This window comes from Lagopus muta (assembly GCF_023343835.1).
Source record: "Lagopus muta isolate bLagMut1 chromosome 34 unlocalized genomic scaffold, bLagMut1 primary SUPER_34_unloc_1, whole genome shotgun sequence".
Lineage (NCBI taxonomy): Eukaryota > Metazoa > Chordata > Aves > Galliformes > Phasianidae > Lagopus > Lagopus muta.
The window spans coordinates 1-101,031 of record NW_026040157.1 but is presented as its reverse complement, the minus strand read 5'-3'; the positions used below and the strand labels follow the sequence as shown (position 1 = coordinate 101,031).

The 101,031-nt window shown below is 57.1% G+C and overlaps 3 protein-coding genes across 19 annotated transcripts; all 3 read left to right on the top strand.

The window, feature by feature from the left end:
- The first annotated feature begins 13,022 nt into the window (after positions 1 to 13,022).
- LOC125687484 (uncharacterized) lies at positions 13,023 to 18,776 on the top strand. Its single transcript, XM_048932646.1, has 10 exons — positions 13,023 to 13,032; positions 13,569 to 13,991; positions 14,087 to 14,142; positions 14,244 to 14,655; positions 15,124 to 15,318; positions 15,445 to 15,738; positions 16,051 to 16,248; positions 16,555 to 16,950; positions 17,684 to 17,977; positions 18,151 to 18,776. The coding sequence occupies exons 1-10, from the start codon at positions 13,023 to 13,025 to the stop codon at positions 18,774 to 18,776; spliced, it is 2,904 nt and encodes a 967-aa protein (XP_048788603.1).
- Positions 18,777 to 19,537: 761 nt separating this feature from the next.
- On the top strand, positions 19,538 to 23,363 carry LOC125687482 (uncharacterized). Of its 17 annotated transcripts, none has more exons than XR_007374103.1 (4): positions 19,538 to 19,984; positions 20,439 to 20,800; positions 21,087 to 22,062; positions 22,476 to 23,363. XR_007374103.1 is itself a non-coding variant. In XM_048932645.1 (4 exons), the coding sequence occupies exons 1-4, from the start codon at positions 19,715 to 19,717 to the stop codon at positions 21,472 to 21,474; spliced, it is 936 nt and encodes a 311-aa protein (XP_048788602.1). In that variant the 5' UTR covers positions 19,538 to 19,714; the 3' UTR covers positions 21,475 to 23,363. The 17 variants fall into 17 exon arrangements, 3 of the variants coding, with proteins under 3 accessions (XP_048788602.1, XP_048788600.1, XP_048788601.1); XR_007374102.1 differs by having other exon boundaries at positions 22,394 to 23,363; XR_007374099.1 differs by having other exon boundaries at positions 22,186 to 23,363.
- Positions 23,364 to 27,064: 3,701 nt separating this feature from the next.
- Positions 27,065 to 84,900, top strand: C3 (complement C3). The gene is made up of 40 exons (XM_048932641.1): positions 27,065 to 27,202; positions 31,216 to 31,408; positions 36,556 to 36,715; positions 40,463 to 40,533; positions 40,639 to 40,733; positions 41,316 to 41,398; positions 41,481 to 41,571; positions 46,259 to 46,361; positions 46,445 to 46,565; positions 46,874 to 46,989; positions 48,980 to 49,126; positions 51,200 to 51,412; positions 51,511 to 51,705; positions 52,704 to 52,862; positions 52,952 to 53,081; positions 53,419 to 53,490; positions 53,651 to 53,848; positions 54,415 to 54,526; positions 54,883 to 54,968; positions 57,285 to 57,424; positions 57,497 to 57,709; positions 58,003 to 58,069; positions 58,457 to 58,543; positions 58,633 to 58,836; positions 63,689 to 63,764; positions 63,848 to 64,007; positions 64,181 to 64,276; positions 65,865 to 66,015; positions 68,454 to 68,617; positions 70,015 to 70,173; positions 73,827 to 73,977; positions 76,665 to 76,716; positions 78,310 to 78,397; positions 78,557 to 78,646; positions 80,188 to 80,293; positions 81,402 to 81,491; positions 81,757 to 81,843; positions 82,931 to 83,014; positions 83,707 to 83,842; positions 84,731 to 84,900. The coding sequence occupies exons 1-40, from the start codon at positions 27,132 to 27,134 to the stop codon at positions 84,870 to 84,872; spliced, it is 4,959 nt and encodes a 1,652-aa protein (XP_048788598.1). The 5' UTR covers positions 27,065 to 27,131; the 3' UTR covers positions 84,873 to 84,900.
- The last annotated feature ends 16,131 nt before the right edge of the window (positions 84,901 to 101,031 follow it).

The following is a 101,031-nucleotide window of genomic DNA, read 5'->3' as shown; positions in this document are numbered from 1 at the left end:
TATAGAATAATGCTGGAATGGCTCCCAAAATGTCCCACAAACCCTATAGAATAATGCTGGAATGGCTCCCAAAATGTCCCACAAACCCTATAGAATAAAGCTGGAATGGCCCCCAAAATGTCCCACAGACAATACAAACTGAACCCCAAATCACTTCCAACATGTCCTACAGGCCCCACAAACCAATCCCACAAACTGCCCCCAAACCCTACAAAATAGACCCCAAACCACTGCCAACACATCCTACAGACCCCACAAACCAGCTGCCCCAAAATGACCCCCAAATCACCCCAAACATCCCCTAAACCCTACAAAATAGACCCCAAATCGCTCCCAACATGTCCTACAGACCCCACAAATTGACCCCACAAACTGCCCCCAAACATCCCACAAACCCTACAAAATGGACCCCAAATCACTCCCAACATGTCCTCCAAACCCCACAAACCAGCTGCCCCAAAACAACCCCCAAACCACCCCATACATCCCCCAAACCCTACAACCTGAACCCCAATTCACTCCCAACACGTCCTACAGGCCCCACAAACCAACCAGCCCCAAAATGTCCCTCAAACCACCCCAAATATCCCACAAACCCTACAAAATGGACCCCAAATCACTCCCAACATAAAAACCCCACAAACCGAACCCACAAACTGCCCCCAAACATCCCCAAATCCTACAAAATAGACCCCAAATCACTCCCAACATGTCCTCCAAACCCCACAAACAAGTTGCCCACAAACTGACCCCACAAACTGCCCCCAAACATCCCCCAAATCCTACAACCTGAACCCCAAATCACTCCCAACACGTCCTACAGACCCCACAAACCAACCCCACAAACTGCCCCCAAACATCCCCCAAACCCTACAAAATAGACCCCAAATCACTTCCAACATGACCTCCAAACCCCATAAATCGACCCCAAACATCCCCCAAACCCTACAGAATAACGCCAGAATGGCTCCCAAAATGTCCCACAAACCCTACAAACTGAACCCAAATCACTCCCAACATGACCTCCAAACCCACAAACCGACCCCACAAACTGCCCCCAAACATCCCATAAACCCTACAAAAGAGACCCCAATTCACTCCCAGCATGTCCTAATGACCCCACAAACCAACCGGCCCCAAAATGACCCCCAAACCACCCCAAACATCCACAAACCATACAAAATAGATCCCAAATCACTCCCAACATGTCCTCCAAACCCATAAACCAACCCCACAAAATAGCCCCACAAACCACCCCAAATACCCTCCAAACCCTACAGAATAACGCCAGAATGGCTCCCAAAATGTCCCACAAACCCTACAAACTGAATCCCCCAAAACTGCCCCAAAACAACCCCAATACTGACCCAAATTCCCCCCAAACCCTCCAAGATAACTCCAAATCCTAAAAAAGACCCAAAACACCCCAAAATAGTCCCCAAAGCCCCCAAAATAGTGCCAAACCACCCCAAACATCCCCCAAACCCTACAAAATGGACCCCAAATCACTGCCAACATGTCCTACAGACCCCACAAACCAACCAGCCCCAAAATGTCCCCCAAACCACCCCAAATACCCCCCAAACCCTACAAAACAGACCCCAAATCACTCCCAACATGTCCTACAGACCCCACAAAACGACCCCACAAACTGCCCCCAAACATCCCACAAACCCTACAAACTGAACCCCAATTCACTCCCAGCATGTCCTACAGACCCCACAAACCAGCTGCCCCTAAATAACCCCCAAAGAACCCCATACATCCCCCAAACCCTACAGAATAACGCCAGAATGGCTCTCAAAATGTCCCCCAACCCTACAAACTGAATCCCCCAAACCGCCCCAAAACAACCCCAATACTGACCCAAATATCCCCCAAACCCTCCAAGATAACTCCAAATCCTAAAAAAGACCCCAAAACGCCCCAAAATAGTTCCCAAAGCCCCCAAAATAGTGCCAAACCACCCCAAACATCCCCCAAACCCTACAAAATGGACCCCAATTCACTGCCAACATGTCCTACAGACCCCACAAACCAACCAGCCCCAAAACAACCCCCAAACCACCCCAAATACCCCCGAAACCCTACAAAGTAATGCCAGAATGGCTCCCAAAATGTCCCCAAACCCTACAAAAGAATCCCCCAAAACTGCCCCAAAACAACCCCAATACTGACCCAAATATCCCCCAAACCCTACAACCTGAACCCCAAATCGCTCCCAACACGTCCTACAGGCCCCACAAACCAACCAGCCCCAAAATGTCCCCCAAACCACCCCAAATACCCCCCAAACCCTACAAAACAGACCCCAAATCTCTCCCAACATAAAAACCCCACAAACCGACCCCACAAACCACCCCAAACATCCCCAAATCCTACAAAATGGACCCCAATTACTCCCAACACGTCCTACAGGCCTCACAAACCAGCTGCCCCAAAATGTCCCCCAAACCACCCCAAACATCCCACAAACCCTACAACCTGAACCCCAAATCGCTCCCAACATGTCCTACAGACCCCACAAACCAACCAGCCCCAAAATATCCCCCAAACCACCCCAAATATCCCCCAAACCCTACAAAACAGACCCCAAATCACTCCTAACACGTCCTACAGACCCCACAAACCAGTTGCCCACAAACCAACCCCACAAACTGCCCCCAAACATCCCATAAACCCTACAAAACAGACCCCAAATCACTCCCAACATGTCCTACAGACCCCACAAAACGACCCCACAAACTGCCCCCAAACATCCCCCAAACCCTACAACCTGAACCCCAATTCACTCCCAGCATGTCCTACAGACCCCACAAACCAACCAGCCCCAAAATAACCCCCAAACCACCCCAAATACCCCCCAAACCCTACAAAACAGACCCCAAATCACTCCTAACACGTCCTACAGACCCCACAAACCAGTTGCCCACAAACCAACCCCACAAACTGCCCCCAAACATCCCATAAACCCTACAAAACAGACCCCAAATCACTCCCAACATGTCCTACAGACCCCACAAAACGACCCCACAAACTGCCCCCAAACATCCCACAAACCCTACAAACTGAACCCCAATTCACTCCCAGCATGTCCTACAGACCCCACAAACCAGCTGCCCCTAAATAACCCCCAAAGAACCCCATACATCCCCCAAACCCTACAGAATAACGCCAGAATGGCTCTCAAAATGTCCCCCAAACCCTACAAACTGAATCCCCCAAACCGCCCCAAAACAACCCCAATACTGACCCAAATATCCCCCAAACCCTCCAAGATAACTCCAAATCCTAAAAAAGACCCCAAAACGCCCCAAAATAGTTCCCAAAGCCCCCAAAATAGTGCCAAACCACCCCAAACATCCCCCAAACCCTACAAAATGGACCCCAATTCACTGCCAACATGTCCTACAGACCCCACAAACCAACCAGCCCCAAAACAACCCCCAAACCACCCCAAATACCCCCGAAACCCTACAAAGTAATGCCAGAATGGCTCCCAAAATGTCCCCCAAACCCTACAAAAGAATCCCCCAAAACTGCCCCAAAACAACCCCAATACTGACCCAAATATCCCCCAAACCCTACAACCTGAACCCCAAATCGCTCCCAACACGTCCTACAGGCCCCACAAACCAACCAGCCCCAAAATGTCCCCCAAACCACCCCAAATACCCCCCAAACCCTACAAAACAGACCCCAAATCTCTCCCAACATAAAAACCCCACAAACCGACCCCACAAACCACCCCAAACATCCCCCAAATCCTACAAAATGGACCCCAATTACTCCCAACACGTCCTACAGGCCTCACAAACCAGCTGCCCCAAAATGTCCCCCAAACCACCCCAAACATCCCACAAACCCTACAACCTGAACCCCAAATCGCTCCCAACATGTCCTACAGACCCCACAAACCAACCAGCCCCAAAATATCCCCCAAACCACCCCAAATATCCCCCAAACCCTACAAAACAGACCCCAAATCACTCCTAACATGTCCTACAGACCCCACAAACCAGTTGCCCACAAACCAACCCCACAAACTGCCCTCAAACATCCCATAAACCCTACAAAATAGACCCCAAATCGCTCCCAACATGTCCTACAGACCCCACAAACCAGCTGCCCCAAAATGACCCCCAAACCACCCCAAATACCCCCCAAACCCTACAAAAAAGACCCCAAATCACTCCCAACATGTCCTACAGACCCCACAAACCAGCTGCCCCTAAATAACCCCCAAAGAACCCCATACATCCCCCAAACCCTACAGAATAACGTCAGCATGGCTCCCAAAATGTCCCCCAAACCCTACAAACTGAATCCCCCAAAACCGCCCCCAAACAACCCCAATACTGACCCAAATATCCCCCAAACCCTCCAAGATAACTCCAAATCCTAAAAAAGACCCCAAAACACCCCAAAATAGTTCCCAAAGCCCCCAAAATAGTGCCAAACCACCCTAAACATCCCATAAACCCTACAAAATGGACCCCAATTCACTGCCAACATGTCCTACAGACCCCACAAACCAAACAGCCCCAAAATGTCCCCCAAACCACCCCAAATATCCCCCAAACCCTACAAAATGGACCCCAATTCACTCCCAACATAAAAACCCCACAAACCGACCCCACAAACTGCCCCCAAACATCCCCGAAACCCTACAAAACAGACCCCAAATCACTCCCAACATGTCCTCCAAACCCCACAAACCAGCTGCCCCAAAACAACCCCCAAACCACCCCATACATCCCCCAAACCCTACAACCTGAACCCCAATTCACTCCCAACACGTCCTACAGGCCCCACAAACCAACCAGCCCCAAAATGTCCCCCAAACCACCCCAAATATCCCACAAACCCTACAAAATAGACCCCAAATCACTTCCAACATAAAAACCCCACAAACCGACCCCACAATCCGCCCCAAACATCCCCCAAACCCTACAAAATAGACCCCAATTCACTCCCAACATGTCCTCCTGACCCCACAAACCAGCTGCCCCAAAATGACCCCCAATTCACCCCAAACATCCCCCAAACCCTACAAAGTGACCCCAAATCCCCCCACTCACTCAATGAGGTCCGAGAGCCCGCTGTAGATTTCGTCGTCCCCATCGCAGTCCTCGGTGGGGAAGGGTCTGTTTGGGGGGGGAGGGGGCGCAGTTTTATGGGGTCAGGGACCCGGGTCCCATAGGGCTGGGGGGTCTTGATCCCATAGGAACGGGACAGCCGGATCCCATGGGTTTGTGGGGTCTGGGTCCCATTGGGGTTGGGAACTGGAGTCCCATAGGGTCAGAGACACGGGTCTGTGGGGCTGGGGGGGTCACGGACCCTATGGGGTTGGGGACGTGGGACCCATGGGGTTGGGGATGTGGGACCCATGGGGGGGGTGGGATTTGGGATCCATGGGGTTGGGGACATGGGTTTATAGGGTTGGGGACATGGGACCCATGGGGGGGGTGGGATTTGGGACCCATAGGGTTGGGGGCATGGGTTTATAGGGTTGGGGGCATGGGACCCTATGGGGGGTGGGATTTGGGACCCATGGGGTTGGGGACATGGAACCCATGGGGGGGGTGGGATTTGGGACCCATAGGGTTGGGGGCATGGGTTTATAGGGTTGGGGACATGGGACCCATGGGGGGGGGGGGGGGGAGGATTTGGGACCCATGGGGTTGGGGACATGGGTTTATAGGGTTGGGGACATGGGTTTATAGGGTTGGGGACATGGGACCCATGGGGGGGGTGGGATTTGGGACCCATAGGGTTGGGGGCATGGGTTTATAGGGTTGGGGACATGGGACCCATGACAGGGGTGGGATTTGGGATCCATGGGGTTGGGGACATGGGTTTATAGGGTTGGGGGCATGGGACCCTATGGGGGGTGGGATTTGGGACCCATGGGGTTGGGGACATGGGTTTATAGGGTTGGGGACATGGGACCCATGGGATTGAGGACCTAGGTCCCATGGGGTTGAGGTTCTGGGCCCTATGGGGTTGGGGGATCTAGATCCTATGGGTCTGTGGGGTTGGGGGTCCATGGGGTTGGGGACATGGGTTTATAGGGTTGGGGACATGGGACTCATGGGATCTCAGTCTCATGAAACCGGGAAACCTGAGCCCCATAGCGTTGGGGGTTTGACCCTATGGGTCTGTGGGGTTGGGGGTATCAGACTAATATGGGATTGGGGACATGGGCCCATAGGGTTGGGGTCATGGGTCCTATGGGGTTGAGGATCTGAGCCCCATAGGGTTGGGAACCCGGAACCTGTGGGTATGGGGACGTGGGACCCATGGATATGGGGACGTGGGTGCTATGGGGTTGGGGATGTGGGTCCTATGGGTATGGGGACGTGGGACCCATGGTTATGGGGACGTGGGTGCTATGGGGTTGGGGATATGGGACCCATGGACATGAGGACGTGGGACCCATGGATATGGGGACATGTGTCCTATGGGGTTGGGGACATGGGACCCATGGATATAGGGACATGGGTCTTATGAGTATGAGGATGTGGGACCCATGGATATGGGGGCATGGAAACCATGTTTACGGGGATGTGGGTCCTATGGGGCTGGGGACATGGGACCCATGGATTTGGGGACGTGGGTGCTATGGGGTTGGGTACATGGGTTCTATGGGGTTGGGGACATGGGACCCATGGATATGGGGATGTGGATCCTATGGGGCTGGGACCCATGGTTATGGGGACGTGGGTCCTATGGATATGGGGACATGGGACCCATGGATATGGGGACGTGGGTCCTATGGGGTTGGGGATATGGGACCCATGGATAGGGGAACATGGCCTATGGGTATGGGGACACCGGACCCATGGATATGGGGATGTGGGTCCTATGGGTTTGGGGATGTGGGACCCATGGATATAGGGATGTGGGTGCTATGGGTATGGGGAGGTGGGTCCTTTGGGACTGGGGACATAGGACCCATGGATACGGGGATGTGGGTCCTATGGGGCTGGGGACATGGGACCCATGGATATGGGGACGTGGGTCCCATGAATATGGGGACATGGGACCCATGGATATGGGGACGTGGGTTCTATGGGGTTGGGGATATGGGACCCATGGATATGGGGACGTGGGTCCTATGGGGCTGGGGATGTGGGACCCATGGTTATGGGGACGTGGGTGCTATGGGGTTGGGGACATGGGACCCATGGATATGGGGGCATGGGACCCATGGATAGGGGGACATGGCCTATGGGTATGGGGACACCGGACCCATGGATATGGGGACGTGGGTCTTATGAGTATGACGATGTGGGACCCATGGATATGGGGGCATGGAAACCATGTTTACGGGGATGTGGGTCCTATGGGGTTGGGGACATGGGACCCATGAATACGGGGATGTGGGTCCTATGGGTATGGGGATGTGGGACCCATGGATATGGGGACATGGGTCCTATGGGGCTGGGGACGTGGGACCCATGTATATGGGGACGTGGGTCCTATGGGGTTGGGGATATGGGACCCATGGATATGGGGACATGGCCTATGGGTATGGGGACACCGGACCCATGGATATGGGGATGTGGGTCCTATGGGTATGGTGATGTGGGTTCAATGGGGTTGGGGACATGGGACCCATGGATATGGGGATGTGGGTCCTATGGGGCTGGGGACATGGGACCCATGGATATGGCGATGTGGGTCCTATGGGGTTGGGGATGTGGGATCCATGCATATGGGGACGTGGGTCTTATGGGTATGGGGACATGGGACCCATGGATATGGGGACGTGGGTTCTATGGGGTTGGGGACATGGGACCCATAGATATGGGGACATGGCCTATGGGTATGGGGGCATGGGATCCATGGTTATGGGGACGTGGGTCCTATGGGTTTGGGGACGTGGGACCCATGGATATGGGGACGTGGGTCCTATGGGGTTGGGGATATGGGACCCATAGAAATGGGGAGGTGGGTCCCATGGGTATGGTGATGTGGGTTCAATGGGGTTGGGGACATGGGACCCATGGTTATGGGGATGTGGGTCCTATGGGTATGGGGACGTGGGACCCATGGATATGGGGATGTGGGTCTTATGGGTATGGGGACACTGGACCCATGGATATGGGGATGTGGGTACTATGGGGTTGGGGACATGGGACCCATGGATATGGGGATGTGGGTTCTATGGGGTTGGGGATATGGGACCCATGGATATGGGGACGTGGGTCCTATGGGGCTGGGGATGTGGGACCCATGGATATGGGGAAGTGGGTGCTATGGGGTTGGGGACATGGGACCCATGGATATGGGGATGTGGATCCTATGGGGCTGGGGACATGGGACCCATGGTTATGGGGACGTGGGTCCAAGGGGTTGAGGACATGGGACCCATGGTTATGGGGACGTGGGTCCTATGGATATGGGGGCATGGGATCCATGGTTATGGGGAAGTGGGTCCTATGGGGCTGGGGATATGGGACGCGTGGATATGGGGACGTGGGATCCATGGATATGGGGACATTGGACCCATGGATATGGGGACGTGGGTGCTATGGGGCTGGGGACGTGGGACCCATGTATATGGGGACGTGGGTCCTATGGGGTTGGGGATATGGGACCCATAGATATGGGGACGTGGGTCCCATGGGTATGGCGATGTGGGTTCAATGGGGCTGGGGACATGGGACCCATGGATGTGGGGACATGGATCCTATGGGGCTGGGGATGTGGGACCCATGGATATGGGGAAGTGGGTGCTATGGGGTTGGGGACATGGGACCCATGGATATGGGGGCATGGGACCCATGGATATGGGGACGTGGGTCTTATGGGTATGGGGACACTGGACCCATAGATATGGGGACGTGGGTCCCATGGATATGGGGACGTGGGTCCTATGGGGCTGGGGACATGGGACCCATGGATATGGGGACATCAACGGGACCCATGGATACGGGGATGTGGTTCCTATGGGGCTGGGGACATTGGACCCATAGATTTGGGGACATCCACGGGACCCCCGCCCTCACATGAAGCCTTTGCTCTGTGCGATGGGCGTCCAGGACAGCGTGGACAAAGTGTCGATCACCTGAGGGCAGAAATGGGGTCACCGGGGGGGGGGGGGGGGGGGGGGGGGGGGGGTGACCGTCCCCAAGTTGTCCCCAATCCTGTCCCCAATCCTGTCCCCAATCCTGACCCCAATCCTGACCCCAATCCTGTCCCCAATCCTGACCCCAATCCTGACCCCAATCCTGGCCCCAATCCTGGCCCACCTTCCCAAAATCCTGAACGTCAAAGAGGTCGAAGGCCCCGAAGAGGCGATGCTTGGGGAGCCCGAATTTGTCGGCGCAGGCGGTCAGGAAGGTGCGGATGTTCCTCAGGCACAGGAACTGCGGTGGCAGAGGTCAGCGTCACCAACGGAGCCCCTTTTGTCACCATCACCAACGGAGCCCCGTTTGTCACCGTCACCAATGGAGCCCCTTTTGTCACCGTCACCAACGGAGCCCCATTTGTCACCGTCACCAATGCAGCCCCTTTTGTCACCGTCACCAACGGAGCCCCATTTGTCACCGTCACCAATGGAGCCCCGTTTGTCACCGTCACCAATGGAGCCCCATTTGTCACCGTCACCAATGCAGCCCCGTTTGTCACCATCACCAATGGAGCCCCGTTTGTCACCATCACCAATGCAGCCCCTTTTGTCACCGTCACCAATGGAGCCCCGTTTGTCACCGTCACCAATGGAGCCCCATTTGTCACCGTCACCAATGCAGCCCCGTTTGTCACCATCACCAATGGAGCCCCGTTTGTCACCATCACCAATGGAGCCCCGTTTGTCATCGTCACCAATGGAGCCCCGTTTGTCACCGTCACCAACGGAGCCCCTTTTGTCACCATCACCAACGGAGCCCCATTTGTCACCGTCACCAACGGAGCCCCATTTGTCACCGTCACCAATGGAGCCCCGTTTGTCACCGTCACCAATGCAGCCCCGTTTGTCACCGTCACCAATGGAGCCCCTTTTGTCACCGTCACCAACGGAGCCCCATTTGTCACCGTCACCAATGGAGCCCCGTTTGTCACCGTCACCAATGGAGCCCCATTTGTCACCGTCACCAATGCAGCCCCGTTTGTCACCATCACCAATGGAGCCCCGTTTGTCACCATCACCAATGCAGCCCCTTTTGTCATCGTCACCAACGGAGCCCCATTTGTCACCGTCACCAATGGAGCCCCGTTTGTCACCGTCACCAATGCAGCCCCGTTTGTCACCGTCACCAATGGAGCCCCTTTTGTCACCGTCACCAACGGAGCCCCATTTGTCACCGTCACCAATGGAGCCCCGTTTGTCACCGTCACCAATGGAGCCCCATTTGTCACCGTCACCAATGCAGCCCCGTTTGTCACCATCACCAATGGAGCCCCGTTTGTCACCATCACCAATGCAGCCCCTTTTGTCATCGTCACCAACGGAGCCCCATTTGTCACCGTCACCAATGGAGCCCCGTTTGTCACCGTCACCCTTGGAGCCCCTTTTGTCACCATCACCAATGGAGCCCCATTTGTCGCCGTCACCAATGGAGCCCCGTTTGTCACCATCACCAACGGAGCCCCGTTTGTCACCATCACCAACGGAGCCCCGTTTGTCACCGTCACCAATGGAGCCCCTTTTGTCACCATCACCAACGGAGCCCCGTTTGTCACCGTCACCAATGGAGCCCCGTTTGTCACCATCACCAATGGAGCCCCGTTTGTCGCCGTCACCAATGGAGCCCCGTTTGTCACCGTCACCAATGCAGCCCCGTTTGTCACCATCACCAACGGAGCCCCGTTTGTCACCGTCACCAATGCAGCCCCGTTTGTCACCATCACCAATGCAGCCCCATTTGTCACCATCACCAATGCAGCCCCTTTTGTCACCATCACCAATGGAGCCCCGTTTGTCGCCGTCACCAATGCAGCCCCATTTGTCACCATCACCAACGGAGCCCCTTTTGTCACCATCACCAACGGAGCCCCTTTTGTCACCATCACCAATGCAGCCCCGTTTGTCACCATCACCAATGCAGCCCCATTTGTCACCATCACCAACGGAGCCCCGTTTGTCACCATCACCAATGGAGCCCCGTTTGTCACCGTCACCAACGGAGCCCCTTTTGTCACCATCACCAATGGAGCCCCGTTTGTCACCGTCACCAATGCAGCCCCGTTTGTCACCGTCACCAATGGAGCCCCTTTTGTCACCATCACCAATGGAGCCCCGTTTGTCACCGTCACCAATGCAGCCCCGTTTGTCACCGTCACCAATGGAGCCCCTTTTGTCACCATCACCAATGGAGCCCCATTTGTCACCGTCACCAATGCAGCCCCATTTGTCACCGTCACCAACGGAGCCCCGTTTGTCACCATCACCAATGCAGCCCCTTTTGTCACCGTCACCAATGCAGCCCCTTTTGTCACCGTCACCAATGCAGCCCCGTTTGTCACCATCACCAATGCAGCCCCTTTTGTCACCGTCACCAATGCAGCCCCGTTTGTCACCATCACCAATGGAGCCCCGTTTGTCACCATCACCAATGCAGCCCCTTTTGTCACCGTCACCAACGGAGCCCCATTTGTCACCGTCACCAATGGAGCCCCGTTTGTCACCGTCACCAATGGAGCCCCATTTGTCACCGTCACCAATGCAGCCCCGTTTGTCACCATCACCAATGGAGCCCCGTTTGTCACCATCACCAATGCAGCCCCATTTGTCACCGTCACCAATGGAGCCCCGTTTGTCACCGTCACCAACGGAGCCCCGTTTGTCACCATCACCAATGCAGCCCCTTTTGTCACCGTCACCAATGCAGCCCCGTTTGTCACCATCACCAATGGAGCCCCGTTTGTCACCATCACCAATGCAGCCCCTTTTGTCACCGTCACCAACGGAGCCCCATTTGTCACCGTCACCAATGGAGCCCCGTTTGTCACCGTCACCAATGGAGCCCCATTTGTCACCGTCACCAATGCAGCCCCGTTTGTCACCATCACCAATGGAGCCCCGTTTGTCACCATCACCAATGCAGCCCCTTTTGTCACCGTCACCAATGGAGCCCCGTTTGTCACCATCACCAATGGAGCCCCGTTTGTCATCGTCACCAATGGAGCCCCGTTTGTCACCATCACCAATGGAGCCCCGTTTGTCATCGTCACCAATGGAGCCCCGTTTGTCACCGTCACCAACGGAGCCCCTTTTGTCACCATCACCAACGGAGCCCCATTTGTCACCGTCACCAACGGAGCCCCATTTGTCACCGTCACCAATGGAGCCCCGTTTGTCACCGTCACCAATGCAGCCCCGTTTGTCACCGTCACCAATGGAGCCCCATTTGTCACCGTCACCAATGGAGCCCCGTTTGTCACCGTCACCAATGGAGCCCCATTTGTCACCGTCACCAATGCAGCCCCGTTTGTCACCGTCACCAACGGAGCCCCATTTGTCACCGTCACCAATGGAGCCCCGTTTGTCACCGTCACCAATGGAGCCCCATTTGTCACCGTCACCAATGCAGCCCCGTTTGTCACCATCACCAATGGAGCCCCGTTTGTCACCATCACCAATGCAGCCCCTTTTGTCATCGTCACCAACGGAGCCCCATTTGTCACCGTCACCAATGGAGCCCCGTTTGTCACCGTCACCCTTGGAGCCCCTTTTGTCACCATCACCAATGGAGCCCCATTTGTCGCCGTCACCAACGGAGCCCCGTTTGTCACCGTCACCAATGGAGCCCCGTTTGTCACCATCACCAATGGAGCCCCGTTTGTCGCCGTCACCAATGGAGCCCCGTTTGTCACCATCACCAACGGAGCCCCGTTTGTCACCATCACCAACGGAGCCCCGTTTGTCACCGTCACCAATGGAGCCCCTTTTGTCACCATCACCAACGGAGCCCCGTTTGTCACCGTCACCAATGGAGCCCCGTTTGTCACCATCACCAATGGAGCCCCGTTTGTCACCATCACCAATGGAGCCCCGTTTGTCGCCGTCACCAATGGAGCCCCGTTTGTCACCGTCACCAATGCAGCCCCGTTTGTCACCATCACCAACGGAGCCCCGTTTGTCACCGTCACCAATGCAGCCCCGTTTGTCACCATCACCAATGCAGCCCCATTTGTCACCATCACCAATGCAGCCCCTTTTGTCACCATCACCAATGGAGCCCCGTTTGTCGCCGTCACCAATGCAGCCCCATTTGTCACCATCACCAACGGAGCCCCTTTTGTCACCATCACCAACGGAGCCCCTTTTGTCACCATCACCAATGCAGCCCCGTTTGTCACCATCACCAATGCAGCCCCATTTGTCACCATCACCAACGGAGCCCCTTTTGTCACCATCACCAATGGAGCCCCGTTTGTCACCGTCACCAACGGAGCCCCTTTTGTCACCATCACCAATGGAGCCCCGTTTGTCACCGTCACCAATGCAGCCCCGTTTGTCACCGTCACCAATGGAGCCCCTTTTGTCACCATCACCAATGGAGCCCCGTTTGTCACCGTCACCAATGCAGCCCCGTTTGTCACCGTCACCAATGGAGCCCCTTTTGTCACCATCACCAATGGAGCCCCATTTGTCACCGTCACCAATGCAGCCCCATTTGTCACCGTCACCAACGGAGCCCCGTTCGTCACCGTCACCAATGCAGCCCCTTTGGTCACCATCACCAATGCAGCCCCATTTGTCACCATCACCAATGGAGCCCCGTTTGTCACCATCACCAACGGAGCCCCGTTTGTCACCGTCACCAACGGAGCCCCGTTTGTCGCCGTCACCAATGGAGCCCCTTTTGTCACCGTCACCAATGGAGCCCCGTTTGTCACCGCCACCAATGGAGCCCCGTTTGTCACCGTCACCAATGGAGCCCCGTTTGTCACCGCCGCTCTTGGCTCCCACTGCCGCTGCCCCCCTCCGTCACCGTCATCATCGTCAAATGCTGTCATTGTCGTCACTGTTGTCGCTCGTACCCGCTGTCACTGTCACCCCAACTGTTGTCACCCCAACCGTTTTCATCCTAACCGTCATTGCCACCCCAGTGGTCATTTGTCACCCCAACAGTCATTGTCACCCCAGTGGTCATTATCAACCCAACAGTCATTGTCACCCCCGTGATCGTTTGTCACCCCAACCGTTGTCACCCCAACAGTCATTGTCACCCCAACAGTTGTCACCCCAACAGTCACTGTCACCCCAATGGTCATTGTCACCCCAACAGCTGTCACCCCCAGTGATTGTTTTCACCCCAACATTCATTGTCACCCCAACAGTCATTGCCACCCCTGTGGTCATTGTCACCCCAACCGTTGTCACCCCAATGGTCATTGTCACCCTAACAGTTGTCACCCCAACAGTTGTCACCCCAACATTCAATGTCACCCCAGTGGTCATTATCAACCCAACAGTCATTGTCACCCCAGTGGTCATTGTCACCCCAACAGTTGTCACCCCAACATTCAATGTCACCCCAGTGGTCATTATCAACCCAACAGTCATTGTCACCCCAGTGGTCATTGTCACCCCAACAGTTGTCACCCCAGTAGTTGTCACCCCAACAGTCACTGTCACCCTAACAGTCATTGTTATCCCAACTGTCATTGTCACCCCAACGAGTCACTGTCAACCCGATGGTCATTGTCACACCGAAAGTTGTCACCCCCAACATTCAATGTCACCCCAACGGTCATTGTCACCCCAACAGTTGTCACCCCAAGAGTCAATGTCACCCCAATGGCCATTGTCTCCCCAGCCGTCATTGTCACCCCAACAAATCACTGTCAACCTGATGGTCATTGTCACCCCAACATTCAATGCCAATCCAGTGGTCATTGTCACCCTAACAGTCATTGTCACCCCAACCGTTGTCACCTCAACAGTCTCTGTCACCCCAACTATTGTCACCCCAATGATTCTTTTCACCCCAACATTCAGTGTCGACCCCAACTGTTGTCACCCCAACAGTCATTGTCACCCTAACAGTCATTGTCACCCCAACAGTTGTCACCCCAACAGTCATTGTCATCCCCGTGGTCATTGTCACCCCAACTGTCATTGTTACCCCAACAGTTGTCACCCAATGATTGTTTTCACCCCAACAGTCATTGTCACCCCAACAGTCACTGTCACCCCAACTGTCATTGTCCCCCCAGCAGTCGTTATCAACCCAACAGTCATTGTCACCCCAGTGGTCATTGTCACCCCAGTAGTTGTCACCCCAACAGTCACTGTCACCCTAACAGTCATTGTCATCCCAACTGTCATTGTCACCCCAACGAGTCACTGTCAACCCGATGGTCATTGTCACACCAAAAGTTGTCACCCCCAACATTCAATGTCACTCCAACAGTCATTGTCAACCCAGTGGTCATTGTCATCCCAACTGTCATTGTCACCCCAACGAGTCACTGTCACCCCAACAGTTGTCACCCCAAGAGTCATTGTCACCCCAACATTCAATGCCAACCCAGTGGTCATTGTCACCCTAACAGTCATTGTCACCCCAACAGTTGTCACCCCAACAGTCAATGTCAACACAATATTCATTGTCACCCCAACAGTTGTCACCCCAGTGATTGTTGTCACCCCAACATTCAATGTCACACCAATGGTCATTGTCACCCTAATAGTCATTGTCACCCTAACAGTCACTGTCACCCCAATGGTCATTGTCACCCCAAAAGTTGTCACCCCCAACAGTCATTGTCACCCCAGTGGTCATTGTCACCTCAGCGGTCATTGTCACCCCAACCATTGTCACCCTAACAGTCATTGTCATCCCAACCATTGTCACCCTAACAGTCATTGTCACTCTAACAATTGTCACCCCCAACATTCAATATCACCCCAATGGTCACTGTCACCCCAACAGTTGTCACCCCAACAGTCACTGTCACCCCAGTGGTCGTTGTCACCTCAACAGTCATTGTCACCCCAACAGTTGTCACCCCAGTGATTGTTGTCACCCCAACATTCAATGTCAACCCAATGGTCATTGTCATCCCAACTGTCATTGTCACCCCAACTAGTCACCATCAACCCGATGGTCATTGTCACTCCAAAAGTTGTCACCCCAACATTCAATGTCACCTCAACAGTCACTGTCACCCCAACAGTCATTGTCACCCCCGTGGTCATTGTCACCCCAACAGTTGTCACCCCAACAGTCAATGTCACCCCAGTGGTCATTGTCTCCCCAACTGTCATTGTCACCCCAACAAATCACTGTCAACCTGATGGTCATTGTCACCCCAACAGTCATTGTCACCCCAACCGTTGTCACCCCAACATTCAATGTCACCCCAACAGTTGTCACCCCAACCGTTGTCACCCCAACATTCAATGTCAACCCAATATTCATTGTCACCCCAACAGTTGTCACCCCAGTGATTGTTGTCACCCCAACATTCAATGTCACCCCAGTGGTCATTGTCATCCCAACTGTCATTGTCACCCAAACGAGTCACCGCCAACCCGATGGTCATTGTCACCCCAAAAGTTGTCACCCTCAACATTCAATGTCACCCCAACAGTCATTGTCACCCCAGTGGTCACTGTCACCTCAACAGTCATTGTCACCCCAACAGTTGTCACCCCAACAGTCAATGTCAACCCAATATTCATTGTCACCCCAACAGTTGTCACCCCAGTGATTGTTGTCACCCCAACATTCAATGTCACCCCAATGGTCATTGTCACCCTAATAGTCATTGTCACCCTAACAGTCAATGTCACCCTAATGGTCATTGTCACCCCAAAAGTTGTCACCCCAACAGTCATTGTCACCCCAGTGGTCATTGTCACCTCAGCAGTCATTGTCACCCCAACCATTGTCACCCTAACAGTCATTGTCATCCCAACCATTGTCACCCTAACAGTCATTGTCACTCTAACAATTGTCACCCCCAACATTCAATATCACCCCAATGGTCACTGTCACCCCAACAGTTGTCACCCCAACAGTCACTGTCACCCCAGTGGTCGTTGTCACCTCAACAGTCATTGTCACCCCAACAGTTGTCACCCCAGTGATTGTTGTCACCCCAACATTCAATGTCACCCCAATGGTCATTGTCATCCCAACTGTCATTGTCACCCCAACGAGTCACTGTCAACCCGATGGTCATTGTCACCCCAAAAGTTGTCACCCCCAACATTCAATGTCACCCCAACAGTCATTGTCACCCCAACAGTTGTCACCCCCAAATTTCATTGTCACCCTAATGGTCATTGTCACCCCAACAGTTGTCACCCCAACAGTCATTGTCCCCCCAGTGGTCATTATCAACCCAACAGTCATTGTCACCCCAACTGTCATTGTCCCCCCAGTGGTCATTTGTCACCCCAACAGTCTCTGTCACCCCAACTGTTGTCACCCCAATGATTCTTTTCACCCCAACATTCAGTGTCACCCCAACTGTTGTCACCCCAACTGTCATTGTCACCCCAACAAGTAACTGTCAACCTGATGGTCATTGTCACCCCAAAAGTTGTCACCCCAACAGTCATTGCCACCCTAACAGTCATTGTCACCCCAACCGTTGTCACCCCAACGGTCATTGTCTCCCCAACAGTTGTCACCCCAATGATTCTTTTCACCCCAAAATTAAGTGTCACCCCAACAGTCACTGTCACCCCCCGTGGTCATTGTCACCCCAATAGTTGTCACCCCAACAGTTATTGTCATCCCAGTGGTCACTGTCACCCCAACTGTCATTGTCACCCCAACAGTCACTGTCAACCCGATGGTCACTGTCACCCCAACAGTTGTCACCCCAAGAGTCAATGTCACCCCAGTGGTCATTGTCACCTCAACAGTCATTGTCACCCCAACAGTTGTCACCCCAACAGTCAATGTCAACCCAATACTCATTGTCACCCCAACAGTTGTCACCCCAACATTCAATGTCACCCCAATGGTCATTGTCACCCCAACGAGTCACCATCAACCCGATGGTCATTGTCACCCCAAAAGTTGTCACCCCAACAGTCATTGTCACCCCAGTGGTCATTGTCACCTCAGCAGTCATTGTCACCCCAACCATTGTCACCCTAACAGTCATTGTCACTCTAACAATTGTCACCCCCAACATTCAATATCACCCCAATGGTCACTGTCACCCCAACAGTTGTCACCCCAACAGTCACTGTCACCCCAGTGGTCATTGTCACCTCAACAGTCATTGTCACCCCAACAGTTGTCACCCCAGTGATTGTTGTCACCCCAACATTCAATGTCAACCCAATGGTCATTGTCATCCCAACTGTCATTGTCACCCCAACGAGTCACTGTCAACCCGATGGTCATTGTCACACCAAAAGTTGTCACCCCCAACATCCAATGTCACCCCAGTGGTCATTGTCTCCCCAACTGTCATTGTCACCCCAACAAATCACTGTCAACCTGATGGTCATTGTCACCCCAACATTCAATGCCAATCCAGTGGTCATTGTCACCCTAACAGTCATTGTCACCCCAACCGTTGTCACCCCAACATTCAATGTCACCCCAACAGATGTCACCCCAACAGTCAATGTCAACCCAATACTCATTGTCACCCCAACAGTTGTCACCCCAGTGATTGTTGTCACCCCAACATTCAATGTCAACCCAATGGTCATTGTCATCCCAACTGTCATTGTCACCCCAACGAGTCACCGCCAACCCGATGGTCATTGTCACACCAAAAGTTGTCACCCCCAACATTCAATGTCACCCCAACAGTTGTCACCCCAACATTCAATGTCACCCTAATGGTCATTGTCACCCCAACCATTGTCACCCCAACAGTCATTGTCACCCCAGTGGTCACTGTCACCTCAACAGTCATTGTCACCCCAACAGTTGTCACCCCAACAGTCAATGTCAACCCAATATTCATTGTCACCCCAACAGTTGTCACCCCCAATGATTGTTGTCATCCCAACATTCAATGTCACCCCAATGGTCATTGTCACCCCAACATTCAATGTCACCCCAACATTCAATGTCACCCCACTGGTCATTGTCACCCCAACAGTCGTCACCCCAACAAGTCATTGTCACCCCAACAGTCATGGTGACCCAACAGTGTCCACCCAGCAGTCACTGCCACCTCCACAGCCATTGTCACCCGCTGACTATTGTCACCCCAACAGTCGCCGTCACCCCAGTGGCACCATCACTGCCACCATCAGCGTCGATCCTGTCGTCACTTCACCACCTCTGTCACCGTCACCCCACCGCCATCACCGCCACCCCCGTTCCCTCCAGCCCCTCCATCAGTGCCCCCCAAGACCCCCAGGATGTCACTGTCACCCCAATCCCCCCTCCCTGGGGATCTCCCTCCCCTCTTACCCCTCCCTGGGGCAACAACATCCCCAAATACCCCCCCCCCAACCAACCCTCCATTTACCCCTCACCCGGGGCAATTACCATCTCATTTACATCCTCCTCCCTCCCTGGGGGCAGCTCTACCCTTATTCCACCCCCCCACCCCCCCTTTCCCCGTTAATTATTCACCCTCTGTCTCACACCTGTGACATTTGGGGACGGGGACAAATGTCCCTGGGGGGCACGGCGTTGGGCAGGAGGGCGTTGAGGAGGTGACAGAGAAGAACTCCATCCCTCAACGCCTGTGCCAGGTCCCAAACTTGTCCTGTGGGGCTGCTGGCGCGGTGACCGGCCGGGAGAACCCGTGCTGTCACCAACCAATGAGCGCATTGCCTCCACACCTCCATGGGGGGACAACTGGGGGTCGTTTTTGGGGAAGAGGAAGGTGGGAAGTGGGGTCGTGGTGGGGTCACAGGTGGAAAGAGGTGATGGGGATGGGATCCTGTGGGTCGCTTCTGGAAGGAGATGATGGATATGGGGTCGTGGTGGGGACACAGGTGGAAAGAGGTGATGGGGATGGGATCCAGGTGGGTCGCTTCTGGAAGGAGATGATGGATATGGGGTCGTGGTGGGGTCACAGGTGGAAAGAGGTGATGGGGATGGGATCCTGTGGGTGACTTCTGGAAGGAGATGATGGATATGGGGTCCTGGTGGGGTCACAGGTGGAAAGAGGTGATGGGGATGGGATCCTGTGGGTCACTTTTGGGATGGATGAGGTGGATACGGGGTCCTGGTGGGATCACAGGTGGAAAGGGATGATGGAGGTGGGATCCTGGTGGGTCCCTCTGGGGAGGAGCAGTGGTTGTGGGGTCCTGGTGGGGTCACTTCTGGAAGGAGATGATGGATATGGGGTCGTGGTGGGGTCACAGGTGGAAAGAGGTGATGGGGATGAGATCCTGTGGGTCACTTCTGGAAGGAGATGATGGATATGGGGTGCTGGTGGGGTCACAGGTGGAAAGAGGTGATGGGGATGGGATCCAGGTGGGTCGCTTCTGGAAGGAGATGATGGAGTTGGGGTCGTTATGGGGTCACAGATGGAAAGAGGTGATGGGGATGGGATCCTGTGGGTCACTTCTGGAAGGAGATGATGGATATGGGGTCGTTGTGGGGTCACAGGTGGAAAGAGATGATGGGGATGGGATCCTGTGGGTCACTTTTGGGATGGATGAGGTGGATACGGGGTCCTGGTGGGATCACAGGTGGAAAGGGATGATGGAGGTGGGATCCTGGTGGGTCCCTCTGGGGAGGAGCAGTGGTTGTGGGGTCCTGGTGGGGTCACTTCTGGAAGGAGACGATGGATATGGGGTCACTGTGGGGTCACAGGTGGAAAGAGGTGATGGGGATGGGATCCTGTGGGTCACTTTTGGGATGGATGAGGTGGATACGGGGTCCTGGTGGGATCACAGGTGGACAGAGATGATGGAGGTGGGATCCTGTGGGTCACTGCCAGAAGAAAAGATGGATATGGGGTTTTTGTGGGTCACTTCTGGAGGGAGGTGATGGATATGGGGTGCTGGTGGGTCCCTCTGGGGAGGAGCAGTGGTTGTGGGGTCCTGGTGGGGTCGCTTCTGGAAGGAGACGATGGGGATGGGATCCTGTGGGGTCACAGGTGGAAAGAGATGATGGGGATGGGATCCTGTGGGTCACTTTTGGGATGGATGAGGTGGATACGGGGTCCTGGTGGGATCACAGGTGGAAAGGGATGATGGAGGTGGGATCCTGGTGGGTCCCTCTGGGGAGGAGCAGTGGTTGTGGGGTCCTGGTGGGGTCACTTCTGGAAGGAGACGATGGATATGGGGTCACTGTGGGGTCACAGGTGGAAAGAGGTGATGGGGATGGGATCCAGGTGGGTCACTTCTGGAAGGAGATGATGGATATGGGGTCGTTGTGGGGTCACAGGTGGAAAGAGGTGATGGGGATGGGATCCAGGTGGGTCACTTTTGGGATGGATGAGGTGGATATGGGGTCGTTGTGGGGTCACAGGTGGAAAGAGATGATGGGGATGGGATCCTGTGGGTCACTTTTGGGATGGATGAGGTGGATATGGGGTCCTGGTGGGATCACAGGTGGAAAGAGGTGATGGAGGTGGGGTCCTGGTGGATCACTTCTGGAAGGATGAGGTGGATACGGGGTCCTGGTGGGTCACTGCCAGAAGAAAAGATGGATATGGGGTTGTTGTGGGTCACTTCTAGGAGGAGATGATGGAGATGAGGTCCTGGTGGGTCCCTCTGGGGAGGAGCAGTGGTTGTGGGGTCCTGGTGGGGTCGCTTCTGGAAGGAGACGATGAATATGGGGTCCTGGTGGGGTCACAGGTGGACAGAGATGATGGAGGTGGGATCCTGTGGGTCACTGCCAGAAGAAAAGATGGATATGGGGTTGTTGTGGGTCACTTCTGGAGGGAGGTGATGGATATGGGGTGCTGGTGGGTCCCTCTGGGGAGGAGCAGTGGTTGTGGGGTCCTGGTGGGGTCGCTTCTGGAAGGAGACGATGAATATGGGGTCGTTGTGGGGTCACAGGTGGAAAGAGATGATGGGGATGGGATCCTGTGGGTCACTTCTGGAAGGATGAGGTGGATACGGGGTCCTGGTGGGATCACTCTGGACGGATCTGATGGATGTAGGATCGTAGTGGGATCACTCTGGATGGATCCGATGGATGTAGGATCGTGGTGGGATCACTCCGGATGGATCCGATGGATGTAGGATCGTGGTGGGATCACTCTGGACGGATCTGATGGATGTAGGATTGTGGTGGGATCACTCTGGATGGATCCAATGGATGTAGGATTGAGGTGGGATCACTCTGGATGGATCCGATGGATGTAGGATCGTGGTGGGATCACTCTGGATGGATCCAATGGATGTAGGATCCTGTTGGGATCACTCTGGATAGAGCTGGTGGAGATTATGGGGTCGTGGTGGGATCACTCTGGACGGATCCGATGGATGTAGGATCGTGGTGGGATCACTCTGGATGGATCCGATGGATGTAGGATCGAGGTGGGATCACTCTGGATGGATCCGATGGATGTAGGATCGTGGTGGGATCACTCTGGATGGATCTGATGGATGTAGGATCGAGGTGGGATCACTCTGGATGGATCCGATGGATGTAGGATTGTGGTGGGATCACTCTGGACGGATCTGATGGATGTAGGGTCGTGGTGGGATCACTCTGGACGGATCCAATGGATGTAGGATTGAGGTGGGATCACTCTGGACGGATCTGATGGATGTAGGATCCTGTTGGGATCACTCTGGATGGATCTGATGGATGTAGGATCCTGTTGGGATCACTCTGGATAGAGCTGGTGGAGATGATGGGGTCCTGGTGGGATCACTCTGGACGGATCCGATGGATGTAGGATCGTGGTGGGATCACTCCAGACGGATCCAATGGATGTAGAATCGAGGTGGGATCACTCTGGACGGATCCAATGGATGCAGAATCGAGGTGGGATCACTCTGGATGGATCTGATGGGTGTAGGATTGTGGTGGGATCACTCCGGATGGATCCGATGGATGTGGGATCGAGGTGGGATCACTCTGGATAGAGCTGGTGGAGATGATGGGGTCGTGGTGGGATCACTCTGGACGAAGCCGATGGATGTAGGATTGCGGTGGGATCACTCTGGATGGATCCAATGGATGTAGGATCGAGGTGGAATCACTCCGGATGGATCCAATGGATGTGGGATCGAGGTGGGATCACTCTGGATGGATCCGATGGATGTAGGATCGAGGTGGGATCACTCTGGACGGATCCGATGGATGTAGGATCGAGGTGGGATCACTCCAGACGGATCCGATGGATGTGGGATCGAGGTGGGATCCCTTCTGACCCTCCCTCCCCACGGGACAATGGCGCTGAGTCCCCGCGGCCGTGGGAAGGACCAACCACCACCTTCCTCTTCCCACCACCGCCACCGGATCCGGACAGGGGCCGACCGCGATGCGTCCCTCCCCGCCCCACACCCACCTTTGGGGAGAACCCGGTGGTCTCGTGGATCCCCACCCCCCCGGGGCCGTGGGGGGGGATTCTGTGGGCACAGGGCCCGGGGTGGGCCTGGGGTCTGAGGGGTCCGGAAGCGATGTGAACGGTGCTGCGCCTGCGCCCCACAGATTGCAGGGGATGATGGGAACCGGCGCCCGGATGTGGGGGATGCGGGTGGGGAGGAAGCGACATCACTGGGGCCTCTGTGGGGCCCCGCCGGCATCGCTGGGGGTGGGGAGAGAGGAGGGGTTATGGGGGGGCACAGAGCTATGGGGCGGCGATGGGTCCAGGGCCATGGGGAGTCAGGCATGGAAGTAAGGAGGATCCGTTCCGGTCCTTTGGGATCGAGGTGATCCATCCTGATTTTATGGGATTGGGGTGTCCAGATATAGGAACTCATTCTGGTCCTTTGGGATCGAGGTGTTGGATATGGGATCCACCTTGGTCCCTTGGGATCGAGGTGTTGGATATGGGATCCACCCTGGTCCTTTGGGATCGAGGTGTTGGATATGGGATCCATCCTGGTCCTTTAGGATCGAGGTGTCCAGATATAGGAACTCATTCTGGTCCTTTGGGATCGAGGTGTTGGATATGGGACCCACCCTGGTCCTTTGGGATCGAGGTGTTGGATATGGGATCCACCCTGGTCCTTTGGGATCGAGGTGTCAGATATAGGAACTCATTCTGGTCCTTTGGGATCGAGGTGTTGGATATGGGATCCACCCTGGTCCTTTGGGATGGGAGTGTCTGGATATGGGGTCCCACTTTAATCCCACCCTGGTGTTGGATATGGGATCCACCCTGGTCCTTTAGGATCGAGGTGTCAGATATAGGAACTCATTCTGGTCCCTTGGGATCGAGGTGTTGGATATGGGACCCACCCTGGTCCTTTAGGATTGAGGTGTCCAGATATAGGAACTCATTCTGGTCCTTTGGGATCGAGGTGTTGGATATGGGATCCACCCTGGTCCTTTGGGATCGAGGTGTTGGATATGGGATCCACCCTGGTCCTTCAAAATCAAGGTGATCCATCCCAGTCTTTTAGGATCGAGGTGTTGGATATGGGATCCACCCTGGTCCTTTGGGATCAAGGTGTTGGATATGGGATCCATCCAGGTCCTTTGGGATCGAGGTGTTGGATATGGGATCCACCCTGGTCCTTTAGGATCAAGGTGTTGGATATAGGAACTCATTCTGGTCCTTTGGGATCGAGGTGTTGGATATGGGGTCCCACTTTAATCCCACCCTGGTGTTGGATATGGAGACCCACCCTGGTCCTTTGGGATCGAGGTGATCCATCCTGATTTTATGGGACTGGGGTGTCAGATATAGGAACTCATTCTGCTCCTTTGGGATCAAGGTGTTGGATATGGGATCCATCCTGGTCCTTTGGGATCGAGGTGTTGGATATGGGACCCACCCTGGTCTTTTAGGATCGAGGTGTTGGATATGGGATCCACCCTGGTCCTTTGGGATCAAGGTGTTGGATATAGGAACTCATTCTGGTCCTTTGGGATTGAGGTGTTGGATATGGGATCCACCCTGGTCCCTTGGGATCAAGGTGTTGGATATGGGGTCCCACTTTAATCCCACCCTGATGTTGGATATGGGACCCACCCTGGCCCTTTAGGATCGAGGTGTCCAGATATAGGAACTCATTCTGGCCCTTTGGGATCGAGGTGTCCAGATATAGGAACTCATTCTGGCCCTTTGGGATCGAGGTGTTGGATATGGGATCCACCCTGGTCCTTTGGGATCGAGGTGTTGGATATGGGGTCCCAATTTAATCACACCCTGGTGTTGGATATAGGATCCACCCTGGTCCTTTGGGATCGAGGTGTTGGATATAGGAACTCATTCTGGTCCTTTGGGATCAAGGTGTTGGATATGGGATCCACCCTGGTCCTTTGGGATCGAGGTGTTGGATATGGGATCCACCCTGGTCCTTTGGGATCGAGGTGTTGGATATGGGATCCACCCTGGTCCTTTGGGATCGAGGTGTTGGATATGGGGACCCACCCTGGTCCTTTGGGATCGAGGTGTTGGATATGGGACCCACTCCAGTCCTTCAAATTCAAGGTGATCCATCCCAGTCTCTTAGGATCGAGGTGTTGGATATGGGGACGCATCCTGCTCCTTTGGGATCGCACATTTTGGGGATCATGGGTGACCCACCCGGCCCTCTGGGGGTCACAGCTTTTTGGGGACAGGGACCCCAAAAATCCCTGCATGGACCCAAATGTCCAGGAATCTCTGCCCATGGTGACCCAGAGCAGACCCACATTTATGGGGACGGTGACCCAAGGGACGCAGATGTTTGGGGTCAGTGACATCTCTGCTCACAGTGACCCACAGCAGACCCACATTTATGGGGAGACCCAAGGGACAAAGATATTTGGGGTCAGTGACATCTCTGCCCATGGTGACCCAGAGCAGACCCACATTTATGGGGACGGCGACCCAAGGGATGCAGATATTTGGGGACGGTGACATCTCTGCCCACGGTGACCCAGAGCAGACCCACATTTATGGGGTTACCCAAGGGACGCAGATATTTGGGGACGGTGACATCTCTGCCCATGGTGACCCACAGCAGACCCAGATCTATGGGGCGACCCAAGGGACACAGATATTTGGGGACGGTGACATCTCTGCTCACAGTGACCCAGAGCAGACCCACATTTATTGGGTGACCAAAGGGACGCAGATATTTGGGGACGGTGACATCTCTGCTCATGGTGACCCACAGCGGACCCACATTTATGGGGTGACCCAAGGGACGCAGATATTTGGGGTCAGTGACATCTCTGCCCATGGTGACCCAGAGCAGACCCACATTTATGGGGCGACCCAAGGGACGCAGATATTTGGGGACGGTGACATCTCTGCTCACGGTGACCCATAGCAGACCCACATTTATGGGGACGGTGACCCAAGGGACGCAGATATTTGGGGACGGTGACATCTCTGCCCACAGTGACCCACAGCGGACCCAGATTTATGGGGACGGTGACATCTCTGCTCACAGTGACCCACAGCAGACCCACATTTATGGGGACGGCGACCCAAGGGACGCAGATATTTGGGGATGGTGGCATCTCTGCTCACAGTGACCCACAGCAGACCCACATTTATGGGGTGACCCAAGGGATGCAGATATTTGGGGACGGTGACATCTCTGCCCATGGTGACCCACAGCAGACCCACATTTATGGGGACAGCGACCCCATCCTGCCTCATAGGGGACCCAGGGACGGAGCCCCACCGTCCCCCACCCCCCCACATCCCAAGAGGTGCCAGCGCTGCCCCACATCCCCCCCCCTGCTGTCCCCTCCCCCCCCCCCAGCAGTGTTGCAATGCGGCCCCCCGCCAGCTGCCTTCCCCGAAATGAGGAAGGCCCCACACGTCCGGGCAGCTCCTCCCTAAATCAGGAAGGGGGGAGGTTATGGGGCGGGGGGTGGGGACGGGGATCCCTCCCTAATATCAGCCCCCTATGGGGGTTCCCTCACCCAGGACCCCCACCTCTCAGCCCCACGGATTGACCCCGGTCCCATTGATCCCACGGTTGACCCCGCTGTCTTGGTGCTGATGTGTGGGGTGAATCTCGCTGACCCCATAGATCTGGGTCTGGGTTACCCATTAACCAGCGCTGCTGCTATAAAGGGACGTCCCCCATTCCCACCCCCCCCCTGTGTCCCCTGTGTGTCCCCTGTGTGTCCCCTGTGTGTCCCCTGCTCTCAGCCATGGGGCTGCTGCTTCTGCCCCTCCTGCTCGGCGTTCTGCTGCTGCATGTGGCCCCCGCACCGGCACAGATGTGAGTTGTACCCCCCCCCCACCCCCCACCCATGGGACCCCCAGCCTTGGGGACCCCCCTCACCCCCCCCGCCTTTGGGATCCCCCTCGTCTCTGCGTCTCCCAAACTCACAGGACCCCCATCCTGGGACCCCTCATGCACCCATGGGACCCCCAGCCTTGGGGACCCCCTCACCCCCCCGCCGTTGGGACCCCCCTCGTCTCTGCGTCTCCCAAACTCGTAGGACCCCCATCCTGGGACCCCTCATGCACCCATGGGACCCCCACCCATGGAACCCCTCACCTATGGGAACCCCCACCTATGGGAACCCCCCACCCATGGGACCCCCACCCTTGGGGACCCCCCCCCCCCCACCCACCCACCCCTCCCGACTCACCCCCCCCCCCCCGCACCTTTGGGACCCCCCCTCATCTCTGCGTCTCCCAAACTTGCAGGACCCCCATCCTGGGACCCCCTCATGCACCCATGGGAAGCCCCATCCATGGGATCCCCCACCTATGGGAACCCCCACCTATGGGAACCCCCACCCATGGGACCCCCACCCTTGGGGACCCCCCATCCCACCCCCCCACTCCCCCGCCTTTGGGACCCCCCTCATCTCGGCGTCTCCCAAACTCGTAGGGGAGTTTGCATGCACCCATGGGAACCCCCACCTATGGGACCCCCACCCATGGGAAGCCCCACCTATGGGACCCCCACCCTTGGGGACCCCCACCCTTGGGGACCCCCCCTCCCACCCCCCCTTCACTCTCCCCCCCAACCCCACCCCCCCCCGCCTTTGGGACCCCCCTCGTCTCTGCGTCTCCCAAACTCGTAGGATCCCCATCCTGGGACCCCTCATGCACCCTTGGAACCCCCCACCTATGGGAACGCCCACCCATGGGGACCCCACCCTTGGGGACCCCCCATCCCACCCCCCACTCCCCCGCCTTTGGGACCCCCCCTCATCTCGGCGTCTCCCAAACTCGTAGGGGAGTTTGCATGCACCCATGGGAAGCCCCACCTATGGGACCCCCACCCTTGGGGACCCCCACCCTTGGGGACCCCCCCTCCCACCCCCCTTCACTCTCCCCCCCAACCTCACCCCCCCCCACCTTTGGGACCCCCCTCATCTCTCCGTCTCCCAAACTCGCAGGACCCCCATCCTGGGACCCCTCATGCACCCATGGGAGCCCACACCTATGGGAACCCCCACCCATGGGACCCCCACCCTTGGGGACCCCCCCTCCAGCCCCCCTCACCCCGCCGCCTTTGGGACCCCCCTCGTCTCTGCGTCTCCCAGACTCGCAGGACCCCCATCTTGGGACCCCTCATGCACCCATGGGACCTCCACCCATGGAACCCCCCACCCTTGGGGACCCCCACCCTTGGGGACCCCCACCCTTGGGGACCCCCCCTCCCACCCCCCTTCACTCTCCCCCCCAACCCCACCCCGCCCCGCCTTTGGGACCCCCCCTCGTCTCTGCGTCTCCCAAACTCATAGGATCCCCATCCTGGGACCCCTCATGCACCCATGGGACCCAGACCCTTGGGGACCCCCCCTCCCACTCCCCACCCCCCCCCGCCTTTGGGACCCCCCTGATCTCTGTGTCTCCCAAACTTGTAGGGCCCCCATCCTGGGACCCCTCATGCACCCATGGGAGCCCCCACCTATGGGAACCCCACCCATGGGACCCCCACCCTTGGGGACCCCCCCTCCCACCCCCCCACCCCCCCCCGCCTTTGGGACCCCCCCTGTCTCTGCGTCTCCCAAACCTGCCCCTCATGCACCCATGGGACCCCCCACCCATGGGGACCCTCCCCACCCCCCCCCACCTTTGGGACCCCCCTCGTCTCTGTGTCTCCCAAACTCATAGGACCCCCATCCTGGGACCCCATGCACCCATGGAACCCCCACCTATGGGAACCCCCACCTATGGGAACCCCACCCATGGGACCCCCACCCATGGGGACCCCCCTCCCACCCCCCCTCCACCCCCCCTCCACCCCCCCCTGCCTTTGGGACCCCCTTCGTCTCTGCGTCTCCCAAACTCATAGGATCCCCATCCTGGGACCCCTCATGCACCCATGGGAACCCCCCACCCATGGGACGCCCACCCTTGGGACCCCCATCCATGGGGACCCCCCCTCCCACCCCCCACCCTCCCCCCGCCTTTGGGACCCCCCTCGTCTCTGCGTCTCCCAAACTCGCAGGACCCCCATCCTGGGACCCCTCATGCACCCATGGGACCCCCACCCATGGAACCCCCCCACCCTTGGGGACCCCTCCTCCCACCCCCCACCCCCCCCCCCACGCCGTTGGGACCCCCCCTCATCTCGGCGTCTCCCAAACTCGTAGGGGAGTTTGCATGCACCCATGGGAACCCCCACCTATGGGACCCCCACCCATGGGAAGCCCCACCTATGGGACCCCCACCCATGGGGACCCCCACCCTTGGGGACCCCCCCTCCCACCCCCCTTCACTCTCCCCCCCCAACCCCACCCCCCCCGCCTTTGGGACCCCCCTCGTCTCTGTGTCTCCCAAACTCATAAGACCCCCATCCTGGGACCCCATGCACCCATGGAACCCCCACCTATGGGAACCCCCACCTATGGGAACCCCACCCATGGGACCCCCACCCATGGGGACCCCCCCCCACCCCCCCGCCTTTGGGACCCCCCTCATCTCTGCATCTCCCAAACTCATAGGACCCCCATCCTGGGACCCCTCATGCACCCATGGGAACCCCCACCTATGGGACCTCCACCCTTGGGGACCCCCCCCCCACCCCCCCAACCCCCCCTATAACCTATAACCCCCTGAAGAGGGGTTATAGGGCTGCAGTGGGAGTTATAGGGCCACAATGGGGTTATAGGGCTGCAGAGGGGGTTATAGGGCTGCAGTGGGGGTTATAGGGCCGCAATGGTGGTTATAGGGCTGCAATGGGGGTTATAGGGCTGCAATGGTGGTTATAGGGCTGTAGTGGTGGTTATAAGGCCTCAGTGGAGGTTATAGGGCTGCAGTGGGGGTTACAGGGCCACAATGGGGTTATAGGGCTGCAATGGTGGTTTTAGGGCTGCAGTGGGGGTTATAGGGCCACAATGGGGCTTATAGGGGTACAAGGGATGTCATGGGGTGCAGTGGGGTGCAATAGGGCTGCAGTGGGGGTTATAGGGCCACAATGGGGTTATAGGGCCGTAATGATGGTTATAGGGCTGCAGCGGGGGTTATAGGACTACGAAGGGAGTCATAGGGCTGCAGTGGGGCTTATAGGGCTGCAGCAGGGCTATAGGGCTGCAATGGGGCTTATAGGGGTACAAGGGATGTCATGGGGTGCAGTGGGGGTGCAATAGGGCTGCAGTGGGGGTTATAGGGCCGCAATGGTGGTTATAGGGTTGCAGTGGGGCTTATAGGGCTGCAGTGGGGGTTATAGGGCTGCAATGGGGGTTATAGGGTTGCAGTGGGGGTTATAGGGCTGCAGTGGGGGTTATAGGGCCACAATGAGGTTATAGGGCCGTAATGGCGGTTTTAGGGCTGCAGTGGGGGTTATAGGGCCGCAATGGTGGTTATAGGGCCACAAAGGTGGTTATAGGGCCGCAGTGGGGTTATAGGGCCACAATGGTGGTTATAGGGCTGCAGTGGGGGTTATAGGGCCACAATGGGGCTTATAGGGGTACAAGGGATGTCATGGAGTGCTGTGGGGTGCAATAGGGCTGCAGTGGGGGTTATAGGGCCGCAGTGATGGTTATAGGGCTGCAGTGGGGGTTATAGGGCCACAGTGGTGGTTATAGGGCTGCAGTGGAGGTTATAGGGCCGCAAGGGGATTATAGGGCAGCAGTGGGGGCTTATAGGGCTGCAGTGCAGGTTTTGCATTGCCACAGACCCACAGAGGGGCTCTCGGGGATGCTGTGGGGTCCCCAGAGAGGTGTGGGGCCGGGTCAGGGCGCCGTTTTGGGGTCGGATCAAGGGGGCGTTGCCATTGGAGATGTGGGGCCGGGCCGCTTTCCCCTCTAAGACGCAGCGACCCCATAGGGTGACCATGGTGACCCCGGCGGTGCTGCGGCTGGACACGGATGAGCAGCTGGTGCTGGAGGCGCCCGGTTTGTCGTCCCCCATCGAGGCCAACATCGTGGTGCAGGATTTCCCCCAAAAGCGCAAAGTCCTCTTCCAGATCCGCAAGCAGCTGAACCCCGCCGAGGGGATGATGGCCACCGCCACCATCAAGGTGCGTCATCACCCCACATCAACGCCCCGATGGGGGGCACCCGGCCCCCGACCCCAATCGCAGCCCCGACCCCAATCCTGACCTTAATGTTAATCTTGATCTTGAACTCAATTGTAATTTAAACCTAAACGTGACACAGATGATAACCCTAACCCTAAAATTAACCCTAACCCTAATATCCTAACCCTAATATCCTAACCCTAATATCCTAACCCTAACCCTAACATAAACCCTAAACCTGACCCTAAACGTAACCCTAACCCTAACCCTTATCCTAACCCTAACCCTAACCCTAACCCTTATCCTAACCCTAACCCTAACCCTAACCCTAAACCTGACCCTAAACCTGACCCTAATATCCCAATCCTAACCCTAACCCTACCCGAACCCTAACCCTAACCCTAATATCCTAACTCTAACCCTACCCTAACCCTAAACCTGAACCTGATGCTAACCCTAACCGTAACCCTAAACCTAACAATAACCATAACATAAACCCTAAATCTGACCCTAAACGTAACCCTAGCCCTAACCCTTATCCTAACCCAAAACCTGACCCTGATGCTAACCCTAACCCTAACCCTACCCCTAACCCTAACCCTATCCCTAAACCTAACCCTAACCATAATATCCTAACCCTAACCCTAACCCTAAAATTAACCCTAACCCTAATATCCTAACCCTAACCTTAACCCTAAACCTGACCCTAATATCCTGACCCTAACCCTAACCCTAACCCTAACCCTAATATCCTAACCCTAACCCTAATATCCTAACCCTAACCCTAACCCTAATATCCTAACCCTAACCCTAATATCCTAACCCTAACCCTAACCCTAACCCTAACCTTAACCCTAACCCTAAACCTGACCCTAATATCCCAACCCTAACCCTAACATAAACCCTAAACCTAACCCTAACCCTAACCCTAACCCTAACCCTAACCCTAACCCTAACCCTAATATCCTAACCCTAACCGTAACCCTAACCCTAACCCTAACCCTAACCCTAACCCTAATGACCCTAACCCTAAACTTAACCCTAATAACCCTAACCCTAACCATAACCCTAACCCCTAACCCTAACCCTATCCCTAACCCCTAACCCAAACCCTAACCCTAACCCTAACACAAACCCAAACCCAAACCCTAACCCAAACCCTAATATCCTAACCCTAACCCTAACTGAAACCCTAACCCAAAACCTGACCCTAATATCCTAACCCTAACCCTAACATAAACCCTAAACCTGACCCTAAACGTAACCCTAGCCCTAACCCTTATCCTAACCCTAACCCTAACCCTAACCCTAACCCTAACACTAACCCTAACCCTAACCCTAAAATTGACCCTAACCCTAATATCCTAACCCTAATCCTAACCCTAACCTTAACCCTAAACCTGACCCTAATATCCTAACCCTAACCCTAACCCTAACCCTAATCCTAACCCTAACCCTAACCCTAAACCTGACCCTAATATCCTAACCCTAACCCTAACCCTAACCCTAACCCTAACACTAACCCTAATCCTAACCCTAACCCTAATGACCCTAACCCTAACCCTAATAGCCCTAACCCTAACCCTAATATCCTAACCCTAACCCTACCCTAACCCTAACCCTAAACCTGACCCTAATATCCCAACCCTAACCCTAACCCTAACCCTAATATCCTAACCCTAACCCTAATTCCCTAACCCTAATAACCCTAACCCTAATATCCTAACCCCAGCCCTAAACCTAACCCTAACCCTATAACTGCAACCTTAACCTGAACCCTAACCCTATAACCCCAACTTTAAATCTATAATCCCAACCCTAACTACAGCCCCAATCCTAACCCTATAACAGCAACTCAAACCTTATAACCCAAACCCCAATCATATCACCTGTAGCTCCAACACTCAGACTAACCCTAACCCTATAACCCCAACCCCAAATCTATTACCCAACCCTAGCCCTATAATCCCAACCCTTATGCCAACCACAACCCTATGACCCCAACCCTATAGGACAACCCTAACTCTATCACCCAAACCCTATAACCCCAACTCTAAACCTATAATCCCAAACCTGATCCTACAATCCCAATCCCAACCATATAAACCCAACCTTAACCCTACAACCCCAACACCAACTCAACAACCCCAACCCTGACCATATAACCCGTATAACCCTAAACCCAACCACTGCACTAACCCTAACCCTATAACCCCAATGCCAGCGCTGTAACCCCAACCCTATAATCCAACCCTAACCCTATAATCCCAGCCCTATAACCCCAATCCCAACCCTACAACCCAACCCCTACCCTATAATCCCAGCCATATAACCCCAATCCCAACCCTATAACCCAACCCCTACCCTATAATCCCAGCCCTATAACCCCAATCCCAACCCTACAACCCAACCCAACCCTATAATCCCAGCCATATAACCCCAATCCCAACCCTACAACCCAACCCTAACCCTATAATCCCAGCCATATAACCCCAATCCCAACCCTACAACCCAACCCTAACCCTATCATCCCAGCCCTATAACCCCAATCCCAACCCTACAACCCAACCCTAACCCTATAATCCCAGCCATATAACCCCAATCCCAACCCTATAACCCAACCCTAACCCTATAATCCCAGCCCTATCACCCCAATCCCAACCCTACAACCCAACCCTAACCCTATAATCCCAGCCCTATAACCCCAACCCCAACCCTATAATCCAACCCCAACCCTAATAATCCCAGCCCTATAACCCCAATCCCAACCCTACAACCCAACCCAACCCTATAATCCCAGCCATATAACCCCAATCCCAACCCTACAACCCAACCCTAACCCTAATAATCCCAGCTCTATAACCCCAATCCCAACCCTACAACCCAACCCTAACCCTATAATCCCAGCCATATAACCCCAATCCCAACCCTACAACCCAACCCTAACCCTATAATCCCAGCCCTATAACCCCAATCCCAACCCTACAACCCAACCCTAACCCTATCATCCCAGCCCTATAACCCCAATCCCAACCCTACAACCCAACCCTAACCCTATAATCCCAGCCATATAACCCCAATCCCAACCCTACAACCCAACCCTAACCCTATCATCCCAGCCATATAACCCCAATCCCAACCCTACAACCCAACCCTAACCCTATCATCCCAGCCCTATAACCCCAACACCAACCCTACAACCCAACCCTAACCCTATCATCCCAGCCCTATAACCCCAATCCCAACCCTACAACCCAACCCTAACCCTATAATCCCAGCCCTATAACCCCAATCCCAGCCCTACAACCCAACCCAACCCTATAATCCCAGCCCTATAACCCCAACCCCAACCCTATAATCCAACCCCAACCCTATAATCCCAGCCCTATAACCCCAATCCCAACCCTACAACCCAACCCTAACCCTAAAATCCCAGCCCTATAACCCCAATCCCAACCCTACAACCCAACCCTAACCCCATTTTCCCAACCTAACCCCAACCCCAATCCTGCAGCCCCAAACCTCACCCTATAACCCCAGCACCAGCCCTATATCCTCAACCCCAACCTTATAACCCCAACCCTAACCCTATTATCCCAATCTTAACTCCAACGCCCACCCTAACCCAACAACCCCAACCTCAACCCCATAACCCCAACCCTAACCACAAATGGCCCCGTTGGTGTCCTTAGGGTCGCTCACCTTGGGGTCTTCGGGGTCAGCCCTATAGGTGTCATTAGGGTCGCTCACCTTGGGGTCTTTGGGGTCAGCCCTGTTGCTGTCCTTAGGGTCGGTCACCTTGGGGTCTTTGGGGTCAGCCCTGTTGCTGCTCTTAGGGTCGCTCACCTTGGGGTCTTTGGGGTCAGCCCTGTAGGTGTCCTTAGGATCGCTCACCTTGGGGTCTTTGGGGTCAGCCCTGTCGGTGTCATTAGGGTCTCTCACCTTGGGGTCTTTGGGGTCAGCCCTGTCAGTGTCCTTAGGGTCGGTCACCTTGGGGTCTTTGGGGTCAGCCCTGTAGGTGTCCGTAGGGTCTCTTACCTTGGGGTCTTTGGGGTCAGCCCTGTTGCTGCTCTTAGGGTCACTCACCTTGGGGTCTTTGGGGTCAGCCCTGTAGGTGTCCTTAGGGTCATTCACCTTGGGGTCTTTGGGGTCAGTCCTGTTGCTGTCCTTAGGGTCGCTCACCTTGGGGTCTTTGGGGTCAGCCCTGTAGGTGTCCTTAGGGTCGCTCACCTTGGGGTCTTTGGGGTCAGCCCTGTTGCTGCCTTTAGGGTTGCTCACCTTGGGGTCTTTGGGGTCAGCCCTGTAGGTGTCCTTAGGTTCGGTCACCTTGTGGTCTTTGGGGTCAGCCCTGTTGCTGCTCTTAGGGTCTCTCACCCTGGGGTCTTTGGGGTCAGCCCTGTACGTGTCCTTAGGGTCGGTCACCTTGGGGTCTTTGAGGTCAGCCCTATAGGTGTCATTAGGGTCTCTCACCTTGGGGTCTTTGGGGTCAGCCCTGTAGGTGTCCTTAGGGTCTCTCACCTTGGGGTCTTTGGGGTCAGCCCTGTTGCTGCTTTTAGGGTTGGTCACCTTGGGGTCTTTGGGGTCAGCCCTGTTGCTGCTTTTAGGGTTGGTCACCTTGGGGTCTTTGGGGTCAGCCCTGTTGCTGCTCTTAGGGTCGCTCTCCTTTGGTTCTTGGGGTCAGCCCTGTTGGTGTCCTTAGGGTCGCTCACTTTGGGGTCTTTGGGGTCAGCCCTGTTGCTGCTCTTAGGGTCGGTCACCTTGGGGTCTTTGGGGACAGCCCTGTTGGTGTCATTAGGGTCGGTCACCTTGGGTTCTTTGGGGTCAGCCCTGTTGCTGCTCTTAGGGTCGGTCACTCTGGGGTCGCTCACCTTGGGGTCTTTGGGGTCAGCGGTGTCCTTAGGGTCGGTCACCTTGGGGTCTTTGGGGTCAGCCCTGTCGGTGTCCTTAGGGTCGCTCACCTTGGGTTCTTTGGGGTCAGCCCTGTTGCTGTCCTTAGGGTCGGTCACAGAACAGTAACCCCAGTGCTCATGGGCACAACCACCTCGGGGTATTTTGGGGTCAGTATTTTGGGGTCCTTTGGGGACGTTCACCTCACTGCATCCCCATCCCGCTCCCCTGACTTCAGTTGTCCCCCGCTGTCCCTACAGGTGCCGGCCAAGCTGCTGCCGCAGGTGGTGGGGAAGCACTTTGTGTCGGTGGTGGCGCGGGTGGGACAGGTGACCCTGGAGAAGGTGCTGCTGGTGTCCCTACAGAGCGGCCACATCTTCCTGCAGACCGACAAACCCATCTACACCCCCGGCTCCACCGGTGAGCCCTGCGCTGCTGGCCTTGGCATTTGGGGACGATTTGGGGACCGTCCTCTTTGTGTCCCTTCTTCAGGGCTCAGGAGCCATCCTGGGACCTTCCTATGATGTCCCCTTGGGGTCAGGACCTGTTTGGAGTCATCCTCTCTATGCCCCCTATGGAGGTCCAGGATTCGTTTTGGGGTCTTCCATTGACGTCCCCATTGAGGTCCAGCACCCATACTGGGACATACTGGGGTTCAGAATCCATTTGGGGACTTCCCATGATGTCCCCTTTGGGGTCAAGAGCACACATAGAGACATACTGGGCTCCAGAACCCATTTTGGGACATCCCTATGATGTCCCCTGTGGGGTCAGGACCTGTTTGGAGTCATCCTCTCTATGCGCCCTATGGAGGTCCAGGATTCATTTTGGGGTCTTCCACTGATGTCCCATTGAGGTCCAGCACCTACATGTGCAATATTGGGGTTCAGAATCCATTTGAGGACCTTCCCATGATGTCCTCTTTGGGATCCAGCACCCACGTGGGGACATCCTGGAGTCCAGAACCCATTCTGGGACATCGCCATGATGTCCCCATTAGGGGTCAGGGCCTGTTTGGAGTCTACCTCCCTATGCACCCTATGGAGGTCCAGGATTCGTTTTGGGGTCTTCCATTGACATCACCATTGAGGTCCAGCACCCATACTGGGACATTCTGGGGTTCAGAACCCATTTGGGGACCTTCCCAGGATGTCCCTTTTGGGGTCAGGACCTGTTTGGAGTCAGCCTCTCTATGCCCCCTATGGAGGTCCAGAATTCATTTTGGGGTCTTCCATTGACATGCCCATTGAGGTCCAGCACCCACACTGGGACATACTGGGGTTCCAAACCCATTTTGGGACATCGCCATGATGTCCCCATTGGGGTCAGGACCTGTTTGGAGTCATCCTCTCTATGCTCCCTATGGAGGTCCAGGATTCATTTTGGGGTCTTCCACTGATGTCCCATTGAGGTCCTGCACCTACGTGTGCAATACTGGGGTTCAGAATCCATTTGGGGACCTTCCCATGATGTCCCCTTTGGGATCCAGCACCCACATGGGGACATATTGGAGTCCAGAACCCATTTTGGGACATCGCCATGATGTCCCCATTGGGGTCAGGACCTGTTTGGAGTCATCCTCTCTATGCACCCTATGGAGGTCCAGGATTCGTTTTGGGGTCTTCCATTGACATCACCATTGAGGTCCAGCACCCATACTGGGACATACTGGGGCTCAGAATCCATTTGGGGGACTTCCCATGATGTCCCCTTTGGGGTCAAGAGTGAACATAGAGACATATTGGAGTCCAGAACCCATTTTGGGACATCGCCATGATGTCCCCATTGGGCTCAGGACCTGTTTGGAGTCATCCTCTCTATGCCCCCTATGGAGGTCCAGAATTCATTTTGGGGTCTTCCACTGATGTCCCATTGAGGTCCAGCACCTACATGTGCAATATTGGGGTTCAGAATCCATTTGAGGACCTTCCCATGATGTCCTCTTTGGGATCCAGCACCCACATGGGGACATATTGGAGTCCAGAACCCATTCTGGGACATCGCCATGATGTCCCCATTGGGTTCAGGGCCTGTTTGGAGTCAACCTCCCTAGGCAACCTATGGAGGTCCAGGATTCATTTTGGGATCTTCCATTGATGTCCCATTGAGGTCCTGCACCCATACTGGGAAATACTGGGGTTCAGAATCCATTTGGGGACCTTCCCATGATGTCTCCTTTGGGGTCAAGAGCACACATAGAGACATACTGGGCTCCAGAACCCATTTTGGGACGTCCCTATGATGTCCCCATTGGGGTCAGGACCTGTTTGGAGTCATCCTCTCTATGCACCCTATGGAGGTCCAGGATTCATTTTGGGGTCTTCCACTGATGTCCCCATTGAGGTCCTGCACCTACGTGTGCAATATTGGGGTTCAGAACCCATTTGGGGACCTTCCCATCATGTCCTCTTTGGGATCCAGCACCCACATGGGGACATATTGGAGTCCAGAACCCATTTTGGGATATCGCCATGATGTCCCCTTTGGGGTCAGGGCCTGTTTGGAGTCATCCTCTCTATGCTCCCTATGGAGGCCTAAGATTCATTTGGGGGTCTTCCACTGATGTCCCCATTGAGGTCCAGCACCCACACTGGGACATACTGGGGTTCAGAATCCATTTGGGGACCTTCTCAGGATGTCTCCATTGGAGCCCTGAACCAATTTTGGGACGTCCCTATGATGTCCCCTTTGGGGTCAGGACCTGTTTGGAGTCATCCTCTCTATGCTCCCTATGGAGGTCCAGGATTCATTTTGGGGTCTTCCACTGATGTCCCATTGAGGTCCTGCACCTACGTGTGCAATATTGGGGTTCAGATTCCATTTGGGGACCTTCCCATGATGTCCCCATTGGGATCCAGCACCCACGTGGGGACATATTGGAGTCCAGAACCCATTTGGGACGTCCCTATGATGTCCCCTGTGGGGTCAGGGCCTGTTTGGAGTCATCCTCTCTATGCCCCCTATGAAGGTCCAGGATTCATTTTGGGGTCTTCCATTGACATCACCATAGAGATCCAGCACCCATACTGGGACATATTGGGTTCAGAATCCATCTGGGGACATCCCATGATGTCCCCACTGGGGTCAGGACCTGTTTGGAGTCATCCTCTCTATGCGCCCTATGGAGGTCCAGGATTCGTTTTGGGGTCTTCCACTGATGTCCCCATTGAGGTCCAGCACCCATACTGGGACATTCTGGGGTTCAGAATCCATTTGGGGACCTTCTCAGGATGTCCCCATTGGGGTCCAGAACCCATTTTGGGACGTCCCTATGATGTCCCCATTGGGGTCAGGACCTGTTTGGAGTCATCCTCTCTATGACCCCTATGGAGGTCCAGGATTCATTTTGGGGTCTTCCACTGATGTCCCATTGAGGTCCTGCACCTACGTGTGCAATATTGGGGTTCAGAATCCATTTGGGGACCTTCCCATGATGTCCCCTTTGGGATCCAGCACCCACATGGGGACATATTGGAGTCCAGAACCCATTTTGAGACATCGCCATGATGTCCCCATTGGGGTCAGGACCTGTTTGGTGTCATCCTCTCAATGCGCCCTATGGAGGTCCAGAATTTGTTTTGGGGTCTTCCCATGATGTCCCCATTGAGGTCCAGCACCCATACTGGGACATACTGGGGTTCAGAATCCATTTGGGGACCTTCTCAGGATGTCCCCATTGGGGTCAGGACCTGTTTGGAGTCATCCTCTCTATGCCCCCTATGGAGGTCCAGGATTCGTTTTGGGGTCTTCTGTTGACGTCCCCATTGAGGTCCAGCACCCATACTGGGACATTCTGGGGTTCAGAACCCATTTTGGGACGTCCCTATGATGTCCCCATTGGGGTCAGGACCTGTTTGGAGTCATCCTCTCTGTGCACCCTATGAAGGTCCAGGATTCATTTTGGGGTCTTCCACTGATGTCCCATTGAGGTCCTGCACCTACATGTGCAATATTGGGGTTCAGAACACATTTGGGGACCTTCCCATGATGTCCCCATTGGGATCCAGCACCCACATGGAAACATATTGGAGTCCAAGACCTGGGCCATCCTCTTTATGGCCTCTATTGCGGTCCAGAATTCATTTTGGTGTCTCCTCCTGATGTCTCCTTGGTGTCCCCCCCATTTCCCCCCCATGTCCCCCCCATGTCCCCTGTGTCCCCTCCCAGTTCTCTGCCGTCTCTTCGCCCTGAGTCGCTTCATGCAGCCTCTGCTGAAGACGGTGATCGTGGAGGTCAAGGTGAGTGACCTGGTGACACGAGGACGACGTGGTGACACGGGGACGTGGTGACACGGGGACGGTGCCACCCACCCCCTCCTTCCCAACTGTCCCCCCTCCCCACAGACACCCGATAACGTCATCATCAAACAAGTGCCCGTGTCGTCCCCCATGAGGAACGGGATCTTCTCCATCAACCACAACCTGCCGGAGGTGGTCAGGTGGGGGTCACCCCCCAGAATGGGGCACCCTGTCCCTGTCCCTGTCCCTGTCCCTCTTCCTGTCCCTCTTCCTGTCCCTGTCCCTGTCCCTCTTCCTGTCCCTATCCCTGTCCCTGTCCCTGTCCCTGTTTCTGTCCCTCTTCCTGTCCCTGTCCCTGTCCCTATCCCTCTTCCGGTCCCTCTTCCTGTCCCTGTCCCTCTTCCTGTCCCTCTTCCTCTTCCTGTCCCTGTCCCTGTTCCTGTCCCTCTTCCTGTCCCTCTTCCTCTTCCTGTCCCTGTCCCTCTTCCTGTCCCTCTTCCTGTCCCTGTCCTCTTCCTGTCCATCTTCCTGTCCCTCTTCCTGTCCCTGTCCCTGTCCCTGTCCCTGTCCCTGTCCCTGTCCCTGTCCCTCTTCCTGTCCCTGTCCCTGTTCCTGTCCCTGTCCCTCTTCCTGTCCCTCTTCCTGTCCCTCTCCCTCTTCCTGTCCCTGTCCCTGTCCCTGTCCCTGTCCCTGTCCCTGTCCCTCTCCCTGTCCCTCTTCCTGTCCCTCTTCCTCTCCCTGTCCCTCTTCCTGTCCCCTCACCCCATCCCCACTTTTTCCAGCCTGGGGACGTGGACAATCACGGCCAAATTTGAAGACTCGCAGGATCAGGTCTTCAGCACTCAATTTGAAGTCAAGGAATACGGTACGGTGGGGTGGGGGGTCTCCACCCCAAACCCACTGATCCCTGGTGCCCCATCCCAGACCCACAAGTGTCTCTTCCACAGTGCTGCCAAGCTTTGAGGTGACTCTGGATCCACAGGAGAAGTTTCTCTACATTGACCGGCAGGAGAATTTCCGGGTGTCCATCACAGCCAGGTGGGGTGGGAACCCCAAAACCACTTGTTTTGGGGTCAGAGTGAGGGTGATGGGGAGGACGGTCCTATTCCACCTGGGTGTGATACAGCCAGGGAGGGGAGGGACTGGGGACATGGGGTGGTGGGGATTTGGGGTGGTGGGGATGAGGGCAATGGGGACACGGGGTGATGGGGATGAGGGTTGTCACCCTCAGGACTTGGGGTGGTGGGGATTTGGGGTGGTGGGGATGAGGGCGATGGGGACATGGGGTGATGGGGATGAAGATCATCACCCTTAGGACTTGGGGTGGTGGGGATTTGGGGTGGTGGGGATGAGGGTCGTCACCCTCGGGATTTGGGGAGGTGGGGATTTGGGGTGGTGGGGATGAGGGTGATGGGGATACAGGGTGATGGGGATGAGGGTCATCACCCTCAGGACTTGGGGTGGTGGGGATTTGGGGTGGTGGGGATGAGGGCGATGGGGACACGGGGGGATGGGGACGAGGGTCGTCACCCTCGGGACTTGGGGTGGTGGGGATTTGGGGTGGTGGGGATGAGGGCAATGGGGACACGGGGTGATGGGGACGAGGGTCGTCACCCCCGGGTTTTGGGGGTGGTGGGGATGAGGGCAATGTGGACAGGGGTGATGGGGATGAGGGTCATCACCCTCAGGACTTGGGGTGGTGGCGATTTGGGGTGGTGGGGATTTGGGGTGGTGGGGATGAGAGCAATGGGGACACGGGGCGATGGGGACGAGGTTCATCACCCTCGGGATTTGGGGTGGTGGGGATGAGGGCAATGGGGACATGGGGCGATGGGGACGAGGGTCATCACCCTCAGGACTTGGGGTGGTGGGGATTTGGGGGTGGTGGGGATGAGGGCGATGGGGACACGGGGTGATGGGGATGAGGGTCATCACCCTCGGGATTTGGGGTGGTGGGGATTTGGGGTGGTGGGGATGAGGGCAATGGGGACACGGGGCGATGGGGACGAGGGTGGTCACCCTCAGGACTTGGGGTGGTGGGGATTTGGGGTGGTGGGGATGAGGGCAATGGGGACACGGGGTGATGGGGACGAGGGTCATCACCCTCAGGACTTGGGGTGGTGGGGATTTGGGGTGGTGGGGATGAGGGCAATGGGGACACGGGGGTGATGGGGACGAGGGTCATCGCCCTCGGGATTTGGGGAGGTGGGGATTCGGGGTGATGAGGAACATGGAGTGGTGGGAGTTAGGGAGCGGTAGGGATGAGGGCAGTTTGGGGGTGGTAAGGGCAGTTTGGTAGGGACAGGGGCAATTTGGGAATTCGGAGTGACGAGGACACGGGGTGGTGGGGAGGCAGGGCAGCACAAGAGTGGGATGTGGGAACATTGGGTGACAGCGACACGGGATGCGACGGGGACAGCCAGTGCTAGAGATGTGGGGACAGGCAAAGGTGGGGACGTGGTGTGATTGTGATTGTGATGACCCTCGTCCCCACAGGGCGATGGGGACGAGGGTCATCCCCCTCAGGACATGGGGTGGTGGGGATTTGGGGTGGTGGGGATGAGGGCAATGGGGACACGGGGGGATGGGGATGAGGGTTGTCACCCTCAGGACTTGGGGTGGTGGAGATTTGGGGTGGTGGGGATGAGGGCAATGGGGACACGGGGGGATGGGGACGAGGGTTGTCACCCTCAGGACTTGGGGTGGTGGGGATTTGGGGTGGTGGGGATGAGGGCAATGGGGACACGGGGCGATGGGGATGAGGGTCGTCACCCTTAGGACTTGGGGTGGTGGGGATTTGGGGTGGTGGGGATGAGGGCAATGGGGACACGGGGCGATGGGGATGAGGGTCGTCACCCTCAGGACTTGGGGTGGTGGGGATTTGGGGTGGTGGGGATGAGGGTGATTGGGGATACAGGGTGATGGGGATGAGGGTCGTCACCCTCAGGATTTGGGGAGGTGGGGATTTGGGGTGGTGGGGATGAGGGCAATGGGGACACGGGGCGATGGGGGATGAGGGTCGTCACCCTTAGGACTTGGGGTGGTGGGGATTTGGGGTGGTGGGGATGAGGGCAATGGGGACATGGGGTGATGGGGATGAGGGCCGTCACCCTTAGGACTTGGGGTGGTGGGGATTTGGGGTGGTGGGGATGAGGGCAATGGGGACATGGGGTGATGGGAATGAAGATCATCACCCTTAGGACTTGGGGTGGTGGGGATTTGGGGTGGTGGGGATGAGGGTCGTCACCCTTGGGATTTGGGGAGGTGGGGATTTGGGGTGGTGGGGATTTCGGGAGGTGGGGATTTGGGATGGTGGGGATGAGGGCAATGAGAACACGGGGCGATGGGGACGAGGGTCGTCACCCTCAGGACTTGGAGTGGTGGGGATTTGGGGTGGTGGGGATTTGGGGTGGTGGGGATGAGGGCAATGGGGACACGGGGGGATGGGGACGAGGGTCATCATCCTCAGGACTTGGGATGGTGGGGATTTGGGGTGGTGGGGATGAGGGCAATGGAGACATGGGGTGATGGGGATGAAGATCATCACCCTTAGGACTTGGGGTGGTGGGGATTTGGGGTATTGGGGATGAGGGCAATGCGGACACGGGGTGATGGGGATGAGGGTCGTCACCCTCGGGACTTGGGGAGGTGGGGATTTGGGGTGGTGGGGATGAGGGCAATGAGAACATGGGGCGATGGGGGTGAGGGTCATCACCCTCAGGACTTGGGGTGGTGGGGATTTGGGGTGGTGGAGATGAGGGCAATGGGGACACGGGGCAATGGGGACGAGGGTCGTCACCCTCGGGATTTGGGGGTGGTGGGGATTTCGGGTGGTGGGGATGAGGGTGATGGGGGCACGGGGTGATGGGGACGAGGTTCATCACCCTCAGGACTTGGGGTGGTGGGGATTTGGGGTGGTGGAGATGAGGGCAATGGGGACACGGGGCAATGGGGACGAGGGTCGTCACCCTCGGGATTTGGGGTGGTGGGGATTTCGGGTGGTGGGGATGAGGGTGATGGGGGCACGGGGTGATGGGGACGAGGTTCATCACCCTCAGGACTTGGGGTGGTGGGGATTTGGGGTGGTGGGGATGAGGGCAATGGGGACACGGGGTGATGGGGACGAGGGTCATCGCCCTCGGGATTTGGGGAGGTGGGGATTTGGGGTGATGAGGAACATGGAGTGGTGGGAGTTAGGGAGCGGTAGGGATGAGGGCAGTTTGGGGGTGGTAAGGGCAGTTTGGTAGAGACAGGGGCAGTTTGGGAATTCGGGGTGACGAGGACATGGGGTGGTGGGGAGGCAGGGCAGCACAAGAGTGGGATGTGGGAACATTGGGTGACAGCGACACGGGATGCGACGGGGACAGCCAGTGCTAGAGATGTGGGGACAGGCAAAGGTGGGGACGTGGTGTGATTGTGATTGTGATGACCCTCGTCCCCACAGGGCGATGGGGACGAGGGTCATCCCCCTCAGGACATGGGGTGGTGGGGATTTGGGGTGGTGGGGATGAGGGCAATGGGGACACGGGGTGATGGGGATGAGGGTTGTCACCCTCAGGACTTGGGGTGGTGGAGATTTGGGGTGGTGGGGATGAGGGCGATGGGGACACGGGGGGATGGGGACGAGGGTCGTCACCCCCGGGTTTTGGGGTGGTGGGGATGAGGGCGATGAGGACACGGGGTGATGGGGATGAGGGTCGTCACCTTCAGGACTTGGGGTGGTGGGGATTTGGGGTGGTGGGGATGAGGGCGATGGGGACACGGGGGGATGGGGACGAGGGTCGTCACCCTCGGGACTTGGGGTGGTGGGGATTTGGGGTGGTGGGGATGAGGGTGATGGGGATACAGGGTGATGGGGATGAGGGTCATCACCCTCGGGATTTGGGGTGGTGAGGATTTGGGGTGGTGGGGATGAGGGCGATGAGGACACGGGGGGATGGGGACGAGGGTCATCACCCTCAGGACATGGGGTGGTGGGGATTTGGGGTGGTGGGGATGAGGGCGATGGGGACACGGGGTGATGGGGATGAGGGTCGTCACCCTCGGGATTTGGGGTGGTGGGGATTTGGGGTGGTGGGGATGAGGGCGATGGTGACATGGGGTGATGGGGATGAGGGTCATCACCCTCGGGATTTGGGGAGGTGGGGATTTGGGGTGGTGGGGATGAGGGCAATGGGGACACGGGGCGATGGGGATGAGGGTCGTCACCCTTAGGACTTGGGGTGGTGGGGATTTGGGGTGGTGGGGATGAGGGTCGTCACCCTCGGGATTTGGGGAGGTGGGGATTTGGGGTGGTGGGGATGAGGGTGATGGGGATACAGGGTGATGGGGATGAGGGTCGTCACCCTCAGGACTTCGGGTGGTGGGGATTTGGGGTCGTGGGGATGAGGGCAATGGGGACATGGGGTGATGGGATGAGGGTCGTCACCCCCGGGTTTTGGGGTGGTGGGGATTTGGGGTGGTGGGGATGAGGGTGATGGGGATACAGGGTGATGGGGATGAGGGCTGTCACCCTCGGGATTTGGGGTGGTGGGGATGAGGGCAATGAGGACACGGGGAAATGGGGATGAGGGTCATCACCCTTAGGACTTGGGGTGGTGGGGATTTGGGGTGGTGGGGATGAGGGTCGTCACCTTCGGGATTTGGGGAGGTGGGGATTTGGGGTGGTGGGGATGAGGGGCGATGGGGACACGGGGCGATGGGGACAGCAGTGATGCGTCCCCAGGTACCTGTATGGGAAGAACCTGCAGGGGACAGCCTTCGCCCTCTTTGGCGTGATGGTGGATGACGAGAGAAAGACCATCCCCCAGTCCCTGCAGCGCGTCAAGGTGGCCCTGTCCCCTGTCCCCGTCCCCTGTCCCCGTCCCCACACCCGTGGCTGTCCCCCTGTCCCTCTGACCCCGTGCTGCAGGTGACCGATGGGGACGGAGAGGCCGTGCTGCCCATGGCCATGCTGCGGCAGCGCTTTGCCAACCTCCAGGAGCTGGTGGGACACTCGCTCTACGTCACCGTCACCGTCCTCACCGAGTCAGGTGACAGAGGGACAGAGGGACGTGTCCGGCTTCGTGTCACGGTCCTCGATGCACTGGGATGGTTTAGGGACACGTATTGGGGACACAGAGGGTCCTGGGTAGGGACGTGTGGATCTGGATGGGGGCAACAAGGAGAGGGAGGTATGGGGACAAGGACACGTGGGGCTGTGGACTGCAGAAATAAGGAAAGATGGGGATGAAGGTGGTACAGATGGGAGCAGCCAGAGCTGCCTACAGTTGGGCAGGGGGACACTGGGGGACCAGGAGCCTCGTCCTGGGTGACATCGCTGTCCCCATGGCCACCGCAGGCAGCGACATGGTGGAGGCGCAGCGCAGCGGCATCCGCATCGTGACGTCCCCGTACACCATCCACTTCACCCACACCCCCAAGTACTTCAAACCAGGGATGCCCTTCGATCTGACGGTAATGGCACATGGGGACAGGGACAGGGATGGGGACAGGGATGGGGATGGGGACAGGCATGGGGATGGGGACAGGGATGGGGATGGGGACAGGGATGGGGATGGGGACAGGCATGGGGATGGGGACAGGGATGGGGATGGGGACAGGGACGGGGATGGGGACAGGGATGGGGATGGGGACAGGGACGGGGATGGGGACAGGGATGGGGATGGGGACAGGCATGGGGATGGGGACAGGGATGGGGATGGGGACAGGCATGGGGATGGGGACAGGGACGGGGATGGGGACAGGGATGGGGATGGGGACAGGGACGGGGATGGGGACAGGGATGGGGCTGGGGACAGGCATGGGGATGGGGACAGGCATGGGGATGGGGACAGGGACGGGGATGGGGACAGGGACGGGGATGGGGACAGGGATGGGGATGGGGACAGGCATGGGGATGGGGACAGGGACGGGGATGGGGACAGGGACGGGGATGGGGACAGGCATGGGGATGGGGACAGGGACGGGGATGGGGACAGGGACGGGGATGGGGACAGGGATGGGGATGGGGACAGGGATGGGGATGGGGACAGGGACAGGGATGGGGACAGGGATGGGGATGGGGACAGGGACGGGGCTGGGGACAGGGATGGGGATGGGGACAGGGACGGGGATGGGGACAGGCATGGGGATGGGGACAGGGATGGGGATGGAGACAGGGACGGGGATGGGGACAGGGATGGGGATGGGGACAGGGATGGGGACAGGGACGGGGATGGGGACAGGGACGGGGATGGGGACAGGGATGGGGATGGGGACAGGGACGGGGATGGGGACAGGCATGGGGATGGGGACAGGGACGGGGATGGGGACAGGGACGGGGATGGGGACAGGCATGGGGATGGGGACAGGGACGGGGATGGGGACAGGGATGGGGATGGGGACAGGGACGGGGATGGGGACAGGGACGGGGATGGGGACAGGGATGGGGATGGGGACAGGGACGGGGATGGGGACAGGCATGGGGATGGGGACAGGGACGGGGATGGGGACAGGGACGGGGATGGGGACAGGGATGGGGATGGGGACAGGGACGGGGATGGGGACAGGGATGGGGATGGGGACAGGGACGGGGATGGGGACAGGGACGGGGATGGGGACAGGCATGGGGATGGGGACAGGCATGGGGATGGGGACAGGGATGGGGATGGGGACAGGGACAGGGATGGGGACAGGGACAGGGATGGGGACAGGGATGGGGCTGGGGACAGGGATGGGGATGGGGACAGGGATGGGGATGGGGACAGGGACGGGGCTGGGGACAGGCATGGGGATGGGGACAGGCATGGGGATGGGGACAAGGACGGGGATGGGGACAGGCATGGGGATGGGGACAGGGACGGGGATGGGGACAGGGATGGGGATGGGGACAGGCATGGGGATGGGGACAGGGATGGGGATGGGGATGGGGACGGGGATGGGGACAGGGATGGGGATGGGGACAGGGACGGGGATGGGGACAGGGATGGGGATGGGGACAGGGATGGGGATGGGGACAGGGATGGGGATGGGGACAGGGATGGGGATGGAGACAGGGATGGGGATGGGGACAGGGATGGGGATGGGGACAGGGACGGGGCTGGGGGGCTGGGGGTGACAATCCAGGCCCCTCTGGCACCGGAGTCTTCTGAATGAGGATGGGGAAGGGGGAATCCCATGGGGTTTTCTGCCCCCACGTCACATCCCTGTGTCACCTGGGTGGCACCTGGTGTCCGTCCTCACACCGCATCCCTGTGTCACCTCCCCTGTGCCGTGTCCCTCGGGCTGAGCCATGTCCCCATGCCATTTTCCTGTGCCACGTCCCCACACCGTGTGTCACAGCCCCATTCTGAGCCTGTCGTCCCCATGGTTTGTCCCCGTGCCACGTCCTTGTGTCACATCCACATTGAATGTCCCCGTACCACGTCCTCACGCGGTGTCCCTTGCCGTGCTGCATCCTCCACAGGTTTATGTCACCAACCCCGATAATTCCCCGGCTCCACGCATCCCCATCAAGGCCGACGACTTCCAGGGCCTCGTCTCCACCCAGCGAGATGGCAAAGCCAAGCTGGTCCTCAACATGCCAGCCAACAAGAACTCTGTCCCCATCACTGTGAGTGGGGACGGGGACGGGGGACCTGGGTCTGGGATGGAGCAGGGCATCCAGGGTGAGCCGTGATGGCTGGAGTTGGGGATGGTGACAACAATCGAGGGGAGCAAACCCCCAAATGATCAGCGCAGGGGGGAACCAGGGTGTCCAAAGTGGGCAGGGTGGCTGAGACAAGCAGGATGGCCAAGGGCAAGAGCAGCAGAGCTGGGGTGGCAGGTTGACCAGGTCACCCGTGGTGGCCAAGACCTCCGTGGTGGCTGAGAACCCCATGGTGGTGAAGTTATCTATGGTAGATGAGGCCTTACTGACAACCAGGATGTCTGTGGTGGCCAAGTCACCCATGGTATCCAAGGCCTTCATGGTGACCAAGTTGTTTATGGTAGTCAAGACCTTCCGAGAGGCAAAAAAATATGTGATAACCAAGTCACCCATGATGGTCAAATTATCCATAGCAGCCATTGTCTCCGTAGTGACTGAGACTCTCATGGTAGCCAAGATTTTCATGGCAGCCACAACCTCTGTAGTGACTGAGACCTCCATGGTGACAAAGTCACCGACGGTACCAAGGCCTTCGTGCTGGCCAAGTCATGAATGGCAGCCAAGACCTTCAAAGTGGCCAAGACCTCCATGGTGGCCAAATCATCCATGGAAATCAAGACCTCCATGGTGGCCAAATCATCCATGGCAACCAAGACCTCCATGGTGGCCAAATCATCCATGGAAATCAAGACCTTCATGGAAGCCAAGATGTTGATGGCAGCCAAAATTTCCGGGGTGGCTGAGGCTTCCAAGGTGAATGAGTGACTCATGACAGCCAAGACCTTCATGGTTGCCATGGCCTCCATGGTGGCCAAGTCATGAATGGCAACCAAGACCTCCATGGTGGCCAAATCATCCATGGCAACCAAGATCTCCATGGTGGCCAAATCACCCATGGCAACCAAGACCTCCGTGGTGGCCAAGTCACCCATGGCAACCAAGACCTCCATGGTGGCCAAATCACCCATGGCAACCAAGATATCCATGATGGCCAAGTCACCCATGGCAACCAAGACCTTCATGGTGGCCAAATCATCCATGGAAATCAAGGAATTCATGGCAGCCAAGACGTTGATGGCAGCCAAAATTTCCAGGGTGGCTGAGGCATCCAAGGTGAATGAGTGACTCATGACAGCCAAGGCTTTCATGGTTGCCATGACCTCCATGGCAGCCAAAACATCCATGGCAACCAAGACCTTCATGGTGGCCAAATCATCCATGGCAACCAAGACCTCCATGGTGGCCAAATCATCCATGGCTACCAAGACTTTTATTGTGGCCAAGTCACCCATGGCAACCAAGACTTTTATGGTGGCCAAGTCACCCATGGCAACCAAGACTTTTATGGTGGCCAAGTCACCCATGGCAACCAAGACTTTTATGGTGGCCAAATCATCCATGGCAACCAAGACCTCCATGGTGGCCAAATCATCCATGGAAATCAAGGAATTCATGGCAGCCAAGACGTTGATGGCAGCCAAAATTTCCAGGGTGGCTGAGGCTTCCAAGGTGAATGAGTGACTCATGGCAGCCAAGGCCTTCATGGTTGCCAAGACCTCCATGGTGGCCAAGTCATGAATGGCAACCAAGACCTTCATGGTGGCCAAATCATCCATGGCAACCAAGACCTCCATGGTGGCCAAGTCATGAATGGCAACCAAGACCTCCATGGTGGTCAAATCATCCATGGAAATCAAGGAATTCATGGCAGCCAAGACGTTGATGGCAGCCAAAATTTCCAGGGTGGCTGAGGCATCCAAGGTGAATGAGTGACTCATGACAGCCAAGACCTTCATGGTTGCCATGACCTCCATGGTGGCCAAATCATCCATGGCAACCAAGACCTTCATGGTGGCCAAATCATGAATGGCAACCAAGACCTCCATGGTGGCCAAATCACCCATGGCAACCAAGACTTTTATGGTGGCCAAGTCATGAATGGCAACCAAGACCTCCATATTGGTCAAGACCCCCCTAGAGACCCCTGCCCGGGTTCGTACCTCTCCGCATTGACGCACCATGCCTCCTTTGCTGCAGGTGAGGACAGCCCAGAAGGATCTGCCCCCGGAGCGCCAGGCCTCGCAGCAGATGGTGGCCGAGGCGTATCAAAGCCAGGGGAACTCCGGCAACTACTTGCACCTGGCGGTGGGCGCTAGCCAGGTGCAGCCTGGGGACAACCTCCCCATCAACTTCCATCTCAAGAGCAACAGAGAGGACGTCCGCAGATCCGTTTCCTACTTCACCTACCTGGTGAGCGCGCGCGACTTCTGCCACCCCCAACCCCATCCCAGGGATCGGGGTGCCCAGACCACCCACCCACCCACTCGGCCTTTCCTTACCCACCGCAGATCCTGAGCAAGGGGCACATCGTCCACGTGGGACGGCAGCCAAGGGAAGGTGACCAGAGCCTGGTCACTATGTCACTTCCCGTGACGGCCAACCTCATCCCTTCCTTCCGTATCGTGGCCTACTACCATGTGAAACCAGGGGAGATCGTGGCTGATTCGGTCTGGGTCGACGTCAAGGACACCTGCATGGGCAGTGTGAGCATGTCCCCTCGTCTCTGGAGTTGGGGGAGGACCACTGGGGCATCGATTGGCCCTTGGGAGGGGTTCAGTTGGCTTTCAGAGCGGATCTTGTGGTGCTTCAGTGGCTCCTTTTGGGGCCTGGGGTTCCCTGGGGGACTGACGGTGTCCTTGGGCAGCTTGAGTGGCCCAACAGGGAGCTTGCAGGTCCTTGGGGGCTTGGATATCCCTTGAGGAACTGGAGTAGCCCAGTGGAGACTTGAGTGGCCCATTGGGGATTTGCGTATCCATCGGAGCTTGGACAACCCTTGGGAAACTTGAGGATCCAATGGGAATCTTGGTTGGCCCGATGGGGGACTTGTAGGTTCTTGGAGGCTTGAGGAACTTGAGTGGCTAATAGGCATTTTGGGTGGCCCAAAGGGTTTGGATTTGGGTGTCCTTTTTACTCGGAAATCCCTCGTGGAACTTGAATTGACCCCTGTGGTCTTGGGTGTCCTCGAGGATCTGGGAGGTCCTTGGGGAATTTGAACGGCCCAGTAGAAATTTGAGTGGCCCGATGGGCCTGGAGAACCTCAGGTGTTCTTTGAGAAGATTGGGTGTCTCGGAGGGCATCTTTTGGGGAACTGGGTGCTGCTGGGTGGCCTGAGTGTCCATGGGAGGGCGAAGCGTCTTTGAGGATCCCATAGGATGTTTAGGTGGCCTTTGAGAGGAGCGGGTGGCCCACGATGGTTCGGATGCTCCATGGGGGGACCAGGTGGCTCATGCAGTGTTTGCTCTTCAAGAGAGGCTTGAATGCCCTCGAGGTTTCCTATGCAGAGCTTGGGCAGCCCATGGGTGCCTTGGGCATCTCATGAATGCTTCGCGTGGTCTGCAGATGGCTCAGGTGGCCAACCTGGACGCAGCCATTGGTTGTCCAGGGGTCCAACGGCCTGTGGGGGCACAGATGGGGCACCTCCTAGGTCTGGTGGGGGCTTTTTGCGTTCCCCACAACCCCAACCCCGCTGTGTCCCTGGCAGCTGGTGGTGAAGGGAGCATCGGAGGCCGACAATCGTGTGCACGAGCCGAGGACCCCCATGCGGCTGCGCATCGAGGGTGACCACAAAGCCCACGTGGGGCTGGTGGCCGTGGACAAGGCAGTCTATGTCCTCAACAAGAACAAACTCACCCAGAGTAAGGTGGGAGCTCCAGTTCCACCCCTCTGCTGTCCCCGACGTCCCCCCAGAGGCGGGAGGATCTTTCGGGGTTGTCCCTTTGTTGGCCGCAGGTGTGGGACGCAGTGGAGAACAGTGACATCGGCTGCACCCCGGGCAGTGGGAGGAACCACGTGGGGGTCTTCGCCGACGCAGGCCTCAGCCTGGCTACAAATGTGAACATCGAAACGGAGCAGAGAGGTGGTGGGTGACACGATGGGATGGGGAACAGACACCAGAGGGGTGGGACGTGCCGAGTGACACGATGGGATGGGGAACAGACACCAGAGGGGTGGGACGTGCCGAGTGACACGATGGGATGGGGGACAGACACCAGAGGGGTGGGACGTGCCGAGCGTGGGGACGCCGTGTCCCCAGAAGCGGAGTTGTGTCAGCATGGGGACGGAACCCACGGGTGACATCGTGGGGACGTGTGACACCTCAGGGGTGCAGGATGCGGCCCTGGGGTGCGTGGGGTGCGACGCCTGCCTTCTGTGGGAAGCGACACCTGGATCCTGACCGATGTCACCTTTGTCCCCAGAGGTCCAATGCGCGAAACCTGCAAAACGCAAGCGCCGCTCCGTGAAGCTCATCAAGCACAAGGGCACCAAGAGTAGGTGGCACTGGGAACACCAGCCTGTCCTGGGTCCTCAGGACACCGCAGTGTCCCATCACCCGAGATGCTGGATTGTCCCACAAGGGACACCGGAGCACCCCGTATCCCCGATGGGGCCGCGAGGTCGGATGCCATCGGGGTGTTTTGGTGCTGGCAGTGGCCGAGTACAGCGACAGGAACCTGCGCAAGTGCTGCGAGGATGGCATGAAGGAAAACCTGATGGGCTACAGCTGTGAGAAACGGGCCACCTACATCCTCGATGGCACGGCCTGCACCGAAGCCTTCCTCAACTGCTGCCTGTACATCAAGGGCATCCGCGACGAGGAGCGCGATCTGCATTACGAGCTGGCTCGAAGCAAGTGCTGGGAGCAGTGGGGTGACGGCAGGGGGGGATGGATGGATGGGCAGAGCTTGAGAAATGCTTGGGGGGTGTTAAGTGAGGAGGGGGCGACGTTTGGGTGGTCAGTGCTGAGTGATGCTCAGGCAAAAGCGGGGTGAAGCGTGAGCGAAGCTCATGTGAAGCTTGGGGGAAGCTTCAGTGAACTGCGGTCAATGCACATCTTGGGAGGTGTTTGGGAAACAGTTGGGTGATGCTGGGGCAAAGGCTGGGCAGCGATGGCCCAGCAGTTGGGAGATCTTGGGGCAAAGTTCGGCCGATCCTTGCAGGAAGGTTGGGCGACATTTGGGCAAGGATTGGGTGATGCTTCGGGGAAGCAACAGTGAAGTGTGACCGACACACGAGTGATGCTTGTGCATCCCTTGTGTTGGGTGAAGCTTATGAGGAGCTTGGTTGATATTTAGGCAATGCCTAAGCAAAGACTGGGCGACGCTTAGGTGGAAGTTGGGTTGTGCTGGGGATGATTCCGGAGGGTGGGATCCCATGGACACGGATGTGGTTGAGAGGGCTGTCGCCGTCCCCAGGTGAGGTGGATGATGCCTTCCTGGCCGATGAAGACATCACCTCGCGGAGCCTCTTCCCAGAGAGCTGGCTGTGGCAGGTGGAGGAGCTGACAGAACCACCCAATGAACTGGGGTGAGCCCAGCGTCCCGGTTCCAGTAGAGGTATCGCTCCAAGCCAGGCCTGAGGACAACCACCACCCCATATCTCTATGTGGGGATCCATGATCTCCTACCCAACAGGATCTGGACCCCCAACAAGCCCAAAGTGGGGACAAGCCACGACTCCTTCAGTCTATATGAGGTCAACAAATGGCACACTTGGCCTTGGGACCTACCGACTTCTTAGTGTAGCTCCACGGCCACCTGCACCCCATGGTCCAGCTAGGGGACAAGCTGTAACCATCCTGGTCCAGTTTGGTGGCTGCTTACACCCCTCTGTCCAGATGTGGAGCCAATTCTAACCCCCCTGGTTGTTTGCATCCCCTCTAGCATCTCCACGAAGACGCTGCCCATATACCTGAAAGACTCCATCACCACCTGGGAGGTCCTGGCTGTCAGCCTCTCTGAGAAGAAGGGTACGTGATGGAGGAGGAAGAGGTTCCTGCGAACTGGATGATTCGCTCAGATCTTGGGGGTGGACTCTAGGACTTGAGGAGTCCCCAAAACTTGGAGGGGTGAACTTGGGGATGGAGGGGTCTCCAAAACGAGAGAGGGATTCGTAACTCTGGGGAGGTATTCCAAGCTCTGGGGATGTCTGTGGGACTTGAGGGGTCTCCAAAATCCTGAGGGGTTCTTGTGGAGTTTGAGGGGTCTCCTAAATGAGAGAGGGATTCGTAACTCTCTAGTGGTATCCCAAACTTTGGGGACGTCTGTGAGACTTGAAGGGTCTCCAAAATCCTGAGGGGTTCTTGTGGAGTTTGAGGGGCCTCCAAAATGGGAGAAGGATTCGTAACTCTGGAGAGGTATCCCAAACTTTGGGGACATCTGTGGGACTTGGGGGGTCTCCAAAATGTGAGGATTTGTAACTCTGGAGAGGTATCCCAAACTTTGGGGACGTCTGTGGGACTTGAAGGGTCTCCAAAATCCTGAGGGGTTCTTGTGGAGTTTGAGGGGCCTCCAAAATGGGAGAAGGATTTGTAACTCTGGAGAGGTATCCCAAAATTTGGGGACATCTGTGGGACTTGAGGGGTCTCCAAAATCCTGAGGGGTTCTTGTGGAGTTTGAGGGGTCTCCAATATGTGAGGATTCGTAACTGTGGAGAGGTATCCCAAGCTCTGGGGACGTCTACAGAACTTGAGGGGTCTCCAAAATCCTGAGGGGTTCTTGTGGAGTTTGAGGGGTCTCCAAAATGTGATAAAGATTCGTAACTCTGGGGAGGTATCCCAAACTCTGGGGACATCTGTGGAACTTGAAGGGTCTCCAAAATCCTGAGGGGTTCTTTTGGAGTTTGAGGGGTCTCCAACATGGGAGAAGGATTCATAACTCTGGAGAGGTATCCCAAACTTTGGGGACGTCTGTGAGACTTGAAGGGTCTCCAAAATCCTGAGGGGTTCCTGTGGAGTTTGAGGGGTCTCCAACATGGGAGAAGGATTCGTAACTATGGAGAGGTATTCCAAGCTTTGGGGACGTCTGTGGAACTTGAAGGGTCTCCAAAATCCTGAGGGGTTCCTGTGGAGTTTGAGGGGCCTCCAAAATGGGAGAAGGATTCATAACTGTGGAGAGGTATCCCAAAATTTGGGGACGTCTGTGGGATTTGAGGGGTCTCCAAAATCCTGAGGGCTTCTTGTGGAGTTTGAGGGGTCTCCAACATGGGAGAAGGATTCATAACTCTGGAGAGGTATCCCAAACTTTGGGGATGTCTGTGGGACTTGAGGGGTCTCCAAAATCCTGAGGGGTTCTTGTGGAGTTTGAGGGGTCTCCAAAACGAGAGAGGGATTCGTAACTCTGGAGAGGTATTCCAAGCTCTGGGGACGTCTGTGGGACTTGAAGGGTCTCCAAAATGCGAGAAGGATTTGTAACTCTGGAGAGGCATCCCAAACTTTGGGGATGTCTGTGAGACTTGAAGGGTCCCCAAAATCCTGAGGGGTTCCTGTGGAGTTTGAGGGGCCTCCAAAATGGGAGAAGGATTTGTAACTCTGGAGAGGTATTCCAAAATTTGGGGACATCTGTGGGATTTGAGGGGTCTCCAAAATCCTGAGGGGTTCTTGTGGAGTTTGAGGGGTCTCCAAAATGGGAGAAGGATTCGTAACTCTGGGGAGGTATCCCAAACTTTGGGGACATCTGTGGGACTTGAGGGGTCTCCAAAATCCCGAGGGGTTCCTGTGGAGTTTGAGGGGTCTCCAAAATGTGAGGATTCGTAACTCTGGAGAGGTATCCCAAAATTTGGGGATGTCTACAGAACTTGAGGGGTCTCCAAAATCCTGAGGGGTTCTTTTGGAGTTTGAGGGGTCTCCAAAATGTGATAAAGATTCGTAACTCTGGAGAGGTATCCCAAACTTTGGGGACGTCTGTGGGACTTGAGGGGTCTCCAAAATCCTGAGGGCTTCTTTTGGAGTTTGAGGGGTCTCCAAAATCCTGAGGAGTTCTTGTGGAGTTTGAGGGGTCTCCAACATGTGAGGATTTGTAACTCTGGAGAGGTATCCCAAAATTTGGGGACGTCTGTGGGACTTGAAGGGTCTCCAAAATCCTGAGGAGTTCTTGTGGAGTTTGAGGGGTCTCCAAAACGAGAGAAGGATTCGTAACTCTGGAGAGGTATCCCAAACTTTGGGGACATCTGTGGGACTTGGGGGGTCAGGCAAACCTTGAAGGAACTCGGAGAGATTTCCCCAAGCCTCAGGGATGTCCCTGGGACCACGGGGGGCCAAAATCAGCTCACAATCCCCAACCCACAGGGCTGTGCGTGGCCGACCCCTACGAGATCACGGTGATGAAGGAGTTCTTCATCGACCTGCGCCTGCCCTACTCGGCGGTGAGGAACGAGCAGGTGGAGGTCCGCGCCGTCCTCTACAACTACTGGAAGAGCAAGATCAAGGTCGGTGCCTCACTCCAGCGCTTGCAGGGGGATCCGTGGCCGCCTGAACCCAACGTCTCTCTGTATCCCCAGGTGCGCGTGGAGCTGATGTACAACCCGGCCCTGTGCAGCGCGTCCACCTCCAAGACGCGCTACCAGCAGATCTTGCAACTGGAGCCTCAGACGTCGCACGCCGTGCCCTTCGTCATCGTGCCCTTGCAGCTGGGGCAGCACGACGTCGAGGTGAAGGCGGCCGTCTGGGAGAGCTTTGTGTCTGATGGCGTCAAGAAGAAGCTCAGAGTGGTGGTGAGTAGCCCCTGCTGCCGCCTCGGCCCTCCGATGCCCCCCAGCTCCTCCTGGTCCTCCTGACGGCATCGTCGTCCACGCTTCATTCCGGTGTTGGTACCCAGAGATGAAGGATCCCCCATCTGTGCTCAGGAGTTGTCTCCTGGGATTCTCCACCCCTGGAGGTCTCCCAGTTTGTCCCGTGACCACATGCTGGTCAATGCTGGAGCACTTTCTTAGCCAAACCTGGAGAGGTTGGGAAGGGGAAACGTCAAATCAGCTCAGCGCTGAGCGTGGGTCTCTCCCCTCTGCAGCCCGAAGGGATGAGGCTGGAGAAGACGGTGAAGATAGTTGAGCTTGACCCAAAGACGTTGGGAAACAGTGAGTGGCCCCGCTCCGGTCCTGTGGAGTCTCATCCCGTGGGTTGAGTGGGAGGAGAAGGGAAATAGGGAAAGACAACTGTGTGCGTGAAGTGCGGGGGATGCACCACCAAGGGCAAGATGGGAGCATACTGCGGGACGAGTAGAGTGTCACTGTGGGGCTGGAGGGCTGCCCTGTTGGCCTCTGGGGTGTCAGTGGAATCGGGGACGTCCTGCTGCGGAGTGGAGACATCTGAGGAAAAAGGACATCCTGGTATGGAGCTGGAGCATCGTGGGGGATAAGGGACACCCTGCTGTGGATGCGGGGTGGGACTGGGTCATCTCAGGGAAGGGGGGGAGAAGGATTTGGGGCCACCCACCACCATCCTGTCCTCTCCCTGCCCCACAGACGGCGTGCAGGAAGTGAAGGTGAAAGCAGCAAACCTCTCTGACATCGTCCCCAACACCGAGTCGGAGACCAAAGTCAGCATTCAAGGTGACAGCATGGGAGAAGGGACGGACGGGGCGGGCCTGGAGGGGACAAAACACTCCTCCTTGACATCATCTCCCTTCCCCTTGTTCCAGGCAACCCCGTGTCCATCCTGGTGGAGAAAGCCATCGATGGGACCAAGCTGAAACACCTCATTGTGACCCCGTCGGGCTGCGGGGAGCAGAACATGATTGGGATGACACCCACCGTCATCGCTGTCCACTACCTGGACAGCACGATGCAATGGGAGACCTTCGGTATCCACCGCCGCGCGGAGGCCATCGAGTTGATCAAAAAGGGTGAGAGCATCCCGGAGAGGAAAAGAGGGATCTTTTAGGGTGCAAAATGAAAGTGCCTTCCGAGGGGCTAAAGGGCATCTGCATCTTAAGACGTAGAACCATGGGATGTTTGGGTGGGAAGGGTCCTTGAAGGTCACAGAATCAAGGAGTTGTAGGGGTTGGAAGGGGCATTCAGAGATGATCGAGTCCAACCCCCCTCCCTAAGCAGGTTCCCATAGAACCTGTCATGGAACTGTAGAATGGATTGAGTCGGAAGGGATCTTAAAGATTGTGGAATCTTGGAATCCTGAAACGATTTGGGGTTGGAAGGGGCCTTGGAGATCATAGGACCACGGAATGGGTTGAGTTGGAAGGGATCTTAAAGATCGTGGAATCTTGGAATCCTGAAACGATTTGGGGTTGGAAGGGGCCTTGGAGATCATAGGACCACGGAATGGGTTGAGTTGGAAGGGATCTTAAAGATCATGGAATCTTGGAATCCTGAAACGATTTGGGGTTGGAAGGGGCCTTGGAGATCACAGAACCACGGAATGGGTTGAGTTGGAAGGGATCTTAAAGATCGTGGAATCCTGAAACGATTTGGGGTTGGAAGGGGCCTTGGAGATCATAGAACCACTGAATGGGTTGAGTTGGAAGGGATCTTAAAGATCGTGGAATCCTGAAACGATTTGGGGTTGGAAGGGGCCTTGGAGATCATAGAACCATTGAATGGGTTGAGTTGGAAGGGATCTTAAAGATCATGGAATCTTGGAATCCTGAAACGATTTGGGGTTGGAAGGGGCCTTGGAGATCACAGAACCACGGAATGGGTTGAGTTGGAAGGGATCTTAAAGATCATGGAATGTTGGAATCCTGAAACGATTTGGGGTTGGAAGGGGCCTTGGAGATCATAGAACCATTGAATGGGTTGAGTTGGAAGGGATCTTAAAGATCATGGAATCTTGGAATCCTGAAACGATTTGGGGTTGGAAGGGGCCTTGGAGATCACAGAACCACGGAATGGGTTGAGTTGGAAGGGATCTTAAAGATCGTGGAATCCTGAAATGATTTGGGGTTGGAAGGGGCCTAGGAGATCATAGGACCATTGAATGGGTTGAGTTGGAAGGGATCTTAAAGATCGTGGAGTCTTGGAATCCTGAAACGATTTGGGGTTGGAAGGGGCCTTGGAGATCATAGAACCACGGAATGGGTTGAGTTGGAAGGGATCTTAAAGATCGTGGAATCTTGGAATCCTGAAACGATTTGGGGTTGGAAGGGGCCTTGGAGATCATAGGACCACGGAATGGGTTGAGTTGGAAGGGATCTTAAAGATCGTGGAATCCTGAAATGATTTGGGGTTGGAAGGGGCCTTGGAGATCATAGGACCACGGAATGGGTTGAGTTGGAAGGGATCTTAAAGATCGTGGAATCTTGGAATCCTGAAACAATTTGGGGTTGGAAGGGGCCTTGGAGATCATAGGACCACGGAATGGGTTGAGTTGGAAGGGATCTTAAAGATCATGGAATCTTGGCATCCTGAAACGATTTGGGGTTGGAAGGGGTCTTGGAGATCACAGAACCACGGAATGGGTTGAGTTGGAAGGGATCTTAAAGATCGTGGAATCTTGGAATCCTGAAACAATTTGGGGTTGGAAGGGGCCTTGGAGATCATAGGACCACGGAATGGGTTGAGTTGGAAGGGATCTTAAAGATCATGGAATCTTGGCATCCTGAAACGATTTGGGGTTGGAAGGGGCCTTGGAGATCATAGGACCACGGAATGGGTTGAGTTGGAAGGGATCTTAAAGATCGTGGAATCTTGGAATCCTGAAACGATTTGGGGTTGGAAGGGACCTTGGAGATCATAGAACCACGGAATGGGTTGAGTTGGAAGGGATCTTAAAGATCATGGAATCCTGAAACGATTTGGGGTTGGAAGGGGCCTTGGAGATCATAGAACCACTGAATGGGTTGAGTTGGAAGGGATCTTAAAGATGGTGGAATCTTGGAATCCTGAAACGATTTGGGGTTGGAAGGGGCCTTGGAGATCATAGGACCACGGAATGGGTTGAGTTGGAAGGGATCTTAAAGATCATGGAATCCTGAAATGATTTGGGGTTGGAAGGGGCCTTGGAGATCATAGGACCACGGAATGGGTTGAGTTGGAAGGGATCTTAAAGATCGTGGAATCTTGGAATCCTGAAACAATTTGGGGTTGGAAGGGGCCTTGGAGATCATAGGACCACGGAATGGGTTGAGTTGGAAGGGATCTTAAAGATCATGGAATCTTGGCATCCTGAAACGATTTGGGGTTGGAAGGGGTCTTGGAGATCATAGGACCACGGAATGGGTTGAGTTGGAAGGGATCTTAAAGATCGTGGAATCTTGGAATCCTGGAACGATTTGGGGTTGGAAGGGGCCTTCATAGGACCACGGAATGGGTTGAGTTGGAAAGGATCTTAAAGATCATGGAATCTTGGAATCCTGAAACGATTTGGGGTTGGAAGTGGCCTTGGAGATCATAGAACCACGGAATGGGTTGAGTTGGAAGGGATCTTAAAGATCGTGGAATCTTGGCATCCTGAAACGATTTGGGGTTGGAAGGGGCCTTGGAGATCATAGGACCACAGAATGGGTTGAGTTGGAAGGGATCTTAAAGATCATGGAATCTTGGAATCCTGAAACAATTTGGGGTTGGAAGGGGCCTTGGAGATCATAGGACCACGGAATGGGTTGAGTTGGAAGGGATCTTAAAGATCATGGAATCTTGGAATCCTGAAACGATTTGGGGTTGGAAGGGGCCTTGGAGATCATAGGACCACGGAATGGGTTGAGTTGGAAGGGATCTTAAAGATCGTGGAATCCTGAAATGATTTGGGGTTGGAAGGGGCCTTGGAGATCATAGGACCACGGAATGGGTTGAGTTGGAAGGGATCTTAAAGATCATGGAATCTTGGAATCCTGAAACGATTTGGGGTTGGAAGGGGCCTTGGAGATCATAGGACCACGGAATGGGTTGAGTTGGAAGGGATCTTAAAGATCGTGGAATCTTGGAATCCTGAAACGATTTGGGGTTGGAAGGGGCCTTGGAGATCATAGAACCATGGAATGGGTTGAGTTGGAAGGGATCTTAAAGATCGTGGAATCCTGAAATGATTTGGGGTTGGAAGGGTCCTTGGAGATCATAGGACCACGGAATGGGTTGAGTTGGAAGGGATCTTAAAGATCATGGAATCTTGGAATCCTGAAAGGATTTGGGGTTGGAAGGGGCCTTGGAGATCATAGGACCACGGAATGGGTTGAGTTGGAAGGGATCTTAAAGATGGTGGAATCTTGGAATCCTGAAACGATTTGGGGTTGGAAGGGGCCTTGGAGATCACAGAACCACGGAATGGGTTGAGTTGGAAGGGATCTTAAAGATCGTGGAATCTTGGAATCCTGAAACGATTTGGGGTTGGAAGGGGCCTTGGAGATCATAGAACCATTGAATGGGTTGAGTTGGAAGGGATCTTAAAGATCGTGGAATCCTGAAATGATTTGGGGTTGGAAGGGGCCTTGGAGATCATAGGACCACAGAATGTGTTGAGTTGGAAGGGATCTTAAAGATCATGGAATCTTGGAATCCTGAAACGATTTGGGGTTGGAAGGGGCCTTGGAGATCATAGGACCACGGAATGGGTTGAGTTGGAAGGGATCTTAAAGATCATGGAATCTTGGAATCCTGAAACGATTTGGGGTTGGAAGGGGCCTTGGAGATCATAGGACCATTGAATGGGTTGAGTTGGAAGGGATCTTAAAGATCGTGGAATCTTGGAATCCTGAAACGATTTGGGGTTGGAAGGGACCTTGGAGATCATAGAACCACGGAATGGGTTGAGTTGGAAGGGATCTTAAAGATCATGGAATCCTGAAACGATTTGGGGTTGGAAGGGGCCTTGGAGATCATAGAACCACTGAATGGGTTGAGTTGGAAGGGATCTTAAAGATCGTGGAATCCTGAAATGATTTGGGGTTGGAAGGGGCCTTGGAGATCATAGAACCACGGAATGGGTTGAGTTGGAAGGGATCTTAAAGATCGTGGAATCCTGAAACGATTTGGGGTTGGAAGGGGCCTTGGAGATCATAGAACCACGGAATGGGTTGAGTTGGAAGGGATCTTAAAGATCATGGAATCCTGAAATGATTTGGGGTTGGAAGGGGCCTTGGAGATCATAGAACCATTGAATGGGTTGAGTTGGAAGGGATCTTAAAGATCGTGGAATCCTGAAATGATTTGGGGTTGGAAGGGGCCTTGGAGATCATAGGACCACGGAATGGTTTGAGTTGGAAGGGATCTTAAAGATCTTGGAATCTTGGAATCCTGAAACGATTTGGCGTTGGAAGGGGCCTTGGAGATCACAGAACCACGGAATGGGTTGAGTTGGAAGGGATCTTAAAGATCGTGGAATCCTGAAACGATTTGGGGTTGGAAGGGGCCTTGGAGATCATAGGACCACGGAATGGGTTGAGTTGGAAGGGATCTTAAAGATCGTGGAATCCTGAAACGATTTGGGGTTGGAAGGGGCCTTGGAGATCATAGAACCACGGAATGGGTTGAGTTGGAAGGGATCTTAAAGATCGTGGAATCTTGGAATCCTGAAACGATTTGGGGTTGGAAGGGGCCTTGGAGATCATAGGACCACGGAATGGTTCAACTCAATGGTTGAGTTGGAAGGGACCCATCTTGTTCCAAACCATTCACATAGGTTGGGTGCCACCAGTTTGGGGACTCCAGATCTACTGGTTCGTGCTGGGATGGGCACCTCAAGGGGCCGGCGGCCTGAAGCCACCCCTAGGTGACCCACATGTTGGCCAACTGCCCTCTGCCCACCAGGTTACACCCAACAGCTCGCGTTCCGCAAAGACGACGGCTCATTTGCTGCCTTCACTAACCGCCCATCCAGCACCTGGTGAGGGTCCCCATCCCACCACCGCCACCACGGGGGGTTTGGGTGACAGCGTCGGATGCGACGCCGAGTTCTCCCGTCCTCAGGTTGACGGCCTACGTGGCCAAGGTCTTCGCCATGGCCATCAACATGGTGGACATCAAGCCAGAGGTGGTGTGCGGAGCCGTCAAATGGCTCATTCTGGAGAAGCAGAAACCAGACGGGCTTTTCCAAGAAGACGCCCCCGTCATCCATAAGGAGATGGTGGTATGGGGGGGAGACCCGAAGCACCGTCCCTATTTGTGATCGAGACCCGTTGGGTCAAGGAAGGGGAACCATGGGGGGGAAAAAAGCTCCTCTGGGTGACAGGGACAAGTGTGGGGTGGACACAGCTTGCTGTGAGACCCACAGAATCCGAGGTTTTGCTCCTCCTTCTGCAGGGAGGTTACCATGGTGCAGAGCCCAGCGTGTCCCTGACCGCCTTCGTCCTCTCCGCGCTGCAGGAATCGCAGAAGATCTGCAAGAACTACGTGAAAGTGAGCAAAACGACCCGGAACACTGCTTTGGTGGGGGGGGGTTGGACTCGATGATCGCTGGAGGTCATAGAATCATAGGATCATAGAATCACCAGGGTTGGAACAGACCTCAAAGCTCATCCAGTCCAACCGCTCACCTCTTACCAACAGCTCCCACTGAACCACGTCCCTCAATACAACAGCATGGGGACGCCATAGGGACACATGGGGACTCCATAGGGACACATGGGGACGCCATAGGGACACAGGGGGACCCATAGGGACACGTGCGGACTCCATAGGGACACATGGGGATGCCATAGGGACACATGGGGACCCATAGGGACACATGGGGACGCCATAGGGACACATGGGGACTCCACAGGGACACATGGGGACGCCATAGGGACACATGGGGACTCATAGGGACACATGGGGACGCCATAGGGACACATGGGGACTCCATAGGGACACATGGGGACACCATAGGGACACATGGGGACTCCATAGGGACACATGGGGATGCCATAGGGACACATGGGGAATCATACAATCATAGAATCCCCAAGGTTGGATCAGACCTCAAAGCTCATCCAGTCCAACCGCTCACCTCTTACCAACAGCTCCCACTGAACCACGTCCCTCAACACAACATCCAGCCTTTCCTTCAACACCCCCAGGCTCGGTGCCTCCCCCACCTCCCTGTGCATCCATTCCAGTGCCTGACCACCCTTTCTGAACAGCAATTCTTCCTCATGTCCAGCCTGAATCTCCCCTGCCGTAGCTTGAAGCCGTTCCCTCTGCTCCTATCCCTGATGACACGAGAGCAGAGGCCGACCCCCAGCTCCCTGCAGCCTCCCTTCAGGCAGCCATAGGGAGCAGTGAGCTCTGCCCTGAGCTCCTCTTCTCCAGGCTGAACATTCCCAGCTCCTTCAGCCTCTCCTCATCAGCCCTGTGCTCCAGACCCCTCACCATTTCATTGCCCTCCTTTGAACACGTTCCAGGGCCTCCATTTCTTGCAGTGAGGGGCCCAAAACTGGACACAGCACTCGAGGTGCAGCCTTACTAGAGCTGAATACAGGGGCACAATCACCTCTCTGCTCTGCTGGCAGCGCTGTTTCTGATGCAGGCCAGGCTGCCCTTGCCCTTCCTGTCCACCTGGGCACACTGCTGGCTCCTGTTCAGCCCAGCATCCATCCATACCCCCAGCTCCATTTCCTCTACTTTGTCCTCCAGCCACTCCGCCCCAAGCCTGCAGCGTCACCTGGGGTTGTTGCAGCCCAAGTGCAGGACCCGGCATTTGGCCTTGTTGCACCTCATCCCATGGGCTTCAGCCCAGCTCTCCAGCCTGTCCAGATCCCTCTGTAGGGCCTCGCCACCCCCAGGCAGATCCACACTTCCAGCCCATTTGGTGCCATGTACTGAGGCTGCACTCGATGCCCTCATCCAGGCCATCAATCAGGATATTAAAGAGAGGGGTTGGAAGGGACCTACAGCTCTGTGATTCAGTGACCCAGGGCTCAGCAACGCATGGGGGCTGGGGGGAGGAGGGGCGCCCAACCCCTATAGCAGCCACCTGAGAACCCACGTCGTCGTCCTTTCCGTTCAGAGCTTGGATGGGAGCATCTCCAAAGCCTCCGATTACCTGTCCCGGAAATACCAAGCCCTGGCTCGGCCCTACACGGTGGCCCTGACTTCCTACGCCTTGGCCTTAACGGGGAAACTCAACAGCGAGAAAGTTCTGATGAAGTTCTCCAAAGGTGAAAGGGGAACAAATCCGGGGCAGGGGGAAGAAGTGAGGTCAGGTGCTGAAGCCCCATGTCCCCCCATGTCCCCCCATGTACCCCCCCCATGTCCCCCCATGTCCCCTCATGTCCCCCCGTGTCCGCCCCTCCCCGTGTCCCCCCATGTTCCCCCTTCCCGTGTCCCCCCATATCCCCCCCCCGTGTTCCCCCGTGTCCCTACTGATCCCCATGTCCCTCCGTATCCCCACAGACCCACACATCCCCATGTCCCTTCATATCCCCACGTCCCCTCATGTCCCCCCATGTTCCCCCTCCCCGTGTCCCCCCATGTACCCCCCCTCATGTCCCCCCATGTTCCCCCTTCCCATGTCCCCCCATGTCCCCCCTGCATGTCCCCCCGTGTCCCCCCCCCCGTGTTCCCCCGTGTCCCTACTGATCCCCATGTCCCTCCGTATCCCCACGGACCCACACATCCCCATGTCCCTTCATATCCCCACGTCCCCTCATGTCCCCCCATGTTCCCCCTCCCCATGTCCCCCCATGTTCCCCCTCCCCATGTCCCCCCATGTCCCCCCCTTCCCGTGTCCCCCCATATCCCCCTCCCGTGTTCCCCCATGTCCCTACTGATCCCCATGTCCCTCCGTATCCCCACGGACCCACACATCCCCATGTCCCTTCATATCCCCACGTCCCCTCATGTCCCCCCATGTTCCCCCCCCCTCATGTCCCCCCATGTCCCCCCTGCATGTCCCCCCGTGTCCCCCCCTTCCCGTGTCCCCCCATATCCCCCCCCGTGTTCCTCCATGTCCCTACTGATCCCAGTGTCCCTCCGTATCCCCACAGACCCACACATCCCCATGTCCCTCCGTATCCCCACGTCCCCTCATGTCCCCCCGTGTTCCCCCTCCCCTTGTCTCCCCATGTACCCCCCCATGTCCCCCCATGTTCCCCCTCCCCGTGTCCCCCCATGTACCCCCCTCATGTCCCCCCATGTACCACCCCCCATGTCCCCCCCGTGTCCCCCCCTCCCCGTGTCCCCCCGTGTCCCCCCCGTGTTCCCCCATGTCCCTACTGATCCCCATGTCCCTTCATATCCCCACGTCCCCTCATGTCCCCCCATGTTCCCCCTCCCCGTGTCCCCCCATGTCCCCCCCCATGTCCCCCCATGTACCCCCCCCATGTCCCCCCGTGTCCCCCCCTCCCTGTGTCCCCCCATGTTCCCCCCCCCATGTCCCCCCATGTCCCCCCTGCATGTCCCCCCGTGTCCCCCCCCCCCGTGTTCCCCCGTGTCCCTACTGATCCCCATGTCCCTCCGTATCCCCACGGACCCACAGATCCCAATGTCCCTTCATATCCCCACGTCCCCTCATGTCCCCCCATGTCCCCCCCCTCATGTCCCCCCGTGTCCCCCCCTTCCCGTGTCCCCCCATATCCCCCCCCCGTGTTCCCCCATGTCCCTACTGATCCCCATGTCCCTCCATGTTCCCACATCTCTCCATATCCCCATGTCCCTCCACGTCCCCATGTCCTTCCATGTCCTCTTGTCCTTCTCTCTCTCTCCATGTTCCCATGTCCCACTAGGTCCCCGTGTCCCTACAGAGCCCCATGTCCTTCTATGTCCCCATGTCCTTCTTCTATCTCCCCCCATGTCCCTCCACGTCCCCATGTCCCTGCAGATCCCCACATCCTTCTATCTCCCCCCATGTCCCTCCATGTCCCCATATCCCTACAAATCCCCACGTCCTTCTATCTCCCTCTATGTCCCTCCACGTCCCCATGTCCTTCTATGTCCCCATGTCCTTCTATCTCCCCCCATGTCACCACGTCCCTCCACGTCCCCATGTCCTTCCATGTCCTCTTGTCCTTTTCTCTCTCTCCATGTTCCCATGTCCCACTAGGTCCCCGTGTCCCTACAGAGCCCCATGTCCCACCATGTCCCCATGTCCTTCCTTGTCCCCATATCCCTCCATGTCCCCATATCCCTCCATGTCCCCACATCCTTCCATGTCCCCATGTCCCACCATGTCCCCACGTCCTTCCATCTCCCCCCATGTCCCTCCACGTCCCTATATCCCTACAAATCCCCACGTCCTTCTGTCTCCCCCCATGTCCCTCCACGTCCCCATATCCCTACAAATCATCATGTCCTTCTATCTCCCTCCATGTCCCTCCACATCCCCATATCCCTACAAATCCCCACATCCTTCCATCTCCCCCCATGTCCCTCCACGTCCCCATATCCCTACAAATCATCATGTCCTTCTATCTCCCTCCATGTCCCTCCACATCCCCATATCCCTGCAGATCCCCACATCCTTCTATCCCTCTCCATGTCCCCGCGTCCCACCGGTTCCCCACGTCCATCCAGAAGTGGGTTTAGGGCACACAGCGGTGAGGTTGGGGAGGGCTGACAAATCCCCTCCGGGTGACGCTGAGGCCTCCATGTCACCCAGACGGCACCCACTGGGCTGAACGCAATGCCCACACCTACAACATCGAGGGCACCTCCTACGCTCTGCTGGCGCTGCTGCAGATGGAGAAGAGCGAGCTGACGGGGCCGGTGGCCCGCTGGTTGGCCCAGCAGAACTACTTTGGTGGTGGCTACGGATCCACCCAGGTGGGCTACGGACCACCCCCCCCCCACACACCTCCTGTGGCACCTGTGGCACCTGTGGCACACACAGCCATTGGGGGGGCGGTGGTTGGTTAGGGCAAGATGGGGTGGTGGGGTGTTGAGAGTCACCTTACGGCCTTGGGGACCCCTGGGGGCACCCCGTGTCTGAGAGCCTGGGGATCCCTAGGATCTGTCCTGTCCTTTGGGGTCAGGCTCTGTCCCTTGGGGACATGTCCTATCCTTTGGGGACCTGTCCTGTCCTTTGGGGTCATGTCCTGTCCTTTGGGGACACATCCTGTCCTTTGGGGACATGTCCTGTCCTTTGAGGTCATCTCCTAACATTTGGGGTCATGTCCTGTCCTTTGGGGTCATGTCAAGTCCTCTGGGGTCATGTCCTGTCCTTTGGGGACATGTTAAGTCCTATGGGGACCTGTCCTGTCCTTTGGGGTCATGTCCTGTCCTTTGGGGACATATCATGTCCTCTGAGAACATGTCAAGTCCCCTGGGGATCTATCCTGTCCTTTGGGGTCTTGTCCTGTCCTTTGGGGTCATGTTCTGTCCTTTGGGGACACATCCTGTCCTTTGGGGACCTGTCCTGTCCTTTGGGGACCTGTCCTGTCCTTTGGGGTCATGTCCTGTCCTTTGGGGGCCTGTCCTGTCCTTTGGGGACACATCCTGTCCTTTGGGGACATGTTAAGTCCTCTGGGGACACATCCTCTCCTTTGGGGACCTGTCCTGTCCTCTGGGGACCTGTCCTGTCCTTTGGGGTCATGTCCTGTCCTTTGGGGTCCTGTCCTGTCCTTTGGGGACACATCCTGTCCTTTGGGGACCTGTCCTCTCCTTTGGGGACATGTCCTGTCCTTTGGGGACCTGTCCTGTCCTTTGGGGTCATGTCCTGTCCTTTGGGGGCCTGTCCTGTCCTTTGGGGACACGTTAAGTCCTCTGGGGACCTGTCCTGTCCTTTGGGGTCATTTTCTGTCCTTTGGGGTCATGTCCTGTCCTTTGGGAACACATCATGTCCTGTCCTTTGGGGACCTGTCCTGTCCTTTGGGGTCATGTCCTGTCCTTTGGGGATGCATCCTGTCCTTTGGGGACACGTTAAGTCCTCTGGGGACCTGTCCTGTCCTTTGGGGACACACCATGTCCTTTGGGGACCTGTCCTGTCCTTTGGGGTCATGTCCTGTCCTTTGGGGTCAGCCCCTTTGGGGACACATCCCGTCCTTTGGGGGACAGCTCATATCCCAAAGACTTCCTGCCTTCTGGGGACACCTCTTGAGGTCCCCAAGTTTCACCAACGACACCAAACGTCTCCTGGAGCCGGGGCTCAGCCCAGCGCCGAGAGCTTTGGGGCACAGCCCAGGCGACGTCCCCCAGCCTCAGTGTCCCCTCTGTCCCCGCAGGCCACCATCCTGGTGTTCCAGGCTCTGGCTCAGTACCACGTCGCGCAGCCGAGGCAGTCGGAGCTCAACCTGGACGTGTCGGTGCTGCTGCCGCGCCGCGCCAACGCCGTCACCTACCGCATCGAGAGCAGCAACGCGCTGGTGGCGCGCTCCGCGGAGGTACGGCGCCGTGTCACCAGTGTCACCGGTGTCACCGTGGGCACCGGTGTCATCCATGTTGATGCCACTCCAGCCCTTGGTGTCACCATTGTCACCAGCGTCATCCTTGTTGATGCCACTTGAGCCTTTGGTGTCACCACTGTCATCGTTGTCATCCTTGTTGATGCCACTCCAGCCCTTCATGTCACCCTTGTTACCATTGTCATCCTTGTCATTGATGCCACTCAAGCCTTTGGTGTCACCACGGTCACCAGTGTCATCCCTGATGATGCCACTCCAGTCCTTGGTGTCACCATGGTCGCTGGTGTCATCCTTGTTGATGCCACTCCAGTCCTTGGTGTCACCATTGTCACCATTGTCATCCTTGCCATTGATGCTGCTCCAGCCCTTGGTGTCACCATGGTCGCTGGTGTCATCCTTGTTGCTGCCACTCGAGCCTTTGGTGTCATCATTGTCACCAGTGTCATGCTTGTCATTGATGCTGCTCCAGCCCTTGGTGTCACCAGTGTCATCGTTGTTGATGCCACTCCAGCCCTTGGTGTCACCATGGTCACCAGTGTCATCCTTGTTGATGTCACCCCAGCCCTTCATGTCACCATGGTCACCATTGTCATCCTTGTCACTGATGCCACTCCAGTCCTTGGTGTCACCATGGTTGCCAGTGTCATCCTTGTCATTGATGCTGCTCCAGCCCTTCATGTCACCCTTGTCACCAGTGTCATCCTTGTCATTGATGCCACTCCAGCCCTTGGTGTCACCACTGTCACCAGTGTCATCCTTGTTGATGCCAATCCAGCCTTTGGTGTCACCATTTTCAGTGGTGTCATGCTTGTCATAGATGCTGCTCCAGCCCTTGGTGTCACCATGGTCACCAGTGTCATCCTTGTTGATGCCACTCCAGCCCTTCATGTCACCATGGTCACCGGTGTCATCCTTGTCATTGATGCCGCTCCAGGCCTTGGTGTCATCATTGTCACCAATGTCATCCTTGTCATTGATGCCACTCGAGCCTTTGGTGTCACCACAGTCACCAGTGTCATCCTTGTTGATGCCACCCCAGCTCTTCATGTCACCATTGTCACCATTGTCATCCTTGTCATTGATGCCACCCCAGCCCTTCATGTCACCATTGTCACCATTGTCATCCTTGTTGATGCCACTCCAGCCCTTCATGTCACCATTGTCACCGGTGTCATCCTTGCCATTGATGCTGCTCCAGCCCTTGGTGTCACCAGTGTCATCCTTGTAGATGCCACCTCAGCCTTTGGTGTCACCATTGTCAACGGAGTCATCCTTGTCATTGATGCCACTCCAGCCCTTGGTGTCATCATTGTCACCGGTGTCATCCTTGTTGATGCCACTCCAGCTCTTCATGTCACCATGGTCACCATTGTCATCCTTGTCATTGATGCCACTCAAGCCTTTGGTGTCACCACGGTCACCAGTGTCATCCTTGTTGATGCCACTCCAGCCCTTGGTGTCACCATTGTCACCATTGTCATCCTTGCCATTGATGCCACCCCAGCCCTTCATGTCACCATGGTCACCAGTGTCATCCTTGTCATTGATGCCACTCGAGCCCTTCATGTCACCATTGTCGCTGGTGTCATGCTTGTCATAGATGCTGCTCCAGCCCTTGGTGTCACCATGGTCACAAGCGTCATCCGTGTTGATGCCACTCCAGCTCTTCATGTCACCATTGTCACCATTGTCATTCTTGTCATTGACGCCGCTCCAGGCCTTGGTGTCATCATTGTCACCATTGTCATCCTTGTTGATGCCACTCCAGCCTTTGGTGTCACCATTGTCACCATTGTCACCATTGTCATCCTTGTTGATGCCACCCCAGCCCTTGGTGTCACCCTTCTCACCAGCATCACACTTGTCACAGATGTCACCAAAGCTGTCAATCTCATCACTTGTGGCACTCCTGTCTCTGGTGTCACCTTTGTCACCTTTGTAGTCATTGGTGTCATTCTTGTCATTGGTGGCACCATTGTCACTGGTGTCACACTTGTCACTGGTGTCACCCTTGTCCCTACTGTCACCTTTGTCACCAGTGTCACCGCTGTCATTGGTGTCACCCTTGTCCCTACTGTCACCTTTGTCACCAGTGTCACCGCTGTCATTGGTGTCACCCTTGTCCCTACTGCCACCTTTGTCACCAGTGTCACCGCTGTCATTGGTGTCACCCTTGTCCCTACTGTCACCTTTGTCACCAGTGTCACCGCTGTCATTGGTGTCACCCTTGTCCCTACTGCCACCTTTGTCACCAGTGTCACCGCTGTCATTGGTGTCACCCTTGTCCCTACTGTCACCTTTGTCACCAGTGTCACCGCTGTCATTGGTGTCACCCTTGTCCCTACTGCCACCTTTGTCACCAGTGTCACCGCTGTCATTGGTGTCACCCTTGTCCCTACTGTCACCTTTGTCACCAGTGTCACCGCTGTCATTGGTGTCACCCTTGTCCCAAGTGTCACCTTTGTCACCAGTGTCACCGCTGTCATTGGTGTCACCCTTGTCCCAAGTGTCACCTTTGTCACCAGTGTCACCGCTGTCATTGGTGTCACCCTTGTCCCAAGTGTCACCTTTGTCACCAGTGTCACCGCTGTCATTGGTGTCACCCTTGTCCCTACTGTCACCTTTGTCACCAGTGTCACCGCTGTCATTGGTGTCACCCTTGTCCCAAGTGTCACCTTTGTCACCAGTGTCACCGCTGTCATTGGTGTCACCCTTGTCCCAAGTGTCACCTTTGTCACCAGAGTCACCGCTGTCATTGGTGTCACCCTTGTCCCAAGTGCCACCTTTGTCACCAGCGTCACCGCTGTCATTGGTGTCACCCTTGTCCCAAGTGTCACCTTTGTCACCAGTGTCACCGCTGTCATTGGTGTCACCCTTGTCCCATGCGTCACCTTTGTCACCAGTGTCACCGCTGTCATTGGTGTCACCCTTGTCCCAAGCGTCACCTTTGTCACCAGTGTCACCGCTGTCATTGGTGTCACCCTTGTCCCAAGCGTCACCTTTGTCACCAGTGTCACCACTGTCATTGGTGCCACCCTTGTCCCAAGTGTCACCTTTGTCACCAGTGTCACCGCTGTCATTGGTGCCACCCTTTCCCTAGTGTCACCTTTGTCACCAGTGTCACCGCTGTCATTGATGTCACCCTTGTCCCTACTGTCACCTTTGTCACCAGTGTCACCGCTGTCATTGGCTTCACCCTTGTCCCAAGTGTCACCTTTGTCACCAGTGTCACCGCTGTCATTGGTGTCACCCTTGTCCCAAGTGTCACCTTTGTCACCAGTGTCACCGCTGTCATTGGTGTCACCCTTGTCCCAAGTGTCACCTTTGTCACCAGTGTCACCGCTGTCATTGGTGTCACCCTTGTCCCAAGTGTCACCTTTGTCACCAGTGTCACCGCTGTCATTGGTGCCACCCTTGTCCCTACTGTCACGCTTCTAACAGGCATCACAGTTGTCACAGATGTCACTCTGGTCACCAGCGTCACCCTTACCATTGGTGTCACCCCCCAGAGCCACAGCTGCCACCAGGGTGGCGGAGATGCGGCACACTGGGGCACCTCAGTGACACTCAGTGCTGTCCCCTCTGTGTCCTGTGTTGTCCCTGCCCTTCCCCATCGTCCCCTGTCCCCACAGACCAAGCTGAACGAGGACTTCACTGTGAAAGCAGAGGGCACAGGGAAGGGGACGATGACAGTGGTGACCGTCTACAACGCCAAGGTGCCCGAGACTGAAAACAAGTGTGACAACTTTGACCTGCGGGTCAGCGTGGAGGACGTGAAGATGGGTGAGTCCCCATCTGTCCCCTGACCTGTCCCCCACGGGTCCCCTTCTTGTTCCTATTCTGTCCCCCAACATCTCCTCCACGTCCTCGTGTCCCCTTCCATGTGTCTCACGTCACCCAAATAATTCCATGTCCCCATGTCCCTCTTCAATCCTTCTCTACGTCTCCATGTCCCCACGTCCCTCCATGTCCCTCTGTCCCACCAGATCCCCATGTCCCTCCATGTCCCTCCATGTCCCCATGTCCCTCCGTGTCCCCATATCCCTCCATGTCCCCATGTCCCTCCATGTCCCCACGTCCTTCCATGTCCCCATGTCCCACCATGTCCCCATGTCCCTCCATGTCCCCACGTCCTTCCATGTCCCCACGTCCCTCCATGTCCCCATGTCCCTCCATGTCCCCACATCCTTCCATGTCCCCATGTCCCACCATGTCCCCACATCCTTTCATGTCCCCATGTCCCTCCATGTCCCCATGTCCCACCATGTCCCCATGTCCTTGCATGTCCCCATGTCCCATCATGTCCCCATGTCCCACCATGTCCCCATGTCCCTCCATGTCCCCATATCCCACCATGTTCCCACGTCCTTCCATGTCCCCATGTCCCTCCGTGTCCCCATGTCCTTCCATGTCCCCATATCCCTCCATGTCCCCATACCCCATCAGATCTCCATGTCCTCCAGATTCACGTGTCCCACCATGTTCCCATGTCCCCATGTCCCTCTATGTCCCTCCACATCCCTCCATGTGCCCATGTCCCACCAGATCCCCATGTCCCTCCACGTCCCTCCGTGTCCCCATGTCTCTCCGTGTCCCCATATCCCTTCAGATCTCCATATCCTCCATGTCCCCATGTCCCACCCACCATGTCCCCATGTCCTTCCATGTCCCCATGTCCCTCCATGTCCCCATGTCCCTCCATGTCCCCACGTCCTTCCATGTCCCCACATCCCTCCATGTCCCCACGTCCTTCCATGTCCCCATGTCCCACCATGTCCCCATGTCCTTCCATGTCCCCACGTCCCACCATGTCCCCATGTCCCTCCATGTCCCCACACCCCATCAGATCTCCATGTCCTCCAGATTCCCATGTCCCACCATGTTCCCATGTCCCTCCATGTCCCCACGTCCTTCCATGTCCCCATGTCCCTCCGTGTCCCCATATCCCTTCAGATCTCCATATCCTCCATGTCCCCATGTCCCACCATGTCCCCTTGTCCTTCCATGTCCCCATGTCCCACCATGTCCCCATGTCCCTCCATGTCCCCATACCCCATCAGATCTCCATGCCCTCCAGATTCCCATGTACCTCCACGTCCCCACGTCCCTCCATGTCCCCATGTCCCACCATGTCCCCATGTCCCACCTGATCCTCATGTCCCTCCACATCCCACCATGTCCCCATGTCCCTCCACGTCCCCACGTCCCTCCATGTCCCCATGTCCCTCCATGTCCCCATGTCCCTCCGTGTCCCCATGTCCCACCATGTCCTCACATCCTTCCATGTCCCCATATCCCTCCATGTCCCCATATCCCTCCATGTCCCCATATCCCTCCATGTCCCCACGTCCTTCCATGTCCCCATGTCCCACCATGTCCCCATGTCCCAACATGTCCCCATATCCCCCCATGTCCCCATGTCCCAACATGTCCCCATATCCCCCCATGTCCGCATGTCCCACCATGTCCCCATGTCCCTCCATGTCCCCATGTCCCACCACGTCCCCATGTCCTTCCATGTCCCCATATCCCTCCATGTCCCCACATCCTTCCATGTCCCCACGTCCTTCCTTGTCCCCATATCCCTCCTTGTCCCCATGTCCCACCATGTCCCCATGTTCCTCCATGTCCCCATATCCCTCCATGTCCCCGTATCCCACCATGTCCCTATGTCCCTCCATGTCCCCACGTCCTTCCATGTCCCCACATCCCACCATGTCCCCATGTCCCTCCATGTCCCCATATCCCTCCATGTCCCCATATCCCTCCATGTCCCCATGTCTCACCATGTCCTCACATCCTTCCATGTCCCCACGTCCTTCCATGTCCCCATGTCCCTCCATGTCCCCATGTCCCTCCATGTCCCCATATCCCACCATGTCCCCACATCCTTCCATGTCCCCATGTCCCTCCATGTCCCCATATCCCACCATGTCCCCACATCCTTCCATGTCCCCATATCCCTCCATGTCCCCATGTCCCACCATGTCCCCACGTCCTTCCGTGTCCCCGTGTCCCTCCATGTCCCCATGTCCTTCCATGTCCCCATATCCCTCCGTGTCCCCATGTCCTTCCATGTCCCCATATCCCTCCATGTCCCCACACCCCATCAGATCTCCATGTCCTCCAGATTCACGTGTCCCACCATGTTCCCATGTCCCTCCATGTCCCCATGTCCCTCTATGTCCCTCCACATCCCTCCATGTCCCCATGTCCCACCTGATCCTCATGTCCCTCCGCATCCCACCATGTCCCCATGTCCTTCCATGTCCCCATGTCCCTCCATGTCCCCATACCCCATCAGATCTCCATATCCCTCCAGTTCCCCATGTCCCTCCATGTCCCCATGTCCCTCCATGTCCCCATGTCCCTCCACGTCCCCATGACCCTCCTGGTCCCCCCGGTTTCTCCTGTTTCTGTCCCCTGATGTCCCACATGGGTAGCAGCACCATCCTTACGTCCCTTCACAGCCCGGCAGCTGGAAGGTGCCATCCGTTCTGTCAAGATCACCATCTGCACCAGGTGGGACACGATGGGGACATCAGAGGTGTTGGGGACATGGGGGACATTGTAGGGAGGGAGAGCTCACTGTGGGCAGGGACATGGGAGATGGGGAAGGGAATGGGGCTGTTGGGGACAGGGACATGGGAGATAGGGGATGTAATGGGGTTGTTGGGGACAGGGACATGGGAGATGGGGAAGGGAATGGGGCTGTTGGGGGCAGGGACATGGGAGATAGGGGATGTAATGGGGCTGTTGGGGACAGGGACATGGGAGATGGGGGATGTAATGGGGTTGTTGGGGACAGGGACATGGGAGATGGGGGATGTAATGGGGTTGTTGGGGACAGGGACATGGGAGATGGGGAAGGGAATGGGGCTGTTGGGGACAGGGACATGGGAGATAGGGGATGTAATGGGGCTGTTGGGGACAGGGAGATGGGAGATGGGGAAGGGAATGGGGCTGTTGGGGACAGGGACATGGGAGATAGGGGATGTAATGGGGCTGTTGGGGACAGGGACATGGGAGATAGGGGATGTAATGGGGTTGTTGGGGACAGGGACGTGGGAGATAGGGGATGTAATGGGGTTGTTGGGGACAGGGACATGGGAGATGGGGAAGGGAATGGGGCTGTTGGGGACAGGGACATGGGAGATAGGGGATGTAATGGGGCTGTTGGGGACAGGGACATGGGAGATGGGGAAGGGAATGGGGTTGTTGGGGACAGGGACATGGGAGATAGGGGATGTAATGGGGTTGTTGGGGACAGGGACATGGGAGATGGGGAAGGGAATGGGGCTGTTGGGGGCAGGGACATGGGAGATAGGGGATGTAATGGGGTTGTTGGGGACAGGGACATGGGAGATGGGGAAGGGAATGGGGCTGTTGGGGGCAGGGACATGGGAGATAGGGGATGTAATGGGGCTGTTGGGGACAGGGACATGGGAGATGGGGGATGTAATGGGGTTGTTGGGGACAGGGACATGGGAGATGGGGGATGTAATGGGGTTGTTGGGGACAGGGACATGGGAGATGGGGAAGGGAATGGGGCTGTTGGGGACAGGGACATGGGAGATAGGGGATGTAATGGGGCTGTTGGGGACAGGGAGATGGGAGATGGGGAAGGGAATGGGGCTGTTGGGGACAGGGACATGGGAGATAGGGGATGTAATGGGGTTGTTGGGGACAGGGACGTGGGAGATAGGGGATGTAATGGGGTTGTTGGGGACAGGGACATGGGAGATGGGGAAGGGAATGGGGCTGTTGGGGACAGGGACATGGGAGATAGGGGATGTAATGGGGCTGTTGGGGACAGGGACATGGGAGATGGGGAAGGGAATGGGGTTGTTGGGGACAGGGACATGGGAGATAGGGGATGTAATGGGGTTGTTGGGGACAGGGACATGGGAGATAGGGGATGTAATGGGGTTGTTGGGGACAGGGACATCAGGAATGAGGATGGGGACACGGAGACAAAGAAGACTCAGCTCCACTCATCCCTCAGGGATTTGGGGGAACGGGGACATCAGGGATGGGGATGCTGGGAGCAATGGGGACAGTGGGGCTGTAGTGGATACTGGGGACAGGCAGGTGGCCTCAGCCCTGTCCCTGCAGGTTCCTGGACACCGTGGATGCCACCATGTCCATCCTCGACATCTCCATGCTCACCGGCTTCTCCCCTGACGTCCAGGACCTGAAGAGTGTGAGTATGGGGCCATAGGGACGTGTGGGGACACCAGGGGGCACGAGGCCATGCATCGCTGTGCCATCACGTCCCCTGTGTGTCCATGTGTGTCGCCCTATACCTCTGTCTCTCCCGTGTCCTCGTGTTGTCACTGTGTCCCCATACCCCCCCCCCCAGCTCTCAGAGGGAGTGGAGAGGTACATTTCCAAATTTGAGATCGACCACTCGCTGTCGAACCGCAGCAACCTCATCATCTACCTGGATAAGGTGAGGACAGGGGGGTGACGTGGGGGACTTGGGGACGGGATGGGATGGGATGGGATGGGATGGGATGGGATGGGGTGGGATGGGATGGGGAAAGGGACGGGATGGGATGGGATGGGATGGGATGGGATGGGATGGGATGGGATGGGATGGGATGGGATAGGATGGGATGGGATGGGATGGGATGGGGATGGGATGGGATGGGATGGGATGGGGAAAGGGACGGGATGGGATGGGATGGGATGGGATGGGATGGGATGGGATGGGATGGGATGGGATGGGATGGGATGGGATGGGGTGGGATGGGGTGGGATGGGATGGGATGGGATGGGGATGGGATGGGATGGGATGGGATGGGGATGGGGTGGGATGGGATGGGATGGGATGGGATGGGATGGGATGGGATGGGGTGGGATGGGATGGGATGGGGAAAGGGACGAGATGGGATGGGATGGGATGGGATGGGATGGGATGGGGATGGGATGGGATGGGATGGGATGGGATGGGATGGGATGGGATGGGATGGGATGGGATGGGATGGGATGGGGTGGGATGGGATGGGATGGGGAAAGGGACGAGATGGGATGGGATGGGATGGGATGGGATGGGATGGGATGGGATGGGATGGGATGGGATGGGATGGGGAAAGGGACGAGATGGGATGGGATGGGATGGGATGGGATGGGATGGGATGGGATGGGATGGGATGGGGAAAGGGACGGGATGGGATGGGATGGGATGGGATGGGATGGGATGGGATGGGATGGGATGGGATGGGATGGGGAAAGGGACGTGGTGGGACAGGAGACCCCGGTGGCACGGGGTGGGGATGAAGGTGAGGTGGGACAGGTTGGAGTTGGAGACAGAGACGAGGATGGGATAAAATGGAGGTGGGGACAATGTGGGGACAGGGAGAAGAAATGGTTCAGATCCAAGTTGGGCAGGGACAGAGATGGAGCTGGGGACAAGGTGTGAGTGGGGGGGGGAATGGGGATGGTGACAAATGGGGACGCAGGTGGAGATGGGAATGGGGACATGATGGAGATGGAAGTGGGGATGTGGGGACATGGATGGAGACGGGAATGGAGACATGGAGATGGGAATGGGGACTGGATGGAGATGGGAGTGGGGACGTGGGTGGAGATGGATGAAGATGGGAATGGGGATGTGGGGATATGGATGGAGATGGGAATGGGGACATGGATGGAGATGGGAATGGGGACGTGAGGACATGGATGGAGATGGGAATGGGGACGTGGATGGAGATGGGAATGGGGACATGGATGGAGATGGGAATGGGGACGTGAGGACATGGATGGAGATGGGAATGGGGACACGGTGGAGATGGGAGTGGGGACGTGGGGACATGGATGGAGATGGGAATGGGGACGTGAGGACATGGATGAAGATGGGAATGGAGACAGATAGAGATGGGAGTGGGGACATGGATGGAGATGGGAATGGGGATGATGATTGGCTATGGGGTGAGGACGAGGTGCCACTGCCTTCTGTCCCCATCCCACATCTTGGTGTCCCGTGCGCAGATCTCCCACCAAGTGGAGGAGTGCATCGCCTTCAGGGCCCACCAGCACTTCCAGGTGGGACTGATCCAGCCTGCCTCCGTCAGTGTCTACAGCTACTACAAGATCGGTGTGTCCCCGGGTCCCTTCTTGTCCCCTCATGTCACCCCCGGGGTCCCACAAAGCCCATCTGTCCTGTGTGTGAGGTTTGGTGTCACCCAGATGGGTTGGGATCATCCAAGGGTGTCCTTGGGGACCCCGTGAGGTTTGGTGTCACCCAAAATGGTTTGGGGACACCCAAGGGTGCTTGGAGACCCCATGAGGTTTGGTGTCACCCAGGTGAGTTGGGGACCCCATGAGGTTTGGTGTCACCCAGGTGAGTTGGGGACACCACGAGGTTTGGTGTCACCCAGGTGAGTTGGGGACACCACAAGGTTTGGTGTCACCCAGGTGAGTTGGGGACACCACAAGGTTTGGTGTCACCCAGGTGAGTTGGGGACACCACGAGGTTTGGTGTCACCCAGGTGAGTTGGGGACCCCATGAGGTTTGGTGTCACCCAGGTGAGTTGGGGACACCGTGAGGTTTGGTGTCACCCAGGTGAGTTGGGGACACCATGAGGTTTGGTGTCACCCAGGTGAGTTGGGGACACCGTGAGGTTTGATGTCACCCAGGTGAGTTGGGGACACCATGAGGTTTGATGTCACCCAGGTGAGTTGGGGACACCATGAGGTTTGGTGTCACCCAGGTGAGTTGGGGACACCGTGAGGTTTGGTGTCACCCAGGTGAGTTGGGGACACCACGAGGTTTGGTGTCACCCAGGTGAGTTGGGGACACCACAAGGTTTGGTGTCACCCAGGTGAGTTGGGGACACCACGAGGTTTGGTGTCACCCAGGTGAGTTGGGGACCCCATGAGGTTTGGTGTCACCCAGGTGAGTTGGGGACACCTTGAGGTTTAATGTCACCCACGGCTGGGGACACCCCGGTGGGCTGGGGACACCCAAGGGTTCTTGGGCACACCATGAGGTCACCCAAGGGTGTCCTTGGGGACATTCCCTCCTCCTGTCCTCGTGTCCCATGATGACTGTCACCCCACTGCCCCCACGTCCCACCTTTCCCTATTTCCCCATCCATGCCCCTATGTCCCCACACGCTTTTTGGTGACCCTCTCCCTTCACGTCCCCCTTTGTCCCCGTCTGATCTCCTCCGTGTCCCCTCACATTCCCCACATCCCCACAGATGACCGCTGCACTCGCTTCTACCACCCGGACAAGGATGGTGGGCAGCTGAGGAAGATCTGCCACGGGGATGTGTGCCGCTGTGCTGAAGGTGACAAGGGGGCACAGGGACGTGGGGACAGAGACTGTCCCCTCCCATATGTCCCACGCCACCCATTTTCCCAGTCCCCAAATAGTCCCACGTCCCCCCGTCCCCACGTCGCTCTCCAATCCTTCTCTATATCTCCATGCGTCGGGACACGACACCGCCACGATGGGGGACGCGTCGCTGTTGTCGTGGGACATGTCACTGTCACGATTGGACGCGTCCCTGTCGTGACAGGGAATGTCATTGCCCTGTCCCTGTGTGCCCACAGAAAACTGCTTCATACGACAGAAGAAGGACAATCCCACCACAGTCAACGAGCGCATCGATCTTGCCTGCAAGCCAGGGGTGGATTATGGTGAGACACGGGGGGCATGGGGACATGGATGGAGATGGGAATGGGGACATGGGGACATGGGGACATGGGGACATGGGGACATGGATGGAGATGGGAATGGGGACATGGATGGAGATGGGAATGGAGATGTGGATGGAGATGGGAATGGGGACGTGGGGACATGGGGACATGGATGGAGATGGGAATGGGGACGTGGGGACATGGGGACATGGAGATGGGAATGGGGACATGGGGACATGGATGGAGATGGGAATGGGGACATGGGGACATGGATGGAGATGGGAATGGGGACATGGGGACATGGATGGAGATGGGAATGGGGATGTGGATGGAGATGGGAATGGGGACGTGGGGACATGGATGGAGATGGGAATGGGGACGTGGGGACATGGATGGAGATGGGAATGGGGGACATGGGGACATGGGGACATGGATGGAGATGGGAATGGGGACATGGGGACATGGATGGAGATGGGAATGGGGACATGGGGACGTGGGGACATGGATGGAGATGGGAATGGGGACATGGGGACATGGGGACATGGATGGAGATGGGAATGGGGACATGGGGACATGGGGACATGGATGGAGATGGGAATGGGGACATGGGGACATGGGGACATGGATGGAGATGGGAATGGGGACGTGGGGACATGGATGGAGATGGGAATGGGGACATGGATGGAGATGGGAATGGGGACGTGGGGACATGGATGGAGATGGGAATGGGGACGAGGGGACATGGATGGAGATGGGAATGGAGATGTGGGGACATGGATGGAGATGGGAATGGGGACATGGATGAAGATGGGAATGGGGACATGGGGACATGGATGGAGATGGGAATGGGGACATGGGGACATGGGGACAGGTGGCAAGGGAATGGAGGATTATGGGAACAAAATGATAGGGGATGTCGTTGGGGTGAGGAGGGGGATGCGAAGGGCCGCGGAAGGACGTGAGCGAGCAGTGGGACGGCAGAGCGGAGCAGGGGAGAAAGAAAGGGGCAAAAAGGGCCGCGAGGAGGAAAAGGGGGGACGGTGGGGACAGCTGTGAGGAGGTGACGCGGTGACATCCCCCTCCCCAGTGTATAAAGTAAAGGTGGTGGCGACAGAGGAGACATCGTCCCACGACAACTACATCATGAACATCCTCTCTGTCATCAAGATGGGTATGAGCACCCTGGGGACAAGGGACAAGGTCACCTGGAGGGACCTGGGAGTGTCACCCAGGGCTGGGGATGTCCCGATGGGCTGGGGACACCCAAGGGGGCTTGGGGACACCGTGAGGTTTGGTGTCACCCAGGTGAGTTGGGGACACCACAAGGTTTGATGTCACCCAGGGCTGGGGACACCCCGATGGGCTGGGGACACCCAAGGGGGCTTGGGGACACCATGAGGTTTGGTGTCACCCAAAATGGTTTGGGGACACCCAAGGGTGCTTGGGGACACCATGAGGTTTGATGTGACCCAGGGCTGGGGACACCCTGGTGGGCTGGGGACACCCAAGGGTGCTTGGGGACACCATGAGGTTTGATGTGACCCAGGGCTGGGGACACCCTGGTGGGCTGGGGACACCCAAGGGTGCTTGGGGACACCATGAGGTTTGGTGTCACCCAGACGGGTTGGGGACACCCAAGGGTGCTTGGTGAACATCTGGAATGAACTGGTGAACTGGTGCCACCACAGCTGTTGACAACAGTGGGGTGATGACACCCAGGGGTGGTGACAGCAATGGGACGACGTCCCCAAAGATGCCCGTAGCTCCTGGGACCGGGGGCTCCTCATGGCGGAAGGGGTCACAGCCGGTGTCCCTGCCGTGTTGGGGTGGCAATGTCACCTGTGTCACCTCTCCCTGGGACAGGAACCGACGAGGACGCACTTGGGAGCAACCGGACCTTCGTGAGCCACAAGCAGTGCAGGGACGCGCTGAGCCTCCAGAAGGGACAGGAATATCTGGTGTGGGGGCTGGCGTCCGACCTGTGGGTCACCGGCAGCCGGTAGGGACAGGGGGACGTGGGGACGTGGGGACAGGGAGGCATGGGGACATGAAAACATGGGGGCATGGGGACATGGGGACGTGGGGACATGGGGACGTGGGGACATGGGGACATGGGGACATGGGGACATGGGGACGTGGGGACATGGAGGCATGGGGGCATGGGGACATGGGGATGTGGGGACATGGAGGCATGGGGGCATGGGGACATGGGGACATGGGGACATGGGGATGTGGGGACATGGGAACATGGGGACATGAAAACGGGAACATGGGGACATGAAAACATGGGGACATGAGGACATGGGAACATGGGGACATGGGGACATGGGGACATGGGGATGTGGGGACGTGGGGGTGTGGGGACATGGGGACGTGGGGGCGTGGGAACATGGAGGCATGGGGGCATGGGGGCATGGGGACGTGAGGACATGGGGACATGGGGACATGGGGATATGGGGGTGAGGGGACATGGGGACGTGGGGACATGGGAACATGGGGACATGGGGGCATGGGGACATGGGGGCATGGGGGCATGAAGACATGGGGATGTGGGGGTGAGGGGACATGGGGACATGGGGAGATGGGGGCATGAAGACATGGGGACATGGGGACATGGGGACATGAGGACATGGGGACATGGGGACATGCAGACTCGGGGACACGAGGATAGAGGGCCACGATCACAAAGGGACATGGGGACACAGGGACTTGGGGACACGAGGGTGTGGGGACACAGGGACACGGGGACGTTGCCGCCCGACGTACATTCACACCTCGCTGCACCCGGAGCTTCTCCAGCGTCTCGTTCAGGGTTGAGCGCCCCTCACCGGGCCGCCAGCCCCTTCCTGACCCCTTCCTGTCCCCTGCTGTCCCCTGCTGTCCCCAGCTTCTCCTACCTCATCGGCAAGGACACGTGGCTGGAAGCCTGGCCCTTGGAGGAGTCGTGCCAGGACCCGGACCTGCAGGCGCTCTGCCAGGACTTCATCGAGTTCTCCGAGGCCATGACCATGTTTGGGTGCCCCTCCTGATGGGGTGTCCCCCCCACCCCCCCCCATGGGGTGTCCCCTGCCCCCCCATAGGGTGTCCCCTCCCCCCCCCCCCCCCGATGTCACACATCCTTTTTTCTCTCGTTTTTTTTTAATGATGTGGAGTGGAGGTGATTTAAAAACGGTGTTTGTTCTGAAATTCTGCCTCTGGGCGCAGCGTGGGGATGTGGGGACATTGGGGACACAAAGAGGGGGGGACAATGGGGACACTGCAGAGAACAGAAGGGTGGCGAGGATGTCGGCGGTGTCCTGGGGATGTCACAGGGGAGGGTGGGGGTGTGAGGATTCAATAGGGGATGATGGGGTCATGGGGACACCAGGGGGGACATTGGGGACAGAACAGAGGACATGGGGTGTCCATAGGGGATGATGGGGTCATGGGGACATCGGAGGGGACATTGGGGACAGAACAGAGGACATGGGGTGTCCATAGGGGATGATGGGGTCATGGGGACACCAGAGGGGACAATGGGGACAGAACAGAGGACATGGGGTGTCCTTAGGGGATGATGGGGTCATGGGGACACAGGGGGGGACAATGGGGACAGAACAGAGGACATGGGGTGTCCTTAGGGGATGATGGGGTCATGGGGACACAGGGGGGGACAATGGGGACAACACAGAGGACATGGGGTGTCCTTAGGGGATGATGGGGACATGGGGACACCATTGGGGACATTGGGGACAACACAGAGGACATGGGGTGTCCTTAGGGGATGATGGGGACATGGGGACACCAGGGGGGACATTGGGGACAACACAGAGGACATGGGGTGTCCTTAGGGGATGATGGGGACATGGGGACACCAGGGGGGACAATGGGGACAGAACAGAGGACTTGGGGTGTCCTTAGGGGATGATGGGGACATGGGGACACAGGGGGGGACAATGGGGACAACACAGAGGACATGGGGTGTCCTTAGGGGATGATGGGGTCATGGGGACACCAGGGGGGACATTGGGGACAGCACAGAGGACATGGGGTGTACTTAGGGGATGATGGGGTCATGGGGACACCAGGGGGGACAATGGGGACAGCACAGAGGACATGGGGTGTCCTTAGGGGATGATGGGGATATGGGGACACTGGGGGGGACAATGGGGACAGAACAGAGGACATGGGGTGTCCTTAGGGGATGATGGGGACATGGGGACACTGGGGGGGACAATGGGGACAGAACAGAGGACATGGGGTGTCCATAGGGGATGATGGGGACATGGGGACACCAGGGGGGACATTGGGGACAACACAGAGGACATGGGGTGTCCTTAGGGGAAGATGGGGTCATGGGGACACCAGAGGGGACATTGGGGACAGCACAGAGGACATGGGGTTGTCCTTAGGGGATGATGGGGACATGGGGACATTGGGGTGACAATGGGGACAGAACAGAGGACATGGGGTGTCCTTAGGGGATGATGGGGTCATGGGGACACAGGGGGGGACAATGGGGACAACACAGAGGACATGGGGTGTCCTTAGGGGATGATGGGGACATGGGGACACCAGGGGGGAAAATGGGGACAGAACAGAGGACATGGGGTGTCCTTAGGGGATGATGGGGTCATGGGGACAACAGGGGGGACATTGGGGACAACACAGAGGACATGGGGTGTCCTTAGGGGATGATGGGGACATGGGGACACTGGGGGGGACAATGGGGACAACACAGAGGACATGGGGTGTCCTTAGGGGATGATGGGGACATGGGGACACAGGGGGGACATTGGGGACAACACAGAGGACATGGGGTGTCCTTAGGGGATGATGGGGTCATGGGGACACCAGGGGGGAAAATGGGGACAACGCAGAGGACATGGGGTGTCCTTAGGGGATGATGGGGACATGGGGACATCAGAGGGGACACTGGGGACAGAACAGAGGACATGGGGTGTCCATAGGGGATGATGGGGACATGGGGACACCAGGGGGGACAATGGGGACAACACGGAGGACATGGGGTGTCCTTAGGGGATGATGGGGACATGGGGACACCAGGGGGGACAATGGGGACAACACAGAGGACATGGGGTGTCCATAGGGGATGATGGGGACATGGGGACACCGGGGGGGACAATGGGGACAACACAGAGGACATGGGGTGTCCTTAGGGGATGATGGGGTCATGGGGACACCAGGGGGGACATTGGGGACAGAATAGAGGACATGGGGTGTCCTTAGGGGATGATGGGGACATAAGGACACCAGGGGGGACAATGGGGACAGCACAGAGGACATGGGGTGTCCTTAGGGGATGATGGGGTCATGGGGACACCAGGGGGGACAATGGGGACAACACAGAGGACATGGGGTGTCCTTAGGGGATGATGGGGACATGGGGACACCAGAAGGGACATTGGGAACAACACGGAGGACATGGGGTGTCCTTAGGGGATGATGGGGTCATGGGGACACCAGGGGGGACATTGGGGACAGCACAGAGGACATGGGGTGTCCTTAGGGGATGATGGGGACATGGGGACACCAGGGGGGACATTGGGGACAGCACAGAGGACATGGGGTGTCCATAGGGGATGATGGGGTCATGGGGACACCAGGGGGACAATGGGGACAGCACAGAGGACATGGGGTGTCCTTAGGGGATGATGGGGACATGGGGACACTGGGGGGGACAATTGGGACAGAACAGAGGACATGGGGTGTCCATAGGGGATGATGGGGACATGGGGACACCAGGGGGGACATTGGGGACAACACAGAGGACATGGGGTGTCCTTAGGGGATGATGGGGACATGGGGACACCGGGGGGGACATTGGGGACAGCACAGAGGACATGGGGTGTCCTTAGGGGATGATGGGGACATGGGGACACCAGGGGGGACATTGGGGACAGCACAGAGGACATGGGGTGTCCTTAGGGGATGATGGGGACATGGGGACACCAGGGGGGACATTGGGGACAGCACAGAGGACATGGGGTGTCCTTAGGGGATGATGGGGTTATGGGGACACCAGGGGGGACATTGGGGACAGCACAGAGGACATGGGGTGTCCTTAGGGGATGATGGGGACATGGGGACACCAGGGGGGACATTGGGGACAGCACAGAGGACATGGGGTGTCCTTAGGGGATGATGGGGTTATGGGGACACCAGGGGGGACATTGGGGACAGCACAGAGGACATGGGGTGTCCTTAGGGGATGATGGGGACATGGGGACACCAGGGGGGGACAATGGGGACAACACGGAGGACATGGGGTGTCCTTAGGGGATGATGGGGACATGGGGACACCAGGGGGGACAATGGGGACAACACAGAGGACATGGGGTGTCCATAGGGGATGATGGGGACATGGGGACACCGGGGGGGACAATGGGGACAACACAGAGGACATGGGGTGTCCTTAGGGGATGATGGGGTCATGGGGACACCAGGGGGGACATTGGGGACAGAATAGAGGACATGGGGTGTCCTTAGGGGATGATGGGGACATAAGGACACCAGGGGGGGACAATGGGGACAGCACAGAGGACATGGGGTGTCCTTAGGGGATGATGGGGTCATGGGGACACCAGGGGGGACAATGGGGACAACACAGAGGACATGGGGTGTCCTTAGGGGATGATGGGGACATGGGGACACCAGAAGGGACATTGGGGACAACACGGAGGACATGGGGTGTCCTTAGGGGATGATGGGGACATGGGGACACCAGAAGGGACATTGGGAACAACACGGAGGACATGGGGTGTCCTTAGGGGATGATGGGGTCATGGGGACACCAGGGGGGACATTGGGGACAGCACAGAGGACATGGGGTGTCCTTAGGGGATGATGGGGACATGGGGACACCAGGGGGGACATTGGGGACAGCACAGAGGACATGGGGTGTCCATAGGGGATGATGGGGTCATGGGGACACCAGGGGGACAATGGGGACAGCACAGAGGACATGGGGTGTCCTTAGGGGATGATGGGGTCATGGGGACAACAGGGGGGACAATGGGGACAGAACAGAGGACATGGGGTGTCCTTAGGGGATGATGGGGTCATGGGGACAGCAGGGGGGACATTGGGGACAGAACAGAGGACATGGGGTGTCCTTAGGGGATGATGGGGTCATGGGGACACCAGGGGGGACATTGGGGACAGAACAGAGGACATGGGGTGTCCTTAGGGGATGATAAGGACATGGGGACACCGGGGGGACATTGGGGACAACACAGAGGACATGGGGTGTCCTTAGGGGATGATGGGGTCATGGGGACATCGGAGGGGACACTGGGGACAACACAGAGGACATGGGGTGTCCATAGGGGATGATGGGGTCATGGGGACACTGGGGGGGACAATGGGGACAACATAGAGGACATGGGGAGTCCTTAGGGGACGATGGGGTCATGGGGACACAGGGGGGGACAATGGGGACAACACAGAGGACATGGGGTGTCCTTAGGGGATGATGGGGTCATGGGGACACTGGGGGGGACAATGGGGACAACATAGAGGACATGGGGAGTCCTTAGGGGACGATGGGGGTCATGGGGACACAGGGGGGGACAATGGGGACAACACAGAGGACATGGGGTTGTCCTTAGGGGATGATGGGGACATGGGGACAGCACAGAGGACATGGGGTGTCCATAGGGGATGATGGGGACATGGGGACACCAGAGGGGACAATGGGGACAGAACAGAGGACATGGGGTGTCCTTAGGGGATGATGGGGTCATGGGGACACCAGGGGGGACAATGGGGACAGAACAGAGGACATGGGGTGTCCATAGGGGACGATGGGGACATGGGGACACCGGGGGGGAAAATGGGGACAGCACAGAGGACATGGGGAGTCCTTAGGGGATGATGGGGACATGGGGACACCGGGGGGGACAATGGGGACAGAACAGAGGACATGGGGTGTCCTTAGGGGATGATGGGGACATGGGGACACCAGGGGGGACATTGGGGACAACACAGAGGACATGGGGTGTCCTTAGGGGATGATGGGGTCCTGGGGACACAGGGGGGACATTGGGGACAGCACAGAGGACATGGGGTGTCCTTAGGGGATGTTGGGGTCATGGGGACACCAGGGGGGACATTGGGGACAGCACAGAGGACATGGGGTGTCCATAGGGGATGATGGGGACATGGGGACACCAGGGGGGACATTGGGGACTACACAGAGGACATGGGGTGTCCTTAGGGGATGATGGGGACATGGGGACACCAGGGGGGACAATGGGGACAACACAGAGGACATGGGGTGTCCTTAGGGGATGATGGGGACATGGGGACACCAGGGGGGACATTGGGGACAACACAGAGGACATGGGGTGTCCTTAGGGGATGATGGGGACATGGGGACAACAGGGGGACAATGGGGACAGAAGAGAGGACATGGGGTTGTCCTTAGGGGATGATGGGGACATGGGGACATCGGAGGGGACACTGGGGACAACACAGAGGACATGGGGTGTCCTTAGGGGATGATGGGGTCATGGGGACACCAGGGGGGACATTGGGGACAGCACAGAGGACATGGGGTGTCCTTAGGGCATGATGGGGACATGGGGACACCAGGGGGGACAATGGGGACAGAACAGAGGATATGGGGTGTCCTTAGGGGATGATGGGGACATGGGGACACCAGGGGGGACAATGGGGACAACACAGAGGACATGGGGTGTCCTTAGGGGGATGATGGGGACATGGGGACAGCAGGGGGGACATTGGGGACAACACAGAGGACATGGGGTGTCCTTAGGGGATGATGGGGACATGGGGACACCAGGGGGGACATTGGGGACAGAACAGAGGACATGGGGGTGTCCTTAGGGGATGATGGGGTCATGGGGACAACAGGGGGGGACAATGGGGACAGAAGAGAGGACATGGGGTGTCCTTAGGGGATGATGGGGTCATGGGGACACCGGGGGGGACAATGGGGACAACACAGAGGACATGGGGTGTCCTTATGGGATGATGGGGTCATGGGGACACCAGGGGGGACATTGGGGACAACACAGAGGACATGGGGTGTCCTTAGGGGATGATGGGGACATGGGGACACCAGGGGGGACAATGGGGACAACATAGAGGACATGGGGTGTCCATAGGGGATGATGGGGACATGGGGACACCAGGGGGGACATTGGGGACAACACAGAGGACATGGGGTGTCCTTAGGGGATGATGGGGACATGGGGACACCAGGGGGGACAATGGGGACAACACAGAGGACATGGGGTGTCCTTAAGGGATGATGGGGACATGGGGACATCAGAGGGGACAATGGGGACAGCAGAGAGGACATGGGGTTGTCCTTAGGGGATGATGGGGACATGGGGACATCGGAGGGGACAATGGGGACAACACAGAGGACATGGGGTGGCCTTAGGGGATGATGGGGTCATGGGGACACCAGGGGGGACAATGGGGACAATACAGAGGACATGGGGTGTCCATAGGGGATGATGGGGTCATGGGGACACCAGGGGGGACAATGGGGACAGAACAGAGGACATGGGGGTGTCCTTAGGGGATGATGGGGACATGGGGACACCAGGGGGGACATTGGGGACAGAACAGAGGACATGGGGTGTCCTTAGGGGATGATGGGGTCATGGGGACAACAGGGGGGACAATGGGGACAGAAGAGAGGACATGGGGTGTCCTTAGGGGATGATGGGGTCATGGGGACACCGGGGGGGGACAATGGGGACAACACAGAGGACATGGGGTGTCCTTAGGGGATGATGGGGACATGGGGACACCAGGGGGGACATTGGGGACAGAACAGAGGACATGGGGTGTCCTTAGGGGATGATGGGGACATGGGGACACCAGGGGGGACAATGGGGACAGCACAGAGGACATGGGGTGTCCTTAGGGGATGATGGGGACATGGGAACACCAGGGGGGACACTGGGGACAGCACAGAGGACATGGGGTGTCCATAGGGGACGATGGGGACATGGGGACACCGGGGGGGACAATGGGGACAGAACAGAGGACATGGGGTGTCCTTAGGGGACGATGGGGACATGGGGACACCAGGGGGGACATTGGGGACAACACAGAGGACTTCAATCCCATTTCAGAGAGCCATAAATAAGTTTATTAATTAATAAATAAAGTGACAATAATTTAAGGGAGGGGGAAGGTGGGGGACCCCCCCCCCCCCCAGACCAGCTGGGGGGGAGGGGCTTAGCGGGGACCCCCATGCATGGAGAGGGTCCCGAATTGGTGGGGGGGGGGGGGGGGGGGGGGGGTTCCATGGTCCCTGATGTCCCCAAAATGGGAACCTGTGATGTCCCCAATATCCAGCATGGGGAGGGGCTGCGGGGCTCCTCGATGTCCCCAAAATCTCTGAGCTGGGGTTGGGGGGGGGGGCTGAAACGTCCCTCGATGTCCCCAAATCTCTGGATGTAGAGGTCAGCGCTGTCCCCAAATGGTCGGTTGGGGGACCCAGGTCTTCAGACATAGAGGTCAAGTGTCCCCTGATGTCCCCAAATCTTTGAGCACGGAGGTCAAAGGTGTCCCCAAATCTCCACACATTGGGGTCTCAGGACCCACATCTCCAGCCACAGAGCTCAGCAATGTCCCTTGATGTCCCCAAATCTTCAGACACGTGGGTCCTGGGACCCAAACACACAGCCAAGGAGTTGGCGATGTCCCCTGATGTCCCCAAATCTTTGGACACGGAGGTCAACGATGTCCCCACATCTCCACACATTGGGGTCTCAGGACCCACATCTCCAGGCACGGAGGTCAACGATGTCCCCTGATGTCCCCAAATCTTTGAGCACGGAGGTCAAAGGTGTCCCCAAATCTCCACGCATTGGGGTCTCAGCACCCACATCTCCAGGCATGGAGGTCAACAGTGTCCCCTGATGTCCCCACATCTCTGGGCATTGGGATCTTGGGACTCCAATCTCCAGGCATGGAGGTCAACAGTGACCCCTGATGTCCCCACATCTTTGGACACGGAGCTCAGCAATGTCCCTTGATGTCCCCAAATCTTTGAAGACAGAGGTCAACGATATCCCCAGATGTCCACATTTGGGGTCTCAGGACCCACATCTCCAGGCATGGAGCTCAGCGATGTCCCTTGATGTCCCCGGATCTTCAGACATGTGGGTCCTGGGACCCAAACACACAGCCAAGGAGTTGGCGATGTCCCCTGATGTCCCCAACTCTCTGGACATGGAGGTCAACGATGTCCCCAAATCTTTGAGCACGGAGGTCAAAGGTGTCCCCAAATCTCCACACTTGGGGGTCTCAGGACCCACATCTCCAGGCATGGAGGTCAACGACGTCCCTTGATGTCCCCAAATCTTTGAGCACGGAGGTCAATGATGTCCCTTGATGTCCCCAAATCTTTGGAGACAGAGGTCAACGATGTCCCCAAATGTCCACATTTGGGGTCTCAGGACCCACATCTCCAGCTACGGAGCTCAGCGATGTCCCTTGATGTCCCCAAATCTTCAGACACGTGGGTCCTTGGACCCGAACACACAGCCGAGGAGTTGGCGATGTCCCTTGATGTCCCCAGCTCTCTGGACATGGAGCTCAGCAATGTCCCTTGATGTCCCCAAATCTTTGGACACGGATGTCAACGATGTCCCCACATCTCCACACACTGGGGTCTCAGGACCCACATCTCCAGGCACGGAGGTCAATGATGTCCCCTGATGTCCCCAAATCTCTGGCATTGGGATCTTGGGACCCCAATCTCCAGGCATGGAGGTCAACAGTGACCCCTGTTGTCCCCACATCTTTGGACACGGAGCTCAGCGATGTCCCTTGATGTCCCCAGATCTTTGAGCACAGAGGTCAACGATGTCCCCACATCTCCACACATTGGGGTCTCAGCACCCACATCTCCAGCCACAGAGGTCAGCAATGTCCCCTGATGTCCCCAAATCTTTGAGCACGGAGGTCAAAGGTGTCCCCAAATCTCCACACGTTGGAGTCTCAGGACCCACATCTCCAGCCATGGAGGTCAGTGATGTCCCTTGATGTCCCCAAATCTCTGGGCTTTGGGATCTTGGGACCCCAATCTCCAGGCATGGAGGTCAACAGTGACCCCTGATGTCCCCAAATCTTTGAGCACGGAGGTCAACGATGTCCCCAAATCTCCACACACTGGGGTCTCAGGACCCACATCTCCAGGCATGGAGGTCAGCAACGTCCCTTGATGTCCCCAAATCTTCGGACACGTGGGTCCTGGGACCCAAACACACAGCCAAGGAGTTGGCGATGTCCCTTGATGTCCCCAGCTCTCTGGATATGGAGGTCAGCGATGTCCCCTGATGTCCCCAAATCTTTGGACATGGAGGTCAAAGGTGTCCCCAAATCTCCACACATTGGGGTCTCAGGACCCACATCTCCAGCCATGGAGGTCAATGATGTCCCCTGATGTCCCCAAATCTCTGGGCATTGGGATCTTGGGACTCCAATCTCCAGGCACGGAGGTCAACGACGTCCCTTGATGTCCCCAAATCTTCGGACACGGAGGTCAACGATGTCCCCACATCTCCACACATTGGGGTCTCAGGATCCACATCTCCAGCTACAGAGCTCAGCAATGTCCCTTGATGTCCCCAAATCTTTGGACACGGAGGTCAACGATGTCCCCAGATGTCCACATTTGGGGTCTCAGGACCCACATCTCCAGGCACGGAGGTCAACAGTGACCCCTGATGTCCCCAAATCTTTGGACACAGAGGTCAACGATGTCCCCAAATCTCCACACTGGGGTCTCAGGACCCACATCTCCAGCCACGGAGGTCAACAGTGTCCCTTGATGTCCCCAAATCTTTGAGCACGGAGGTCAAAGGTGTCCCCAAATCTCCACGCATTGGGGTCTCAGGACCCACATCTCCAGGCATGGAGGTCAATGATGTCCCCTGATGTCCCCAAATCTCTGGGCTTTGGGATCTTGGGACCCCAATCTCCAGGCACGGAGGTCAATGATGTCCCCTGATGTCCACATTTGGGGTCTCAGCACCCACATCTCCAGGCATGGAGGTCAGCGACGTCCCTTGATGTCCCCAAATCTTTGGACACGTGGGTCCTGGGACCCAAACACACAGCCAAGGAGTTGGCGATGTCCCTTGATGTCCCCAACTCTCTGGACATGGAGGACAGCAATGTCTCCTGATGTCCCCAAATCTTTGAGCACGGAGGTCAACGATGTCCCCACATCTCCACACATTGGGGTCTCAGGACCCACATCTCCAGTCACGGAGGTCAACGACGTCCCTTGATGTCCCCAAATCTCTGGCATTGGGATCTTGGGACCCCAATCTCCAGCCATGGAGGTCAATGATGTCCCCTGATGTCCCCAAATCTTTGGACACGGAGATCCCTTGATGTCCCCAAATCTCCACACATTGGGGTCTCAGGACCCACATCTCCAGGCATGGAGGTCAGCAATGTCCCTTGATGTCCCCAAGTCTTCGGACACGTGGGTCCTGGGACCCAAACACACAGCCAAGGAGTTGGCGATGTCCCTTGATGTCCCCAACTCTCTGGACATGGAGGTTCAGCGATGTCCCCACATCTCCACACACTGGGGTCTCAGGACCCACATCTCCAGGCACGGAGGTCAATGATGTCCTCTGATGTCCCCAAATCTTTGGACATGGAGGTCAAAGGTGTCCCCAAATCTCCACACACTGGGGCCTCAGGACCCACATCTCCAGGCATGGAGCTCAGCGATGTCCCTTGATGTCCCCAAATCCTTCAGACATGTGGGTCCTGGGACCCGAACACACAGCCAAGGAGTTGGCGATGTCCCCTGATGTCCCCAAATCTTTGAGCACGGAGGTCAATGATGTCCCCAAATCTCCACGCATTGGGGTCTCAGGACCCACATCTCCAGGCACGGAGGTCAACGATGTCCCCTGATGTCCCCAAATCTTTGGACACGGAGGTCAACGATGTCCCCAGATGTCCACATTTGGGGTCTCAGGACCCACATCTCCACCCACGGAGCTCAGCGACGTCCCCTGCTGTCCCCACATCTCCAGACGTGGGGCTTTGGCACCCAGATCTCCACTCACAAACATCATCAGCGTCCCCCGACGTCCCCAAAATCTCCGGGCATCGGGACCCAAACATCTCCAGTCACGAAGGCCGCCGACGTCCACGACGCCTTCACCCCCCATTCCTTCCAGTCCCCCCCTTCGCGCTCCTCTTCTGCCCCATGGCGGGTCGGGTTGGGGGGCAGCTCCCCACTCCTCACCCCCTTGTAGCGATGCGCAACAGCCCCACGAAATTTCCTTCCCTCTCGTCCTGCGCCATCTGCCACTCGTCCCCATGGATGTCCCCAACCATCCTAAAGCTGAGGACGTCGCCGTGGTCGCAGCTGCCCCACTGCTTGCGTCAAACCCGAACGAGTCGGGCCGGATCCGGAACCGTCGGGTAACGCCAAGGGTACGGCCAGCAAAGGATGGGGGGAACCGGCGCGGTGAAGCTGGAGGGTGACGTTGCCGGGGGGGACAAGAGGTGGCCGTGCAGGTGACAGCAAATTGGCCATAGAGGAGGTAGAGTCCCCCCGACGCCACCTGCAGCCCCTGCGCTGTGGCCCGAACGTCGCCGCTGAGGAAGACTCCGTTGATGCCTTCTTCGTAGCGCCAGTCGGGTCCAGAGGGAACGGCGAGGGAGGCTGGGGGAGGAGATGTGGGGTGAATGGGGGTCAGGAGGGCAGCAAAAGGGAACTGGGGGGCAGGGATTGGGGTGAATGGGGTCAGTGAGGGCAGCAAAAGGGAATATGGGGGGCAGGGATTGGGGTGAATGGGGTCCTGATGGCAGCAGCGGGGGATGTGGGGGGCAGAGATTGGGGTGAATGGGGTCCTGATGGCTCTACCAGTAAATGTGGGGGGCAGGGATTGGGGTGAATGGGGTCAGGATGGCAGCGGCGGGGGATGTGGGGGGGCAGGGATTGGAGGTGAATGGGGTCAGGAGGGCAGCAAAAAGGGAATCTGGGGGGGCAGGGATTGGAGTGAATGGGGTCAGGAGGGCACTGCCAGGGAATCTGGGGGGCAGGGATTGGGGTGAATGGGGTCCTGATGGCACTGTGAGGGATGCTGCAGGTGGAGATGTGGGGTCAATGGGGCCAGGAGGGCAGCAAAAGGGAATGTGGGGGGCAGAGATTGGGGTTAATGGGGTCCTGATGGCAGCAGCGGGGGATGTGGGGGGCAGGGATTGGGGTGAATGGGGTCAGGATGGCTCTACCAGTAAATGTGGGGGGCACGGATTGGGGTGAATGGGGTCACTGCCAGGGAATCTGGGGGGGCAGGGATTGGGGTGAATGGGGGGTCAGGAGGGCAGCGGCGGGGGATGTGGGGGGCAGGGATTGGGGGTGAATGGTGTCAGGATGGCTCCACCAGTGAATGGGGGGGCAGAGATATGGGGTGAATGGGGTCAGGAGGGCACTGCCAAGCAACCTAGGGGGCAGGGATTGGGGTGAATGGGGGTCAGAATGGCTCCACCAGTGAATGTGGGGGGCAGAGATTGGTGTTACTGGGGTCCTGATGGCAGCACCAGGGAATGTGGGGGGCAGAGATATGGGGTGAATGGGCCAGGAGGGCACTGCCAGGGAATCTGGGGGGCAGAGATTGGGATTAATGGGGTCCCTGATGGCACCATAAGGGATGCTTGCAGGGGGAGATGTGGGGTGAATGGGGTCAGGAGGGCACTGCCAGGGAATCTGGGGGGCAGGGATTGGGGTGAATGGGGGTCAGGAGGGCAGCGGCGGGGGGGTGTGTGGGGGGCAGGGATTGGGGTGAATGGGGTCAGGACGGCACTGTGAGGGATGCTGCAGGGGGAGATGTGGGGTGAATGGGGGTCAGGAGGGCAGCGGGCAGGGGATGTGGGGGGCAGGGCTATGGGGTGACCCTATTAGGAAACAGGGTGCTACCAGGGCTATGGGGTGACCCTATTAGGAACGGGGCAGTGCCAGGGTTATGGGGTGACCCTATTAGGAACGGGTCACTGCCAGGGCTATGGGGTGACCCTATTAGGAACGGGGCAGTGCCTGGGTTATGGGGTGACCCTATTAGGAACGGGGTGCTGCCAGGGCTATGGGGTGACCCTATTTAGGAACAGGGCAGTGCCTGGGTTATGGGGTGACCCTATTTGGAACGGGGTGCTGCCAGGGTTATGGGGGTGACCCTATTAGGAACGGGGTGCTGCCAGGGCTATGGGGTGACCCCTATTAGGAACAGGGTGCTGCCAGGGCTATGGGGTGACCCTATTAGGAACAGGGCGCTCCCCGGGTTATGGGGTGACCCTATTAGGAACGGGGTGCTGCCAGGGTTATGGGGTGACCCTATTAGGAACAGGGTGCTACCAGGGTTATGGGGTGACCCTATTAGGAACAGGGTGCTACCAGGGCTATGGGGGTGACCCTATTAGGAACAGGGTGCTATCAGGGTTATGGGGTGACCCTATTAGGAACAGGGTGCTGCCAGGGCTATGGGGTGACCCTATTAGGAACAGGGTGCTACCAGGGTTATGGGGTGACCCTATTAGGAACAGGGTGCTGCCAGGGCTATGGGGTGACCCTATTAGGAACGGGGCGCTCCCCGGGTTATGGGGTGACCCTATTAGGAAGGGGGTGCTGCCAGGGTTATGGGGTGACCCTATTAGGAACAGTGCACTGCCTGGGATATGGGGTGACCCTATTAGGAACGGGGTGCTGCCAGGGCTATGGGGTGACCCTATTAGGAACAGGGCGCTGCCAGGGCTATGGGGTGACCCTATTAGGAAGGGGGTGCTGCCAGGGTTATGGGGTGACCCTATTAGGAACGGGGCAGTGCCAGGGTTATGGGGTGACCCTATTAGGAACGGGTCACTGCCAGGGCTATGGGGTGACCCCTATAGGAACAGGGCAGTGCCAGGGTTATGGGGTGACCCTATTAGGAACGGGTCACTGCCAGGGTTATGGGGTGACCCTATTAGGAATGGGGCCCTGCCAGGGCTATGGGGTGACCCTATTAGGAACAGGGCGCTGCCAGGGCTATGGGGTGACCCTATTAGGAACAGGGTGCTGCCAGGGTTATGGGGGTGACCCTATTAGGAACAGTGCACTGCCAGGGCTATGGGGTGACCCTATTAGGAACAGGGCGCTGCCAGGGCTATGGGGTGACCCTATTAGGAACAGGGCGCTGCCAGGGCTATGGGGTGACCCTATTAGGAACAGGGTGCTACCAGGGCTATGGGGTGACCCTATTAGGAACAGGGTGCTACCAGGGCTATGGGGTGACCCTATTAGGAACGGGGTGCTGCCAGGGCTATGGGGTGACCCTATTAGGAACAGGGCGCTATCAGGGCTATGGGGTGACCCCTATTAGGAACGGGGCGCTCCCCGGGTTATGGGGTGACCCTATTAGGAACAGGGCACTGCCTGGGTTATGGGGTGACCCTATTAGGAACAGGGCACTGCCAGGGCTATGGGGTGACCCTATTAGGAAACAGGGCGCTCCCCGGGTTATGGGGTGACCCCTATTAGGAATGGGGCCCTGCCAGGGCTATGGGGTGACCCTATTAGGAACAGGGTGCTGCCAGGGCTATGGGGTGACCCTATTAGGAACGGGGCGCTGCCAGGGTTATGGGGTGACCCTATTAGGAACAGGGCAGTGCCAGGGCTATGGGGTGACCCTATTAGGAACAGGGCGCTGCCAGGGCTATGGGGTGACCCTATTAGGGACACGCTGTCACTCCGTGACACCCTACTGGACGCTCCGTGACGTTTTGGGGACGGGTCGCCCCCCCCACCCCCCCCCCCTTTGCTCCGATTTGTTGCCGTTTGTTTCCTTCCTGAGCTCGGAACCCCACGCGCGCCGCTTTCGAGATGACGGGAGGCGACGGCGCCGTCCGCAACGGCCCCAAATGTCCCCGCCCCCAATTTCCCTTCCCCCTAAATGTCCCCATCCAAAATGGCCCCTGTCCCCAATGTCCCTATCTCCAATTCCACCCCCCCCCCAAATGTCCCTGCCCCCAATTTCCCTGCCCCCAGTGTCCCTATCTCCAATCCCCCCCTCCCCAAACGTCCCTGACCCCAAATGTCCCCATCCCAAATGTCCCTACCCCCAAGTGTCCCTGCCCCCAGTTCCTCCCCCAAATGTCCCTGCCCCCAATTTCCCTGCCCCCAATGTCCCTAACTCCAATCCCCCCCTCCCCAATTTCCCTTCCCTCCAAATGTCCCCATCCAAAATGGCCCCACTCCCAAATGTCCCCCTGTCCCCAATTCCCCCCCAATGTCCCTGACCCCAAATGTCCCATCCCAAATGTCCCTACCTCCCAATGTCCCTATCTCCAGTTCCCCCCCCCCAATGTCTCTGCCCCCAAATGTCCCCTATCTCCAATCCCCCCCTCCCCAAATGTCCCCAACTCCAAATGTCCCTGCCCCCAATGACCCCTGAACCCCAAATGTCCCCATCCAAATGTCCCTGCCCCCCCAATGTCCTTATCTCCAAGTCCCCCCCCCTCCATAAATGTCCCCAATCCCAAATGTCCCCTGTCCCCAATTCCCCCCCCAATGTCCCTGACCCCCAAATGTCCCCATCCAAAATGTCCCCACTCCCAAACGTCCCCTGCCCCCAGTTCCTCCCCCAAATGTCCCTGCCCCCAATTTTCCCTGCCCCCAAATGTCCCTATCTCCAATCCCCCCCCTCCCCAAATGTCCCCACCCTCAAATGTCCCTTGCCCCCAATTCCCCCCCCCACAATGTCCCCACCCCCCCAATGTCCCTGACCCCAAATGTCCCCATCCCAAACGTCCCTGCCCCCCAAGTGTCCCTATCTCCAGTTCCCCCCCTCCACAAATGTCCCTGCCCCCAATTCCACCCCCCAATGTCCCCAACCCCAAGTGTCCCCTGTCCCCAATCCCCCCCCAATGTCCCCCCCCCAAATGTCCCTGACCCCAATTTCCCTGACCCCAAATGTCCCTATCTCCAATTCCACCCCCCTCCCCAAATGCCCCCAACCCCAAATGTCCCCTGCCCCCAGTTCCCCCCCCAATGTCCCCCCCCCAAATGTCCCCATCCCAAATGTCCCCTGCCCCCCAAATGTCCCTATCTCCAATTCCCCCCCTCCCCAAATGTCCCCTGTCCCCAATCCCCCCCCCAATGTCCCTGACCCCAAATGTCCCCCATTCCAAATG

Coding starts and splice junctions, on each gene's coding strand:
- LOC125687484 (XM_048932646.1), top strand. Junction 14,143..14,243: donor TCATTGTCACCCCCGTGATC/GTTTGTCACCCC, acceptor TCACCCCAACAG/CTGTCACCCCCAGTGATTGT. Junction 17,978..18,150: donor GAGTCACCATCAACCCGATG/GTCATTGTCACC, acceptor TCACCCCAACAG/TTGTCACCCCAACAGTCACT.
- LOC125687482 (XM_048932643.1), top strand. CDS start 19,715: ATGAGCGCATTGCCTCCACACCTCCATGGGGGGACAACTGGGGGTCGT. Junction 19,985..20,438: donor GGGGTCACAGGTGGAAAGAG/GTGATGGGGATG, acceptor AGATGGAAAGAG/GTGATGGGGATGGGATCCTG. Junction 20,801..21,086: donor GGGTCCTGGTGGGATCACAG/GTGGACAGAGAT, acceptor GTGGGATCACAG/GTGGAAAGGGATGATGGAGG.
- C3 (XM_048932641.1), top strand. CDS start 27,132: ATGGGGCTGCTGCTTCTGCCCCTCCTGCTCGGCGTTCTGCTGCTGCAT. Junction 41,399..41,480: donor ATTTGAAGTCAAGGAATACG/GTACGGTGGGGT, acceptor TCTCTTCCACAG/TGCTGCCAAGCTTTGAGGTG. Junction 78,398..78,556: donor ACGTCCAGGACCTGAAGAGT/GTGAGTATGGGG, acceptor CCCCCCCCCCAG/CTCTCAGAGGGAGTGGAGAG.